The sequence below is a fragment of the Mustelus asterias genome, chromosome 26, assembly GCF_964213995.1.
Source record: "Mustelus asterias chromosome 26, sMusAst1.hap1.1, whole genome shotgun sequence".
NCBI lineage: Eukaryota > Metazoa > Chordata > Chondrichthyes > Carcharhiniformes > Triakidae > Mustelus > Mustelus asterias.
Genome location: NC_135826.1, coordinates 50,187,473 through 50,323,421, shown reverse-complemented (window position 1 = coordinate 50,323,421; position 135,949 = coordinate 50,187,473). Strand labels below are relative to the sequence as shown.

The 135,949-nt window shown below is 44.1% G+C and overlaps 1 protein-coding gene and 1 non-coding gene across 13 annotated transcripts; both read right to left on the bottom strand.

Moving 5' to 3' along the window:
* Nucleotides 1–18,991: 18,991 nt before the first annotated feature.
* LOC144479686 (uncharacterized) lies at nucleotides 18,992–111,726 on the bottom strand. 12 transcript variants are annotated; one of them, XM_078198710.1, is made up of 17 exons: nucleotides 111,326–111,604; nucleotides 105,134–105,389; nucleotides 100,770–100,871; nucleotides 82,857–82,893; nucleotides 76,277–76,403; nucleotides 64,757–64,845; nucleotides 63,682–63,752; nucleotides 60,460–61,713; nucleotides 54,112–54,258; nucleotides 50,828–50,898; nucleotides 46,562–46,647; nucleotides 42,175–42,235; nucleotides 39,652–39,727; nucleotides 37,857–37,907; nucleotides 35,937–36,385; nucleotides 30,340–30,428; nucleotides 18,992–20,428 (listed from the first exon to the last, which is right to left on the bottom strand). In XM_078198710.1, the coding sequence occupies exons 8-17, from the start codon at nucleotides 61,601–61,603 to the stop codon at nucleotides 20,344–20,346; spliced, it is 2,259 nt and encodes a 752-aa protein (XP_078054836.1). In that variant the 5' UTR covers nucleotides 61,604–61,713; nucleotides 63,682–63,752; nucleotides 64,757–64,845; nucleotides 76,277–76,403; nucleotides 82,857–82,893; nucleotides 100,770–100,871; nucleotides 105,134–105,389; nucleotides 111,326–111,604; the 3' UTR covers nucleotides 18,992–20,343. The 12 variants fall into 12 exon arrangements, with proteins under 12 accessions (XP_078054836.1, XP_078054833.1, XP_078054838.1 ...); XM_078198711.1 differs by lacking the exon at nucleotides 105,134–105,389 and having other exon boundaries at nucleotides 18,994–19,939; nucleotides 20,315–20,428; nucleotides 111,326–111,606; XM_078198707.1 differs by lacking the exon at nucleotides 105,134–105,389 and having other exon boundaries at nucleotides 111,326–111,671.
* trnaf-gaa (transfer RNA phenylalanine (anticodon GAA)) lies at nucleotides 36,890–36,962 on the bottom strand. Its single transcript has one exon. It is a non-coding gene; the product is annotated as a tRNA-Phe (tRNA).
* Nucleotides 111,727–135,949: the final 24,223 nt, after the last annotated feature.

Genomic DNA, 135,949 nt, shown 5'->3' with positions numbered 1-135,949 from the left:
CATGCTGACTTTGTCTGATTATACCACTACCTTCCAAATGCTGGGTTATGAAATCCTTGATAATAGACTCTAGCAACTTCCCCAGTACCAACGTTAGGCTCACTGGTCTATAGTTCCCTGTTTTCTACCTCCCTTTTTGAATTCCTTCTAGACAAACCAGTCCCCTTGCAGAAAAGCACTGCATCGTAAAGCAGTCCCCCGACACATTAAATATGTTAATAGCACAGTATCATCATACTATTCCAACAACTATTTTAAAATTAGCTTTCATTGCTTTGCCTCATTTTTCCCACCAAAGTCTATCATTTTACACTTCTCTGCATTAAATTCCATTTGTCATGTGTCTATCCATTTCGTCAAGTCTATGTCCTTCTCTTCACTGTCTACTACATTTCAGTTTTGTGCCACAATGAACAGGGGTAGACCATTTAGCCCCTCGAGCCTGTTCCACCATTGAATGAGATCTTCACTGATGGAAACATAGAAAATAGCAACAGGAATAGGCCATTTGGCCCTTTGAACCTGCCCCGCCATTCAATATGATCACGGCTGATCCTCTATCTCAATGCCATACTCCAACACTCTCCCCATTCCTCTTGACACCTTTAGAGTCGAGAAATTTATCTATTTCCCTTTTAAATAAACTCAGTAATTTGACCTCCACAGTCTTCTGTTGTAGAGAATTCTCCAGGTTCACCATGAATGAATAAGTTTTTCCTCAACTTGTCATCAGATTTGGCTACAAACAACACTTAACTCAGGGTACTCAATTTCCAAGCTTCAATAACTTAGCTAAGATCAAGTGTAGTATGAAGAGGATGCTGCACTTGGTTGAGGTCATTGGGTTGCATTTAAGCTTCATATTCATATGAAGCAATTTTTAAAAGCGGCTACCTGGCCTTTTGGCTAAGATGCAAATGAGACCAAGCCTTGGAGGAGAAATCCTCCCCCTCCTCCAATCAGCTTGACTCATGTGGATCAGGCCCAAGACAGGTGTGAAGGCCCTGTCTTGTCAGCTTAGATCGGAAATGTCTCAACTTGTTGAGACTCTGAATTGGACTTGATTTGATTGAATTGGAAAAGTATAAAAAAAAACTTGTACACAAGAGAGAGCACAATGCAGCGGACTGTATTGCAAGGTATTCTGTTGATACATACAAACAATTTAGTTATAGTTATTAAACAGCAAATGAGAAACGAGCAACTTTCTAATCCTATCATTTGCATACATATCCACCAATCACAGCATAGCTTTTTGCCCTTTCTTATCCAATAGAAAACTGCCTCCTGCTAATCCTTCATTAGCATAATATGTCCCCAGATCTTGCTCTTTGATATTTTGTTATGGAATTGTCTTATTTTCCATCCTGTGGCCAAGGCTGAAGGCAGTGTTTATGGAACTAATACAAGATTTTAGATTAAGTCGCTTATCCTAAGTACATAAGCGTTGGCTTCACTGAAGGTCTTGTATGCTGATAAGCATTTTCCATTACTTGACAAGAGTTTTTTTTGACAATTATGGAACTTTAATTTTCACAATTGTTGTAACCTGACTTCTACAAACTCAGTGCTAAATGGCCTACTCCGCATCCTGAAACTGTGACCTCTTGTTCTATGTAGACCGAGTGGTCATGTGGTTATGTGATGATGTAACTACAAAAGATGTCACATGTCAGGAGCGTGGGAATTATCTCCAGGGGCACAGGCAGAGGGCAGAGCACACATGTTGAAGTAGCTGCTGATCTAGTGAATAAACCACTCTTCATTATAAGTCCTTGTTATCAGTGATTTACATGGCATTAGGTGTTGGCAGTATGGCACAAGGACTTCACTGTATGCACCTACTCGTCTTTGATGAAAATATTGCAGATAGTTGGGAAGAGTTCAAGAAGGAGTGGCATATTTACTTCAGTGTTGCACTCTCTGACAAGTCAAGACAGAGCGGGCCGCAAGGCAGTTAAAAAATTCAAGTCGTTTGAATTCCAGATGGTTAAAAGTTTAAAGTTAATTATTAGTCACAAGTACGACTTACATTAACACTGCAATGAAGTTACTGTGAAATTCCCCTAGTCGCCACATTCCAGCGCCTGTTTGTGTCAATGTACCTAACCAGCACGTCTTTCAGATTGTGAGAGGAAACCAGAGAACCCAAAGGAAACCCACGTAGACAACGTGCAAACTCCACACAGATGTGACCCCTGCCAGGAATCGAACCTGAAACCCTGGCACTGTGAGGCAGTAGTGCTAACCACTGTGCCACTTAGAGGGGGGAGAAAAAGAGGACTATGAAATAATCCTAAAAAAAGCTCTTCTGGTAAAAGAAACCCTGAATAGATGCACACAATTCAACAAACCAAAGAGTAGATGAATCAATATAATCTTACACGAGCACAACTTCATCAAGGGCACCCCGGGTTGGAATCAACCAGGTACAGGGTCAAAGAATCATTATGCTGGCACTCCATGTATGGAGACATGGAAAGGGAAGTTTCCAGATGTGCACCATGCAATGCACTCAAGCCGCATCAAGCAAAAGAACCGTTGCATTTACATGAGGTCCCGGGTCTCCCATGGTTGTTCACAGCAGCTGATATCTTCAAATGGAATGGTAAACAACATTTAGTCTGAGTTGATTTGTATTCCAGGTGGTTTGAACTTGACTACCTGCCATGACAAGTAACACAGTCATCATCAAGCTCAGAAGATATTTTGCTACACACGACATCCCCCAGAGACTCATGACAGACAGACAGGGGCGGGACGGTGGCATAGTGGTTAGCACTGCTGCCTCACAGCACTAGGGACCTGGGTTCAATCCCCGGCTTGAGTCACCGTCTTGTGTGGAGTTTTCACGTTCCCCCCGTGTCTGCGTGGGTTTCCTCTGGATTTCCTTTCTTTCATGGGGTGTGGCCGTCACTAGCAAGGCCAACATTTGTTGCCCATCCCTAATTGTCCTCGAACTGAGTGGTGATTAGGAGTCAACCACATTGTTGTGGGTCTGGAGTCACATGTAGGCCAGATCAGGTAAGGACGGCAGATTTCCTGCCCTAAAGGACAGTTCTTATGATAGTCAACATTGATATTTCTTTTTACTGAATTCAAATTACACCATTTGCCATGGTGGGATTTGAATCCAGGTCCCCAAAGCAGTACCCTAACTCTATGAATTACTGTTTCAGTGACAATCTCACTGCACCACCACCTCCCCACTATCAGCATATCACAAACAGCCCTCTGTACCCACAAACAGTCTGGTGGAATGGGTGGTACACTCAGCCAAGCATCTTCTAGAAAAATGTGCACAGAATCACACAGACTGCAATGGTGCACGACTTGGCCTGCAAATTCTACCGAGACAGAGCCTGCCCTCATCAGCACAATGGCTATGTATGCAATCATTGTCACCTTCTGCAGGTAAAGAAGCGATTTTAACAGCTGACAGTGTTTCAGTCATCTGGCCCCCTATAGGGAGAGGGCGGGGGTGGGACTGGGTAAGATGCACTGTTGGCGAGTCAATGCAGACTTGATGGGCCGAATTGCCTCCTTCTGCACTGTAGGGGATTCTATGATTCTAAAGGCAGACAAGTCGCCAGGACCCGATGAACTGTGTATTCGGGCTTTAATGGAAATGGTTCCATAGATAGTGGACCCATTGGTTGAAACTTTTCGTAACTCACTAAATTCCAGGAGGATACCAGAAGTTTGGAAAAGAGCCAATGCTTAAGAAGGGAGAAAGGCAGGGAACTGTAGGCCAATTAATATTGGCAAGATGCTGGAGTTCATAATAAAATAGGTAATCATTTAGGAAAGCTGAATATAATAAAACTTAATCAACATGATTTAATGAAAGGCAAATCAGATTTGATAAATTTGCTCAAGTGTTTTGAGGATGTAACAGGGAGAGTAGATAGAGAGGGAATCTGTAGATGTAGTGTATTTAGATTTACAAAAGGCATTTGAAAAGGTGCTTTATGAGAGGTTGGAGCATCAAGTAAAAGCCCATGGAATTGGACTGTTATCATGTTATCATGGATTGAAAATTGGCTGTCAGATAGAAAACAGAGAGTTGCAATAAATAGGACCTTTTCAGAGTGGAAAGGTGTAACTAGTGGAGTGCCGCAGGGATCAGTTCTTGGCCCACAATTGTTCACTATTTACATTAATAACCTGGATATGAAGATAGGTGGAAGGTGATAAATACTCTATACAGACACTTCGACCAGTTCATCACTCAAAAACATTTACCCAGGTGCTCTAACTTTATGAGACAAAGGACTGTGGTTCAAAATTAGCTTTATTAAAAACACCTACAGATTAAAAAAACAATTCTTGCACAATAAATTAACTTTTCCCCAAACTAGGCTAGTGCCTAAGAAGCAGATACTACTTGTTCTGATGAAAGATTGGGCTGTTGGATTCAATCCACTGAGCTTATGTTGACAGATGAACCCAGGGTTTTCTTGGCAGGAAGGTGGATCTCGCATGCCCTCTTCCAACCTCCCAGGTCACAGTAGATCAGTCGAGTCTTCGCTGGAGTTTGTCTTAAAATGACTGTTTTAATCCCCCTCTTTGAGCCCTTCTGGAATGTTCTCTAGCTTTCAGCCAATGGATGATAGGGCAGGGGTCACAACACCTCATGAGGTTAGGCCAGGTCATCCCAGCTGTACATTTCTTCTTTCAGGATATGGTTAATAGCAGGGAGTCTAGAAACTAAGGAATACACAATCATAATGTATTATGTCATATGAGGAACGGTTGAGGACTCTGGGTCTGTACTCGTTGGAGTTTAGAAGGATGAGGGGGGATCTTATTGAAACTTACAGGATACTGCGAGGCCTGGATAGAGTGGACATGGAGAGGATGTTTCCACTAGTAGGAAAAACTAGAACCAGAGGGCACAACCTCAGGCTAAAGGGACGATCCTTTAAAACAGAGATGAGGAGGAATTTCTTCAGCCAGAGAGTGGTGAATCTGTGGAACTCTTTGCCACAGAAGGTTGTGGAGGCCAGGTCATTGAGTGTCTTTAATACAGAGATAGATAGGTTCTTGATTAATAAGGGGTTCAGGTGTTATAGGGAAAAGGCAGGAGAATGGGGATGAGAAAAATATCAGTCATGATTGAATGGCAGAGCAGACTCGATAGGCCGAGTGGCCTAATTCTGCCCCCATGTCTTATGGTCTTTCTTCTAGCCAAGTACCTCTGGATGGATTTTGGGCCATAATGACTGTTCTATTGTTAAGTTTGAGCATCTCTATTCAATATATAAGTCTGGATTCTGGTTTCGAGTCATAATGATTCCCCCATTGTTAAGGTCAGGCACCTCAGTACATTTTTGTCCCTTTACCTGAAAAAGGATATAGTAACATTGGAAGCAATCCAAAGGAGATTCACAAGGCTAATTCCTGGGATGAAGGGGTTGTCCTCTCAAGAGTCTAGTCTATATTCCTTGGAGTTTAGAAGAGTGAGAGGTGACCTTATTCAAAACGTACAAGATCCTGAGGGAGCTTGACAGCTTGACAGGGTAGATTGTGAAATGTTTTCACCAGTGGGAGAGTCTCGAAAAAAAGGTGTGTATAAATTTCATCTCGGAAAGGGAGGTGGATCTCTGGAATTCCAGGCCAGAAAAGGTGGTGGAGGCTGAATCAGTAGAAATATTTAAAGTGGAGGTGGATAAATATTTAATAAATCGAAGTTCTATGGGGAAATGGCACATGAAAGTAGTTAAGGCCAGCATAGATCGGATCGAGTGGCGGGGTAGGCTTGAAGGGCTTGGTGGCCTGGTCCTGCTTCTATTTCTTGTGTTCATACTCAACTGAATCTAGCCTCTGTGATAACCTGTTTAACACAGTAAGAAGTCTCACAACACCAGGTTAAAATCCAACAGGTTTATTTGGTAGCAAAAGCCATTAGCTTTCAAAGCGCTGCTCCTTCATGAAGTCTCACTCCTTCATGAAGGGGCAGCGCTCCAAAAGCTAGTGGCTTGTACTACCAAATAAACCTGTTGGACTTTAACCTGGTGTTGTGAGACTTCTTAGTGTGTGTGGTGAACCATTGTTGGTTCCCACTGGATAGTGCTGAGCCAGGGGCTGGCCAGGACTACAAGGATGTACATATGTTACTGTTGGATTGTGCTATTGTTGCTGTTGGGTTAGGGTGGGGTTGTTACACCTTTGTATTGTAGTGTTGTGGCACATCCCAGTCGGGCTCCACCTCCTGGGAGAGGTATAAGAGTCCCTGCTCTGGCCGGGACCCCTTCAGTCTGGGATAGTGTATATAAGTTCTGGTAGCTTCATTAACAGTCAATAAAACCCTTCATTTACTGAGCTTCAAGCCTCGTGTCTGAATAGCGCATCAATTTTATTTACTGTCGTTAAACTCTTGTCGGAAAAAAAAAAGAGAGAGAGTATGGTGCAAATTATCAAGCCGGAACGCCTTACGCTAGATCCACGTGCGGTGGGCACATCTAACATCTTCGACCACTGGCTGAAGTGTTTTGAAGACTACCTGGCAGCCTCCGCAGCGGTCACCACAGATGATGACAGATTCCGGGTCCTCCATGCGAGGGTAAGCGACACTGTCTACCTCGCGATCCGTGCGGCCACTAATTACCCTAAGGCCCTCGAGCTTCTAAAGAAGCGCTATACCAAACCACCTAACGAGATACACGCTCGTTACCTCCTAGCCACTCGACGACGGCAGTCTGGCGAAACGATGGAGGACTATGCCAATGAGCTCCTACAGCTAGCCAGGGGCTGTGACTGCAAAGCTGTGTCGGCTGAGCAGAGCATGTACGACCTCGCCCAAGATGCGTTTGTGGCCGGGGTCGGATCGTCGTACATTCGACTTAAACTGTTGGAGAAGGGTAACCTTAATCTTACCCAGGCCATCGAGTTAGCAGAGATGCTCGAGTCGGCTTCAAAGAGCTTAGTTTTATATCCGGAGGACCACGTGGAGACAACGTGGCAGGAGCAGTCGCAAATCCCTCCTCGTCCCTCGAGTTCGAAATGCTGTGTAATGGCGTGCTCCCATTCGGGCCAGACGATGGCTGCAGCCCCGTGCGGCCCGCGGTGCTACTTCTGTGGAGGAGCGAAGCATACCCGGCAAAAGTGTCCCGCTAAAGCTGTATTGTGCACCGCATGCGGTAAAAAAGGGCATTATGCAAAAGTGTGATCTAAACCCAGGAACGGCAGTGCGGCCTGCGATTCTTCAGAGCTTGGTCATCATCGTCGAAGTCGTCGCGGGGTTCATCCACGTGCGAGACCAGGACGACGCCATTACGGTCGACGGAGTCGGAGGAGTAGGACCACCAGGGGTCGCTGAGTTTGGCGCCCTCACCCACGTGCGATTCATGGGGGCAGCCATGTTGGTCGACACTGACCACGAACGACCAGCAGGGGTCCTCCGCATCGATTTCAGCTGCCTGCAGTGGCGTTCATGAACCAACGGTGGCGTCGATCATCCTGGACCAGGCCAAGCCTCATAGACTCGACCGTCCTATGATGAATATCCAGGTAAATAATCATGTGATTTATTGTCTGTTTGACAGCGGGAGCACTGAGAGCTTATCCACCCACGCACTGTGAAGCGGTGTGGACTCCAGATTCAACCTGCCAAACAGACAATCTCTATGGCATCAAGGTCCCGGTCTGTTGCCGTGCTAGGGAGTTGCGTGGTAACCTTGAAAGTACAAGGCACAGTTTACGAGTGCTTCAAGCTCCTTGTGTTGCCGTATCTTTGCGCGCCAATAATTCTCGGACTAAACTTCATGGTCCACTTGAGGAGTGTAATCCTACAGTACGGTGGGCCACTCCCTTCACTGGCAGTGGGAAAACAGCAGCCGCCTCCAAATTGCCCAACGCGCCCCACGTGTAGCCTCTTGACGCTGAAGATCACCACACCCTCCTTGTTTCAGAATCTTGCGCCAGGCTGCAAGCCCATCGTGACTAAAAGTAGGCATTACAGCACTGAGGATCGGATCTTCATTAGATCTGAAATTCAGCGGCTCCTCAAAGAAAGGTTCATACAACCCAGTGTTAGTCCGTGGAGAGCACAGGTCATGGTGGTCAAGAGCGGGAACAAACCCCGGATGGTCATTGACTACAGTCAGACCATTAACCGATATACGCAGCTGGATGCGTATCCCCTCCCGCGCATATCTGATATGGTCAATCAGATTGCGCAGTACCGGGTGTTCTCCACCATAGACCTCAAGTCTGCCTACCACCAACTCCCCATTCGCCCAGAGGACCGACAATACACGGCCTTTGAGGCGGATGGTCGCTTGTATCATTTTCTCAGGGTTCCCTTTGGTGTCACCAATGGGGTCTCGGTCTTCCAGCGTGCTATGGACCGAATGGTGGACCAGAACGGGCTGCGGGCTACCTTCCCGTACCTGGATAATGTCACCATCTGCGGCCATGACCAGCAGGACCACGACACAAACCTCCTGAACTTCTTACGCACTGCATCTCGCCTGAACTTGACCTACAACAGGGAGAAGTGTGTGTTTCGTATGCGCTGTTTAGCCATCCTAGGATACATGGTGGAAAACGGGGTCATTGGCCCTGATCCAGACCGTATGCGCCCCCTTGCTGAACTTCCCTTACCTACTAGTGCAAAAGCACTGAGAAGATGCTTAGGCTTCTTCTCTTATTATGCGCAATGGGTTCCCAACTACGCGGACAAAGCCCGTCCGCTCATTAAGTCCACGACTTTTCCCTTAACGCCAGTGGCCCGATTGGCCTTCGATAAATTGAAAGCCGACATCGTGAAAGCTACGATGCACGCGGTAGACGAGTCCATCCAAGGAGGTGGATGGGGGCAAGGAGGTGGATGGGGGCAAGGCAGTGGACGTGGTATATATGGATTTTAGTAAGGCGTTTGATAAGGTTCACCATGGTAGGCTTCTGCAGAAAATGCAGATGTATGGGATTGGGGGTGATCTAGGAAATTGGATGCAGAGGGATCTAGGTGTATGTGTGCATAGATCCCTGAAAGTTGGGAATCAAGTAGATAAGGTTGTTAAGAAGGCATATGGTGTCTTGGCGTTTATTGGTAGGGGGATTGAATTTAGGAGTCGTAGCGTTATGTTGCAACTGTACACAACTCTGGTGCGGCCGCACTTGGAGTACTGTGTGCAGTTCTGGTCCCCACATTACAGGAAGGATGTGGAGGCTTTGGAGAGGGTGCAGAGGAGGTTTACCAGGATGTTGCCTGGTATGGAGGGGAGATCCTATGAGGAGAGGCTGAGGGATTTGGGATTGTTTTCGCTGGAAAGGCGGCGGCTAAGAGGGGATCTTATTGAAACATATAAGATGATTAGAGGTTTAGATAGGGTGGATAGTGATAGCCTTTTTCCTCTGATGGAGAAATCCAGCACGAGGGGGCATGGCTTTAAATTGAGGGGGGGTAGTTATAGAACCGATGTCAGGGGTAGGTTCTTTACCCAGAGGGTGGTGAGGGATTGGAATGCCCTGCCAGCATCAGTAGTAAATGCGCCTAGTTTGGGGGCGTTTAAGAGATCCGTAGATAGGTTCATGGACGAAAAGAAATTGGTTTAGGTTGGAGGGTCACAGTTTTTTTTTTTAACTGGTCGGTGCAACTTCGTGGGCCGAAGGGCCTGTTCTGCGCTGTAATGTTCTATGTTCTATGTTCTATCCCCTTTCAGGTGGAAAGCGATGCATCTGATTTCGCCCTGGCCGCCACACTTAACCAGGCCGGCAGGCAGGCCCGTCGCATTTTTTTCCCGCACCCTCCAAGGCCCCGAAATTCGGCATTCAGCGGTGGAAAAGGAGGCCCAGGCCATTGTGGAGGCCGTCAGACACTGGCGCCATTACTTGGCGGGAAAACGGTTCACCCTGATCACGGACCAGCGGTCTGTGGCGTTCATGTTTAACAACACGCAGAGGGGCAAGATCAAGAATGACAAGATCTTGCGGTGGAGAATTGAACTCTCCACCTATAACTACGATATCATGTATCGTCCAGGGAAACTCAATGAGCCCTCGGATGCCCTCTCGCGTGGAACATGCGCTAGTATTCAGGAGGACCGTTTGCACGCCCTCCATAACGATCTGTGCCATCCTGGGGTCACTCGGCTCTACCACTTTGTAAAAGCCCGCAACCTGCCTTACTCGGTGGAGGACGTCAGGTCGGTAACAAGGAGTTGTCGGATTTGCGTGGAATGCAAACCGCACTTTTACCGACCTGACCGGGCACATTTAGTCAAGGCCACTCGTCCCTTCGAGAGACTGAGTGTTGATTTTAAGGGCCCCCTTCCCTCAACAGATCGGAACGTGTACTTTCTCAATATCATCGATGAGTACTCTCGGTTCCCTTTTGTTGTTCCCTGCTCGGATACATCCGCTGCCACGGTGATCAAGACATTCTGTGATCTTTTTACCCTGTTCGGGTACCCCAGCTACATCCATAGCGACAGGGGCTTGTTGTTCATGAGCGATGACTTGAGGCAATTCCTGCTCTCATACGGGATTGCCTCTATTAGGACCACGAGTTACAACCCTAGGGGTAATGGACAGGTGGAACGCGAGAATGCTACAGTCTGGAAGGCTGTCTTACTGGCGTTGAAGTCAAAAGGTCTTCCAGTCTCCCGTTGGCAAGAGGTGCTCCCTGATGCGCTCCATTCTATTCGCTCCCTCCTATGTACGGCAACCAATGCTACTCCCCACGAGAGGATGTTCTCATTCCCTCGGAAGTCTTCCTCGGGGACCTCATTACCGTCTTGGTTGACGTACTCAGGACCCGTCCGCCTGCGGCGACATGTACGGGCCCGCAAGTCCAACCCGTTGGTCGAACAGGTCCATCTCCTCCACGCCAACCCTCAGTATGCCTATGTGGCATATCCTGACGGGCGAGAGGACACGGTCTCGATCCGAGACCTGGCGCCAGCAGGGGACGTAGCAACCCCTGTCGCTCCCATACCCCCAGTAACAAACCCATTATCTCTTATTTCTTCCCCGGACATGGCGCGGGCAGCATCGGGACCATTGCTTAACCATTTTAGTCCCATGTACAGCTTGCCTGAGCCCAGAAGATGGTCGCCACCGCAGGTCTTGTCAGGATCCCCTGGACTACTGTCACCTCAGGGTCAACCGGCCTGTGAGTCTGTGGAAGAACAGCTGGATGCCGTTTTGGGGATAACGCCACCGCAAGTGCCTACTCCGGTGTCACCGCCGGTATTGAGGAGGTCACAACGACGGTGCGGTCCCCCTGACCGTCTGAACTTATAGACTGCTGACATTTTATTCTGGTTTTTTGTACCCCGCCGGCCTTTGTTTTCAAAGGAGGGGTGAATGTGGTGAACCATCGTTGGTTCCCACTGGATAGTGCTGAGCCAGGGGCTGGCCAGGACTACAAGGATGTACATATGTTACTGTTGGATTGTGCTATTGTTGCTGTTGGGTTAGGGTGGGGTTGTTACACCTTTGTATTGTAGTGTTGTGGCACATCCCAGTCGGGCTCCGCCTCCTGGGAGAGGTATAAGAGTCCCTGCTCTGGCCGGGACCCCTTCAGTCTGGGATAGTGTATATAAGTTCTGGTAGCTTCATTAACAGTAAATAAAAGCCTTCATTTACTGAGCTTCAAGCCTCGTGTCTGAATAGCGCATCAGTGTGTTTACCCCAGTTCAACGCCGGCATTTCCACATCACAACCTGTTTAAGCCAGTTATCCAATTAACTAGTTGTCGAGCCTGTATCAGCCCTGTTTTAAAGCTGGATTAAAACTCACCTTCTTCAAGCCAAAAAAGCAATTTTAGTTAAGTTAAAGAAAGGCTAGACTTTGGATTTAGATAGAAGTTAACCCTTAAGTTAATTTAACTCTTAAATTTCCTCAGTCACCAAACTCCAACTTAAGCACTTGGTTGCCGTCCATTCCAGTGATCTGCAACCTGATTCCATATACAAATCTATCTTGGCAAACTTTAAATGATGCCCTGTATACTCATGTTCCAGTCCTTAGTATATACCAAAAAGAATAGTGGCCCTAATATTGGCCCCTGGGAGAACCCACTACTTACCTTCCTCCGGTCTGAAAAACAATTCTGTAGGTTTAAAAAGTTAATCTTTAAAGTTTATTTATTTGTCACAAGTAGGCTTACATTAACACTGCAATGAAGCTACCGTGAAATTCCCCTAGCAGTTGCCACACTCCAGTGCCTGTTCGGGTCAATCCACATAACCAGCATGTCTTTCGGACGGTGGGAGGAAACCGGAGCACCCGGAGGAAACCCACGCAGACACGGGGAGAACATGCAAACTCCACACAGACAATGACCCAAGCCAGGAATCGAACCCGGGTCCCTGGCGCTGTGAGGCAGCAGTGCTAACCAGTGCTAACCACAAAGAGCAGACAAAATAGAGGGATATTCAGGGGAATTTGCCCAACCCTCCCACTACAGGGATCGGAGGGGGGGGGGCAGATGCAGGCTGAGCAAAGATACATTGACATCGGGCAGGGTTTTCTGGTTTTGGGACGAGCGCGGCTGGAAATTCCTACCCACTGTCAATTATTCCAAAGGGGCCCTGAATATCCCTCTATTTTGTCTGCTCTTTGTGTTGGCTAAGCTGGTTTTAATTAATGTGCTTAAAAATAATCCTTTTACTTATTTCACTCATGTTTTTTCTTGTTGTCTGTATTTTGACTATGCAAAGATTTGAATGGTTTTAGAAATGCAGTTGCCAGAGTAATGCAGCTTTTGTGCTGTATTAGCAGCTGCTATTGTTTGTGAAAAACTGCAAAGTCCAGTTGATAGGAACTGTACCATGGCATTAAACTAGAAGACCACAAGGCTGGCAAGAAAAGCGGGATGTGTAATGAAGATAAGAAATGCTAGCAGGAAAACAGGATGTTAAAGAATAAATTTTGCTCAAGTAGCAACTTGTGACATGGAGGGATGGCCATTGTGTGAAAGGATTGACCACAGTTCACGCACACAGCCACCTGTTTGGCCAAGAACTGCTTTTTTAAATTAGTTCGGGGGATGTGGGTGTCGCTGGCTGGGCCATTGCCCATCCCGAATTGCCCTTGAACTGAGTGGTTTGCTCAGCAATTTCAGAGGGCATTTAAGAGTCAGCCATATTGTTGTGGGTCTGGAGTCACATGTAAGCCAGACCGGGTAAGGACAGCAGATTTCCTTCCCTAAGGGACATTAGTGAACCAGATGGACTTCTACAACAATCAACAAAAGTTTTATGGTCATCATTAGACCTTTAAGTCCAGATTTATTTTATTGAATTCAAATTTCACCATCTTCCATGATGGGATTCAAACCCAGGTCCCCACCACGCTACCCCGGGTCTCCAGAGGACTGGTCCACTGACAATACCACTAAACCACTACCTCCCATTATACACTTGCAGAGTGCACATATGGATTTATATTCAATCCAATAAAAAAACTAATTCAATGAAATGGCCATGAATTCGAATGCTGGATAAACACATCATTGGTGTGTCGCAACAGTTGAACCCAGTTTTAATGTTGGGTGATATCAGGTGTGGTGTATATATGAATATTTGAAGTTACGGTCCATTATCTGGAGAAATTAAAAGATCCAGGGTGACACCTGAGCATTGTTACAATTGTCGCAATCAGAAAGATCAGGTTGAGAGCGAGTTAGCTGCTTGAATAGGATCCAACTTGGTAGTTAGATTGCTTCCTCTGTTTTTGGCATTAATAGAGCAGCCATACTACCTAACTCTCACAAATGGGACAAGATATGAAAGAGATGGATAAAAGCAATTGAATTGAACCCAGGTCCCTGGAGCTGTGAGACGATAGTTCTAACCACTGTGGCACCGTGCTGCCCGATGCAAAGGATAAAACTTTTACTTACTGTACAACTGCACTTAAATGTAGGCCTTTTGGAAACTGAAAATATTCATCATTGTATAAATTTCAAACTTCAACAATATTCTAGTGTGGCTCTCAATTTAACTGCACAAGTGCAGAAGGAGAACATTCCACCTCTTGACTCCATTGGCAACACTATTGTGGGTTCAGGTCCCAACACAGACTTAAGTACATAATCAAAATTGATACTCCAGTGCAGCACCAAGGGAATGCTGTTCTTTGGAGGTGCTGTCTTTTGGATGAGACATTAAAAATGGGGCTCAATCTATCCTCTCAAAATGGTTGTAAAAGAACAGGAAGTGAGCTCACCCTGACGTCCTGCCAATATTTATCCTTCAACATCAAAAAGCAAATCTGGTTATGTCATGGCTATTTGTGGGAACTTACTGCAGACACTTTGACTGTTGCATTACGACATCACAACAGTGACTATACCTCACAAGCACTTATTAGCTGTAAAGCAATTGCTTTAAAAGGTGGTAAAGGCATGCTTTAAATACTAGTCTCCCCCCCGCCCCCCGCCCCAACTTCTTTACAGGCTGAAACATCCAATGAATATAATCCACAAAGTATAATTTTGCAGTTTGTGGTTACTGTGACATCATAAAAATACACTCTAGCATTAATAATAAGTATTCTGGTTTCAAGACTAAAGTCTCCTCCTCCAGTCAGTCATCACATGAATTCCATGTTTTTGATTTGCTTGTCATATTCTCCCCCTCTTAATTCATATACAGAACATTGTAATGGCAAAGAAAACTATATTTGAATGTGAAGTGAGATTGAAATAGTAAATTCCTTAGTATCTAAAATCAAATTCCTGGGAGTGGGTGCAGCAATATATTAACCTTTGATATCCTGGGTGCATCCAATCCAGACAGATGAGAAAGTATTTTAAGAACATAAGAACTAGGAGCAGGAGTAGGCCATTTGGCCCCTCGAGCCTGCTCCACCATTCAATAAGATCATGGCTGATCTTTTTGTGGACTCAGCTCCACTTACCCACCTGCTCACCATAAGCCTTAATTCCTTTGCTGTTCAAAAATTTATCTATCCTTGCCTTAAAAACATTCAATGAGGTAGCCTCAACTGCTTCACTGGGCAGGTAATTCCACAGATTCACAACCCTTTGTGTGAATAAGTTCCTCCTCAACTTTGTCCTAAATCTGCTTCCCCTTATTTTGAGGCTATGCCCCCTAGTTCTAGTTTCACCCGCCAGTGGAAACAACTTCCCTGCTTCTATCTTACCCATTCCCTTCATAATCTTATGTTTCTATAAGATCTCCCCTCATTCCTCTGAATTCCAATGAGTTTAGCCCCAGTCTACTCAGTCTCTCCTCATAAGCCAACCCTCTCAACTCCGCAATCAACCTAGTGAATCTCCTCTGCACCCCCTCCAGTGCCAGTATATCCTTTCTCAAGTAAGGAGACCAAAACTGTACACAGTACTCCAGGTGTGGCCTCACCAGCACCTTATATAGCTGCAAAATAACTTCGCTGTTTTTAAACTCCATCCCTCTAGCAATGAAGTTCAAAATTCCATTTGCTTTCTTAATTACCTGCTGCACCCACAAACCAACTCCTTGTGGTTCCTGCACAAGGACACCCAGGTTCCTCTGCACAGCAGCATGTTGCAATTTTTTACCATTTAAATAATAGTCCATTTTGCTGTTATTCCTACCAAAATGGATGACCTCACATTTACCAACATTGTACTGCATCTGCCAGACCCTCACCCACACACTTAGGCTATATCCCTTTGCAGACTTTCAGCATCCTCTGCCCACTTTGCCCTGCCACCCATCTTGGTATCATCTGCGAATTTTGACTCACTATACTTGATCCCCAATTCCAAATCATCTATGTAAATTTATATTTTGTATATATATTTTGTTTCTATTACTCACCATCTTAAAGAACCGTGAGCCACCTTGGCTATATTGTCTCAAGAACTCGGTTTCTAAACCCTGCCTCTCTTTTTTTTTCTCTGCGCCTTTATCACAGAAATGTGGAGGCAGCCACTGGGTTCATTGCCTCTGCATTCTTCTTTGAATGAGCAACTCGCCTGGTAACATTCCCTCACATTTTCCCTTTAATGCTTCAATAGAACTTGTCTCCATCACACAGTCAAAGTGCATTCCAAACCCTAATGACTCACTGCAAAAACTAGTTTCTCCTCAGCACTTTTGCTTTTTTTGTTAAATACTTTAAATCTGTTAACTCATTCTCAATCCTTTCACAAGTGGGACTTGTTTCTATCTACTCTGTCCAAACCCACATGATTTTAAATACCTCAATCAAATCTCATCTCAGCCTTCTTTTAGCACTGTTGCCTTACAGCACCAGGGACCTAGGTTCGATTCCTGGCTTGGGGAGTCTGCATGTTCGCCCCATGTCTGCGTGAGTTTCCTCTGGGTGCTCCAGTTTCCTTCCACAGTCCAAAGATGTGCAGGCTTGGTGGATTGGCAATGCTAAATTGCCCCTTAGTGTCAGTGGGACGAGCTACAGGTTACGGGGATTGTGGCCAGTGCAGACTCTATGGGATGAATGGCCTCCTTTTGCACTGTAGGATTCTATGATCCTCCAAGGAAAAGTCCCAACATCTCCAATCTATCTTCATCACTGAAGTTCCTCATCCCCGGAATTATTCTCATGAACCTCTTCTGCACTCTCTAATGTTTTCATATTCTTCCCAAAATGTGGCACCCAGAACCAGATGCAATATCCTAGCTGAGGCCAAACTAGTGTCTTAAGTTCAATGTAACTTCCCTGCTCCTGGATACTATGACCCTATTCATAAAACCCAGGATACTGTATACCTTTATCAACTGTTCTTTCAATCAGTCTTGCCACCTTCAAAGATTTAAGGACATAGGGCTCCTCCGATCCCTTGTCCACCCATGTTCTTCCTGCCTCACACTTCTCTGCATTGAACACCATCTGCTATTTGTTTGCCCATGGCACCAACATGTCCCTTTGAAATTCTACATTACCCTCCTCTCAGTTCACAATACTTTCAAGTTTTGTATCAATTACAAACATTGATATTGTGTCCTGTACACCAAAGTCTAGGTCATTGTGTCCTGTACACCAAAGTCTAGGTCATTAGGAAAAGCAAATCTCACTGATCCCTGGGGAACTCCACTACAAACCTTTCCCCAAAAGGAAATACATCCATTAACCACTGCCCCATTTCCTGTCATTCAGCTAATACCATATCCATGTTGCTGCTGTCCCTTTTATTCCATGAGCTATAAAGTTGCTCATAAGTCTGTTGTGAGACACTGTATCAAACACCTTTTTGGAAGTTCATGTCCACCACGTCAACAGTATTACGCTCATCAAGCCTCTGTTACCTCTTCAAAAAACTCCAAGTTAGTCAAACATGATTTTCCCCTCAAGAAATCCATGCTGGTTTTTTCTTAACCTACATTTGTCCACGTGACTATTAATTTTGCCCCTAATCATTGTTTCTAGAATTTTCCCATCACCGAAGGGGAAGGAGTGGCGCAGTGCTATTGTCACTGACTAGTAATCCAGAGACTGGGAGCAAAATCAGGTTCAAGTCCTGCCAAGGCGGATGGTGAAATTTGAATTTAACAAAAATCTGGAATTAAAAGTCTAATGATGACCATGAAACCATTGCCGATTGTCATAAAAACGCATCTGGTTCGTTAATGTCCTTCAGGCTAAGAAGTTTGCTGTCCTTATTTGGTCTGGCCAATATGTGACTCCAGGCCCACAGCAATGTGGTTGACTCGCAAATGTCTTCTGAAACGGAAGGGCAGTTATAGGGATGAGCAATAAATGCTGACCCAGCCAACAACACTCACAGCCCGTAAAATTAAAAAAAACAATGTCAAACTGACTGGCCTGTAGTTGCTGGGCTTATTGTGACACTCTTTGTTGAACAAGGGTGTTCAAGAATCTTTGTATTTCTCCAATCTTCTGGGACCACCCCTGAATCTAAGGAATACTCAAAAATTATGGTCATTGTTGCTACAATTTCCACACTCAATTCCTTCAATGTACTTGGGTGCATCTCATCCAGTCCTGATGTCTCATCAACTTTTAAGTACAGATAACCTATCCAATACCATTTCCTTTTCAATTTTAAACCCATCTAGTCTTGCAATTAAGTTTTCACTTGCCATGGCCTGGATAGCCTTTGGAAAGACAGATACAAAGTATTTATTTGGTACCTCAGCCTCCATGTGTGAATCCCCTTTTTGATTCCTAATAGGCCCTACTACTCCTCTTACCACCCTTTCACTATTTATATGCCTTTAAAAATCATGTTAAAATCATCTACCTGAACAAACTTGCAGTCAGTTCTCAATCTCACCCTTCCTATTCATCAGTTAATCGAGTCATAGAGGCTTACGGCATGGAAATAGGCCCTTCGGCCCCAACTTGTCCATGCCGCCCTTTTTAAAATCCCTAAGCTAGTCCCAGTTGCCCGCATTTGGTTCATATCCCTCTATACCCATCTTACCCATGTAACTGTTGAAATGCTTTTTAAAATAAGGGGGAGCAGATTTAGGCCTGGGTTGAGGAGGAACTTCTTCACACAAAGGGTTGTGAATCTGTGGAATTCCCTGCCCAGTGAAGCAGTTGAGGCTACCTCATTGAATGTTTTTAAGGCAAGGATAGATAAATTTTTGAACAGTAAAGGAATTAAGGGTTATGGTGAGCAGGCGGGTAAGTGGAGCTGAGTCCACAAAAAGATCAGCCATGATCTTATTAAATGGTGGAGCAGGCTCGAGGGGCCAGATGGCCTACTCCTGCTCCTAGTTCTTAAAAGACAAAATTGTACCCGCCTCTAGTACTACCTCTGGCAGCTTGTTCCAGACACTCACCACCCTCTGGAAAAATTGCCCCTCTGGACCCTTTTGTATCTCTCCCCTCTCTCCTTAAACCTATGCCCTCTAGTTTTAGACTCCCCTACCTTGCTATTTTATATATCTCTCTCTTCCTCACCTGACCACTGGTATATGACACCCAATGGTAATTTGGATTAAAGTGTCGCATTAATACAAAGTGTTATATAAAAATCTTCATCTTAACTAAGAAACCGTTTAAACATTTTTTAAAAAGCAGTAATGAGTTCACACGGGTTCTGCATAGAGTGAAATTCTCTTTTAATATACGGTGTGGGGCAGAAGGATTAAATAAGGGTTTGTCAACATTCTGAATTTATACATTCCACAAGAAGTTCATGCATTTACTCACTAAATGAAAGCAACTAATTTACAATATTAGTCAAGCATGAAACAGAGTTACTCATTTTACAAGCAGGTAAAACACTGCCCCAATCGCATTTCCTTATAAAATCCAAATTTACATCAAACCAAATGCAGAATTTGGTCAACTCAAAAAGCAAGCTCGTGATTTTCTTTGAAACACATTCCCCCCCTTGACTGATCTAGGCATTGGTACGAACTGTAAAAAAAAAATCAAAGCTTGCTGGGCTTTCAAAAAACAATAGCTCCAGAATTTCTTTACAAGGATTTTAAAAAGTTGGTCACAGTTTCAAGTTAAGGCTGCAGGGACCAGACCAGCTGCTGTGGCAATGATGAAATCAAAGTATCTACAATTCAGAAGCCACTCAATGGAATTCCTCAGCAGCCTACAGAAAGAGTTCTGAACGTTTCCTGCAGCCAATACGAGAGAATAACACAGCCACTATTACAACCACCACTAAATGTCAATTAAATGTTACTAAATTTACCAGCTCAGTCTGAACTTGCAGTCTTAAGCTGAAGCCATGCCAAACTTCACATTGGATAATAATCAACACTATATGAAGGAAAAAAATGGGGGACTTTTCTTTGGAAAAGTTACTCAAATGCAACAATGCTTTATTTTTGATAATGTTATGATACCTTAAATATTACATCAGCTCTGCTATCAAGAACATATGCAAGTTAAATCACAACCTGGACCTGGAGCAACAGAAGTGGGCAAATGCCTCCAAGTGTGTGATTTTCATGGATGTCACATTCTCCTGCATTATAGCGTGCAATCTGGTGGTATCAGTGAAGCCAAGTGCCATTATTCCCTGCACCTGGTGAGAAATATTGATGTCCTATCACAAAAGTAGTTACTATAAAAAAATTATTCAAGAAAAAAAAGCACAAATACTCTGCATTTGAGAATAAGACACAATAAGTGGGATATTAGTTTTAACTTTGCTTGACAAAATGCCAAGTCTTTGTGAAATGATATGGTTCATCACCCTAAAGTAAAAAAAAAAATACCCAAGCTCAAGCTCAAGCACCTGAGCCTTATGAAGTTATTAAGTTCCCCCGGATGGGATATTTACACGCTTTTAACTCCCAAGTTACCTGTACACCCTTGGTTTCATAAGAAACATTTAAATTCTTGCTATCAAAAATGATATTACATTGTTGCACAAAAATATGGATTCAATTGTATTTACACATGTTCTTCATTTCACGAATGAACGCTTTAGTCTGTGGATTCCTCCTTTTTCAAGAGCTTCTGTTTTAGCTTCATCTCTTTCTCAATCTCCTTGTTAAAATGTTCGACTTCCCTGCAAAATATTTTCAGGCGCATAATGTTACTTTCATTTGAAATTATCCATTTGGGGAAACTTGGAAATGCATTACACAAAAATGTTATCACTAGCTTTTAAATGTTCTGGGGGATTCGGATTCAAATCTCACACTGGCAGGCGGTGGAATTTGAATTCAATAAAAAAAATCTGGAATTAAGAATCTAATGATGATCATGAAACCATTGTCGATTGTCAGAAAAAATCCATCCGGTTCACTAGTGTCCTTTAGGGAAGGAAATCTGTCATCCTTACCCAATCTGGCCTACATGGTGACCCCAGAGCCACAGCAATGTGGTTAACTCTCAACTGCCCTCAGGCAACTAGGGATGGGCAATAAATGTTGGCCAGCCAGTGATGCCCATGTCCCATGAATGAATTTTAAAAAATCAACCTATCATAGCCAACAAAAAAAAAAGGACTCAGTAAATGGAACAATTGCCCAGCTCAGTTTCTTGTTAGATGGAAACACCTCGTATCGCTACCACCACCATTATCAATGCCAGACAGTTAAGCACAGTAAAAAGTCTCACAACACCAGGTTAAAGTCCAACAGGTTTACTTGGTAGCACAAGCCACTAGCTTTCGGAGCGCTGCTCCTTCATCAGGTAAGTGGCGTTCTGTTCACAAACAGGGCATATAAAGACACAAACTCAATTTACAAAATAATGGTTGGAATACGAGTCTTGACAGGTAATCAAGTCTTAAAAGTACAGACAATGTGAGTGGAGAGAGGGTTAAGCACAGGTTAAAGAGATGTGTATTGTCTCCAGCCAGGACAATTAGTGAGATTTTGCAAGCCCAGGCAAGTTGTGGGAGTTACAGATAGTGAGACATGAACCCAAGATCTCGGTTGAGGCCGTCCTCATGTGTATGGAACTTGGCTATCAGTCTCTGCTCAGCAACTCTGCGTTGTCGTGTGTCGTGAAGACCGCCTTGGAGAACGCTTACCCTGAAGGTCAGAGGCCGAATGCCCGTGACCGCTGAAGCCTTCCCCAACAGGAAGAGAACACTCTTGCCTGGTGATTGTCGAGCGGTGTTCATTCATCCGTTGTCGTAGCGTCTGCATAATCTCTCCAATGTACCATGCCTCAGGACATCCTTTTCTGCAGCGTATCAGGTAGACAACGCCGGCCAGGTTGCAAGAGTAGGTACCGTGTACCTGGTGGATGGTGTTCTCACGTGAGATGATGGCATCCGTGTCGATGATCCGGCATGTCTTGCAGAGGTTGCTGTGGCAGGGTTGTGTGGTATCGTGGTCACTGTTCTCCTGAAGGCTGGGTAGTTTGCTGTGGACAATGGTCTGTTTGAGGTTGTGTGGTTGTTTGAAGGCAAGAAATGTGGGCGTGGGGATGGCCTTGGCGAGATGTTAAGTCTTCATCAATGACACGTTGAAGGCTCCGGAGAAGATGTCGTAGCTTCTCCGCTCCAGGGAAGTACTGGACGATGAAGGGTACTCTGTCCGCCGTGTCTGTCTTCTGAGGAGGTCGGTGCATCGGAACTGTTGATCGATGAGTCGAACACCATATCCTGTTCTTATGAGGTAATCTTTCAGGTCTGGAGGTGTCTGTTGCGATCCTCCTCATTTGAGCAGATCCTGTGTATACGGAGGGCTTGTCTGTAGGGGATTGCTTCTTTAATGTGTTTCGGGTGGAAGCTGGAGAAGTGGAGCATAGAACATAGAACAGTACAGCACAGAACAGGCCCTTCGGCCCACAATGTTGTGCCGAGCTTTGTCTGAAACCCAGATCAAGCTATTTCCTCCCTATCATCCCAAAGTACTCCATATGCCTATCCAATAGCTTCTTAAATGTTCCTAAAGTTTCTGACTCCACTATCCCTGCAGGCAGTCCATTCCACACCCTAACCACTCTCTGCGTAAAGAACCTACCTCGGACATCCTTCCTATATCTCCCACCATGAACCCTATAGTTATGCCCCCTAGTTACCGCTCCATTCACCAGAGGAAATAGTCTTTGAACATTCACTCTATCTATCCCCCTCATCATCTTATAAACCTCTATCAAGTCTCCTCTCAACCTCCTCCACTCCAAAGAGAAAAGCCCAAGTTCCCTCAACCTTTCCTCATAAGACCTACCCTCCAAACCGGGCAGCATCCTGGTAAATCTCCTTTGCACTCTTTCCAGTGTCTCCACATCCTTCTTGTAGTGAGGTGACCAGAACTGCACACAATATTCCAAATGTGGTCTCACCAAGGTTCTGTACAGTTGCAGCATAACCCCACGGCTCTTAAACTCAAACCCCTTTAATGAACGCCAACACACTATAGGCCTTCTTCACGGCCCTATCCACTTGAGTGGCAACCTTCAGAGATCTATGGATATGAACCCCAAGATCTCTCTGTTCCTCCGCAGTCTTCAGAACCCTACCTTTGACCCTGTAATCCACATTTAAATTTGTCCTACCAAAATGAATCACCTCGCATTTGTCAGGGTTAAACTCCATTTGCCATTTTTCAGCCCAGCTCTGCATCCTATCTATATCTCTTTGCAGCCTACAACAGCCCTCCACCTCATCCACTACTCCACCAATCTTGGTGTCATCAGCAAATTTACTGATCCACCCTTCAGCCCCCTCCTCCAAGTCATTTATAAAAATTACAAATAGCAGAGGACCAAGCACTGATCCCTGTGGCACTCCGCTGGTAACCGGTTTCCAGTCCGAAAATTTTCCATCCATCACCACCCTCTGTCTTCTGTTAGATACTGTAAGAAGTCTCACAACACCAGGTTAAAGTCCAACAGGTTTATTTGGTAGCAAATACCATAAGCTTTCGGAGCAATGCTCCTTCGTCAGATGGAGTGGTCAGATGGAGACCACTCCATCTGGTGTTGTGAGACTTCTTACAGTGCTTACCCCAGTCCAACGCCGGCATCTCCACATTCTGTTAGATAGCCAGTTACCTATCCAATCGGCCAAACTTCCCTCTATCCCACACATCCTTACCTTCTTCATAAGCCGACCATAGGGGACTTTATCAAACGCCTTACTAAAATCCATGTATATGACATCAACTGCACTACCTTCATCAACACACTTAGTTACCTCCTCAAAAAATTCTATCAAATTTGTGAGGCAAGACTTGCCCTTCACAAATCCGTGCTGACTATCCCGGATTAAGCTGCATCTTTCTAAATGGTCGTAAATGCTATCCCGAAGGACCTTTTCCATCAACTTACCGACCACCGAAGAAAGACTAACCGGCCTATAATTACCGAGGTCATTTCTATTCCCTTTCTTAAACAGAGGAACCACATTCGCCACTCTCCAGTCCTCTGGCACCACCCCCGTGGACAGTGAGGACCCAAAGATCAATGCCAAAGGCTCTGCAATCTCATCCCTTGCCTCCCAAAGAATCCTAGGATATATTTCATCAGGCCCAGGGGACTTATCAACTTTCAGTTTATTCAAAATTGCTAGTACATCTTCCCTCCGAACATCTACTTCCTCCAGCCTGAGACACTTTCTCTTCCTCAAAAACATGGCCCCTCTCCTTGGTGAACACCGAAGAAAAGTATTCATTCATCACCTCTCCTATCTCTTCTGACTCCATGCACAAATTCCCACTGCCGTCCTTGACCGGCCCCAGCCTCACCCTGGTCATTCTTTTATTCCTCACATAAGAGTAAAAAGCCTTGGGGTTTTCCTTGATCTGAACCACCAAGGACTTCTCATGCCCCCTCCTAGCTCTCCTAAGCCCCTTTTTCAGCTCATTTCTTGCTAACTTGTAACCCTCCATCGAGCCAAATGAACCTTGTTTTCTCAAAGAACAAAGAACAGTACAACACAGGAAACAGGCCCTTCGGCCCTCCAAGCCTGTGCCGCTCCTTGGTCCAACTAGACCAATCGTTTGTATCCCTCCATTCCCAGGCTGCTCATGTGACTATCCAGGTAAGTCTTAAACGATGTCAGCGTGCCTGCCTCCACCACCCTACTTGGCAGCGCATTCCAGGCCCCCACCACCCTCTGTGTAAAAAATTGCCCTCTAATATCTGAGTTATACTTCGCCCCTCTCACCTTGAGCCCGTGACCCCTCGTGATCGTCACTTCTGATCTGGGAAAAAGCTTCCCACCGTTCACCTTATCTATCCCCTTCATAATCTTGTACACCTCTATTAGATCTCCCCTCATTCTCCGTCTTTCCAGGGAGAACAACCCCAGTTTACCCAATCTCTCCTCATAGCTAAGACCCTCCATACCAGGCAACATCCTGGTAAACCTTCTCTGCACTCTCTCTAATGCCTCCACGTCCTTCTGGTAGTGCGGCGACCAGAACTGGACACAGTACTCCAAATGTGGCCTAACCAGCGTTCTATACAGCTGCATCATCAGACTCCAGCTTTTATACTCTATACCCCGTCCTATAAAGGCAAGTATACCATATGCCTTCTTCACCACCTTCTCCACCTGTGTTGCCACCTTCAAGGATTTGTGGACTTGCACACCTAGGTCCTTCTGTGTTTCTATACTCCTGATGACTCTGCCATTTATTGTATAACTCCTCCCTACATTATTTCTTCCAAAATGCATCACTTCGCATTTATCCGGATTAAACTCCATCTGCCACCTCTCCGCCCAATTTTCCAGCCTATCTATATCCTGCTGTATTGCCTGACAATGCTCTTCGCTATCCGCAAGTCCAGCCATCTTCGTGTCATCCGCAAACTTGCTGATTACACCAGTTACACCTTCTTCCAAATCATTTATATATATCACAAATAGCAGAGGCCCCAGTACAGAGCCCTGCGGAACACCACTGGTCACAGACCTCCAGCCGGAAAAAGACCCTTCGGCCACTACCCTCTGTCTCCTATGGCCAAGATGTGGAGATGCCGGCGTTGGACTGGGGTAAACACAGTAAGAAGTTTAACAACACCAGGTTAAAGTCCAACAGGTTTATTTGGTAGCAAAAGTCTCCCTCCGAGACAAAGAACAAAGAACAGTACAGCACAGGAAACAGGCCCTTCGGCCCTCCAAGCCTGTGCCGCTCCTTGGTCCAACTAGACCAATCGTTTGTATCCCTCCATTCCCAGGCTGCTCATGTGACTATCCAGGTAAGGCTTAAACGATGTCAGCGTGCCTGCCTCCACCACCCTACTTGGCAGCGCATTCCAGGCCCCCACCACCCTCTGTGTAAAAAACATCCCTCTGATGTCTGAGTTATACTTCGCCCCTCTCAGCTTGAGCCCGTGACCCCTCGTGATCGTCACCTCCGACCTGGGAAAAAGCTTCCCACTGTTCACCCTATCTATACCCTTCATAATCTTGTATACCTCTATTAGATCTCCCCTCATTCTCCGTCTTTCCAAGGAGAACAACCCCAGTCTACCCAATCTCTCCTCATAGCTAAGACCCTCCATACCAGGCAACATCCTGGTAAACCTTCTCTGCACTCTCTCCAATGCCTCCACGTCCTTCTGGTAGTGCGGCGACCAGAACTGGACGCAGTACTCCAAATGCGGCCTAACCAGCGTTCTATACAGCTGCATCATCAGACTCCAGCTTTTATACTCTATACCCCGTCCTATAAAGGCAAGCATACCATATGCCACACTCCCGGTTAACACGCCCCTCTCCTTCGTGAATACCGATGCAAAGTATTCATTTAGGATCTCCCCTATTCCCTTGGGTTCTAAGCATAATTCCCCTCCTTTGTCCCCGAGAGGTCCGATTTTCTCCCTGACAACTCTTTTGTTCCTAACGTATGAATAGAATGCCTTAGGATTCTCCTTAATCCTGCCTGCCAAGAACATCTCGTGACCTTTTTTTGCCCTTCTAACTCCCCGTTTGAGTTCTTTCCTACTCTCTCTGTATTCCTCCAGAGCTCCATCTGTTTTCTGTTGCCTGGACTTAACGTACGCCTCCATTTTCATTTTAATCAGATCCTCAATTTCCCTGGTTATCCACGGCTCTCGACCTAACATATGCTTCCTTCTTCCTCTTGACAAGACATTCCACCTCTTTTGTGAACCATGGTTCCCTCACTCGGCCATTTCCTCCCTGCCTGGCAGGGGCATACCTATCAAGGCCACGCAGTATTTGTTCCTTGAAAAAGTTCCACTTATCATTAGTGCCTTTGCCTGACAATTTTTGTTCCCATCCTATGCTTCCTAATTCCCGCCTGATTGCATCATAATTACCTCTCCTCCAATTGTAAACCTTGCCCTGCCGTATGGCCCTCTCCCTCTCCATTGCAATAACAAAAGACACCGAATTGTGGTCACTATCTCCAAAGTGCTCTCCCACAACCAAATCTAACACTTGGCCCGGCTCATTTCCCATTACCAAATCCAATGTGGCCTCACCTCTTGTCGGCTTATCCACATATTGTGTCAGGAACCCATTCCGGAAAAAACTGCGCAAAAACGTCCCCCTCCGAACTATTCGACCTATAAAGGTTCCAATCAATATTTGGAAGGTTAAAGTCCCCCATGACAACAACCCTGTGACCTCCACACCTATCCATAATCTGCTTAGCAATTTCTTGCTCCACATCTCTATTACTATTTGGGGGCCTATAGTAAACTCCTAACAACGTGACCGCTCCTTTCCTATTCCTAACCTCAGCCCATATTACCTCTGTAGGCAGATCCCCTTCGAAATGCCTTTCTGCAGCCGTTACACTCTCCTTGATTAACAGTGCCACTCCTCCACCTCTTTTACCAGCTACCCTACACTTACTGAAACATCTATACCCCGGAACTTCCAACAACCATTCCTGTCCTTGTTCTACCCATGTCTCCGTAATGGCCACAACATCGTAGTCCCAAGTGCCAATCCACGCCCCAAGTTCACCAACCTTATTTTGGATGCTCCTTGCATTGAAGTAGACACACTTCAACCCACCTTGTCTGCTGGTACCCACCTTTGACCATGATACCCTTCCCAGTACCTCACTACACTCACTGACCTCTGGACTACAACTCCTTTTCCCACCCCCCTGACAAATTAGTTTAAATCCCCCCGAAGAGCCGTAGCAAATTTCCCTCCCAGGATATTGGTGCCCTTCTGGTTCAGGTGCATCCCGTCCTGTTGGTACAGGTCCCACCTTCCCCAGAAAGTGTTCCAATTATCCACATAGCTGAAACCCTCCCTCCTACACCATCCCTGCATCCATGTGTTTAACTGCACTCTCTCCCTGTTCCTCAACTCTCTATCCCGTGGCACCAGCAACATACCAGAGATGACAACCTGTTTTGACCTGGCTCTCAGCTTCCACCCAAGCTCCCTGAATTCCTGTTTTAAGTCCCCGTCCCCTCTCTTACCTATGTCTTTGGTGCCGACGTGCACCACGACTTGTGACTGTTCCCCCTCCCCCTTTAGAATCCTGAAGACACGGTCGGAGATGTCACGGACCCCGGCATCCGGGAGGCAACATACCATCGGTGAGTCTCTCTTGTTGCCACAGAACCTCCTATCTATCCCTCTAACAAACGAGTCCCCAATAACTATAGCTCTACCGCTCTCCCCCTTTCCCTTCTGAGCCACAAGGACGGACTCAGCGCTGGCGATCTGGTCTCTGCGGCTTACCACTGGTAGGTCGCCCCCCTCACCTGTATCCAAAGTGGAATACTTGTTGCTAAGGGGAACGACCACAGGGGATCCCCGCACCGACTGCTTCCTCCCAGCCCCTCTCACTGTCACCCATCTATTTTCATTCCCTGGAGCAACTATATCCCTGAAGCTTGTGTCTATGGCCCTCTCTGCCTCCCTGATGACCCTAAACTCATCCAACTCCAGCTCCCTAACGCGGTCTTGGAGGAGCTGCAGATGGGTGCACCTCCCACAGGTGTAATCAGCAGGGACACTGACGGTGTCCCTCACCTCAAACATTCTGCAGGAGATACATTGCACTGCCTTCACTTCCATCCCCTCCATATAAAACTTACTGCTACAAAGAAAAAGAACTGCTCCAATGGAACACCGAACCCTTTTTCCCCTTCCTCAGAGTGCACTGGGAAAGAACAAGGATTCGAAATTGAAGGGTAATCATGAGGTTATCCGTGGGCTTGCGGTACAGTGAAGTGCTGAGGTGACCGTCCTTGATGGAGATGCACGTGTCCAAGAATGCAACCGATTCCGGAGAGTAGTCCATGGTGAGTCTGATGGTGGGATGGAACTTGTTGGTGTCATCACATAGTTGTTTCAGTGATTGTTCACCATGAGTGCAAAGGAAAAAAATGTCATCGCTGTATCTAGTGTATAGCATCGGTTGAAGGCCCTGTGCGGTGAAGAGGTCTTGTTCGAACCTGTGCATGAAGATGTTGGCATATTGAGGTACGAATTTGGTCACCATGGCTGTTCCGTGTGTCTGGATGAAGAACTGGTTGTTGAAGGTGAAGACATTGTGGTCCAGGATGAAGCGGATGAGTTGTAAATTGCACCTGGAGATTGGCAGTTGTCGGCGTTGAGTACTGAGACAGTTGCAGCAATGCCATTGTCGTGGGGGATGCTGGTGTTGAGTGCCGAGACATCCATTGTGACGAGCAGTGCTCCTGGTTCAACTACTCGACGTAGCCAGAGAGATTCTCGCACAGGATCCCATTGCCCGATACGATTTAAGCACCAGTACTTCACCCCCAAGTTATACAGCTCAAATCTTAGAAGAACTCTTAGGCTCAGAAAAACAAACTGCTGGGTGCCTTTTTCAGTTGATCCAGAATTTGAGTTATAAAAATTTCTCCCTTTCACTTAATTTTCCACTTACAGTTCAAGCTTAGAAATTAATCAGCCTGCACTCTCTAAACTTCATCTGTCAACATACAGAATACAATGATCTTTCATTTTAGCATTGTCTGACATAGTCACTCCTAAAGATGACATTTTGAAATACTGCACATGCACGAAAGATTATATTTAAGAGGTAACCGTAATGGTCCATGTATGGTACTAAAGGAACCACAGTCTCTGAGCAACTAGATATATTTTGCCCAAATATTAGAACCAATACTAGATAATGAACATCCAGTAACAGCCATGCAGATCAGAGATGGCCCCTGTTCCATTTATGAGCATGCAATAGTGGAAAGGAGGCACTCCAGTGAAATCAGGCGGAATGTGCACATGCAAGGATGTTGGCAAAGAACTGAATATTTTGCTGTGAGGACCCCAACAGTCAACAGAACATCCTGCCAGTGCTCATGGCTCAGGAGTTCACATGAAGTGTGCCAGCTGGTCAACATATCAAGGGAGAAAATTGAGACAAAAATGGTGGAGGCAATGGCCTAGTGGGATTATCGCTAGACTATCAATCTAGAAACTCAGCTATTGTTCTGGGGGCCAGGATTCAAATCCTGCCCTGGCAGATGGTGGAATTTGAATTCCAGAAAAAATATCTGGAATTAAGAATCTATTGATGACCACAAAACCATTGCCGATTGTTGGAAAAACCCATCTGGTTTGCGAATGTCCTTTAGGGAAGGAAATCAGCCATCCTTTCCTGGCCTGGCCTACATGCAGCTCCAGAGCCAATGAATAAAAAAAAATGCACATCTAGTTTATAATAAAGGAAATATTATGTAGTTCACTCTGTTGTTTCTCTTGTATGAGCAAACATGGTAGGCACAAAATTCTGTTAACTGATCATGTTGTTTTCGTTTTCTGTACAAATTATTGAATGATTTTAACAAAGGTAAAATTCTGAAGTTTTAGAACACATTGCATTAAGGTGTCCAAAGGTCATACTCAGGGAAATCTATGGTTCAAAATTAAATTCAGAGGCACCAATACTTACTTAACAGAACATGAGGTCATTATTCCATGATATAAATTACCAGCTAAACTCAATTGATTTATAACCATTACATCATCTTGTAATAACTCATGTACAACAATTCAACATATGTTTGGAAAGTACACACAATCCCCACCTTTCACTGTGAAGTGGGCCTTTCATGTACTTTTCTTCTGCTTTCTTGACGCTCATTTGTTCAACCTCAGCAATTGCACAGATAATGGCCTACGGTGCAAGAGAGATCAAAGTTTCTTTAGTTGTATTAAGTACAGTGCAAGAATGCAACCAAACGCATGATCAAAAACATCAAGATTTTGGTGTACGAGAAGCCCGAGTATCGAAGCCACACAAAGGTATGGTGTGTTGATTTAGGTAAGTTTGGGAATTGGTGGTAGAAACATTACAGCGGGCCTTTGTACTTGAGCTGTAACTGAAACAGAAAATGGAAGATGCACTCAACAGGTCAGGCAGCATCTATGGAGACAGAAATATACTTAATGTTTCAGGCTGATGATCTTTCATCAGAATGGTTTGCCTGTGGGATTATAAAAAGATTTGATGAGGGTCAGAGGGAAAGATTTGAAAGGGGGCTAGCACCCATTGAGTTTTTGGAGCTTGCAATCCTTAACACCTGAAAGGACGAGAAAAAGGTTTCGGGTGAGCAAAGGAACAAAATGAAACAGTGGAGGAGGACAGCTCTGAGATAATTTGAGTTGATGTTGAGAGGTAAAGAGTGTGCATGTGGTGGCTCATGGCACTGAGCGTGGATTTGAGGGTGCGGTGAGAACAGTGGTTCTTGGAAATATTAATGCCTCAGATATGCGGAAAGTGAGTTTTTGTGGACACCTGATTAAATACTTGGAGAAACAGAAAGCAACAAAGGTAAGAGAGATGCACATAAATCTTGGAGGGAAGAGCAGAATGTCTTCAATGTGGGCATTCCTGGAAAAGAAGTGGTGGCAGTGAATTAAGTACTAATACAAAAGCAAAATCTGCAGATGCTGAAAATCTGAAGAAAGAGCAGAAAGTTCTGGATATACTCATCAGATCTGAGGAGACAGAAACAGAGTTCACATTTCAGGTTGATGAGCTTACCTTAGAACTGGACTGAAATTGATAGAACCATAGAAAATTACAGCTCAGAAACAGGCCTTTTGGCCCTTCTTGTCTGTGCCGAACCATTTTATGCCTAGTCCCACTGACCTGCACTTGGACCATATCCCTCCACACCCCTCTCATCCATGAACCCGTCCAAATTTTTCTTAAATGTTAAAAGTGACCCCGCATTTACTACTTTATCCGGCAGCTCATTCCACACTCCCACCACTCTCTGCGTGAAGAAGCCCCCCCTAATATTCCCTTTAAACTTTTCTCCTTTCACCCTTAACCCATGCCCTCTGGTTTTTTTCTCCCCTAGCCTCAGCGGAAAAAGCCTGCTTGCATTCACTCTATCTATACCCATCAAAATCTTATACACCTCTATCAAATCTCCCCTCAATCTTCTACGCTCCAGGGAATAAAGTCCCAACCTATTCAATCTCTCTCTGTAACTCAGCTTCTCAAGTCCCGACAACATCCTTGTGAACCTTCTCTGCACTCTTTCAATCTTATTTACATCCTTCCTGTAACTAGGTGACCAAAACTGTACACAATACTCCAAATTCGGCCTCACCAATGCCTTATATAACCTTACCATAACACTCCAACTTTTATACTCGATACTCCGATTTATAAAGGCCAATGTACCAAAGGCACTCTTTACGACCCTATCCACCTGTGACGTCACTTTTAGGGAATTCTGTACCTGTATTCCCAGATCCCTCTGTTCAACTGCACTCTTCAGAGTCCTACCATTTACCCTGTATTCTTTTTTGGTTTGTCCCTCCAAAGTGCAATATCTCACACCTGTCTGCGTTAAACTCCATTTGCCATTTTTCAGCCCATTTTTCTAGTTGGTCCAAATCCCTCTGCAAGCTTTGAAAACCTTCCTCACTGTCCACTACACCTCCAATCTTTGTATCATCAGCAAACTTGCTGATCCAATTTACCACATTATCATCCAGATCATTGATATAGATGACAAACAACAATGGGCCCAACACCGATCCCTGCGGCACACCACTAGTCACAGGCCTCCACTCAGAGAAACAATCCTCCACAATCACTCTCTGGCTTCTTCCATTGAGCCAGTGTCTTATCCAATTTACTACCTCCCCATGTATACCTAGCGACTGAACCTTCCTAACTAACCTCCCATGAGGGACCTTGTCAAAGGCCTTGCTGAAATCCAGGTAGACAACATCCACCGCCTTCCCTTCATCCACTTTCCTGGTAACCTCCTCGAAAAACTCTAATAGATTGGTCAAACATGACCTACCACGCACAAAGCCATGTTGACTCTCCCTAATAAGTCCCTGTCTATCCAAATATTTGTAGATCCTATCCCTTATCTATCCCTTATCACACCTTCCAATAACTTGCCCACCACCGACGTCAAACTTACTGGCCAATAATTTCCCGGATTTCTTTTGGAACCTTTTTTAAACAACGGAACAACATGAGCCACCCTCCAATCATCCGGCACCTCCCCCGTGAATACTGACATTTTAAATATGTCTGCCAGGGCCCCTGCAAGTTCAACACTAGCTTCCCTCAAGGTCCGTGGGAATACCCAGTCCGGTCCTGGGGATTTATCCACTCTGATTTGCCTCAAGACAGCGAGCACCTCCTCCCCTTTAATCTATAAAGCTTCCATGGCTCCCTACCAGTTTGCCCTATTTCCGTAGACTCCATGCCCATTTCCTCAATAACTACGGATGCAAAAAAACCATTTAGTATCTCCCCCATCTCTTTTGGTTCCATACACAATGATCTGAAACATTATTTCTGCTTCTCTCTCCACAGATGCTGCCAGACCTGCTAAAGCTTTCCAGCATTATGTCTTTGCATTTCCAGCATCTGCAATATTTTGCCTCTGTGTTTATGCCATTGCACAGGTGAGGGACAAGGAGAATTAAATCAGCGAGGATTCTTGCTCTTGATGGCATGGTGGCACAGTGGTTAGCATGCTGCCTCACAGCGCCAGGGACCCGGGTTTGATTCCTGGCTTGGGTGACTGTATGGAACATAGAACATAGAACAGTACAGCACAGAACAGGCCCTTCGGCCCACGATGTTGTGCAGAGTTTTATCTGAAACCAAGATCAAGCTATCCCACTCCCTATCATCCTGCTGTGTTCCATGTGCCTATCCAATAACCGCTTCAATGTTCCTAAAGTGTCTGACTCCACTATCACTGCAGGCAGTTCATTCCACACCCCAACCACTCTCTGCGTAAAGAACCTACCTCTGATATCCTTCCTATATCTCCCACCACGAACCCTATAGTTATGCCCCCTTGTAATAGCTCCATCCACCCGAGGAAATAGTCTTTGAACGTTCACTCTATCTATCCCCTTCATCATTTTATAAACCTCTATTAAGTCTCCCCTCAGCCTCCTCCGCTCCAGAGAGAACAGCCCTAGCTCCCTCAACCTTTCCTCATAAGACCTACTCTCCAAACCAGGCAGCATCCTGGTAAATCTCCTCTGCACTCTTTCCAGCGCTTCCACATCCTTCTTATAGTGAGGTGACCAGAACTGCACCCAATATTCCAAATGTGGTCTCACCAAGGTCCTGTACAGTTGCAACATAACCCCACGGCTCTTAAACTCCAACCCCCTGTTAATAAAAGCTAACACACTATAAGCCTTCTTCACAGCTCTATCCACTTGAGTGGCAACCTTTAGAGATCTGTGGATATGGACCCCAAGATCTCTCTGTTCCTCCAGTCTTCAGAACCCTACCTTTGACCCTGTAATCCACATTTAAATTAGTCCTACCAAAATGAATCACCTCACATTTATCAGGGTTAAACTCCATTTGCCATTTTTCAGCCCAGCTTTGCATCCTATCTATGTCTCTTTGCAGCCTACAACAGCCCTCCACCTCATCCACTACTCCACCAATCTTGGTGTCATCAGCAAATTTACTGATCCACCCTTCAATGGAGTTTGCAAGTTTCCCCGTGTCTGCGTGGTTTCCTCTGGGTGCTCCGGTTTCCTCCCACACTCCAAAGATGTGCAGGCTGGGTTGATTGGTCATGCTAAATTGCCCATTAGTGTCAGGGGGATTAGCAGGGTAAATGCATGGGATTATGGAGATAGGGCCTGGGTGGGATTGTGGTCAGTACAGACTCGATGGGCCGAATGGCCTCCTGCTGCATTGTAGGGATTCTATGAAACATATGTATAGATAAGGTTAACTAGTGCGGCCAAGGTTAAACAATCCTGCTGACACAGTCAGCACACATGTACAATCACTTGGGTGTGGTAACTGAATAATTAACACCTGTAAAATGCTCTTAAACTCCAACCCCCTGTTAATAAAAGCTAACACTATAAGCCTTCTTCACAGCTCTATCCACTTGAGTGGCAACCTTTAGAGATCTGTGGATAGTAAATAATTTAATAATATAAAGGTGAACGTGTAAGAGCAATTAATGCCTCGAGAATCTGGAGGGCAAAAAGATACAAAGAGGTGATCAAGCTTCAAGAATCAACTTGTATGTCATGCTTTACACCGACATTAATCAGATTTTTTCTAATTTATTTGGAAGCAAAAGCGAGGGAAAACAACACACTTACTTTTGTCCTCCAAAATTGGGGTGTACTGAGCTCATGAAAGACCTCCCTTTTTCCTTTCGTGGTTTAAGCAGCTTCTAATCACAGATTTGCTGTCAGAACGGCCACTAAGGTATGCTACAGGATTTAATATTTAACCCTTGTTGGGAAATGATGGAATAGCCAAAATACCAAAAGCATTGCATTATCTATAATCAGAGTTAAAAATGTTATACTTCTGCAAAAAGTCAGCATTCGAAGGTTTAATCAGACCGTTACAAGTTATTGTTCTTTTTTAAAATAAAGGTTTTCAGTCAATAAGCAAATCTTATTCTGGATATTTGCAAACATTAAATCTAAAGAGAGTGGGAATGCCAACAACTTTTCATCCTTCTCAAAGAAGCATAGGCTATTCAATCTATGCAAGCTTGTTTTACCATTTAGATAATGATTCTTTGTACCTTCACTCCATCTAGCTGTCTTTGTTCCATTTCCATGGCTGCCTTTTCCCAATAAGAATCTGTTGTCTCAGTCTTAAAGATTTCAATTGGCGCCTGGCATTGGTATTTACCCAAAATATTGCAGATGCTGGAAATTGATCCACAATCACTGAGAGTATTCCAGATTTGCATGACAATGTGTGTAGGCATTTTGATCTGACCACTGAATGCCCTAATCCATTTTAGGATAATGCTCTCTAGTTTTGGATTCCTCCAACAGAGGCAAGTTTCTTGGTATTTACCCTATTGAATTTTTAAAATGATTTTCATCACCTTAATTACGTTCTCTCCTCCAACCTTCTAAACTCAAGGAAATACAAGACAAGATTATGCAACGTGGCCTCAATTTAACCAAAAGTCCTTCTTAATTTCCGTTGAAGCGCTGAAATCATCTGGAGAGCTCCAAATAAATTTAGCTAACTCAGCGGAGACAGAATTTATTTTTTTCCATTTTCTAATCTGAATAATTTGGTATTTTATTAGGCCTAGGAAAGGTAATTTTACTTTACATTCACATGCTGTAGTTCATCAAAATGGAAGACTAACCATTTACATATTCCATCAGAACTCACCTCTGGCAAGAGGACATCCAAGATAAACCTAGACCTCTCATAGTCTTCCAACAGCTTCGCGCTCACACTCGTTTCACAGACAGTTTTTAAGTAATTCACCACCTGGTCCACCTGGCAGTCATCTTCAAGGTATGTGTCAATGACACTCGAGTTGCGTATACGGGTTTGGAACTCCTCAAGCCACCTGGAGTGCTTCTGTCCCTTAATTACAGCCTGAAGGTGCTTCTCTGCACCCCTCGCCTTGACAATGAATTGCACAAGTTTTTCATTAGCCCGATCCCTGGCAGCTTTTTTCCGATCAGGGAGCAGTTTTTTGGTAGGCTGTTGTCTGCTTGGTGTAGTCTCACATTCAGAATCAGCAAGCCCTTCTTCGACTTGATTGGCAATTGAAGTGTATGGGAAAGTCATTAGTGAGGGATCTTGTGCAAATGACTTTCGCACTGGAATGCCTGAAGATGAACAAAGAAAATTGAATTTGAATAAATATGAATATATATTGTGTGATTTAAGGCTGTCATTTTAAGCTTCCTTTTCTAGCGCTGTGACAGACTCATCATCCTGATCTTTCAGCTTTGCTCTCCTTGTTGGATTTCACACTACTAACACCCACAATCCATAGAAACCCGACAGTGCAGAAGGAGGCCATTCGGCCCATCGAGTCTGCACCGACCACAATCCCACCCAGGCCCTACCCCCACATATTTTACCCGCTAATCCCTCTAACCTACACATCCCAGGACTCTAAGGGGCAATTTTTAACCTGGCCAATCAACCTAACCCGCACATCTTTGGACTGTGGGAGGAAACCGGAGCACCCGGAGGAAACCCACGCAGACACGAGGAGAATGTGCAAACTCCACACAGACAGTGACCCGAGCCGGGAATCGAACCCAGGACCCTGGAGCTGTGAAGCAGCAGTGCTAACCACTGTGCTACCGTGCCGCCAAAAACCTTGCCGAAACCCGGGATCGAACCAGGGACCTTTAGATCTTCAGTCTAACGCTCTCCCAACTGAGCTATTTCGGCGCCACTTCAAATGCCACTTGGCTGTACAGAGACCCTAGTTTGAGTTCACATGCAAAGCATAAAGATGTCATTATGGGTCTGTTTCAATCCTAACAGTCTCATTGGGCAGTTACTATCATTATGTCAGACTCACTGAACTGTGTTCCTTCAATTACTAGGCCAGAACCATAGCTGGTGAATGAGTGTTACTCCATAAGATGCACCCACACACGTCAAAAAAAGGGTCTGTGCTGATACCACAGAAGACAGTTTGGGCTATTTATATTTTCAAGTGCAACTGATAGCAGGAGATCCAAGTGTTATCAGTAACTGAACTCCACTGATCAAACAAACATACACACTTCTTCAAGACAGAAGCTGCAGCCTTTCACTCATGTCTACATAGCATTTACTAGGGCTTTGAATTATAATAATACTACAAGTAGTTGAACAAAATCTTAAGAATTATTTCTGAAAATCAATGATTGCAAAGAATATGTTATTAACATGGAGCATCAAACAGAATCACACCAACTTCAGTTTGGAGGTAGGCTGAGTAATTGTCCTTGACATCAAGGTAGCATTTGACTGTGTGTGGAATCAAGGAGCCTTAGCGAGGCAATGCATTTCTGGGGGGGATTTCCAACAAGGGAGAATCATTGCCGCTTGATATTCAATGAGATTACCATGGATTTCCCATAGACATGCTTGGGGAGTTGGGGGGCGGGGGGGGGGGGGGGGGGCGGTTACCATTGACCAAAAATGCAATTAGACTAGTCATATAACTACTGTAAAACAAAAACCAAATTCTGCTCACCCCAGTTCATTCAGCAATACAATGCCGAATTCTTAAATTTGGGTCCAAACAGCAGATTGAAAAATAATAAGAAATAACCCAAAATAAATTTTACTTACTTAACTCAGCTGTACAATACTCGACAAAGGAACCAGTAAAGGACCCGCAACCTGCCAAGATATTTCAATGTAGATGGTTAAATAGACAAATTTAGTTCAGATATTAATCGAGTTATTTAAAAAAGTAACTAATCGCAGAACATACAAAACGTTTTCAGTGATTTGCTTCCTGTTGGTTGGAAGGCGACTAAGTGTTGCTGTCCATCCAGGGATAGGACTTCCTCCTCCTCACCCACAACAATGTCCAAGTGCAAATAACAGCAGTTAAGGATAAACAGTGTCATAACTGAATATAGACTGCAAGTCTATATTCTTGAACCTTGCGATAAACAAGGACAGGAATTTTTTGGCAGGGTTTGGAAGAGGAGAGGGAGCAAGTAAACAGAAAAAAGTAGCAGAGAGAATAAACCTTGTATGCTTTTTCAAAAGCATTCAACTCAGTAGAACCATTCGAAACAAGTCTTTTTCAAACTTATGTTATGTTTCGATCCAGCAGATGCTAATTGCTGCGTAAACCAAATCCCAAAGGGAAACTTAGCCTACATATCACAATTCTTTTCTTTCTGTATTTTGATGGAGGAGATATGTTCACTAAATTCAGAAGCCACAAATTCCAATCACTGCTGGAGTATTAAACATTAAATGAATTTAATTTATCAGCAAAAGTAAAGTAAACTTAAACACACACGATTACATTTACAGTTAAAATTAGTCTTACAGAACATTCCACCAAAAGACCATCAGGCTAGATTCACAAATAAACAAACCTTTAAGCAATAATCCCTCAGATTATTTAGCTATAAAAAATACAGTATTACAAGGTAAACCCAATGTTACAGCAGGAAAGGTATATTACAGGACGTCTCACTCTTACTTCCACTCTATGAAAATTCAAGAAACTTCATAACACCAGACTACTTTTCGTGCAGCCTCATGATTTTTCTGGCTTAATTGAGCAGCTGATTTCATTTTGCTTCAGCACAGCTATTTTCCCAGCACAAGGCAGGACCCCAGGAAGTTCCACATGGCCACCCTCAAACACCACTCCCAACCTCTCAAGTTTTTCTTTTGTTCTTTCATCTTGATTTCATTATCTTTAGCCTTCATTTGAAACTCCACTTCCCCAGAATATAAAGATCTTTCATTTTCTCACTATTGCCCCAACTTTCGGGTAAAAAACCTTTCCTCATTTATTTATCACCTTCCAAGATGCAAACCCTCTTTGCATCCCTTTGAAATTGAACACAGCAAATCTTTTTTTAAACCTCCTAACGCAAATCTCTACCCATGGCTTACATAAAATTTAACTTGGCCATATTTACTTCAAGTACATGCCTCTCACACATAGACCGATGTCTTCATCTTGGTAGATACTCAATCCCAAGCTTAATTAAAAGTTTAAAGTTTTAAAAGTTTATTTATTAGTGTCATAAGTAGGCTTACATTAACAGTGCAATGTAGTTACTGTGAAAACCCCCTAGTCACCACACTCCGGTACCTGTTCGGGTACACTGAAGGAGAATTTAGCATGGCCAATGAACCTAAACAGCATGCCTTTTGGACAATGGGAAGAAACCGGAGCACCCGGAGGAAACCCATGCAGACACGGGGAGAACGTGCAGACTTCGCACAGACAGCGACTCAAGCCAGGAAGCAAACCCAGGTCCTTGGCGCTGTGAGGCATAGCGCTAATCACTGTGCCGCCCTATTATGTTCATACACAGACATACATAAGCCTGCTTCACAGAATAACAAAATAAACTGCAAAAGTATTTTAAAAATCTTTCACACTGACCTCGTCTGATTCGGTAGTCATCAATTAGAGCCACGCACCAATCAATTGAAGTCTTATAAATGTGCCGTGCCGCAGCCTATAATAAAATCAGCAATTACAAAAAGAAATTCCAAATATTGACATTTTGAAAAGTCACTTCTAATTGAGCAGATGGTTGTTTAATAGATTAAATGGCATATTAATAGCCTGCATTATAAAATTTTTGCTGTCAAATATTATACGAGTTAACACTCAAGCTTTGCAAGTTCAAATACAATCATAGAAACATAACATAATAAGAGGCAGCTGAGTCCTTCATAAATTAAGAGGTACGTACATTAATCCTGTGTTCTTGCTCTTTTTATCTATATGACTGAAAGTGCATGGAACTAATAGTTTCACCCTTGTTTTAGACTGTCACTCTGTAAACAATACATCTCAAATACTAATTGATAAATTTCAATGAAATGTGGTACATGGATAGGGTATGGACCAAGATAGGACTGATTAGTTTTTGGTGATGCAGCAGATCTGGGTCCTAGAATTTCTCTTCTAACTATCACTTAAATTTAGGGTAGGGTAAATTAACTTTCTAAAAATAACGTTGTGGGTTGCTTTATTTAGAAGGTTGCTGGTTCTTTTAGAAGGTTGTGGATTGTCTTACCTGCTGTGGTAAATTCGTCACAGCTGGTTGGTGGATACGGGTGGGCCGGAAAAGGAAGCGCTTAATAAAAATGTTTATTTTTTAGTTTTGTGGTTTCAAAGCAATAAAAACCAGGAAGGAAAAGGGTTCCAGGAAGAGCTACGTAACTGCAATAATGTTAAGGTAACAAAATGTGCTTAAAGTGCCCTTTTCACCTGTATATTTTCAAGGATTCATTAAATTTTCTATTTAATAAGGTAACTGACTTCTTCAGTGGCCCATCACATTCTAATGCCCCTTTGCATGAAAAAGAAAACAATTCCAACTTTCCCCGATAACTTATGGTTAAATATCGGCACGGTAGCACAGTGGTTAGCACTGCTGCTTCACAGCTCCAGGATCCCGGGTTCGATTCCTGGCTTGGGTCACTGTCTGTGTGGAGTTTGCACATTCTCCTTGTGTCTGCGTGGGTTTCCTCTGGGTGCTCCGGTTTCCTCCCACAGTCCAAAGATGTGCGGGTTAGGTTGATTGGCCAGGTTAAAAATTGCCCCTTAGAGTCCTGGGATGTGTAGGTTAGAGGGATTAGCGGGTAAAAATATGTGGGGATAGGGCCTGGGTGGGATTGTGGTCGGTGCAGACTCGATGGGCCAAATGGCCTCCTTCTGCACTGTACGGTTTCTATGATTTCTATGATTTCTAATATCACTTATTGATTCATGCAAATCGTAAGAACTCAACATTTTAGCTAGTTCAAATTTGTCAACAATAGTATCTCAAGTCATAATGCAACAAAAACGCATTTGCTGCACCCATTATTTTTCATTTAAAAGCATAGAAATGAAGAGGAGGCCTTGTGAGTCTGCTCTGCCATTCAACGTGATTGTGGCTCTTCTATCCTCTATTCCATGGTTGCAAGTGGTGTCCATTGAGCTACAAGACTCTTTTGTCCCTCCAGAATCTCCGGAAGCTGATAAATTATGCTGGGATAGGACTTCATGAATACAGGTCATTTCCATGTGAACTTAGGAAAGCAAGCTTTCGCAGCCCGTCAAACTGTAGCATTCGCAAAGCTGAACAGAATCCTTATGCCAAACACCCGCACTTTCTGGCACAGTTAGAACAGTAATCAAAAGCAAGACCACTGGTTGCTTCTCTCCACCCTTCCCCCAATAGAAGAACAATGAACTATATTGTAACTGCTACCAGTTTTACAGCACAGATCAATCATCAAACCAGAGATCATGATCTATGTGGCAATTAATTTATCCATTTTCAGGGCAACTCTAAATAGCTTAAATTCCTTGCTTTTTTCACAACCCTGCAGTTAACCAATGCCTCTATTTTCTCAGAAGACTAAGGAAATTCGGCATGTCAGCTACAACTCTCACCAATTTTTACAGATGCACCAGAGAAAGCATTCTTTCTGGTTGTATCACAGCTTGGTATGGTTCCTGCTCTGCCCAAGACCGCAAGGAACTACAAAAGGCCGTGAATGTAGCTCAATCCAACACGCAAACCAACCTCCCATCCATTGACTGTCTACACTTCCTGCAGCCTCGGCAAAGCAGCCAGCATAATTAGGACCCCACGCACTCCAGACACTCTCTCTTCCACCTTCTTCTGTCGGGAAAAAGATACAAAAGTCTGAGGTCACGGACCAACCGACTCAAGAACAGCTTCTTCCCTGCTGCCATCAGACTTTTGAATGGACCGACCTTGCATTAAGTTGATCTTTCTCTATACCCTAGCTATGACTGTAATACTACATTCTGCACTCTCTCGTTTCCTTCTCTATGAATGGTATGTTTCGTCTGTATAGCACGCAAGAAACAACACTTTTCACTGTATATTAATACATGGGACAATAATAAATCAAATCAAAGTGAGATTTGTAAACTTACTGTTAACTGATGCCTGTTTTCACAATCAAATGGTTTCAGGGTCCTCACGGACACAGTAAAGCTGTAACATTCAAAAATGTTGATCGGTACGGTTCATTACATTGTATTAAAACCACATGCTGGTCAACAAAGAACAAAGAACAATACAGCACAGGAACAGGCCCTTCGGCCCTCCAAGCCCGCGCCGTTCCCTGGTCCAAACTAGACCATTCTTTTGTATCCCTCCATTCCCACTCCGTTCATATGGCTGTCTAGATAAGTCTTAAACGTTCCCAGTGTGTCCGCCTCCACCACCGTGCCTGGCAGCGCATTCCAGGCCTCCACCACCCTCTGTGTAAAATATGTCCGTCTGATATCTGTGTTAAACCTCCCCCCCTTCACCTTGAACCTATGACCCCTCGTGAATGTCACCACCGACCTGGGGAAAAGCTGCCCACCGTTCACCCTATCTATGCCTTTCATAATTTTATACACCTCAAGTCTCCCCTCTTCCTCCGTCTTTCCAGGGAGAACAACCCCAGTTTACCCAATCTCTCCTCATAACTAAGCCCCTCCATACCAGGTAACATCCTGGTAAACCTCCTCTGTACTCTCTCCAAAGCCTCCACGTCCTTCTGGTAGTGTGGCGACCAGAACTGGACGCAGTATTCCAGATGCGGCCGAACCAACGTTCTATACATCTGCAACATCAGACCCCAACTTTTATACTCTATGCCTGTCCTATAAAGGCAAGCATGCCATATGCCTTCTTCACCACCTTCTCCACCTGTGACGTCACTTTCAAGGATCTGTGGACTTGCACACCCAGGTCCCTCTGCGTATCTACACCCTTTATGGTTCTGCTATTTATCATATAGCTCCTCCCTATATTATTTCCACCAAAATGCATCACTTCGCATTTATCAGGATTGAACTCCATCTGCCATTTCTTTGCCCAAATTTCCAGCCTATCTATATCCTTCTGTGGCTTCTGACAATGCTCCTCACTATCTGCAAGTCCTGCCAATTTTGTGTCGTCCGCAAACTTACTGATCACCCCAGTTACACCTTCTTCCAGATCATTTATATAAATCACAAACAGCAGAGGTCCCAATACAGAGCCCTGCGGAACACCACTAGTCACAGGCCTCCAGCCGGAAAAAGACCCTTCCACTACCACCCTCTGTCTTCTGTGACCAAGCCAGTTCTCCACCCATCTAGCCACCTCCCCCTTTATCCCATGAGATCCAACCTTTTTCACCAGCCTACCATGAGGGACTTTGTCAAACGCTTTACTAAAGTCCATATAGACGACATCCACGGCCCTTCCCTCGTCAACCATTTTGGTCACTTCTTCAAAAAACTCCACCAGGTTAGTGAGGCATCACCTCCCTCTCAAAACCATGCTGACTATCGTTAATGAGTTTATTCCTTTCTAAATGCGCATACATCCTATCTCTAAGAATCTTCTCCAACAACTTCCCCACCACGGACGTCAAGCTCACCGGCCTATAATTACCCGGGTTATCCTTCCTACCCTTCTTAAATAACGGGACCACATTAGCTATCCTCCAATCCTCTGGGACCTCACCTGCGTCCAGTGACGAGACAAAGATTTGCGTCAGAGGCCCAGCGATTTCATCTCTCGTCTCCCTGAGCAGCCTTGGATAGATTCCATCAGGCCCTGGGGATTTGTCAGTCTTTAAATTCTCTAACAAACCTAACACTTCCCCCTTTGTAATGGAGATTTTCTCCAACGATTCAACACTCCCCTCCGAGACACACCCAGTCAACACATCCCTCTCCTCTGAATACCGACGCAAAGTATTCATTTAGGATCTCCCCTACTTCTTTGGGCTCCAAGCATAATTCCCCACTTTTGTCCCCGAGAGGTCCGATTTTTTCCCTGACAACCCTTTTGTTCCTAACGTATGAATAAAATACCTTGGGATTCTCCTTAATCCTTTCTGCCAAGAACATTTCGTGACCCCTATTTGCTCTTCTAATTCCCCGTTTGAGTTCTTTCCTACTTTCTTTGTACTCCTCCAGAGCTCCCTCCGTTTTTAGCTGCCTGGACCTACCATACGCCTCTCTTTTCTTTTTGACCAGTCCCTCAATTTCCCTGGTTATCCACGGTTCTCGAATCCTACCCTTCCTATCCTTCTTTTTAACAGGCACATGCCTGTCCTGTAGCCCTAACAACTGTTCCTTAAAAGACTCCCACATGCCAGATGTGGATTTACCCTCAAACAGCCTCTCCCAATCAAGAGCTGCCAATTTCTGCCTAATCCCACTAAAGTTAGCCTTCCCCCAATCCAACACCTTACCCTTGGGACACCACTCATCCTTTTCATTCACTATCCTAAAGCTAACAGAATTGTGGTCACTATTTGCCACATGTTCCCCTACCGAAACTTTGAAGACCTGACCAGGCTCATTCCCCAGTACGAGATCCAGTATAGCCCCCTCTCTAGTCAGGCTATCTACATATTGTTCCAAAGAACCCTCCTGTACGCATTTTACAAATTCCTCCCCATTCAGAGTCCCTGCTCTCAGCGATTTCCAGTCTATACCAGGGAAATTGAAGTCTCCCACTACAACAACCCGATTTTTCCTGCACCTATCCAGTATCTCCTGACATATCCGTTCTTCCACTTCCCTTGGGCTGTTGGGGGGCCTGTAGTACACCCCCAACATAGTGACTGCGCCCTTCCTGTTTCTAAGCTCCACCCAGAGTGACTCGTTACACGACCCCTCTGAATTGTCCTCCCTCTGCACCGCTGTAATATGCTCTCCAACTAATACTGCTACTCCCCCACCTCTTTTGGCCCCTCCTCTGTCTCGCCTAAAACACTTGTACCCCGGAATATTCAGCTGCCAGTCCTGTCCCTCTTTCAACCAAGTCTCTGTCACCGCAACCACATCCAAATTCCTCGTGAGCATTAAGGCCCTAAGTTCATCTATCTTACCTGCTACGCTCCTTGCATTGAAGTATAAGCACTCCAGACCTCCAGGCCCAGTGAGGTCATCCTCCCCCAGAGTGCTCTTCTTCTTTGCCAGCCTTGTCCCAGCCCCAAGCTCGTTCCCAGCCTCTACACTTGTAGACCTAATATTTTGATCCCATCCCCCCTGCCATACTAGTTTAAACCCCCCAGAACTGCACTAGCAAAACTCCCAGCCAGGATATTCGTGCCCTTCCAACTTAGTCGTGACCCGTCCTTCTTGTACAGGTGCCATCCTCTCCTGAAAACTTCCCATTGATCTAGGAAAATGAAGCCCTCCCTCCTGGACCAGTCCTTTAGCCAAGCATTCAATTGTACTAACTCCCTATTCTTAGCCTCACTGGCACGTGTCTTCCTCCCGATGCCCCGGTGTAACTAGTTGCCTATAACTCATGTCAGTGTGTTAGGTTTAAAAGGAATGTGTTAACATATTCACGAATTATCAGACTTAAGCACCAAAGTTTTTCAAAAACCAATGTAATTATTCATGATAACTCTTACAGGATTTCTTAGACATGAGAAATAACAAGAGTTTAACTTGGGCATTATTAATACTATTAAAAAAAAACTTGGAATAGCATATAACATATAGAATTAGAATCCCTACCATGCAGAAGAGGGCATTCGGCCCATCTAGTCTGCAACGACTCTCCGACAGAGCATCTTAAACTGGCCCTAACCCCCCATCCTATCCCTGTAATCCCACACATTTCCCATGGCTAAATTATCTAACCTATCCATCTTGGGACACTAAGGGGCAATTTAGCATGGCCAATCCACCTAACCTGCATATCTTTGGACTGTGGGAGGAAACTGGAGCACCTGGAGGAAACCCATGCAGACACGGGGAAAATGTGCAAACTCCACACAGACAGACACAGTCACCAAGGCCAGAATTGAACCCAAGTTCCTGGAGCTCTGATTGCCACTGTGCCACCATGATTCAATACATGCCAGCAAAAGGCAAGCAGCAATACTTTCTTCTCAATGACACCATCAAGGCGTGAAGGGGGATAGGCTCAGCTGTGACAACATGCACATAATCTCTACTTGAGCGCGCTACCGGGGGATGTAACAAAGCCATCCACGGCAATGTAACAAAACCATAGCCAAAGTCAGAATGCCCAGAAAATGGAAGGAGGTTGTGGTACAGAGAAATCAGAGGCGAGGTCAGCAATAGAGAGAAAAACACAAGTGGGCAGTGGGCAGCTGCAAAGTCATACAAAAATGCAATCAAAGGTGAATGCTACACGCATCAGTACAAAATTGGTTTAGAAATGCAATGTTCAATTTCACAACGCAAGGCTGAGAAAAAAGGTGTGGTATACCACTTGTATAGAAATGTTATTGAAACCAACTATAATGAGGCTATTTAATGAGAATGTTTTGAAAGAAATCTCACATACCCTTTTTTATTCTTTTCTGCGTCTATTATATGTTCATCAACAAACAATATGCTGGCCTTTTTCATCCTGGATTTTACATTTCTTACCTGTTGAAAGAAGGGTTTAGTGCCTAAAGTGGATAAATTCACATTTTACTGGCAACTTAAAAGTATCTGAAGCAATGACATAGTTTGACATCATTACACACAGCAATTTACAGAAGTGGTTAATCTTCCAATGATTGTGTCAGCTGTGGCTCAGTCAGTAGCATTCTTGCCTGAATTGACATTTGTAGGTTCAAATCCCTATCCATGCAAAAATTAAAAGTAACATCCCAGTACATTAGCTTGGGAGGTGCCATCTTTCAGCTGAGACGTAAACCAAAGCCTAATCTGCCCTCTCAGGTAGACATTTTAAAAATCCCACTGTTCCCTTGTCAATCAATATCACAGAACATAATGTCTGGTTATCATATGGTTATTTGTGGGAACTTGTGTGCAGGTTGGCTGCCATGTATCCTACATTACTTCAATGGCTATAAGAACATAAGAAATAGGAGCAGGAGTAGGCCATCTAGCCCCTCGAGCCTGCCCCGCCATTCAATAAGATCATGGCTGATCTGACGTGGATCAGTACCACTTACCCGCCTGATCCCCATAACCCTTAATTCCCTTACCGATCAGGAATCCATCCATCCGCGCTTTAAACATATTCAGCGAGGTAGCCTCCACCACCTCAGTGGGCAGAGAATTCCAGAGATTCACCACCCTCTGGGAGAAGAAGTTCCTCCTCAACTCTGTCTTAAACCGACCCCCCTTTATTTTGAGGCTGTGTCCTCTAGTTTTAACTTCCTTACTAAGTGGAAAGAATCTCTCCGCCTCCACCCTATCCAGCCCCCGCATTATCTAATAAGTCTCCATAAGATCCCCCCTCATCCTTCTAAACTCCGAGTACAAACCCAATCTCCTCAGCCTCTCCTCATAATCCAAACCCCTCATCTCCGGTATCAACCTGGTGAACCTTCTCTGCACTCCCTCCAATGCCAATATATCCTTCCTCATATAAGGGGACCAATACTGCACACAGTATTCCAGCTGCGGCCTCACCAATGCCCTGTACAGGTGCTTCAAGACATCCCTGCTTTTATATTCTATCCCCCTCGCAATATAGGCCAACATCCCATTTGCCTTCTTGATCACCTGTTGTACCTGCAGACTGGGCTTTTGCGTCTCATGCACAAGGACCCCCAGGTCCCTTTGCACGGTAGCATGTTTTAATTTGTTTCCATTGAGATAGTAATCCCATTTGTTATTATTTCCCCCAAAGTGTATAACCTCGCATTTATCAACGTTATACTCCATCTGCCATATCCTCGCCCACTCACTCAGCCTGTCCAAATCTCTCTGCAGATCTTCTCCGTCCTCCACACGATTCACTTTTCCATTTTTCTTTGTGTCGTCTGCAAACTTCGTTACCCTACACTCCGTTCCCTCCTCCAGATCATCTATATAAATGGTAAATAGTTGCGGCCCGAGTACCGATCCCTGCGGCACGCCACTAGTTACCTTCCTCCAACCGGAAAAACACCCATTTATTCCGACTCTTTGCTTCCTGTCGGATAGCCAGTCCCCAATCCACTTTAACACACTACCCCCAACTCCGTGTGCCCTAATCTTCTTCAGCAGCCTTTTATGGGGCACCTTATCAAACGCCTTTTGGAAATCCAAAAACACCGCATCCACCGGTTCTCCTCCATCAACCGCCCCAGTCACATCTTCATAAAAATCCAACATGTTCGTCAAGCACTAATTTAAGTCCTGAAATTAGCTCCAAATTGATTTGGAATGTGGTTGTTAAAGGCACCATATAACTGCAAATCTTCCTCTTCTTTCTAAAATGCCAGTGCAAAAATATTTCAAACACAAGTTTACAAGATTGGATTAAAGTTTACTTATTAGTGTCACAAGTAGGCTTACATTAACACTGCAATGAAGTTACTGTGAAAGTTTCCTAGTAGCCACACTCTGGCACCTGTTCAGGTACACTGAGGGAGAATTTAGCACGGCCAACGCATCTAATCAGCACGTCTTTTGGACTGTGGGAGAAAACCCACGCAAACATGGGGAGAACATGCAGACTCCGCATAGTCAGTGACCCAAGCCAGGAATCGAACCCGAGTCCCTGGCGCTGTGAAGCAGCAGTGTTAACCACTGCGCCACCGTAAACAGTCATTTGGTAGTGCAGAACCTAAGTATCGCTGAAAAGTCTTATCAAATCTTTTTGTCTTGCACGCATCAGGACAGATTCGCAAGGAAATAACAATTTATATGCATGAACAAAGTGCTAATTGGTTGGCAAATAGACTCTAATTGGTTGGGGCATTGCCATGGAGAATGCACGAGATATCAATTAATTGCTAAGCTTTTGTTTAAGTTCAAACCAGACAGGTCGACTCTGATGGGTTAAGGGATTGCCATGGGGAAACAGCTGTCTCCGAAGCTTTTGTTTAGTTGAAAAAAGTACAATGCATGGACATGCTCCTTCTGTCTGCAAAGGGCAGGGCCATATGTGCGAATACATGTAGCTTTTAGCTCACAAGTAAACCACAGTGTGAGCCCAACCAATAATCTTAAATTGATAAACCTTAAATTCTTAGCACAATCAGGATTGTTTCGCAAATGCTGCCCAATTGTAGAATCATACCTAATGTTGGACATCATATTTTTGCGTTTTGCAAGCATGGACTCTGGTAGGGTAAAATCAGCTAAAGTAACATTTGATATGATCCGCCAATCATTGGGACGTGCAGCCTGCATATCTGGCATCACACCAGCACTGAAATTTGAAGACCACATGCCTCTTGTGTGATAGACAGAACATCTTTTTGGCTTAAAGGCAGCAGCTTGTTAATGGAGAATATCGCTCATGTTGTTCCTACAGCATGAAGTGGCTAGCCTCACCTCTTGCTCAAATTTTTGACAAACCTTATCCTTCCATGGTAATCAGAGGTAGACTGGACACTTTTCAGGACCGAAAGTGCTCGCTGTACATTGTGCCAACCTGTGGGGTAACAGCTATTCTGATCAGATCATTGCTTGCCACATATCATGCCATCGTGCTAGAGGCTACATACATTTATACAGGAGGCTCTGTCCTTTACAAACAGAAGGAGCATGTCCATGCATTGCACCTTTTTCATAGAACATAGAAAGCCACAGCACAAACAGGCCCTTCGGCCCACAAGTTGCGCCGATCACATCCCCACCTCTAGGCCTATCTATAGCCCTCAATCCCATTAAATCCCATGTACTCATCCAGAAGTCTCTTAAAAGACCCCAACGAGTTTGCCTCCACCACCACCGACGTCAGCCGATTCCACTCACCCACCACCCTCTGAGTGAAAAACTTACCCCTGACATCCCCCCTGTACCTACCCCCCAGCACCTTAAACCTGTGTCCTCTCGTAGCAACCATTTCAGCCCTTGGAAATAGCCTCTGAGAGTCCACCCTATCCAGACCCCTCAACATCTTGTAAACCTCTATCAGGTCACCTCTCATCCTTCGTCTCTCCAGGGAGAAGAGACCAAGCTCCCTCAACCTATCCTCATAAGGCATGCCCCCCAATCCAGGCAACATCCTTGTAAATCTCCTCTGCACCCTTTCAATGGCTTCAACATCTTTCCTGTAATGAGGTGACCAGAACTGCGCGCAGTACTCCAAGTGGGGTCTAACCAGGGTCCTATAAAGCTGCAGCATTATCTCCCGACTCCTAAACTCAATCCCTCGATTAATGAAGGCTAGTACGCCATACGCCTTCTTGACCGCATCCTCCACCTGCGAGGCCGATTTAAGAGTCCTATGGACCCGGACCCCAAGGTCCTTCTGATCCTCTACACTGCTAAGAATGGTACCCTTCATTTTATACTGCTGCTCCATCCCATTGGATCTGCCAAAATGGATCACTACACACTTTCAACTAAACAAAAACTTGGGAGGGGCAGCTGTCCTCCTTGGAAATGCCTGGACCAGAGTTGACCTGCCTGGTTTGAATTTTAACAAAAATTTGGCAGTTAATTGTTTCCTGATGCAATCTCCATGGCATCTCCTCTACCAGAGTCTATTTGCCAACCAATCAGCACTGTCTTCTCATGCAGTATAAATTGTTGTATCTTTTATAATTGGTATTCTGTCCTGATGAGTGCAAGATGAAAAGTTTCAACAGCACATTTTATTTTTCAGCAAAATTTGATTAATATATCTTGTACTTTTAGTCCATTTCTCCCTTACCACTGCTGGCCAATGTGGGTACTTTTGGAATTTACACCATACCAGCATTCCTTCAGCTACTGACCATTGCTCTGTAAAACAAATAAACAACAGAAGTTAATTCATTCTCCAGTCAACAATGATTCACTCTGCCATATAACAAAATTCCCTCCCAAGTTTATTAACCTTTATTTATTTTTATATAAGCAAAGTATTTCAATCCATGTTTGATTATTCTTTGAAATCTCGAGATTTGCATAGGTCCTAACTGCCAATTTCAGATAATCATGAGGCTTCAATGTTCAGAACAGTGTTAAATCATTTTATTTAACTCGACCACCAGAAGGATGACAGTACAAGAGAAATGCTGCACAACATTTCTTGGAATGAACAGGAACAATGCTATCGTTTTATGGAGAATTACTCAAAGACCGTCTTCTCTCAATATTGGTGTTTAACTTACATCCTGACTCTTTCTCTCTCCCACCAATTCCTCAAGCCTCTCCACCATCTACAAGACCCAAGTCAGACCTGTGATGGAAGATATTCACCAATTGCTTGGATGAGTGCAGCTCCAACACACTCAAGAAGCTCAACACCATCCAAGATAAAGCAGGCCATTTGATTGGTACCTCTTTCAGATCTTCAACATTCACTCCCTCCACCACCAATACACAGCAGCAACAGTGTGCATTATGTACAAGATGCATTGCAGCAACTCATCAAGGACCCTTCAATGCAACTTCCAATCCTGTGACCTCTACCACCCAGAAGGAAATAAGCTGATACAAGGGGAACACCACCACCTGCAAGTTCCCCTCCAAGTCACATACTATCCTGACTTGGAACTATATTGTCATTCCTTCACTATCACAGGATCAAAGCCCTGGAATTTTCTTCCCAGCAGCACTGTGGGTACATCCCCACCACATGCACTGTAGCAATTCAAGATGGCTCATCACTGTCTTCTTAAGGGCAATTAGGGATGGGCAACACATGCTGGCCTGGTCAGTGACACCCACATTCCATGAAAAGTTTTTTTTAAAGTAGTTGATTTCCAAAGTCAAACTTCCATAAAAAACAATAATCCAAAAGTAATTACCACTTTGAGAAAGCAACTAATATGCATTTGTCAATCCTTCACCTTAATACAGGACTGACAAAGCATTTTATTCCAAACTGGCCTCTAGGCTAATCAAGGACTGAAAAGGCAACCTTGGTGAACATGCATGTTTCCCAAGGTCACCACAAATCACATGGCAACCATCTTCATAGCCCAGTGCTCTAAACATTTAGCATGACCAACTTTGAAATCTGCTTGGGACAATTAATCCCGACTGGTTCTTTTGAAAATGGAGTTAAATTAAAGTTTAGGAGGCAGATCTTTTCCACTCTTCTATACATCAGCTATACTTGTACTAAATATTGCTGTATTCCTACAGGGAGACGATGGCCTAGTGGTATTACCTCTAGACTATTAATTCAGAAACTCAGCTAATGTTCTGGGTTTGAATCCCACCACTGCAGATGGTGGAATTTGAATTCAATAAAAAAATGTCAGGAATTAAGGATCTATTGATGACCATGAAACTATTGTCGATTATTGAAAAACACATCTAGTTCACTAATGTCCTTTAGTGAAGGAAATCTGCCCTCCTTACCTGGTTTGGCCTACATGTTCACTCCAGAGCCACATCAATGTGGTTGACTCTCAACTGCCCTCAAATAGCCTAGCAAGCCACTCAGATGTATCAAGGGCAACTAGAGATGGGCAATAAATGCCAGCCAGCCAACAATGCGTATGTCCCAAGAATGAATAAAAAATGTAAATCTGACACAGTTACTGCAGCGAGTACTGTCCACTTTTGACTTTGTCTATTATAATTAGTTGAAGTGGTCAATAAGATCTCATTTGCCCTAGTGCCTTGGAGTCTAATTCAATTTCTTAGACTGGAATCAGGGAGAAGCATAAAACCCATTTAATTCACAGTTCTTTGTGAATAGGTCTTAACACAAGCTTGCTACCAGCAAAGATACTTGGCAATTTTATTTCTTTTAAAATTTACCTGCTGCAATTCCAACTCTAAATATACCAACCAATAAATTCATAGCACTTCCATTGCGTGCTACCGCTGAAATGGGGAAGACTTAAGTGACGAATATAAATGTCCCACACACCAGTATATTCCAAACAGGAAGCTTGGGACAGTATTTTAAACAAATGTCATTTTGCCTTATTCATTTTCTAAATGAAATATGTTCACGCAGATTCTTAATGTATTGGAGCAAGGCCAACAAAGAATAACTACAGACACATTCCCATTAAACGTGTTCAATCAAATAACGTGACATTTTTAAAACCATGCTTATATTGGTTTGGTGCTGCACAACTCTTCATGTGCACATGCACAATTGTTCACAACAAAGACAGCAAAGTAAACTTATTGGATCCATTCAAAGTTGTCAGGAAATCGCTTCTTTTCTAAACTCGATTTTCTTGTCCTCCTGTCTTTGACCTCTTTTTAGGGCAAACCAAATAAACAAACTCAGATTAAGTCAGGACACAATATCAAAAAATAGCCAGCCAGATTATCTACAAGTATGCAAGATCAAGAAGGGAAACCAGTTGCCATGACCGTGAGAAACTACAAAAGGTCGTGAATGTAGCCCAATCCATCACTCAAACCAGCCTCCCATCCATTGACTCTGTCTACACTTCCCGCTGCCTCAGCAAAGCAGGCAGCATAATTAAGGGTCCCACGCACCCCGGACATTCTCGCTTCCACCTTCTTCCGCAAGGGAAAAAATACAAAAGTCTGAGGTCATGTACCAACTGACTCAAGAGCAGCTTCTTCCCTGCTGGTATCAGACTTTTGAATGGACCTACCTTGCATTAAGTTGATCTTTCTCTACACCCTATGACTGGAACACTACATTCTCCACTTTCTCGTTTCCTTCTCTATGAATGGTATACTTTGTATAGCATGCAAGAAACAATATTTTTCACTGTATGCTAATGCATGTGACAATAATAAATCAAATAAAATCAAATGTATTGAGTGAGCATAAAAGCATAGGTGCAGACTCAATGGGCTGAATGGCCTCTTCTGCATTGTAGGAATTCTATGATAATCGTAGCAATATGTGGAAAAGTTGAGAAACAACCAACTCGTTAATCCTTTAATACAGTACGGGAGGAATTATACGGATGTGTTTAAAGAACATGAAGATAGGTGAATCCATAAAACATGGAGCCATTACTTTTCATGAATGTACACCAGAGAACTGAAGAATAGGTGCCTCACCTTGATGCAACAGTATACTTGGAAGGTTTTCATCTTCTTCTTCATTCTCTTCATTCACCTCCTCCCCTTCCTCATCTTCCGTGTGTTTGTTTGTTGAAAGGGAGTCTACTGAACTGAACTCTACTGACAAAGAGGATGATTGCAATCCTGCATAAGTACAGATATTTACATCTTTATAGATAGCATTGGCAGTGGACTACAGGTTTAGGCCATCAAGCCAATTCTCTTTGAACGTAATACAATCTACCTATGCTACAACTAGTTTTATCTAGTTAGCCTCTTGAAGGAACGTTCTGCATTTGAGCTAAACTCCAGAATATCTGGCACAGGGATATACTTACACCAGCCGGATTGGTTTCCTGTTGAAGTTGAGGTGAATCTGGAGCTGGCAGAGAGCTCAAGGGGAGTGATGTGGGAAACTGCAGATGCTGGAATCTTATGTTTGGATTGCATTGGAAATAAACAAGCAGAGAAAACACAAACTTGATATAAAATCCTGGCTGATTTCTGAACATCTCTGCCATCCCAATTTTAATTCACTTACAGAACAAAGAGCAGAAGTGGTTTTTCTAAACAACTGCACTGCAAATGATGATTACCAAAGAAATCAACTAAATAGAAGCTGTTTTGCTGGCCTTTAATAGAAAACTCACATGGCCACTTTATTCTCTCATTCCCAGTGTCCAGTAGCACTATGCTGGATTATTAATAGATTAATCTGGATTACTAATTGAAACTGGGAAACAAGCTTGGGATAGCAGGAGGACTGGCGTGGATCCTGGGGAATGTTGCGGGTGGAACCTATAATTTATAAATTGGAGAGAGACCTGGTAATGGGAGCCATGTAGTTTGGAATTTGGGAAATAGCAACATGGCATTGACGCAGACTTGGAAGTTCTGCAAGCCAACTAGTTTTTACAGTATAAATATTTCAGATTAATGTTAACAGGGAAAATTAATGCAATTAGAAGCAATGACAGAATGGGATTGGAATCAAAATATTTCAGCACAAAAACAGACTATTAAACTCAAAATATTTTCCTTTACACTAGCTGCTTTGTCTACCAATTCTACTCCTTGGTGGGCTCCCCGGCCCTTTGATATTTCATTTTTTTCTACTGTCGAAGGGAACCACTATGGTACAAATTTAATTTCTATCCCAAGCAGTTTCAGCTTCACATGTCAAACTTTGGAAGTTAGAACAACTTTACGAGAAGCAATAGTACAGGTAAAAACATTTCATTAATCAAAGCAGCAAATTCAGAAGTTGTTTCTTTTACACATGTAGCTGCCTCATTCCCCCAAGTAGTGCTGGTCACAAGTCAATTTAGATGGGAAATGAAAAACATATTCTATACACTTTGCAGAAGAATTTTAGTACCACCTGGCATCGAGAATATACACATATATGGGGATATACACATTACTGGTATGAGCAGAACTGCATTCATTTAGGTCCCTATAACTAGTTCATTAATTGTATCTAATCACAGGCAACACAGAAAAGTTAACTTGCCAAAAGTTTAACTAGTTTTGTTGCAGCTTTTACCTGAGATATCAAAGTGTTTTATTGAAATAGCCAGATCTAATAAAGGGTTGGTAATAAGCTGGCAAGTTGTACCAAGACAGAAAATACCAGAACCACAGAATTCTGGTCTAGCAGTCGGCTCCCTCACTACACATCTCTCCCTCAATTGTGGCCAAAACAAAATTTAATAGTTTCTTTCAGAACTGCTTTTCACCTGGAAGTAACAACATAAGACCTGGAAAACAGGCCATTCAATCCAGTCAGTGCTGACATTATTCCTCCACATGAGCAAACATAAATATTTAACCACCCTGTTACTATTATTCCTTCATCCATCTACTCAAGCTTTTCTTGAACACCAATATACTTTGTCTCAATCATGAGCCCTGAAATAAAAATGTTAACGACAGGTATGTCAACTTTACTTAAATCTGTCAAGAGAGTGTTGTGTCACCATTCAGTATAAGATGAAGATCGAAGTTGCCAATTTCTTCTCAGTAAAATTTTCTGTACACTGGCAAACATGTGCTCTAAAACAAGTGGAAGCTCCTCAAGAACACTCCAATGGGAAAAATGAGAGTCTACTTTGCTTAAGAGAGATTTAAGTTTTTTATGGAAATATTTAAAATTTTAGTTATGGAAAAGGAAAAAGGCGAGCTGCAAAATATGGTTTTGGATTGGGGAAAGGCAGGTTTTATTAAAATAAAGACAGGATCTGGTCAAAGTAGATTGGGAACAGCTTCGTGTGGGAAAATCTACAGCAGAGCAGTGGAGGGCATTCAAAAAGGAAATGGAGAGAGTACAGGCCCAACAATTTCCCTTTCGGGTGAAATGTAGGAGCAACAAGCTCAGAGAATCCTGGATGTTGAGGAATATTCAGGACCGGAGAACAGAAAAAAAAGAGGGGATTTTAACAGGTACAAAGGGAGCAAATCAGAAGAGGCATTACTTGATTACAGAAAGTGCGGTGGGGAGCTGGGGGGGGGGTTCTCAAGAAACAAATTAGGAGAGCAAAGAGGAGGCATGAAAAAGTACCAGCGCGAAGATTGGGAGAATGCCAAGATATTCTGAGTATATAAAGGGGAAGAGGATAATTAGGGAAAGAGAAGGACTCATTAGGGACTGGGGGGGAAATTTGTGCATGGAACCAAAGGACATTGGTAGGGTGTTAAGTAAATACTTCATATCTGTCTTCACTCGGGAGAATGAGAATATAGGTAGAATTCAGGGAGAGAGACTGTGAAGTTCTTGAACAGTTTGACATAGGGAGTGAAGAGGCATTGAAGGTTTTGGTGGGCTTAAAAGTGGGCAAATCCGTAGGTCCGAAAAAGTTATATCAGACTGCTATACAAGGCAAGGGAGGAAATCACAGGGGCTCTGACCCAAATTTTTAATTCCTCTCTGGCCAAAGGGGAGGTGCCAGAGGATTGGAGGATAGCTTTTAAGAAATGATAGAGATAAACCAGGGAATTATAGACCAGTGAGTCTCATGTCAGTGGTAGGGAAACTATTGGAGAAAATTCTGAAAGACAGAATTAATCTCCACTTGGATAGGCAAAGTTTGATCAGGAATGGGCGGCACGGTAGCACAGTGGTTAGCACTGCTGCTTCATAGTTCCAGGGACCTGGGTTTGATTCCCGGCTTAGGTCACTGTCTGTGTGGAGTTTGCACATTCTCCTTGTGTCTGCGTGGGTTTCCTCCGGGTGCTCCGGTTTCCTCCCACATTCCAAAGATGTGTGGGTTAGGTTGATTGGCCATGCTTAAATTGCCCCTTAGTGTCCTGAGATGTGTAGGTTAGAGTGATTAGTGGGTAAAATATGTAGGGATATGGGGGTAGGGCCTGGGTGGGATTGTGGTCGGTGCAGACTCGATGGGCCGAATGGCCTCTTTCTGTACTGTAGGGTTTCTATGAATAGTCAGCATGGCTTTGTCAGAGAAAGGTCACGCCTAACAAATTTGATTGAATCTTTTGAGGTGGCGATCGGATCTGTGGATGAGGGTAGTGCAGTTGATATAGTTTATATGAATTTCAGCAAAGTCTTTGGCAAGGTCCCACATGGAAAAAGGTAAAAGCACATGGGATCCAGGGTAACTTGGCATGTTGGATCCAAACTGACTTAGTGGTAGGAGAACGTGTGTGTGACTGGAGGCCAGTGTCCAATGGTGTACCATAGGGATCAGTGCTAGGGTCCCATAGCGTTCGTGATATAGATGGTAAGGAAGGGGGGCGGTAAGGAAACCAAGGGTTAATATTCATAGGTGTTGCTTGGGTTGAAAATATGGAAATTGCAGAACACTGTGAAGCTCAGAAGAAGAGGGGGATATGGGGTACTTGTCCATAGATCCCGGAAGGCGGCAGGACAGGCAAAATAGGATAGATAAAAAGACATGGGATACTTGCCTTTATCAGTTGTGGCATAGATTACGAGAGCAGGGAGGTTATGTTGGAGCTGTACAAAACTTTGGTTTGACCACAGCTGGAGTAATGCGTGCCGTTCTGGTCACCTCATTATAGGAAGGATGTGATTGCACTGGAGATTCACCAGGATGTTGCCAGGGATGGAGCATTTGAGCTATGAAGAGAGACTGAATAGGCTCAGGTTGTTTTCTTTAGAGCAGAGAAGGCTTTGGGGAGTTGAAGGAACAATAACGAGGGGGTACAATTTTAAGGTGAGGGGCAGGTGGTTGAGAGGGGATTTGAGGAAAAGTTTTTCACCCAGAGAGTGATGAGAGTCGGAATACACTGGTGGGAAGGTAATAGCGGCTGGAAACCTCAGTCTTTAAAAAGAGCACTTGAAATAACATTCAAGGCTATGGATCAAGTGGGATTAGTGTAGATTTAGTGTAGTATTATCAGTGCAGACTTGATGGGCCAAAGGGCCTATTCTGTACTGTATGACTCCAAGAGCTTCAGTTGTGGAGAGTAAAGAGATGGATACTATTTTGTGCCAGTATTTCAGCAAGATGGTGGAAATGTACATGCACTAGAGTAGAACAGAAAATCTTGTTTGAGGTAACTGTAGAAAACAAATTAATTTTTAAAAAGCAGAACTGTGGACAAGATGCTGTCCCTCAATGGAATGCACTCAGAACTATTGAAAGAAGTCAGACAGAATATATTGAAGGTTCAAACCACATTTTTCTAATTCTCAAATATGCCAGTTGTGCCAGGAACTGGACGGAAGTAATAATGTGTTTAAGATAAATCAGATAACTACAGACCAGTAATTTGACAAAATGTGGGCAAACTCTTGCAATTCTTGAGGACATTCAAAGTGTGAGTTGTCTTAGATAACTGGGGTCACCGTGGATTTGTTAAAGGAAAGTCATGCTTGCAAATTTAAATTTATTGGATTTTTTTGATGAAATAACTGACCGGGTAGACAAATGCATACAGTAGAAAAAGTGCACATGGATTTTCATAAGGCATTTGATAAAGTGGCTCATAGGAGTCTGGCTATGAAAATTCAGGCACACAATAAAAAACGATGCAGTCAAGAGTGTAGCAAATTGACTGATGGCTAGGAAACCAAGGGTTAATATTCATAGGTGTTGCTTGGGTTGGAGAAAAGATGCAAATGGCATAGCCTAGGCTCAGTGTTTTCCAAAGCATGTGATTTAGACTTTGAGATAGGCAGCAAAACAACCAAATTTTGCTAAAGATACAAGTGTAAAGGCTTTGACAAAAGGGCAAGGAAGATTGCAAAAAGATTCCTGGAGGACAAAAGACAGTGGGATTATACAAGCAAGAAGTGATGCATTTTGGGAGGGTAAACGAGAAATGGGAGTATGGAGTCAATGGGAAGGTGCAAACGAATAGAAATACCTTGGATGGAAAAAAGAACTTAATTCTCGGAATCAAGTGCAAGTAGATAAAGTCATTAAAAGAGTCAACAATTTTGAGTCTTAGAAGTAGGGGCATGGAACACAAGGGCAAAAAAACAAAATCTACACATGAAAACAATAAATGACAGTTACAGTACTGTAAATTCGTAACTTAAGATAAAGCCAGGAATGAGACACTGTACTTGAGGACAGTGAACTATATCCAGAAGTGCAGAGAAGGCCAGAGCATTTACAGAGTTTTTTTTAAACATAAAAAATTTTAATAGGGGGAAATCTATTTCTACTGTTTGGGGAATAGGTGGCAAGGGGTCATCAATTTAAGCCTGTTATTAAGAGGGGGGGGGGGGGTGGAATACAAGACTTTTCTTCATATCAGATCATGGAATGCCCTTATCATAGGGAGTGGTTGAATTTCGAAGCACAACATCATTTAAAGGAAAGATTAATCGATACTTGAGGCTGAGGAATGATCAGGAGAGTGTTAGGTTTTGGATTACCCTGGCAAAGCACCAGCACAAAAATAATAGGTTGAATGTTTCTCCATGCTGTAAACCCAAGTCTAAGTAAAAAGAAATAGTACTACCTGAAATGGACAAAAAATCCCTAACTTTCAAAAGGTCACAAGCTTTCCAAGGCCCTCAAGTAATCTTTAATGGTTCAGTGCTGTCTAGAAATTCTTGGTAACACTATAAGCACTCTTACCTGAAGAACTCCTTATGACAGGCCAAGCAGTTATTAACTATTGGGTATATGGAGGCCTTAAAATAGTAATTTTAATATTCTTTAAATGTATATTACCACAATTTCAAACGCATTTTAGAAAGTAAATCCAAGAGACACCTGCAATTCAAATTTCAATTATGGAAACAGTCTCAAATCCTTTTAGAATATTCAAATATTTTTCGATATTACTGATTGCAGTGAAGAGATGGTTAATGGAAATTATTCCAATAGAAACAGAGATAACCCTTACCTATTTCATCAATTTCAAATGATGGTATCTCAAGATGAGTTTCAGCCTCTGAGGTGAATGAAGTTTGGCTCTCTGAAGCTCCCTCCTCTTTCCGAATTTTTGAGGGAGGAAATGCCTCTTGTTTATTTAGTGGGTTGGTGGGACAAACCGTTTGAGGATTGTCTGAAATACTTCTTTTATGTCCATTAATAGAGCTCACTTGCTCATCTGGAGGCAACCTAACTACAGAACTCTTTACATGCCTTGGACTCCTGGTTTCAATAAGACTATCTACATTTGACTGGTTGGTTGATTTTACATTAACATCTAAATCAGCAGAAGTTGTACTGGTATGAAGACACGCCATAGGTTCTGAACACTTTTTCCCTTTTCTCCTTCTATGTTCTTCAACTTCTCTTTGGCCCAAACCACTTTTCGTTTCTAACTGAACATTGCTTGGACTGCTTAAAAGGTGCGAACACTTATGTAACCCAACGTTGTCACTAGTCCTACATTTAGGAGTTGATTTTAAAAAGCTAGAAGGAACGTCGGGTGCCTGAATGTCCTGAGACTTACAATTGGCTTGGTCAGAAGAATTGGTCATTTCTTTGCAAATAATCCTTGACCTCAGGTGAATCTTTTTAACTTCTCCATTTTGATCTTTCTTCCTTGCAGAAATTGCCAAATCACATGTTTGGAATGGAGATTTTTTCACTTCTTCCGACCTCCCTTCATCCTGATATTCCTGCGTTTCAGCAATTGTCTGTTTCACAAGTTGTAATGACTGGTCATACTGTGAGAGACTGTCATTTGAAGTGTCTGTCTGGGGCTTAAAAAGGTTTTTCCTTGGTCTTCCCACACTTCTTTTCCTGACGCTATTTTGTTCCTCTTTAACAGCAGTCTTCTGCTTTTTACCTGAATTTTGGGTTAACGTACATGCTCTGGTTAACTTTTTCACTTGTTCAACCTCTGGTGCTTTTTTGATACAAGATGCTTTCCTGCTACTTTGTTGAGTGCACACAGTCTCTTGTCCTCGAAGATAATAAAATCCATTTTGCTTCAGTGTACTTCCTGCTCCATTTGAACTGTGAACACATGAGTTCTTTTTATGCTCTTTTGAACTTAAAGCTCGAGTCTTTGCCATTACTGGTTCTTTCAAAGTCATTTGAGTGGCGTGACAGTTATTGTTTGCCAAAATATCCAGGGCAATTCGAAGTGCCTTTCTGTAAGTTAATTCTTCCACAGTTTCTTCATGAGTAAAGTCTTCCTTATATACTATTTTGTTTTAGAAAAAGAAACAAAAATTGATATAAATCAGAGCAGGGAAAACAACATTGCAAAGTATTCTGAAAATCAACAACGCACTCAAGTTGTGTATTAAGGTAAATTTTAAGCTTGTCCCGGCCATGATTGCTGGAAAGCTCCATACATTATGTGCCTATGTCAAGCATTATAAATGCACTCCCAATCAAGTTGGCTGATATAAAGTAAATAATTTTAGTGCTGTTATTTTTTCATGTTGATCCTACAGAACAGCCTCTTGGTCGGAGTTTGATGTGCAATTTGACACCTGGCTCTTTACACGAACCCATTCCTTTTTGGCCCAATCCCTAATAATGTGGGGGTAAATGGGACAAGAAGAATTCAAAAGAACTCAAAAGCAGATTTAAGTTTTTAATGCCTTGTTGTCTCCTCCCTCTCTCTCTCTCTCTCCCCCCCCCCCCAATCCCTATCCCTTTACCACTATTTATTGCTGCAGGAAAGATTTAGTGTGTGTTTCAAACCAAATTAACCCTTATGATGACATATGAAAAGCTTTCAATTTCCTAGCCTAAACGGAGACAAATACTGGCTTAGAGGCTTTAAAAAAATCTAAGGAGTTCAAGAGGATGCTATTAATCTCTCAAAAGTCAAACTTTTCCCTGTTTTTTTGCGAAGTGTCACTCAGATCTATTGGTCAGTTTATTGCTAGAGAGTAAATCCTTCAATTTACAATGAGGTTTATGCCATTGCTTGGGAGTAGGGGTTTATTCATGTCTGCTTAAAGTGCAGCAGGAGACTGGAATTGAACGAAGTCTCAAAACACCATGCTATGTTCAGTCTGCCATGGATTAGGATCATTTCTATTGATTTGGATCATTTCTATTGATTCGAAAGGGATGGCAATACTATATTCTATTATGTACCACAAGTTTGCCCCTCAAATAGGAAAGAACTCTCTTTGACATTACCATACGGAAGCAGAATTTTCATCAAGCAATCTTTCATTACCCACAGCAGTTTCAACTGATCTAGATCATGTTATGGTCATACTGCGACCAATAACTATACATACACTGCAATGTTGAGCTCCACAGTATAACTTGCCTAACCTGCAGAGAATCAGTTTAAAAAAAAGCAAAGATCTAAATACAAAGGATTACATTTTTGGAAGGCCCCTACATGGCCAAGTTTGGTGAAACTTAGCTAAATATAAATTGTACACATGTATATAATTGAAAACTAAGGGCTATAATCAAAATGGAAAATGTTGGAAACACTCAGCAGGTCAAACTGCATTTGTGGAGAGAGAAACAGAGTTAACGTTTCAGGTCTGTGACTTTTAATCAGAAATAAAAAGGGAAAAAGGGGGTTGGGGCAGAGTAGAGCCCAAACACACTTTACAAGTGAAGCAGTGATTTACATGCACGTCTTTCTCAAACTAGTCTACTGTATTCACTGCTCACAATATGGTGCTCGCTACACTTGGAAGAGCAAATACAGATTGGGAGGTTTGAGGAATGCCTCCGTCCAGTCCGCAAGCACATGATCACAAGCTTCCGATCGCCTATTATTTTAATTCTCCACCTTGCTCTCATGCTGACATCTCTGTCCATAGCCTAATGCACTGTGTTCCAGTGAAGCTTGAGGAATAACACATCATCTCCAAGTGGCCCCTAAGGTTGGTTTAAACTATCCTTTCTGATGCTGATAAGTTTACTGTACATGTTTTTAGCAGTTCTGTTTGAATATGATTGTATCCCTCTAATTTGTGCTCTTATATATTTTTTCTTGCTAAAGCTTGCATGGGTGAGTAGTTGCCGAAGCTTAACACATATCACTGCATGAAATGTAATTTACAGATCAAGTGTAGCCATGGAATAAATACCTATACAAGTATCCACCCCATTAATTCAGACCATTGGAATGCAACAATAATCAACCATATATTAACCGCTTAAAAATTCCTATTCAAGTACTCACCCAAACCAGAGCTGATACTTTCAGCTTGTTTTTGCTCAAATGGTCTGGTGTCAATGTGCTTAACTCTTAATCTAAAATACAAACCAAATGTTATACTGTGCAGTTGCATGAAGCTGACAGTTTTGTAAAATAATAAAAAAGGAACAGGAGGCCATCCAGCCAGATGTCTGTTCTGCGATTCAATTAGATTGTTGATCGACAGACTAACTCTATATACGTATAGTAGTGAAAGTGTGTACAAAATGTTAATCATTTGTCAATGTTGTCGCTAGGATTTGAAAGTATAATGGTGAGCATGTGAAATTTCATTCTGTAGGTCCATTTGAAGTGTGAAAAAACATCCAGTACTACTGTTATAGATGTTAACTTTCCAAAGTTGCATTGCATTTGGAGTGGCCATCACAATTTGCTCAACAATATTAGTAGCGATGGAATAAGTTGAGGTAAATCATGGGGAGTACACAAAATTAACTAGCTTGCATGAAAAGCTTCCTTTGAGACATATACAATTACACTAAAGTAGCCTGGTTGTGATCCCAACTGGGTTAAAAATGTCAAACTGATCTGTTCAGAAATCAAGTGGGGATCCAATCACCATAGACACGTTGCTCATTGGCGGTCATGCTCACTGAAGGAGTGTGCAGCAGTATTCAATGAAACTGTCATATTGTGGAGTGACCAATAAATCAAAATCCTCCTTTGCAACATGCAAAAGTTGACATTCATTCACAGTTCTGAGTGCTAATCATGATACAATTGCATTATATGTAACAGTGAACAAAAAAATGTTAAATTTAGTCCCATCCTTTTATTTCATGCAATTTCCTAAGGAAATTTGATTCTTGGATAATTCTTGCATGACGATTTTCTGGATGTCAGGTGAGGACCTCAGGTAGTTAGAAAGAAAGAAGTCTTGCAAACTGAAATGAATATGACTACATATCTTATACTTACACATAAATACAATTAAAAGTATAAATTGGATTTTCTAGAACATTGCAACAGAAATTAAATAGCCTAGGTCTTTGCAAAATTTGTCATGGCAAGTTGAAATGTAATTTGCTACAATACTTACTGTTTATCCAAGCATATCAGTTGGACATCTAAACAATCGGACACGGCCTCAGATGTCGTATTGGGAGAAATGCCAGACTCCGACAATATCTTTTTAAAACAAGGAAAGAAAGTTACAACATGCATGCTATTTTTCTAAGTGGATATGACATGATCTAGACACAAGCTGCATTTACACTTTGGCAAGTTATGTTGCAGCTTTATAGAACTTTAGTTAGGCCGCACTTGGAATATAGTGTTCAATTCTGGCCGCCACACTACCAGAAGGATGTGAAGGCTTTGGAGAGGTTACAGAAAAGATTTACCAGGATGTTGCCTGGTATGGAGGGCACTAGCTACGAGGAGAGGTTGGAGAAACTTGGTTTGTTCTCACTGGAGCGATGGAGGTTGAGGGGAGACCTGATAGAAGTCTACAAGATTATGAGAAGCATGGACAGAGTGGATAGTCAGAAGCTTTTTCCCCAGGATGGAAGAGTCAATTACTAGGGGGCATAGGTTTAAGGTGCGAGGGGCAAGGTTTAAAGGAGATGTACGAGGCAGATTATTTTTTTTAACAGAGTAGTGGGTGCCTGGAACTCATTGCCGGGGGAGGTAGTGGAAGCGGATACGGTATTGACTTCTAAGGGGCGTCTTGACCAGTACATGAATAGGATGGGAATAGAGGGATATGGTCCGCGGAAGTGTAGCAGGTTTTAGTTAAATCAGGCAGCATGGTCGGTGCAGGCTTGGAGGGCCAAAGGACCTGTTCCTTTACTGTAATTTTCTTTGTTCTTTAGTTCCAAGTCAACTTCCTCATTTCTTTTAAAGAATAGTCGACAAGGTTTTGGTCAAGTCCGATGGTGAACAAAGTTTTTATATCATTCTTTTGATTTCTGATAGATGTTCAGTTGTACAAGTATAGAATTATGCCCTTGTATGGTTTCGGGAGAGGGCATTTAGTCACTTGCAGTAGAGCACAATGTGAAATCATCCACGAGTGGGATTACATCAGAAATAACTGACATACTTTCATCTCTAGTATGCATTCAATTTCAGAAAAATATATAGATTAAAGATTCCTGTTTGATGCAAAAAGCATTATCTACAAGCTGAGCTTTGGGGGTCTTGACCTAGTTCTTGGTGAGCTTTGACCTACAAAAGTGAACTGAAGTTAATTTAGAACACTAATTTTCAGATAGGATAGGGCTGTGGACCTTTGGTTTCAGTGTTCAGAAAATAACCTACACTGGTGCAAAACAGGGGCTGATATTCTCCCCAAAAAATTCTAAGTGTCAAATTTGCGTGAAAACTGGAGTAATTCATGCTGTTTTTTTTCACTGGGAGTTCAGAGAAGAATCTCCCACACTGCACTGCAGAGGTCACTAGTGTGTATATTATAAAGCTGGGGGCGGGGCTTATTCCCATTGGACAGGCTGGTAACAGTGCTGAGCGGGCCACTGCGCATGTGCCTGTCAGCGCCAGGATTGGCACATGCGCAGAGGCCTCTGCACTGCCAGCCTCCTGAGTGCTGGCCAGCCCCTCGACCTCTGCATTGCTGGCTCTGAGCCCCCCCAATCATTACCCAGCCCGCCCCGATCGCTGGCCTCCCTCCTTCCCCCACCAATACCGGCTGCAGGGTGGCAGCGGGACCCTCCACCTCCATCGATCACCCCACCAGACCCCACCCCCCATAGGCCCCTGATGGGAGGTGCCAAGATGCCCCCTGGGCATTAGCACTTTGCCCCTTGGACAAATAATTAGCGCAGCAGGATGGGAGAATCACAGCCAGGGTGCTACATGAGAGATTAGAACCAAAAATGTCATTGGGCAGAGTAGATTAATTTGCTCTGCCTCTTAGTGGGAGGTGGCAGCATAGCAGTAATGTCACTGGACCTAAAATTCAGAGGCCCAGGCTAACGTTCTGGGGATGCAGGTTCAAATCCAATCACAGCAGCCAGAGTAAAAAACCTTCTTGTTCACTAATGCCCTTAGGGAAGGAAATTTGCCATCCTTACCCGGTCTAGCCTACATATTTAGTAGTTTAGTAGGTCTCATGAAGAGGTTCCAAGTCTTGTACAGTTGGATATTAAGTGTTTATTGATGATTGATAACCATGTCTGTTTGTAGTGGGTATTCCCCATACAATGAGCCAACTGTATGCTTGCTTCTATGCAGGTCTGTCCAGTCTACAAATAACTCTAGTATGTATCCCTTTACATCACGCTACAGACAATACTGTTTCCCAGTCCCACATTAACCTGTACTATGCCAGATAGCCCTTATACTGCACCTCAAGTCTTTACTCAATGTATTTATATTCCTATTTCCACCCATCAAGTCTCCAACTTTATAAATTTAGATATTCTGAAGGCTTGACAATTCTGCCAGAACTTGTTCTGGTGACAGTTAGGAATGGTAGGCTCAGCTGATAAGTGCAAACTTTTAGTGGATTCTGATTTTGAGCTGTAGGATGGAATTTCATGGCCCTTCCAATCGGCAAGATCATGCTGGTCCCATGAAAGTCAATAGACCTTTGAATGGCTTGCTGCATTTTGTGGCTCTGCGCCTGCTAGGATGGGGGTCATAAAATTCTGGCCATAGTCTGTTTTTGCCGCTTGGCTGTCTTTCTAATTTGCTCAAGCGTATAGTGGGTGGTTTGACTCGGTGGATGCCTTGCCCAAGAGGAGTGTAACACTGGCTCCGATGTCAAAAGTTGATGAGGTGACCATTTACTGAGATGTCCTCATTCCAAAAAATAATCCAGGATCTTTCACCTCACCCAAGGAGGATGGCTGGGCTTTTTTCTTACTGAGATACCTCAATTTCATGGATTATTTTGGGTGTCTTAGAACATAGACATAGAACAGTACAGCACAGAACAGGCCCTTCGGCCCACGATGTTGTGCCGAGCTTTATCTGAAACCAAGATCAAGCTATCCCACTCCCTATCATCCTGGTGTGCTCCATGTGCCTATCCAATAACCGCTTAAATGTTCCTAAAGTGTCTGACTCCACTATCACTGCAGGCAGTCCATTCCACACCCCAACCACTCTCTGCGTAAAGAACCTACCTCTGATATCCTTTCTGTATCTCCCACCACGAACCCTATAGTTATGCCCCCTTGTAATAGCTCCATCCACCCGAGGAAACAGTCTTTGAACGTTCACTCTATCTATCCCCTTCATCTTATCCCCATCATTTTATAAAACTCTATTAAGTCTCCCCTCAGCCTCCTCCGCTCCAGAGAGAACAGCCCTAGCTCCCTCAACCTTTCCTCATAAGACCTACCCTCCAAACCAGGCAGCATCCTGGTAAATCTCCTCTGCACTCTTTCCAGCGCTTCCACATCCTTCTTATAGTGAGGTGACCAGAACTGCACCCAATATTCCAAATGTGGTCTCACCAAGGTCCTGTACAGTTGCAACATAACCCCACGGTTCTTAAACTCCAACCCCGTTAATAAAAGCTAACACACTATAAGCCTTTTTCACAGCTCTATCCACTTGAGTGGCAACCTTTAGAGATCTGTGGATATGGACCCCAAGATCTCTCTGTTCCTCCACAGTCTTCAGAACCCTACCTTTGACCCTGTACTCCACATTTAAATTAGTCCTACCAAAATGAATCACCTCACATTTATCAGTGTTAAACTCCATTTGCCATTTTTTAGCCCAGCTTTGCATCCTATCTATGTCTCTTTGCAGCCAACAACAGCCCTCCACCTCATCCACTACTCCACCAATCTTGGTGTCATCAGCAAATTTACTGATCCACCCTTAAGCGCCCTCCTCTAAGTCATTAATAAAAATCACAGAGCAGAGGACCAAGCACTGATCCCTGTGGCACTCCGCTAGCAACCTGCCTCCAGTCCGAAAATTTTCCATCCACCACCACCCTCTTCGATCAGACAGCCAGTTACCTATCCAATCGGCCAACTTTCCCTCTATCCCACACCTCCTCACTTTCATCATAAGCCGACCATGGGGGACCTTATCAAACACCTTACTAAAATCCATGTATATGACATCAACTGCCCTACCTTCATCAACACACTTAGTTACCTCCTCAAAAAATTCTATCAAATTTGTGAGGCACGACTTGCCCTTCATGAATCCGTGCTGACTATCCCGGATTAATCCGCATCTTTCTAAATGGTCGTAAATCCCATCCCCAAGGACCTTTTCCATCAATTTACCAACCACTGAAGTAAGACTAACCGGTCTATAATTACCAGGGTCATTTCTATTCCCTTTCTTAAACAGAGGAACAACATTCACCATTCTCCAGTCCTCTGGCACCATCCCAGTGGACAGTGAGGACCCAAAGATCAAAGCCAAAGGCTCTGCAATCTCATCCCTTGCCTCCCAAAGAATCCTAGGATATATTTCATCAGGCCCAGGGGACTTATCGACCTTCAGTTTATTCAAAACTGCCAGTACATCCTCCCTCCGAACATCTTTTTCCTCCAGCCTATTAGCCTGTAACACCTTCTCTTCCTCAAAAACATGGCCCCTCTCCTTGGTGAACACTGAAGAAAAGTATTCATTCATCACCTCGCCTATCTTTACTGACTCCATACACAAGTTCCCACTACTGTCCTTGACCGGCCCTAACCTCACCCTGGTCATTCTTTTATTCCTCACATAAGAGTAAAAAGCCTTGGGGTTTTCCTTGATCCGACCCGCCAAGGACTTCTCGTGTCCCCTCCTAGCTCTCCTAAGCTCCTTTTTCAGCTCGTTCCTTGCCATCTTGTAACCCTCAATCGAGCCATCTGAACCTTGTTTCCTCATCCTTACATAGGCTTCCCTCTTCCTTTTCACAAGACATTCCACTTCTTTTGTGAACCATGGTTCCCTCACTCGGCCATTTCCTCCCTAACTGACAGGGACATACCTATCAAGGACACCTAGTATTTGTTCCTTGAAGTTCCACTTTTCATTAGTGCCTTTCCCTGACAGTTTCTGTTCCCATCTTATGCCCCCTAATTCTTGCCTAATCGCATCATAATTACCTCTCCCCCAATTGTAAACCTTGCCCTGCCGTACGGCCCTATCCCTCTCCATTGCAATAACAAAAGACACCGAATTGTGGTCACTATCTCCAAAGTGCTCTCCCACAACCAAATCTAACACTTGGCCCGGTTCATTTCCCAGTACCAAATCCAATGTGGCCTCACCTCTTGTCGGCCTATCCACATATTGTGTCAGGAAACCCTCCTGCACACACTGCACAAAAACTGCCCCATCCGAACTATTTGACCTACAAAGGTTCCAATCAATATTTGGAAAGTTAAAGTCACCCATGACAACTACCCTGTGACCCCCACACATATCCATAGCTTTGCATAGATTTCTAAAGTGTTTTAGGCAGATGAACTAGTGCACTGGAGATCATTGGACATTGCTCTTGCCTGGGATATCATTTGACTCCACAGTGCTCACATGGTTGCCCACCTTCTTATGGTTGGTTTCGGTATTACCTTCCTTGGCTTGGAGTCTTTTTGCCCCAGTATTGCTTTACTAGCCGGACAGTTAGAATTGTGCTGTACCATGGTTTATTTTAGCCCTGTAAAATAGATTGGTACTGTTAGTGGCTTTCAGACTGACTATTTGGATGGCCTTTTCTAGAACAAGATCTTCCTTCGACTGTTGTAGGTCTGCAAAGGCACCATCAGCTGGAGAACAATTCTGTCCCTTACACATTCTGACTTGAGGTCATCATAGTCACAGCCTTTAGCCAATCTATCATTCATTCATAAAAGTATCAACATTCCCCTGGCCGCTGGACACATCCGTTGAATCTAAAATTCTGTTGCTTCTTAGATTAAAATACTATTGAATGATTTTACAAGCTCAAATTTATCTGAGGATTTGTTTATTCCTTGCCTCACAATATCGGCTATCACATCTATGGAATAAAGTAGTGTGATTATTTGTTCAACTTCTGTCATTTTATCTAATCCTAAAACTATCATGTATCTGAAGAAGCTTTTCCACCAAAGTCCCCACTTTTGTGTTCAGTCTGGCCCCTGGATCAGTCCAAGATTTGGTAATGTTGATGCTTTAAAGTTGAGGTGAGTACAGCTTAAAATCTTGTGCAGGTTTTAAGGATGGCACTGCAGTAACTGCTTTTTCCAAAAGGTTATTCCTGCACTTGTAACATTTTGACGGGTTCCCTTTGGTGTTTGTTTTTTTTTTGCAGTGATTTGCTAAATCAATGATTTGGGGACATCCTCGGAGAATTTTCTGGGGTTTTACAATCAACTCTCAGATTTGGCTGAGGTTTTTAAACATTACGACGAGTTCAGCCATCACGTGGATTCTGAATCTGGGTTGGCCGTATTACTTACGGAAACAGGCTGCTCTAACTTTAAAACAAAAACAGCACTGAAGTTTTTGTTTTAAAACGGGTCCTGATTGAGAACACCATTATTCATACGAAACTCATCTCCAAACACCGTGGCCTGGGCCTCGGTTCCTCCCTCTGCGACTGGATCCTGAACTTCCTAATTCACAGACCACAGTCAGTAAGGATAGGCAACACCTCCTCCATGATCATCCTCAACACTGGTGCCCCACAAGACTGTGTTCTCAGCTCCCTACTATACTCATTATACAACTTTCACTGTGTGGCCAAATTCCCCATCAACTTGATTTTCAAGTTTGCTGATGACACCACCGTAGTGGGTCGGATCTCAAACAATGACGAGACAGAGTACAGGAATGAGACAGAGAATCTGGTGAACTAGTGCAATGACAATAATCTCTCCCCCAATGTCTACAAAATGAAGGAGATTGTCATCGACTTCAGGAAGCTTGGGAGAACATGCCCCTGTTTTTATCAACGGGGACGAAGTAGAAATAGTCGAAAGCTTCAAGTTTTTAGGTGTCCAGATCACTAACAACCTGTCCTGGTACCCCCCATGCCGACACTATAGTTAAAAAGCCCACCTATGCCTCTACTTTCTCAGAAGACTAAGGAAATTTAGTATGTTAGCTATGACTCATCAATTTTTACAGATGCACCATAGAAAGCATTCTTTCTGGTTATATCACAGCTTGGTATGGCTCCTGCTCTGCCCAAGACCACAAGAAACTACAAAAGGTCGTGAATGTAGCCCAGTCCATCACGCAAAAAAACCTCCTATCCATTGACTCAGTCTATACTTCCCGCTGCCTTGGCAAAGCAGCCAGCATAATAAGGATCCCATGCACCCAGACATACTCTCTTCCGTCGGGAAAAAGATACAAAAGTTTGAGGTCACGTACAAACCGACTCAAGAACAGCTTCTGCCCTGCTGCCATCAGACTTCAGAGTGGACCTACCTTGCATTCAGTTGATCTTTCTCTACACCCTAGCTATGACTGTAACACTACATTCTGTACCCTCTCCTTTCCTTCTCTATGTATGGTATACTTTGTTTGTATAGCACGCAAGAAACAATACTTTTCACTATATCCCAATACATGTGACAATAATAAATCAAATCAAAAAATTCTGTTCCCCCCTCTAGATACTTTGCCTCTGCACTCTGTGGGCATTCACAATAGATCTCCAGGAGATCTTGTGGAGTCCTCAGCTGCATATTGGAGTTTTTTCTTTTGCCTTTTTACTGCCAATTCTGCAATGGAGTTCCTTTCAGGGGATCTCCCTCTGTACCTTCAGGTGCTTTCAGTCAGGTCAGACTGTTGCTCGTTCAATTTTCCAGCTTTCAAATTTCTGCTCTGGCATCTCTGAGGTTCTGGGTTTTCCATTCACTGTCACCAGGTTGTATGTTCAGTAGATCTCAGAGAGGTCCTGGGTTTTGTATGGTTGGACATTGTATTTATTGGTAACACATACAGGCTACAACCCAAGTTATGAGGTAACTTTATGTTTGCTTCTACACAGATCTCATTCCAGTCCACAACTGACTCTCATCTCTGGTCATGTGTCCCTTTGCATCACACGGCGGGCAGTATAGTTTCCCAGTCCCACATTAACCCTTGCTGTGCCAGATTTCTTTAAACTACAGTTAGAATTTTTGTCACACATGGAGAAGTACAATTTAATACTCTTCGTTTTTTCCTGAGGTGTTCATTAAAACCAAAGTACATTTTACCAATCCATTCTACTAATACAAAATAAATTTTTCAGTCATACCCTTTAAACTTTTTTTTTGAAGTTAGAAGCATCCTGTGACAAGATACTTGATATGGTGCTTGCAACGAAGACATTGTTCCAGTGAAATGAAAACACAGCTTTGGGAAATACTCACTTTCCAAGATCTCATATTTGTGGAATTTTGCACAAGTATCTTTCCAGCTGGCAATCAGATCATGCCCCTGCCCACCTATCCATCTACATCCCCACACACATTTTCTCAGCACAGGAGTCAATTAGGCATACTGCTTGTGCCAGCACTTTGACAGTGCTATCCATTTAGTCTGACTCCTTTGTTGCTTTCTCCATAACCCAAATGTTTTCCTTTTCAATTCCCTTTTGGAAGTTACTTTTCAATCTGCTTCTACCACCTTTCTGCTACTTTAAAATAAAAGTTCTCATCTCCCCACTGGTTCTTTCCCAATTATCCTGCAGTACACGGTAGGACAGTATGGCACGGTAGCACAGTGGTTAGCACTGCTGCTTCACAGCTCCAGGGACCTGGGTTCGATTCCCGGCTTGGGTCACTGTCTGTGTGGAGTTTGCACATTCTCCTCGTGATCTGCGTGGGTTTCCTCCGGGTGCTCCGGTTTCCTCCCACAGTCCAAAGATGTGCGGGTTAGGTTGATTGGCCATGCTAAATTGCCCTCAGTGTCCTGAGATGTGTAGGTTAGAGTGATTAGCGGGTAAATATGTAGGGATATGGGGGTAGGGGTTGTGGTCGGTGCAGACTCGATGGGCCGAATGGCCTCTTTCTGTCCTGTAGGGTTTCTATGAAATTTTCTATGAAATACATTGATTACCTACCAACCAACCCTCCCCCCCCCACCCCCACCCCACTGGAAACTGTAAATTTGTCCATCAAAATCACTTATATAATTAAGAACACCTCTAAACCTGCTCTCAGCAGAACAACCCCAGCTTCTTCAGACACTGCACTGGAATACCACATCACTGATCCCATTCTTGTAAAGCTCCTCTGCGCACTTTCGAAGGCAGACAATACTCCCGCTGAGGCCTAGTGATTTTTTAAACTTCTTTTTCTTCTGCGTTCCATCGATTTATAAAATTAAGAGTTCCACACATCTTTTTAACAGTCTTCTCCCATGACCTTCAAAAGATTCATGTGTGCAAAACTCCAGGTCCCTGTTCCTGTACCTCCTATAAAATTGCACCATTTACTTTATATTGCCTCTACTCATTCTCCTCTGCACTTTCTACATTCTACTTGATTCTCAACTGTATTATGAATCTGACATTTATCATCAGCTTTCTTTTTCTATTTTATTGCAGGGTTTTTGATAATTTAGGGAGTTACAGGCACAGATCTTTTAGTCTCCAGATCGTCAGAGGTTGGACGTGCCCCCTAAGGTGCATCTCTGGACCCTTCAGATGTCCCACCACATTGACTCCATGGGAATGTCTGGGAGGTTTGAACTGCTCCTTGGACCCTCTGAAAAAGTTTCCAGCTCTGAATTAGAGTCGAAGACTCCAGACAGCTCCAACTTACTTACTGGAATAGTTACCCAGGAAATGTTATTGACACAAAAATCTTAAGACCTGGGTAACTATACAACTGACCCCTATGGCTCCACCTCAACCCCCCAACTCCCCTATCTGCCCCAACCTGACTACTCCCCAACCACCCGACTTTTTCTCCCCAGCCCCATCATGTCCTTCACCAAGGAGAAGGACATGACGGATGCTGAGGTCAGGGATAGGTGTGTGAACTCTTGAGAACATCAATATATCAAAGGATGAAGTGTTGAGTATCCTAAATTGCATTAAGATAGGCAAGTCCACGGGGCCGGATGGTTACTGCAGGAGGCAATGGGAAATAGTTGGGGCTTTAACAGATATCTTCACATCCTCTTTGACCACTGGTGAGGTTCCAGAGGACTGGAGAATAACCTATGCTGTTCCCTTGTTTAAGAAAGGAAGCAGAGATAATCCAGCAAATTATAGGCTGGTGAGCCTGAGATCAGTGGTGTGGAAGCTTTTGGAGAAGATACTGAGGGACAGGATATATGCACATTTGGAAGAAAATGGACTAGTTAGTGACAGGCGGCATGGTTTTGTATGGGGACGGTCATGTCTCACCAACTTGACTGAGTTTTTTGAAGAGGTGACAAAGATAATTGATGAGGGAAGGGCTGTGGATGTAGTTTATATGGACTTTATTAAGGCGTTTGACAAGGTCCCACATGGCAGACTGGTACAAAAACTAAAATCACATGGGATTCAAGGTGGGCTGGCTAGATGAATACAGAACTGGCTTGGTTATAGAAGACGGAGGATAGCGGTGGAAGGGTGTTTTTCAGAACGGAGATCTGTAGTTAGTGGTGTTCTGCAGGGATCAGTGCTGGAACCTCTGGACATATAAATGATCTAGAGGAAAATGTTGGTCTGATTAGTAAGTTTGGAGATGACACGAGAATGCAAAGAAAGTTCACCAGGTTGTTGGCTATGAGGAGAGGTTGAATAAACTAGGATTGTTTTCACTGGAAAGATGGAGGCGAAGAGGCTAAGAGGAGACCTGATAGAGATCTACAAAATTATGAAGGGTATAGATAGGGTGGATAGTTAGAGGCTTTTTCCCCCAAGGGTGGAAGTGTCAATTACAAGGGGGCACATGTAATTACAAGGGGGCACATGTTCGAGCTGGGGGTGGAGTTTAAGGGAGATGTGCGGGGGAAGTTTTAAACGTAGAGAATCGTGGGTACCTGGAACGCACTGCCAGAAGAGGTGGTGGAAGCAGGCACATTAGCAATATATAAGAGGCATCTGGATAGGTACATGAATAAGAGAAGAGGGGGATACGGACCGAATAAGAGCAGGAGGTTTTTTTTTCAGTTCGGGCATTGTGATCAGCACAGACTTGGAGGGCTGAAGGGCTTGTTCCTGTGCTGTACTTTTCTTTGTACCTCTCTTCCTCCCCCCAGCAACTGATTACCCTTCCTCCCCCAACCAATGTCTCCCAACCAGACCTCGCCACCCTGTCCAGCTGACACCCTAACCCCTTATCTCACCCACCAGATCTACTTACACACTTATATATTCTCCCATATTCTAATACACCAAGAAGCTTTGGGACCCAAACTCTTTGGAGAATACAGTCACCAGTGCCGCAAAAAGGGGAATAGCTTCTGCATTTATTCTCTCTGCTGCTCCCTTTGAGATCTCTTTGCTGGATGTTCCTTTGGAGGATTGGCCAGAAAAGGAATTTAAGTGTGCAATATATTGTCTGATCAGAGCTGGAAACAGGGTTTGCTTCCCTGATTAGAAGATTTGGGCCAAAGCTTTTGAGTGCCCTTTCTTGCCCCCTCAGAGGAATGTGTCTAGTCTGTACTAGAAGTATCTCATTTTTGTAGGCTAACTATTGCTCATTTAATATTTTACCTGTCAATCTTCATTTCCAAGCCACCTGGGGGGTCAGATCCTTTTTCAGCTGACTGAAATTAGCCCTCTTCCACTTGAGTATCTTCACCTTTGATTTGTCCGTGTCCTTTTCTGTAACTATGCTAAACTTAATATAAAAGCAAAATATTGCAAATTCTGGAAATCTGAAATAAAAACAGAATCTGCGCGAAATACTCAACAGGTCAGGTATCATTGGTGCAGAGAAAACAGAGTTGCTGTATCAGATTAGTGACCTTTCTTCACGCAATGTCAGAACAAAAGGTTATCAACCTGAAATGCTAAATCTGTTTCTCTCTCCACTAATGGTCGTGATAATGGTTCCACTGCAGCATTACCCATGTCATTCCCTCGAACTGGATCCAGCGCTGCTTCTTTTGAAGTTCTCTCTCATCTGATCCTGTTTTTAGAAGATTACAAATTCTCTACGGACCTTGGTCGTCCTGTGATTGTTAACCATGGTTCCCCCTCCCCTACCAAATTGGTTTCAAGTTCCATTAACATTTATTATTTTCCTATTCCTCAACAACTGACCTGCTGAACACTTGCTGAGGCCTAGTTTCATAGACTCCTTTACTTAAATGGACCTTGGCCATATGAAAACGTAGATAACAAATGTTGGTAGAATTTTCAATTGCAGAAGGCTAAGCTTAATTCTGTTATCACAACAGCCTCCAAACACCCCTCTATCAGCACAGTTCACTTAACATTCAGGATAATAGGAATTTAATGCAGCGACAGCCACGGTGGCACAGTGACACGGTGACACTGCTGCCTCAGTGCCAGGGACCCGGGTTCGAATCCCAGCTTGGGTCACTGTCTGTGTGGAGTTCGCACGTTCTCCCCATGTCTGCGTGAGTTTCCTCAGGGTGCTCTCGTTTCCTCCCACACTCTGGTCAGGTAAATTGACCCGAACAGACATCGGACTGTGGCGACTAGGGAAATTTCACAGTAACTTCATTGCAGTGTTAATATAAGCCTTACTTGTGATTAATAAATAATTTTTTTTCTAAAATTAGGCATTGGGTCACAAATATAATGACAAGTCATAAATCAAAATTATAGCCATAAAAATTGTTACTGAATTAAAAACAAAATGAGCACAATATAAAAATGGCTTTTAAAACAATTACAAATTACTGTACTAAATATTTACCAGCAGTTTCAGTTTTGTCCAATACAACACACCCTCAGATGAATAATTGGCAACAGTTTTATGAAATTTACACAAAATCTCAATGTAGAATTACATACTTGCATATTAGAAAAAAATCTCGAAAAAAGAGAACTAATGAAAAAGAAAATGCAAACAGTAGCAGATGCACTATAACAACATGAAACTATGATTTTTTGCAAAGTACAAAACAGAGGATTAACTCAAAGCACAATGTTATCAATGCTCAAGTGAAGTTTTGCCAATATGTATCCACAGGCTAGGGTGTTAGCACAATGCCATAGAATAATGTTATTCTACTATCTGATTTTGGTTCCTTGGGAATCTCAGGAATTCTTTTTTGCCTCCAGGAATCTAACGTGCAAACAGTGGCAAAACAATTACTGTTGACAGCACTTGACATGGGGTCTGTTATTTTACTTAGATTGCAGCCAGATCGACTTCTTAGCCCCTGAACACAACATCCAAATCACTGGCTTTGTACAGGTCTCCTCACCCCTCACTGGCAGTTTGATAGTCAGAACAAAATCTACAGTGAGAATGGTGAAATTGCCAATGTGACCTTTTAGTAAATGCACATATAGAAACCGTGCATGCTCTAAAGGTGCATTGACAATATATCCCGCAGCACAAACAAGGTGAAGGCTCTCAAAGGAACAGATTCATATTGGATTATAAAAGTTATGTTGAATCTTTCTCCATTGGAATTTCAGTTCCATTTGCTGCTTTATTTGACAAAATCTCTAAATGACATTCCCACAAACCTATTCTAATTTGAGAGAGATGCATTATGCTGGAAGATTCTGTAGTAATAACTCACATTACTGTGGAAAATACTACACTGCCACTCGATTCACACATCTAAAACGTTCTCCTGGCAATCTAAAGATTTACCAGCGTTGGAGATCTCTACTGCCTCCCGAAGATACACAAGGCAAACACACCCGGCCGTCCCATCATATTGGGCAATGGGACCCTGTGCGAGAACCTCTCCAGCTATGTCGAGGGCATCCTGAAACCCATTGTACAAAGAACCCCCAGCTTTTGTCACGACACTACGGACTTCCTACAGAAACTCAACGCACATGGAGCAGTTGAACCAGGAGCACTCCTCGGCACAATGGATGTCTCGGCACTCTACACCAGCATCCCCCACGATGATGGCATTGCTGCAACGGCCTCAGTGCTCAACGCCGACAACTGCCAGTTTCCAGATGCAATTTTACAACTCATCCGCTTCATCCTGGACCACAATGTCTTCACCTTCAACAATCAGTTCTTCATCCAGACACACAGAACAGCCATGGGGACCAAATTCGCACCTCAATATGCCAACATCTTCATGCACAGGTTCGAACAAGACTTGTTCACCGCACAGGACCTTCAACCGATGCTATACACTAGATACATCGATGACATTTTCTTCCTTTGGACTCATGGTGAACAATCACTGAAACAACTCTATGATGACATCAACAAGTTCCATCCCACCATCAGACTCACCATGGACTACTCTCCAGAATCGGTTGCATTCTTGGGCACACGCATCTCCATTAAGGAGAGTCACCTCAGAACCTCACTGTACCGCAAGCCCACGGATAACCTCACGATGCTCCACTTCTCCAGCTTCCACTCTAAACACGTTAAAGAAGCCATCCCCTACGGACAAGCCTTCCCTATACACAGGATCTGCTCGGATGAGGAGGATCGCAACAGACACCTCCAGACGCTGAAAGATGCCCTCGTAAGAACAGGATATGACGCTCGACTCATCGATCAACAGTTCTGACGCGCCACAGCGAAAAACCGCACCGACCTCCTCAGAAGACAAACACGGGACACGGTGGACAGAGTACCCTTCGTCGTCCAGTACTTCCCCAGAGCGGAGAAGCTACGGCATCTCCTCCGGAGCCTTCAACATCTCACCAAAGCCATCCCCACACCCCCACTTCTTGCCTTCAAACAACCACACAACGTCAAACAGACCATTGTCCGCAGCAAACTACCCAGCCTTCAGGAGAACAGTGACCACGACACCACACAACCCTGCCACAGCAACCTCTGCAAGACGTGCCGGATCATCGACACAGATGCCATCATCTCACGTGAGAACACCATCCACCAGGTACACGGTACATACTCTTGCAACTCGGCCAACGTTGTCTACCTGATACGCTGCAGGAAAGGATGTCTCGAGGCATGGTACATTGGGGAAACCATGCAGACGCTACGACAATGGATGAATGAACACCGCTCGACAATCACCAGGCAAGACTGCTCTCTTCCTGTGGGGGAGCACTTCAGCGGTCACGGGCATTCAGCCTCTGATCTTTGGGTAAGCGTTCTCCAAGGCGGCCTTCACGACACATGACAGCGCAGAGTCACTGAGCAGAAACTGATAGCCAAGTTCCACACACATGAGGACGGCCTAAACCGGGATGTTGGATTTATGTCACACTATCAGTAACCCCCACAGCTTGCCTCCTGGACTTGCAGAATCTCACTGGCTGTCCTGTCTGGAGACAATACACATCTCTTTAACCTGTGCTTAATGCTCCCTCCACTCACATTGTCTGTATCTTCAAGACCTGGTTGGCTGTAGAGGTTCGCATTCTAATCAGTATTCTGTAACTTGATTTTGTGTCTCTGTGCCCCGTTTGAGAGCAGATTTCCACTCCATCTGACGAAGGAGCAGCGCTCCGGAAACTAATGGCATTTGCTACCAAATAAACCCATTGGACTTTAACCTGGTGTTGTTAAAACTCTTACGGAATCTAAAGATTGCCAGGAGAACAGTGCTTAAACAGAGACTTATTATCTACAAATGCTTCTCTTAGCCTTTGTCAACCCCATCCCTTCCCCTTATTGCTATCTTGAGGTAGAATCTTGATTCTGTTGATTTGAAGTTCATCTCTTCTATTTCAATTGTTGGAAGTGGTACTACCCTTTCCCCCCCTGCCATTGATGAAAACAACATCTCAAAAATCTTTTAGCTGAGGGAATGCTTTCAATGCCAGAATGATCCCAATATTTGAGGGGAGGAAAAGAGGCACAGTCGAAAACTGGTGAGGCCAGTCCTGTGGACAGCCTGCTGAATATAATGGCAGGACTTCATTTCTAGCACCTGGCTAAATTGACGAGCTGGCTGGCTGCTGGGATGGAGAACTAACATTTGGTGGCTGCAGCAGGGACATTCCCTGGCAATCATGATTGTGAGGCAGATTGCAGATGATGGTGATGGGGTCAGTCAGGTGTGCCCGAGGAAGGCCACTGATCGCAGAATGAACAAAAGAGGCTGCAACTGGCAGGAGGGAAGCAAAGGTTTCCTCAAAGGGGTTGGGGGAAATGGCTTTCTTTGCCCGACCAATAATAAGCACATACTTTTGGATCTGGCAGTTCCCCCCATCATCTCAGATTTCCCAAATCCTGGGAAAACTGCCTACGAGCAGTCTAATTTAAATTAACTCTCAATGGTTCAATATGAAATGCAGTATCCCAACTCTCCAAAAGGGACACTTGCACATCTTGTTAGCCATTGCAGTAAAAATAGTAATTGCAATATGCAGTGGGCTGGGGCCACAAGCCCTTTTTTTTAAAAAAGGGTTAATCCCTCCCTCTCCCCAGTTGTGATGAGGTTATTATTTATGTCAATGCCTTTGGAATGTTTTGTTCATTCCATATACAGTGAAAATAGAACATCTGAAGCATAGGAAGTCAAGCTGTGCAAGGTGGGTGCTAATTTTTCCTGAAGCAAGTTCCTCATGTAATTATGAAACGATGGGAAGCGAGCATTAAAAATCAGGCATTTACTACCTGGGAAGATTAAGAGGAAGGAAGAAGAGTCAACATAGTTTTGGGAAACGTTGGGCTAATTTACTAGAGTTCTTTGAGAAAGTAACTAGTAATATGAATAGAGGGAAATGTAGATGTGGCGTACGTAGATTTCCAGAAGGCATTTGACAAGGTGACATCGGGGAGAGAGAGATAATATATTAACGTAGATAGGGGATTGGTTAGCTAGCAGGAAACAGTAAGCACAGAGTGTAATTTTCAGGTTGGCAAGATGCAACACGTGGAGAACCACAGGATCAGTGCTGGGGCATCAACTACTTACAATCTATATCAATGATTTGGATGAAGGGACCAAATGTACAGTTCCTATTTTTCCTAATGACACAAAGAGAGGTAGGAAAGTAAGGTGCAAAGAGCACACAAAGGGTCTGCAAAATGTGTTGAGTGTGGACAAAAAATCTGGCAGATGTAATACAATGTGTTAAAATGTGGTCTTGTCCACTTTGGCAGGAAGAATGGAAAAATAGTATATAATCTAAATGGAGAGTAACTGCAGAACTCTGAGGGATCAGAGTGTCCTAGTGCATGAATCACAAGAAGTTTGTATGCAGGTACAGCAAGTGATTAGGATGGCAAATGGAATACTGTCATCAATATGAAAGTAGGAATGATTTGCTACAGCTGTACAGGGCACTGGGTAAGAGTACATCTGGAGATTTGTGCATAATTTTGGTCTTATTTAAGGAAGGGAATAATTGTATAGAAGCAATTCGGAGAAGGTTCATTTGACTGATTCCTGGGACGAGGGGGGTTACTCTATGTGGAAATATTGGATATACTGGGCTTGTATCCATTGGAGTTTAGAAGAATGAGGGGGAACCTCACTGAAAAATACGAGATTCTGAGGGAGTTTGACAGAGTGGACACACTAAAATGAGGTTTTCCCCTTGTGGGAGAGACCAAACTCGGGGGCAATGTTTAAAAATAAGGGGTCTTCTATTTAAGACAATAAAGGGGAGATTTATTTTTCCTCTGAGGATTGTGAGTCTATGGCACTGTGTTCCCCAGAGTCATTAAATATTTTTGGTAGAGGTAGATAAATTGTTGACTAACACGGGAATCAAAGGATATTGGAGGTACGCAGGTTAGTGGCGCTGAGGTTACAATCAGATTATTGAATGGTGGAGCAGCAGGCTCAAGGCACCCACTACTCCTAATTCTAATGTTCATATAAAAAGGAAAAGGGATACCAAAAATGAATGACCTATATCTGAAAATAAAAATGTTTCTAATTAGGTACAAGAATAATACTGAATTGAGAAAATTCTTCAGTACAGACTAAAAGCTTTATTGGGTTAAAAAAATCAATTGTGTCTGAGTTATATCAAAGGTTCTTCCAGTGGCTTTCTCACTGCTTACTACTGCAAAGCTGTTTATCTCTGGCCCATTTTGTAATGTAGGAAGTGTTACACTACAAAGAACATTACGAGCAAGAATTAATCTTTGCATTAGTGGATTATTTGTTAAAAGTGCAAGGTTAACGAATTGCACAAACGTTGAAAGCAGCAATTGCACATCGTGCAATATGAATCTTACCTTTCATGTATTTAACTTCCACATCAAGAATGTAATCCTTTAGCACCAGAATGTTAAAAATACAAAAAGAAAGTTTAAGACAATGTTCTTTAAAAAAAGGATTAAAAAACAAAGCATCAAATGCCGGTAACTGAAATGATAAAACAAATACCATAAAAAGCTTCTTTAAAAAAACGAATTGCTTTAGGTTTTAAGGTGATGGACCCAAATACTGTTGGCACTTTTTTTGGACTACGTGTGACCCATAGGCCACAGATAATTTATTGCAGCCTGCAGGAAATAAAAGAATCCGCTACAAAATAGGGTAACCAGATTTGGGAGCTCAACTCAAGAGGAACCATTCATTGTTTTGTTAGTAAACAGTTTGACACTTAAAAGTAACCGTGGGCTGGTATTGCCACTGACATTGCTAATTACCCAGTAAAATGTTGTTGGGTGAATGGTTTTGTTCTCCAAATGTACAAAACCAAAGACCAAAATAAAAAGACTCAATTAAAAACCAATTTTGCGTCAATCAATAAATTGAACAGCAAATATAAGAACATAAGAACATAAGAAATAGGAGCAGGAGTAGGCCATCTAGCCCCTCGAGCCTGCCCCGCCATTCAATAAGATCATGGCTGATCTGACGTGGATCAGTACCACTTACCCACCTGATCCCCATAACCCTTAATTCCCTTACCGATCAGGAATCCATCCATCCGCGCTTTAAACATATTCAGCGAGGTAGCCTCCACCACCTCAGTGGGCAGAGAATTCCAGAGATTCACCACCCTCTGGGAGAAGAAGTTCCTCCTCAACTCTGTCTTAAACCGACCCTCCGTTATTTTGAGGCTGTGTCCTCTAGTTTTAACTTCCTTACTAAGTGGAAAGAATCTCTCCGCCTCCACCCTATCCAGCCCCCGCATTATCTAATAAGTCTCCATAAGATCCCCCCTCATCCTTCTAAACTCCAACGAGTACAAACCCAATCTCCTCAGCCTCTCCTCATAATCCAAACCCCTCATCTCCGGTATCAACCTGGTGAACCTTCTCTGCACTCCCTCCAATGCCAATATATCCTTCCTCATATAAGGGGACCAATACTGCACACAGTATTCCAGCTGCGGCCTCACCAATGCCCTGTACAGGTGCATCAAGACATCCCTGCTTTTATATTCTATCCCCTTCGCAATATAGGCCAACATCCCATTTGCCTTCTTGATCACCTGTTGTACCTGCAGACTGGGCTTTTGCGTCTCATGCACAAGGACCCCCAGGTCCCTTTGCACGGTAGCATGTTTTAATTTGTTTCCATTGAGATAGTAATCCCATTTGTTATTATTTCCTCCAAAGTGTATAACCTCGCATTTATCAACGTTATACTCCATTTGCCATATCCTCGCCCACTCACTCAGCCTGTCCAAATATAGGAAAGGTCATAAGAACATAAGAAATAGGAGCAGGAGTAGGCCATCTAGCCCCTCAAGCCTGCTCCGCCATTCAATAAGATCATGGCTGATCTGATAGTGGGTTCAGTTCCACTTACCCGCCCGCGCCCCATAATCCTTAATGGTTAAAAATCTATCTATCTGTGACTTAAACGCATTTAACGAGGTAGCCTCTACTGCTTCATTGGGCAGAGAATTCCAAAGATTCACTACCCTCTGGGAGAAGACGTTCCTCCTCAACTCTGTTCTAAATTGACTCCCTGCATTTTGAGGCTATGCCCCCTAGTTCTTGTTTCCATTGTAAGTGGAAATAACCTCGCTGCTTCTTCCCTGCCTAGCCCCTTCATTATCTTATATGTCTCTATAAGATCTCCTCTCAACCTTCTAAACTCCAATGAGTACAGGCCCAGTCTACTCAATCTCTCCTCATAAGCTAACCCCCTCATCTCCGGAATCAACCTGGTGAACCTTCTCTGTACCCCCTCCAAAGCTAATATATCCTTTCTTAAATAAGGGGACCAAAATTGTACACAGTACTCTAGGTGCGGGCTCACCAGTACCCTGTACAGTTGCAGCATGACCTCCCTGCTTTTATACTCCATCCCTCTCGCGATAAAGGCCAACATTCCATTTGCCTTCTTGATTACCTGCTGCACCTGCAAACTGAGTTTTTGTGATTCATGCACAAGGACCCCCAGGCCCCTCTGCACAGTAGCATGTTGTAATTTTTCACCGTTTAAATAATAGTCCATTTTACTATTATTCCTTCCAAAGTGGATAACCTCACACTTACCGTTAAACTCCATCTGCCAGATCCTTGCCCACTCACTTAGCCTATCCAAATCTCTCTGCAGACTCTGTCCTCCACGCAATTTGCTTTCCCACTCATCTTTGTGTCATCCGCAAACTTTGTTACCCTACACTCAGTCCCCTCCTCCAGATCGTCTATGTATATGGTAAATAGTTGAGGCCCCAACACCGATCCCTGCAGCATGCCACTAGTCACTGATTGCCAACTGGAAAAGCACCCATTTATTCCGACTCTCTGCTTTCTGTTAGTTAGCCAATGCTCAATCCACGCTAACACTTTACCCCCAACTCAGTGTACCTTTATCTTATGCAGCAACCTTTTGTGAGGCACCTTATCAAATGCCTTCTGGAAATCTAAATACACCACATCCACCAGTTCCCCTCTTGTCAACCGCACTCGTTATATCCTCAAAAAATTCCAGTAAATTAGTCAAACATGACTTTCCCTTCGTGAATCCATGCTGCGTCTGCTTGATTGAACCATTCTTTTCCAGGTGTCCTGCTATTTCTTCCTTAATGATAGATTCCAGCATTTTCCCAACTATGGAAGTTAAGCTAACTGGCCTGTGGTTACCTGCCTTTTGTCTACCTCCTTTTTTAAACAGTGGCGTTATATCAGCTGTTTTCCAATCAGCTGGCACCTCCCCAGAGTCCAGTGAATTTTGATAAATTACAACTAATGCATTTGCTATTACTTCTGCCGTTTCTTTTAGTACCCTGGGATGCATTCCATTTGGACCAGGGGACTTGTCTACCTTTAGTCCCATTAGCCTACCCAGCACTACCTCTTTAGTAATAGTGATCGTTTTAAGGTCCTCACCCCCTACAGTCCCATGACCATCAATTATTGGTATGTTATTTGTGTCCTCCACTGTGAAGACCGACACAAAAAACCTGTTTAAGGCCTCGGCCATTTCCTCGTTTCCTATTATTAAATCCCCCTTCTCATCTTCTAAGGGACTAACATTTACTTTAGCCACTCTTTTCCGTTTTATATATTTGTAAAAACTTTTACTATCAGTTTTTATATTTTGTGCGAGTTTACTTTCATAATCTATCTTTCCTTTCTTTATTGCTTTCTTAGTAGTTCTTTGTTGTTTTTTTAAAGCCTTCCCAATCTTCTAGTTCGCCACTAATTTTGGCCACTCTGTATGCATTGGTTTTTAATTTGATACTCTCCTTTATTTCCTTAGTTATCCCTTTTCTTACATTCCTTCTTTTTCACTGGAATATATTTTTGCCGAGTACTGAGAAAAATCTCCTTAAAAATCCTCCATTGTTCCTCAACTGTCCCACCAATTAGTCTGTGTTCCCAGTCTACATTATCCAACTCCGCCCTCATCCTATTGTAATCCCCCTTGTTCAAGCAGAGGACACTGGTTTGGGACCCTACTTTCTCACCCTCCATCTGTATTAGAAATTCAACCATACTGTGATCACTATTGTGTCAGGCAAAGATGTAATGCAAAATCTCATGTAACCATTTTTCAAGGTGCAACAAATCATTGCTATAACTCGCCCTGCTTAACATCATTCACTCTTTAGGGTCTTTTCTTTTGGCTTAACATTGTCTGCATGCTGAATGATAAATTAGGTGGTGAGGGTTGGGAGGAGCCACACACTTCCACTCTATCCCACGCGCACACACTTCTGGCTCCATGCTGGCTGATGTTTTTTTAAAAACAGTTTTCTCTCCCCTCTGGTCCTATTCTCTAATATTCAAATCTGTCAATACTTCGTAAAAAACATTTCTCTTAATCTTCGTAAACTACCACATAATCCCCAATCACCTCCAATGTTTTTGAACTTGTTGTCACCTTCCAATTTCTTGCCCATTTCTCCTAGAAATTCCATATTTGCATCCCTTCCATTAGGTTTCTGCCCTGCCCACTGTACTGAAACAGCTCTTAGCAAAATCACTAATGACATTCTGTATAGCTGTGACAAAGCAGAACTATCCCTTCTCATCCTTCTAAACCTCCCTGCAGCCTGTGACATGTTGTGATCAACATCAGCCTCCAGTGCCTCACCACTGTTATCCAGCTGTGTGGGACTGCACTTCCCTGGTTGTATTATCCATCAATTCATAGCTAAAGAGCCAGCTGCAATGGCTTCTCTTCCCGCCCCTGCAGGTACCTCTGCCGTCACCCGAGGATCTATCTTGGTCCCCTTTTATTTCTCATTTGCATGAAGCCCCTCAGTGACACCCAGTTTTTACATGCATGTTTTCAGCAGTTTTTAATAAGAGTTAACTCTACCATGCTTTCTTTTGACGATTCCACCATATCGAAATAGTCAGACTGCGTGTACAACATCCAGTATGTATGAGCAGAAATTTCCTCCAATTAAATATTGGAAAAAACCAAAGCCATTGTCGTGGGTGTGCGCCACAAAATCGATTCTCTTAGCCACCCACATCAATCCTCTCTCTCTGACAACTGTCAGAGGCTGAACCCTAACCTTCATATCATATCTGACCCCAAGATGAGCTTTCGAATACATACCTGCGCTTATAAGACTGCCTATTTCCACCTCCTTGAATCACCTGACACCGTCCCTATCTTAGCTCACCTGCTGCTAAAATCCTCATTCATATTTTTGTTACTTCAATGCATGGCAATTCCAATGCACTCCCAGTCAGCCTCCCAGGCTTTACCTTCTACAAACTTGGAAGTCAGCCAAAACTTTGATACCCACATCTTAACACGCTCCAAATCCAGATCACCCATCAACCCTGTGCTTGCTGACACACACTGTCTCCTAGATAAGCAACTGCACAATCTCAATATTCATATTTTCAGATCTCCACATACCTCTATAATCTCCTCCAGCTCCAAAACCCTTCAATTCTGCTATCTTGAGCATCCCAATTTTAAATCAAAATCACAGATGGTCATGCTTTCAGCTGCCTAGGTCGTAAGCTCCAAAATCCCCTCTCTAAACCTCCTTGCCTCACTTTTCTCCCTTAAGATGCACCTTAAAATCTGCCACTTTGACCAAGCTTTTGTTCATCTGCAGCTTACGGTCATTTTTAAAACATTATACACCTGTGAAGTCTGTGGGGATGTTTTATGTTACAGGTGCTATGCTACACACGCACGCGTATGGGATGACGCGCGCGCACACAAATTTTTAGTTATGTCCAAGCTTAAAAACACAAAAACATATTGCAGTGCTTGAGCTAAACTGACAAACAGAAATCTGCACCAATAAGCCCAATCTTGGATATAGAAGCTTCAAAATTAGAACATCCACCAGTGTCACATGACAAATGTACGACAGGCAAGCCATATAGATGGCAACAAAGTCACCTAAGAATCGCTTGGCATTTGGCACCAAAGCATAATTTGTGGAGAACTAAAACCAAATAGTGACACTTAAGACTACTACCTCAGTTACCAGGACCAACGATATGCAACAGATTATTTTCACACATGCAGGACATTAAAAAAATTACAAACAGTACCTCATTAATAAAGATGGATGTACTTACTGCTCTAATGTTGAAATATACTACAGAATACTAAAAAAAGAGTAAGAAGCAGAAGAGGGAAAAATATTAAAGGCACTTTAAGTTGAAAAGCAAAGGGAGAAGCCAAGGTTCAATTTGGCAATAAGTTTGAGCAGGGGAAGTGACTGAATGTATAGCCAGGTGAGGAGGCAAGGAGAGTAATTGCCACACGCAAAGTCTTAGGATGAGGATGTTGACATGCAATAAGCATATTGGTCACCAGTTACTTCCTTCCTAATGTAAAAGATATTATGAGGATGTTGTTATTTTAACTGTGACAATGTGCAGTGCTTTCATGTCTGGCTGGATTTCTAATAGACTGCAATACGACAACTGTCGTGTGCGCATGCATGCAGGTGCAAGCTCAAACCAACATCTCCCCATCATGGAGCACGAAAGACCCCATTTCCTGTTGGCCTTTACACTTTGAAGTGAGACATAAAAAAAATGAAATTACCTGTTCTACAACACAATGATTACAGCAGACATGTAATCAAATTCCTCCAAAATATACAGCCATCAAGGCTTAAGAACCATGAGAGCAGAGATCGGAAGGATATAATGAAAAGCTGCAAGAGCCAGGACTTACTGTATTATGCATCTTAAGAGAAATCTACTGAACATAGAACATAGAACATTACAGCGCAGAACAGGCCCTTCGGCCCACGATGTTGCACCGACCAGTTAAAAAAAACAAAAAAAAACTGTGACCCTCCAACCTAAACCAATTTCTTTTCGTCCATGAACCTATCTACGGATCTCTTAAACGCCCCCAAACTAGGCGCATTTACTACTGATGCTGGCAGGGCATTCCAATCCCTCACCACCCTCTGGGTAAAGAACCTACCCCTGACATCGGTTCTATAACTACCCCCCCTCAATTTAAAGCCATGCCCCCTCGTGCTGGATTTCTCCATCAGAGGAAAAAGGCTATCACTATCCACCCTATCTAAACCTCTAATCATCTTATATGTTTCAATAAGATCCCCTCTTAGCCGCCGCCTTTCCAGCGAAAACAATCCCAAATCCCTCAGCCTCTCCTCATAGGATCTCCCCTCCATACCAGGCAACATCCTGGTAAACCTCCTCTGCACCCTCTCCAAAGCCTCCACATCCTTCCTGTAATGTGGGGACCAGAACTGCACACAGTACTCCAAGTGCGGCCGCACCAGAGTTGTGTACAGTTGCAACATAACGCTACGACTCCTAAATTCAATCCCCCTACCAATAAACGCCAAGACACCATATGCCTTCTTAACAACCTTATCTACTTGATTCCCAACTTTCAGGGATCTATGCACACATACACCTAGATCCCTCTGCTCCTCCACACTATTCAAAGTCCTCCCGTTAGCCCTATACTCAACACATCTGTTATTCCTACCAAAGTGAATTACCTCACACTTCTCCGCATTAAACTCCATCCGCCACCTCTCGGCCCAACTCTGCAACCTGTCTAAGTCTTCCTGCAAACTACGACACCCTTCCTCACTGTCTACCACACCACCGACTTTGGTGTCATCAGCAAATTTGCTAATCCACCCAACTATACCCTCATCCAGATCATTAATAAATATTACAAACAGCAGTGGCCCCAAAACAGATCTAAGATATTTTGAGAATAAAACATGGAAACATCGAAAATAGAGGCAGGGGTAGGCCATTCAGCCCTTTGAACCTGCTCCACCATTCCATCATCATGGCTGATCATCAAATTCAATATCCTGATCTCGCCTTCCCCCTTATCCCTTTTGTCTTTAGAAATCTCTCCATACTGCAACACTCGGGAAGACAACTGAACAAAATTGTTGCAACATGGAATCACTGCATCGAGATCAGCCAAAAGTCAGTTAAGCATATATTTCTTTGATTGTTTATTTTCTTCACGAAATTAGTAGGATTTTTCAATTACCACCTATCCTGAAAGTAGAGTTTACACATTGGCCATAAACACGATCGGGATGTTTAATGGTCAACTATGATTCACAGCTTTTGCTTTGCATGAATTGATGCCCAGAAAGATGTCAATATATTCAGGAAAAAAAAACTATTGAGGGGGAAAAGATTACAGGAATAACTTTGATCCCGCTTTCAGGCACATATTTGATACTGTACGACTTCTGTGGGCATGAACTTGGAGGCCCAAAAATCAGCGAAAATTGCATCCGTTCAGGCAGCTGCAGAGGCAGCTCACCAAAGTAAAGAAATCAGTGCCAGGCCACTTGCTTTACTGGCAGAGTGTCTCAGGTAAATCCCAGGAGGGGATTGCGCATGCCTGCTTCTTTTGGTTCCACAGGAGCATTTTCACAAAAATAAAAAGAACATCCATTCCCTAGGTAGCCCCTACTGCAGAGCCCTTTTTGACTCATGAATGACTAAGAATCTGGATGGGGCTCTTTAACAGGCATTATGCACCAAATTTACGTAGTGACGAGGCTTAGTGCTGACGTTGGAGTTGTAGATTTATACAAAATTAAGAGGCCCACAAATTTACCTGCGAGGCCATCATGCGAACATGTAGAATTGTTCCCTAAGCTAGAATTGTATATGTTCTGTATTTACAACTGTACATGCATCCAACTTGAATCGATCCATTACTAGCAAAGAATTTAGACACCTGAGAAACTTCTTGATATATGCAAGTGTGTGAAGGAAACAATAATTGTAGCTAACACAAGAGGAAAACATACTGGGAACTTATCAGGGGAACCGTCCCCTTTCATTCAAACTGCAAACAAGTGAGTGGGGTCGAAGAAGGAAAAACGCAAAGGTCTCTAAAAGGATGCCTACTTAATTTGATTTTGAGCTCATCTTTATTTTGGCTAGTGAACAAACTCGCCTCAGTCGTAAAATATGTAGGTAGAATTAAATCTGTTCACCCAATTCTGATGAAAGGTCACGGACCTGAAACATTAAATCTGTTTTACCATACAGAGCTGCTACCTGACCTGCTGAATGTTTCCAGCATTTTCTGCTTTTAATTGAAAATTCCCAATGTTCACAGTATTTGCCTTCAAAATTAAATCTACTTTCGTCAACTCCTACAGTAGAAAGAGGAGAACAGGAGGAAGAATGGAGAAAAGCATCAAAAGGAAATGACTTTTTTTTTCCAATTAACTTTTAGCTTAATTCTTTGAGAGCTTTAAACACTCATTTGCCTGTCGAGTGCTTACACTATAGAACACATTTCCATCAATATTTAAGGTTTGAATTGTCTTTCATAGAGATTTTTTTCTACAATAATTAAAAAAAGTATTTTTTGTTGGCACATCTGCCCATGCTAATCTCTTCTTTTAGTGTTACAAGGCAACAATATCAAACTACTTGCCATGCCTTGAATCAGCAATCTGCTTTTTGTATAAGAATGGCACTGCGCTCATAACTAACGCAATCTTAGAAAACTTATAAGATGCTTGAGAATAAAGGATGTAATTGTGGACATGGAATGATTGGAAGGGTTCGGTGGAAGGAGTAGGAGAACACATTATCAAAATGACACAGGCAAAGACATGAATGGCCGCTGGGAAATGAAATGCTGTAACAATAACAGTGTACATCTATTTACATAACTCCATTAATTTAGCAGAAATTCCAATGTCTATCACAGTTTGGTCAAGAAAGCGAGAGGCATGGAACGCTTAAGCAGAAGAGACTGATTTTAGAGGAAGATATTTAGCAGTAATGAAGTGAGTGTGAAGACCTAGAGTGTAGAGGCAAGATGGTTGAAGGCATTGCAACTAATGGTGGAGTTGGGTAAAATGCAAAAGCAGCCAAAATTGGAACAATGGATGGAATAAGCAGGAATGCAGAGTTGGAGGAGAATGTAGAGTTGGAGGAAATTACAAAGACAAAAACTGAAAGAGACAAGTTGAGTGAGAAATCTGAAGAAAGCCAAAAGAGATTAGCAGAATTAGGTTGACGGATGAGTGAAGTTTAATAGGACAGTGTCAGACAGTAGTACTGGGCTAGGTGGAGCTAATGCAAGATGACATTGGAAAAGTAGAATCTATAATTACAGACTGTGATGGAAAATAATTTTTTAAAAACCTCGAGTGACAGATTAAAGGTAAATCAATGAATGATAGAAATATCAACAAGTAGAAGGTCATTGAATGACATTTTTGGAGAAGGGGCTCCAGTTTTGCATGTGCATTTAACGAGTTATCTTCACCCTAAAAGTTAAATTTCAAGACCAAGTACAGATTACAAGTGTAAAAGTTACAAAGTCTGCAATACTTGATCACTGGGGCAGAATGACATTGGGATTGAGGGGAAACACCTCAGCGTTCAAGGTTATCACAACCCAATTTGTCCAATTAGCATCTGATTAACTATGAAAGTTACACGATGCCAAGTGCAGTAAAATATCAACAGCATCACTTGTATAATATCTTATCCGCTACAACATAATAGATCTTTTGGTTTCATCAGGCTTTTGGAAACATTAGGTTTCCCTCTCGAAAATAGCTTTCATATAACATGGTATTATTACAGCCTTAAGCTGCACAAACTATATTAAGAGTTTTAACAACACCAGGTTAAAATCCAACAGGTTTATTTGGTAGCAAATACCATAAGCTTTTAGAGCGCTGCTCCTTCGTCAGACGAAGGAGCAGCGCTCTGAAAGCTAATGGTATTTGCTACCAAATAAACCTGTTGGACTTTAACCTGTTGTTAAAACTCTTACTGTGTTCACCCCAGTCCAACGCCGGCATCTCCACATCAAACTATATTACACAGCTATTACATTCTAAAGGTTTTGAATGCCCAAATTAAGCATTATAGTCACTACTCTCATCAGCTCTCCTATTATTTTTAACCTTGGAGGTGTCCTGAACTGAGCCAGCACCCTTCAATGTGATTTATCAAAATTACATCATAGAATCTATAGTGCAGAAGGAGGCCATTTGGCCCATTGAGCCAGCACCAACAACAATCCCACCCAGACATTATCCCCGTAACCCCATGTATTTACCCTGCTAATCCCCCTAACCTACACATCTTGGGACACGAAGGGGCAATTTAGCATGGCCAATCAACCTAACCTGCACATCTTTGGACTGTGGAAGGAAACCGGAGCACCCAGAGAAAACCCAAGCAGTGTAGGTTAGGGGGATTAGCAGGGCAAAAAGAGGTCACGAGATGTTCTTGGCAGGCAGGATTAAGGAGAATCCTAAGGCATTCTATTCATTGTTCCCAGGAGCAGGCTGAGGGTAAGAGAGTTGGTTTTCTGACTTTAATTAATTATTTATTTTTTCAGTTAATTTTGGGTTTAAAATCGGAGGTTTTTTTCAAAACCGGAAGTAGGCCCAGGAGAGGCCTGGGGAAGTTTTTGGAGGGTTTAAAAGCGCACCAAAGTATACAGCGGGCAGCAGAGTGAGTGGGAAGTTGAGTGAGCTGTCAGGGCTTTGGCTCACAGGGCTTGGACGAGCAGGGGTGAGTTTTTGTTTCCTTACATTCTTATTAACTTTTCACTGTCTTACTTGACATAAAGTGTCCAGTATGAGTGTGAAACCAGTGTGTTGTTCCCAGTGTAGGATGTGGGAGGTCCTGGAGGCATCCGGCCTCCCGGACATCCACATCTGTGAGGGGTGTGTCGAGCTGCGGTTCCTGAGGGACCGTGTTAGGGAGCTGGAACTGCAGCTCGAGGATCTTAGGCTGATGAGGGAGAATGAGGAGGTGATAGACAAGAGCTATCATCAGGTGGTCACACCAGGGCCACGGGAGGAGGCCAAGTGGGTGACGGCCAGGAAGGGTAAGGCTAGGGTGGTTGAGAGCACCCCGGTGGATTTGTCCCTGCACAACAAGTACTCCTGCTTGAGTACTGCTGGGGGGGGGACAGCCCGCCTGGGGGAAGCAGCAGTGGCCGTGTCTCCGGAGTGGAGTCCAGCCCTGTAACTCAGAGGGCTAAGGAAAAGAGGAGGAAGGCGGTATTAATCGGGGACTCGATGGTGAAGGGGACAGACAGGCGTTTCTGCGGAGGTAGGCGGGAGTCTCGCATGGTGGTCTGCCTCCCTGGGGCCGGGATCCAGGATGTCGCTAGTCGCGTCCCGGAAATCCTGAGGTGGGAGGGAGAGGAGCCTGAGGTAGCGGTACATATTGGTACCGCTGATGTGGGTAGGAAGGGAGAAGGGGTCATGAAAAGGGAGTACAGAGAATTAGGGAGACAGCTGAGAAAGAGGAAAGCAAAGGTAGTAATCTCAGGATTACTGCCTGTGCCACGGGAAGGTGAGGGCAGGAATGGAGTGAGGTGGAAGATGAATGTGTGGCTGAGGGACTGGTGCAGGGGGCAGGGATTCAGGTTCCTGGACCATTGGGACCTCTTTAGAGGCAGGGGTGATCTGTATACAAAAGACGGGTGGAACTTGAATCACAGGGGGACCAATATCCTGGCCGGTAGGTTGGCTAAGGCTACTGGGGAGAATTTAAACTAGATAGGTTGGGGGGAGGGGAGCTAGAAGAGTTGACTAGGATCAAGGAACTAATTGATGGGGGGGGGGGGGGGGGGGGAGAGAGGATGCAGGGGTAAGGGGAATTACAAAATTAATGGTAGAGGAGAGGGTGCAAGTGAATGAAGGCGGTAATTTAGATAAGGGAGTAGAGGGAGAGGGTGTTCGCGACTCATCAAAGCGGGTCCAGATAAAAGCTGGAATAAGGACACTTTGCCTGAATGCACGAAGCATTCGGATCAAGGTAAATGAGTTGATGGTGCAAATCAGCACAAGTGGGTACGATCTAGTGGCCATTACAGAAACGTGGCTGAAAGGTGACCAGGACTGGGAGATGAATATCCAGGGGTATCAGGCGTTTAGGAAGAATAGACAGGAAGGAAAAGGTGGTCGCGCTATTAATAAGAGATAATATCAGGGTAGTACTGAGGGATGACATAGGCTCTGAGGAACAAAACGTGGAATCATTATGGGTAGAGATGAGGAATAGTAGAGGGAGAAAGACACTAGTAGGTGTGGTATATAGGCCCCCAAATAATAATGTTGAGGTAGAGAGGGCTATAAACAAGCAGATAAGGGATGCGTGTAAAAACGGAACGGCAATAATCATGGGGGACTTCATGCCCATTGTCTGGCAGACTCAAGTCGGTAAGGGTGGAATGGAGGAAGAGTTCTTAGAATGCTGTCGGGATAGTTTCCTTGAACAGCATGTTACGGAACCGACGAGGGAACGAGCTATTTTGGATCTGGTATTGTGTAACGAGGTAGGTAGAATTAAGGATCTTATTGTGAAGGACCCTCTTGGGTCTAGTGACCACAATATGGTCGAATTTCTGATTCAGATGGAAGAGGAGAAAGTTTGGTCCCAAACCAGTGTCCTCTGTTTGAACAGAGGGAAATATGATAGGATGAGGGATGAAATGGCTAACGTAGACTGGGAGAGCAGGCTGGCAGGTAGGATAGCTGAGGAACAGTGGAGGATTTTTAAGGAGATCCTTTTCAGTTCTCAGCAAAAATATATTCCAACAAAAAACAAGGATTGTAAGAAAAGGGAGAACCAGCCGTGGGTAACGAAGGAAATAAAGGAGAGTATTAAAATAAAAACAGCTGCGTACAGAGTGGCCAAAAATAGTGGAGAAACAAGTGATTGGGAAAAATTTAAGAAACAACAAAGAGAGACTAAGAAAGCGATAAAGAAAGGAAGGATAGACTATGAAGCGAGGCTAGCAATTAATATAAAAAATGATCGTAAAAGTTTTTATAAATATATAAAAAGGAATAGAGTGGCTAGAGTGAATGTTGGACCCTTGGAGGACGAGAGGGGGGAGTTAATAGTGGGAAATGAGGATATGGCTGAGTCTTTAAATAAGTTTTTTGTGTCGGTCTTCACGGTGGAGGACACAAATAGTTTGCCAAATATTAACGATAGAGGGTTGGCAGCAGGAGAAATACTTAATACAATTAATGTTACCAGAGAGGCAGTGCTGGGTAGACTAATGGGACTGAAGGTGGACAAGTCCCCGGGTCTGGATGGAATGCATCCCAGGGCATTGAAAGAAATGTCAGAGGTAATAGTGGATGCGTTAGTGATTATTTATCAAAACTCGTTGCATTCTGGGGTAGTGCCGGTTGATTGGAAAACGGCTAATGTTACGCCGCTGTTTAAAAAAGGAAGGAGACAAAAGGCGGGTAACTATAGGCCGGTCAGCTTAACGTCTGTAGTAGGGAAAATGCTGGAATCCATTATTAAAGAGGAGATAGCAGGGCATCTGGATAGAAATGGTTCGATCAATCAGACGCAGCATGGATTCATGAGGGGAAAGTTGTGCTTGACGAACATGTTGGATTTTTATGAAGATGTGACTAGGGCGGTTGATGGAGGAGAACCGGTGGATGCGGTGTTTTTGGATTTCCAAAAGGCGTTTGATAAGGTGCCCCATAAAAGGCTGCTGAAGAAGATTAGGGCACACGGAGTTGGGGGTAGTGTGTTAAAGTGGATTGGGGACTGGCTATCCGACAGGAAGCAAAGAGTCGGAATAAATGGGTGTTTTTCCGGTTGGAGGAAGGTAACTAGTGGCGTGCCGCAGGGATCGGTACTCAGGCCGCAACTGTTTACCATTTATATAGATGATCTGGAGGAGGGGACGGAGTGTAGGGTAACGAAGTTTGCAGACGACACAAAGATAAGTGGAAAAGTGAATCGTGTGGAGGACGGAGAAGATCTGCAGAGAGATTTGGACAATGGAGTATAACGTTGATAAATGCAAGGTTATACACTTGAGGAAATAATAACAAATGGGATTACTATCTCAATGGAAACAAATTAAAACATGCTACCGTGCAAAGGGACCTGGGGGTCCTTGTGCATGAGACGCAAAAGCCCAGTCTGCAGGTACAACAGGTGATCAAGGCGGCAAATGGGATGTTGGCCTATATCGCGAGGGGGATAGAATATAAAAGCAGGGATGTCTTGATGCACCTGTACAGGGCATTGGTGAGGCCGCAGCTGGAATACTGTGTGCAGTATTGGTCCCCTTATATGAGGAAGGATATATTGGCATTGGAGGGAGTGCAGAGAAGGTTCACCAGGTTGATACCGGAGATGAGGGGTTTGGATTATGAGGAAAGGCTGAGGAGATTGGGTTTGTACTCGTTGGAGTTTAGAAGGATGAGGGGGGATCTTATGGAGACTTATTAGATAATGCGGGGGCTGGATAGGGTGGAGGCGGAGAGATTCTTTCCACTTAGTAAGGAAGTTAAAACTAGAGGACACAGCCTCAAAATAAAGGGGGGTCGGTTTAAGACAGAGTTGAGGAGGAACTTCTTCTCCCAGAGGGTGGTGAATCTCTGGAATTCTCTGCCCACTGAGGTGGTGGAGGCTACCTCGCTGAATATGTTTAAAGCGCGGATGGATGGATTCCTGATCGGTAAGGGAATTAAGGGTTATGGGGATCAGGCGGGTAAGTGGTACTGATCCACGTCAGATCAGCCATGATCTTATTGAATGGCGGGGCAGGCTCGAGGGGCTAGATGGCCTACTCCTGCTCCTATTTCTTATGTTCTTATGTTCATACGTTAGGAACAAAAGAGTTGTCAGGGAGAAAATCGGACCTCTCAGGGACAAAGGAGGGGAATTATGCTTCGAACCCAAGGGAATAGGGGAGATCCTAAATGAATGCATCGGTATTCACGAAGGAGAGGGGCGTGTTAACCGGGAGTGTCTCGGAGGGAGGTGTTGACCCGTTAGAGAAAATCTCCATTACAAGAGAGGAAGTGTTAGGTTTTTTAGGGAACATTAAAACTGACAAAGCCCCAGGGCCTGATGGCATCTATCCTCGACTGCTCAGGGAGACGAGAGATGAAATTGCTGGGCCTCTGATGGAAATCTTTGTCGCTTCTTTGGACACAGGTGAGGTCCCTGATTGGAGGATAGCGAATGTGGTCCCGTTGTTTAAGAAGGGTAGCAGGGATAACCCAGGAAATTATAGGCCAGTAAGCTTGACGTCCGTGGTAGGGAAGTTGTTGGAGAGGATTCTTAGAGACAGGATGTATGTGCATTTAGAACGGAACAATCTCATTAGTGACAGACAGCATGGTTTTGTAAGAGGGAGGTCGTGCCTTACAAATTTGGTGGAGTTTTTTGAGGAAGTGACAAAAACGGTTGATGAAGGAAGGGCCATGGATGTCGTCTATATGGATTTCAGTAAGGCATTTGACAAAGTCCCACATGGCAGGTTGGTTAAGAAGGTTAAGGCTCATGGGATACAAGGAGAAGTGGCTAGATGGGTGGAGAACTGGCTTGGCCATAGGAGACAGAGGGTAGTGGTCGAAGGGTCTTTTTCCGGCTGGAGGTCTGTGCCCAGTGGTGTTCCGCAGGGCTCTATACTGGGAGCTCTGCTATTTGTGATATATATAAATGATTTGGAAGAAGGTGTAACTGGTGTAATCAGCAAGTTTGCGGATGACACGAAGATGGCTGGAATTGCGGATAGCGAAGAGCATTGTCGGGCAATACAGCAGGATATAGATAGGCTGGAAAATTGGGCGGAGAGGTGGCAGATGGAGTTTAATCCGGATAAATGCGAAGTGATGCACTTTGGAAGAAATAATGTAGGGAGGAGTTATACAATAAATGGCAGAGTCATCAGGAGTATAGAAACACAGAGGGACCTAGGTGTGCAAGTCCACAAATCCTTGAAGGTGGCAACACAGGTGGAGAAGGTGGTGAAGAAGGCATATGGTATGCTTGTCTTTATAGGACGGCGTATAGAGTATAAAAGCTGGAGTCTGATGATGCAGCTGTATAGAACGCTGGTTAGGCCACATTTGGAGTACTGCGTCCAGTTCTGGTCGCCGCACTACCAGAAGGACGTGGAGGCGTTAGAGAGAGTGCAGAGAAGGTTTACCAGGATGTTACCTGGTATGGAGAGTCTTAGCTATGAGGAGAGATTGGGTAGACTGGGGTTGTTCTCCTTGGAAAGACGGAGAATGAGGGGAGATCTAATAGAGGTGTACAAGATTATGAAGGGTATAGATAGGATGAACAGTGGGAAGCTTTTTCCCAGGTCGGAGGTGACGATCATGAGGGGTTACGGGCTCAAGCTGAGAGGGGCGAAGTATAACTCAGACATCAGAGGGACGTTTTTTTACACAGAGGGTGGTGGGGGCCTGGAATGCGCTGCCAAGTAGGGTGGTGGAGGCAGGCACGCTGACATCGTTTAAGACTTACCTGGATAGTCACATGAGCAGCCTGGGAATGGAGGGATACAAACGATTGGTCTAGTTGGACCAAGGAGCGGCACAGGCTTGGAGGGCCGAAGGGCCTGTTTCCTGTGCTGTACTGTTCTTTGTTCTTTGTTCAGTAATGGGGAGAATGTGCAAACTCCACACAGACAGTCACCTGGGGCCAGAATTGAACCGAGTCCCTGGCTCTGTGAGGCAACAGTGCTAACCGCTGTGCCACCTGGGACTATGCTCACTGGAATTCAGAAGAATGAGGGGAGATCTTATAGGAACATAAGATTATTAAGGGAACAGATAAGATAGAAGCAGGGAGGTTGTTTCCATGTTTATCATGATTTTTCAAAATTCACAAATGATCATTAATGCTTAAAAATAATGAGTCTTATTAAAGGATCTAAAATGTTAGCAAAATAAACCACCTGAAGTTTGTGGTTAGTAGCAAACAAGTTTAATCTGTCTGTGTGGAGTTTGCACATTCACGTGTCTGCGTGGGTTTCCTCGGTGCTCCGGTTTCCTCCCACAGTCCAAAGATGTGCGGGTTAGGTTGATTGGCCATGCTAAAAATTGCCCCTTAGAGTCCCGAGATGCGTAGATTAGAGGGATTAGTGGGTAAATATGTAGGGATATGGGGGTAGGGCCTGGGTGGGATTGTGGTCGGTGCAGACTCGATGGGGCCAAATGGCCTCTTTCTGCACTGTAGGGTTTCTATGACAAGAGTACAAATTGCTGATAGTATCAGGCAAGAGAAATAACTATGCAATTACAAGTTGGCATAAAATTGGTAAAAATGATTTAAATGGGTTTAATGAAGCTAGGCTAAGTGACACTGAACCAAAGAATATGGCTCAAATATGGTCAACATTCAATAAAAAATGAACACGCGTAAAACAAACCTGGTGCCATGGTTATCAGGTAAAGGAAATAGATACAAAATTATGGAAGAAACAGACAAATGAACAAGTTAACTTACTTTTGCAGGCCACAGCCTCCCTTGCCAATTGCAAAAGATAAATTCATCCAAGTCAGTCATTGCTTATGGCAGTGCACGCTCAGGCAGTAAAACATCTATATACTGAAAAGAAAAAAAAACAATTTAAATGGTTATAGAGTCAGAGTTTTCCAGCACAGAAAGAAGCCCTCTGGCCCATCATGTCTGTGCAATTTATTCTAATCCCATTTTCCACCACTTGGTCTGCAGCCTTGTATGCTATGGCACTTAAGTGTTCATCTAAATGCTTCTTGGGTTCCTGCCTCTGACACCCTTTCAGATATTGAGTTCCAGATTCCCATCACCCTCTGGGTGAAAGAGCTTTTCCTCAAATCCCCTCAATCTCCTGCCCCTTACCGTAAATCTGTGCCTCCTGGTTATTGACCCCTCCAAAGGAAAAGGTTGTTTACCATCTACCCTAATATATGTCCCTCACTCTTGTTTGATAACAGGCAGTAAGCAAAATTTTGGTTCATAGCAATCTAAGAAAATGTATACTGTATGTATTTATACAAATATAAAAGGATTGTGATCTGAAACACTGGCATGAAGAATATTTTGTAAAACAGTGAAATTTGACAGTAAAAACTTTACACCATTCTTTTGCAAAAACACTCCAAAGATGTGCAGGTTAGGTAGATTGGCCATGGTAAATTGCCCCTTAGTGTCTCGGGACGCGTAGGTTAGAGGGATTAGTGGGGGATTACGGGGATAGGGAGTGGGTGGGATTGTTGTCGGTGCAGACTCGATGGGCCGAATGGCCTCCTTCTGCACTGTACGGATTCTATGAAAATAAATTTGTAATTGACATTACATTAGAATGGATCATTGAAATATCTTTATTCTATACCTAACTACATCTATGGATTCTTGAACAATACAATTTCATTTCAGCCAAATAAAAGGAATGGCAACTTAAAATTTCATTTGTCATTGTCCTATATTCAAAGTTTGGTTTGAAACCGCAAGAGTACAACAAAAGTAATGAAGTCTAAAGCAAACAAATTGAAAGTTCATAAATGATCATGAATCACACTTGACAGAATAACCTAGACCCATTATCTTCAACAGAAGCTACAAGCAACGCACTCAATACAAGTGAAATTATATATTTAGTTTTCCATTAAATTCAAATCAAGGTAAAACACAGTACAAAGCACGAGCTTTCCAATAAATCAAGTAACGATCATGATCCAGATTTTTTTTTAAAAAAACGTTCAAAATAATTCTGTAGCAATAATGACTAACCTGAAAACTTGTAAAACGAGACATATACATTGTTGAAAAAACTGCTGCATTGAATGTATTATAAATTCATGTACCAACAATTCTCATCCCAATCTGCCAACAACCCCTTGTAGATTAAAATTAATAAATAATATTTATTCCACTACAGGAGATAACTCAAAAGCAATAAATTAGGTTTTGGGTGTTCAAATCATATGTTAACATTAGAATTGTCATTAGTTTTGGTACAGATTGCAATTTTATTTAATGGACAGAAGGTTTTAGGAACAGTGATGCATCCATCCTGTGGAAGGTGGGAAGACATAATTTCAATGCAAGGATCCTTTGAGGGAATTATCCACATTAAAAAGTTTTCTAATAATTAATCTAATTGCAACGACCTCAGGGTAGGCAGTCATGGGAGAAGGCCACAGCCTGTAGAAAATGTAACTGAAAAAGTGCAGGAGCAGAGTAGTGATTGGAAATTTATTTGACTGGGGATAGAGCATCACTTATACAATAGTAGATATGGTCTCAAATGGTCTGTTATCTCCCAAGATGATAGGGTAAGGGATTATAGTATCACATAGTACAGAAAAAAACATTCTATCCATCATAGGAATTAGGAGAATAGGCAAATTCAGCCCTTCGAGCCTGCTTCACCATTCAATCAGATCATGGCTGATCTCTCCCTGTCTCAAATCCACCTCCCTACCTGTTCCCCATATCCATCATGTCTGTACCAAGGAGCTATTCCATTCATCTACTACTTTCTCATAACCGTCATTTCTTAGGTACATATCTAATTTTTGAAAAGTATCATGAATTTCCTTCTACCAGGTAGTGCATTTCAAATTATAGTTAAAAAATCTAATTTTCCCACTGAATTTCTTTAACAAATACCTTAAATTTGTGCTCTTTGGTTACCAATCCTTCAAGTCCACACATTTTCTCTTTATTTACTTCACTAGAACCTTTCAAAACAATGCAAGACTAACTGAAAGTCATTGTTCAGATTCTGCAGAGAGTGTGGAAATAGATTCAGTACTGTGCACAAACCTGACATTATAACCTGACCTTGACTTCTGCACATATTGACTAACTTGCATACCCAGCATTTTACTCCTCCCCACCAGCCAGAAGATACCATTTTATTTTACAAATATTCCCCTTTAAGCTACTCTCTCGAAGACAGACTACAGCTAGTATACTGTACTATCATCTCCATATGCAGTTTTATGATCCACAATAATTGGAAAATGAAAAAGAATCAGAAATTCAGAAAGTTACACATCCATCCTGAAAGTTTCTTCTAATTCACTTGAAATTCAGACAGGCTGCAATTGGACTTTTAAAAATCTAAAATATTGGGTTCCGAATGGCTGAACTGCTAATTAGCACTCAATAATGTACAGTGGTTGACAGGACTAAATGACATTTATCACATGCTTAAGTAAACAAATATCAGGTTGTTGGTGATTTTGCCTAAAGAGTCAATATATACATTCCACCAGAACCCAGTCCATAAAGGCTTTTGACTAAAGTATGTGCATTGACATCAGATGAGGATTACACTGGGTTTGGTTTCATTTGGATTGCCTGCCAGATTCAGGCACACAGAATGGCATAATTGGGGGGCAAAGGGAGGAAAGTGAAAAAAAGAGTAAAGATCTGAACAGAAAATTCAAATGGAAGAATATTCGCATTTGCTAAATTAAAAAAAAACAAGCAGACTAATACAGCTGTAAGCTCAGTTTAGTGGATGCGGTCATGCTGTGGTAGGGGTTCAAAAATGGGAAACCACATTAAAAAAATCAGCAACTAAATCTTGTAAAAACAGATTTACGCACCTGCAGCTTTTTTAGCGGCAGTTCCTTAACGTTGTGTGTTACTATGTACGATTAGGACAAATCCAGTCCTGCCAATTGCGGCTCCTTTAGTCTATTTTCAATCATAGGATCTTACAGTGCAGAAGGAAGCAATTTGGCCCATAGAGTCTGCACCGACCACAATCCCACCCAGGCCCTGTCCCCATGACCCCATGTATTTACCCAAGCTAGTCCCCCGACACGAAGGGAGAATTTAGCATGGCCAAACCACCTAACCCGCACATCTTTGGACTTTGGGAGAAACCAGAGTACCCGGAGGAAACCCACACAGACATGGGGAGAATGTGCAAACTCCACACAGACAGTGACCCAAACTGGGAATCGATCCTGGGTCCCTGGCGCTGAGGCAGCAGTGCTAACCTCTGTGGCACCAAAATGACAGACAAGACTCTCGATAGAGCTACCAAGCTATACTTACCCATCATAACCTGCATACTAATGCCCAGTTTAGATCTTGCCAGATTATTCAGCTCCGAGCTACATTAGAACCTTGGTCCAAATATGGACAAAAAAAAGTTTAATGCTATTGTGAAGTGGATGTGAGCACCAAGGAGCCCGAGTAAAACTTAAGTCAACAGGGATCAGGGTGGGAACTTTCTGCTGTTTGGCATCTTGATAGTTGGAGCTCAATCAACTCATCCCAGGAAAATGCTGTCGGAACTGCTTCAATGACTTTCCCTCATCTTAAGCTCAGAAGTGAGGGTGTTCGAAATTTCTAAGAAAATAAAGTCTATACAGATTCAACAAGACCTGGACACCATTCAGGCTTGGACTGAAAAGTGGCAAATAACATTCACGCCACACATCTCCAAGTATTCAGTAACCTCCGCTTGATATTTAATGGCATTACCATTGTTCAATGTCCCATCAACATCCTGGGTTCATCATTTACCAGAAACTAAGTAGCATGGGCAGGAATTTAACATAAATATCATGGCCAGAAGAACAAGTCAAAGGTTGGGAATTCAGCGGTGAGTAATTAATCTTCTGACTCCCAAAAGCCTGTCCACTGTCTACAAAGCACAAGAAAGAAATGTGATGAAATACCCTCCAATTTCTGGATGAATGCAGCTCCAACAACACTCAAGAAACTTGACACCATCCAAAACATGCAGCAATTTGATTGGCACCCCGATGACCTGAAACATACTGTAGTCACAATCTGCAAGACGCACCCCAGCAACTTGCCAAGGCTTCTTCATCAGCACCTCCCAAACCAGCAACACTTACCACTTAGATGGAAAAATTAACAGCCTCATGAAAACACCACCACTTCCAAGTTCTCCTTTAAGTCATTCACTGTCCTGACTTGGAAATATGTTGGCGATCGATCATCGTCACTGGGTCAAACTCAAATCTCATTCCTCATTAGCACTGATGGAGTATATGCAATACAGGGATTGCAGCATTCAAGAAAGACTTGTAACCTCATCAGGGGAAATTTGAGTGGGCAATAAATGCTGGCTTTGCTGGTCATGCCCACATCCTGCGAATGAATTAAAAAATGCTAGACATAAAATCACCATTAAATCTTCTAGCATCATTACATCAAATAAATATACCACTATAGTTCTCTATATACAGCCTAACAGTTTAAGTGAAATATATCTAATCGAGATGGTGGGGGAAATACCAAATTCACTGTGGTAATTTACCAAAATTTGCTGGACTCGGAGATGGTTCCCGCAGATTGGAGAACAGCAAATGTGATGCCACTGTTTTAAAAAGGTAGACAAAAGGCGGGTAACTATAGGCTGGTTAGCTTAACTTCTGTAGTAGGTAAAATGCTTGAATCTATCAAGGAAGAAATAGCGGGACTCTGAATATAAATTGTCCCATTGGGAAGACGCAGCATGGGTTCATGAAGGGCAGATAATGTTTGACTAATTTGGTGGAATTCCTTGAGAACATTACATGCGCATTGAACAATGGGGAACCTGTGGATGTGGGGTGTCTGGATTTCCAGAAGGCATTTGACAAGGCACCACACCAAAGGCTGCTGCATAAGATGAAGGTGCACGGTGTTATGGGTAATGTACTAGCATGGATAGAGGATTGGCTAACTAACAGAAAGCAAAGAGTGGGGGTAAATGGGTGTTTTTCCAGTTGGCGATCAGTGGCTAGGTGTGCCTCAAGGGTTAGTGTTGAGACCGCAATTGTTTACGATTTACATAGATGATTTGGAGTTGGGGACCAAGTGTAGTGTGTCAAAATTTGCAAATGACACCAAGATGAGTGGCAGAGCAAAGTGTGCAGAGGACACTGAAAATCTGCAAAGGGATATAGATAGTCTAAGTGAGTGGGCAAGGGTCTGGCAGATGGAGTACAATGTTGGTAAATGTGAGGTCATCCATTTTGATAGGAATAACAGCAAAATGGACTATTATTTAAATGGTAAAAAATTTCAGTATGCTGCTGTGCAGAGGGACCTGGGTGTCCTTGTGCATGAATCACAAAAAGTTGGTTTGCAGGTGCAGCACGTAATTAAGGCGGCAAATGGAATTTTGTCCTTCACTGCTAGAGGGATGGAGTTTAAAAGAGTGAGGTTATGTTGCAGCTGTATAAGGTGCTGGTAAGGCCACACTTAGAATACTATGTATAGTTTTGGTCTCCTTACTTAAGAAAGGATATACTGGCACTGGAGGGGGTACAGTGGAGACTCACTAGGCTGATTCCGGAGTTGAGAGGGTTGGCTTATGAGGAGAGACTGAGTAGACTGGGGCTACACGCATTGGAATTCAGAAGAATATGGGGAGATCTTATAGAAATGTATAAGATTATGAAGGGAATCGATAAGATAGAAGCAGGGAAGTTGTTACCACTGGCAGGTGAAATCCAGAACTAGGGGGCATGGCCTCAAAATAAGGGGGAGCAGATTTAGGACTGAGTTGAGGAACTTCTTCACGCAAAGGGTTGTGAATCTGTGGAATTCCCTGCCCAGTGAAGCAGTTGAGGCTACCTCATTGAATGTTTTTAAGGCAAGGATAGATAAATTTTTGAACAGTAAAGGAATTAAGGGTTACGGTGAGCAGGCGGGTAAGTGGAGCTGAGTTCACAAAAAGATCAGCCATGGTCTTATTGAATGGCGAAGCAGGCTCAAGGGACCAGATGGCCTACTCCTGCTCCTAATTCTTACGTTGGAAAAACTAAGCGAGCTTCACATTGGTTGGCATACTCTGCAAGCAGGATTTTTCTATTGGCTGAAGAGAACATTGGTTTCATCCTAACAATCTTGAAAAACATGTCCGTAGAACAGCAAGCCAATTTTTGAAACTGCAAGTGGATAAGATACAACCAGAAAAAGGCCAAATTTTCCACACCAAACAACAAAATCAACTAGTCTAGGGCTACTGATGAACAGCAGGTAGAACTCACTGTTCAAATAATCCTCTTCCAGTATTGCTTTTATGTTTTTCCTCCAAAATATGCTTTCGTAAAAGAAACTTTACAGTAAAATTCAAGCAGTTAAAAACAAATTGTTTAGGTTAAAAACAATACATGGCATTCTAGGGTGCCTCACCCCACTTAATGTAGTTACATCAAGTATTTTAATCATAGAATCCTACAGTGCAGAAGGAGGCCATTCAGACCAGAGTCTGCACCGACCATAATCCCACCCAGGCCCTATCCCCTTAACCCCTTGCATTTATCCTAGCTAACCCCTCTGACACTGAGGGACAATTTAGCATGGCCAATCCACCTAAGCTGCACATCTTTGGACTGTGGGAGGAAACGGGAGCACCCGGAGGAAACCCACGCAGACACAGGGAGAATATGCAAACTCCACACAGACAGTGACTCAAGCCGGGATGAATGACGTATAACCAAGGGAGTTTTGCATTAGTAAACTGAGGAGTTGGAAGCATAATGGCAAGGTACATGGCTGTAATTTTCCTCCATTAAGCCACTCACTCAGCATCTAGTCTGGGCCTTCGAATGTGCCAGTTTGCAACATTTGTCACGGATATCGCCAATGCCCTGGAAAAGCAGCATGTTTCCGGCAGGCTGAAAAGTGACTTTCGCTGAGTTAATGGCCTTGCAACAGAACAGTTGATGTTTGTCTTGTGTGCATACCAAAGAACAGTCTTATACAGCACAAAATGCAGTATTACGGGAACTGCTCGTAATCAACTTGGACAAAAACCAATGCATTTTTTCCAGAAGCAGAACTGGGGAGATGCAGAACGGCCTGTTCCTTATTCAGCACCTTGAGGACAACGTGTGGTGGCACTGAGATACTGAGTGTTCACAAGAGACTAGATCACCCCAGCCAGGCTACACTTTGATGCTTGTTCAAACCTTCTGGCAAAGCGGAATTCTGCCAAATGATCAGCAGTTTGCTTGGGGAATAATATAACAGGATCTACCATCTCCCTTTTCCACAGGATCTCAAGGACAAGCTGTACAGATTGCTGCCCGATTGTAGATCCCCAACAGGTTTATTTGGTAGCACGAGCTTTCGGAGCGCTGCCCCTTCATCAGGCGAGTGAAGGGGCAGCACTCCGGAAGCTCGTGCTACCAAATAAACCTGTTAGACTTTAACCTGGTGTTGAGACACTTCTTACTGTGCCCACCCCAGTCCAACGCCAGCATCTCCACATCATGATTGTAGAGAGGAACAGGATTGGCTGCAAGTTAATTGCTTTTACGTTGAATGTGTGGAATGGGACAAACTAACTGAGATGAAGTACTCTGCAAAAAAATGCCCCATCTTCATAGGGCACTGACGCTTTGGGATATAGATCCATGGGCTCAAGGTACTCTTGCTGCCTCAGCCAACTTGCCACTGTCATGTGAGCCTAAGTGGTGATCAATATGTTCATGGCTGATCCTCGAACACACTCCCATGCTCTCTCCATGCCCCTTAATGACTTTAGAATGCAGAAATTTATTTCCTTCCTAAACATAGTGACTTGGTCTCCACAGCCTGGTGATACAGAATTCCACTGTTCCACCACCCTCTGAATGAAGAAGTTTCTCCTCATCCATGTTTTAAATAGCCTAGCCCGTATCCCAATTCATATATCCTTTACAGCAATATCAGAATCAGAAAACCTTGACTGATTCCACTCTCTCTCATGTCAAATCATCAAGGCCAGGATTAATCATGCTGCCAGTCATTGTTACTTTTAATACAATTGTTCCTGTTCATAATTACTCAGTTACCCTTTGAACTTCCATGTAAAACGCTCCCACATCTGGGAAAGACAATCACATTCCAAAGGCATCACTATTTACTCGTACAGCATCCGCGCCAGCTGTCCTTACCTTTCCTGAAAATGTATTGCTTTTTAAACACAACTTTGAAGCACAAGAAAATCTTTGAAAAAGCCAAATTAGACAGCAGTTTATTTTCCAGTGGGACCACCTTCACCATATTTTTAAGCTTAGATGTTAACAAATGAAATTCACTGTCCAATGCTTTCAGTGGGAACTACTGGAAGTCAAAACTCCCCTACATACGTCACCATTTATCTACAAAGTATAGCCTCACCATCATTTTCCTTAACCCCACCTCTGCTTCTGTGTACTCAAGATTGCTTCTCTAACATCCAGCCCAAGGAGGGCCACAATTTCCTCCACTGTCTGTGGTCCCCATCATAAACTCCATTCCATTTCCAGTGGCGCTCCACCAGTTCTAACCTCACTTAGTTTAAGAAATTCTTTGCACATCTGTGCAAAGGCGGCCTTTGACAAGGTGCCGCATAGGAGACTGTTAAATAAGTTAAGAGCCCATGGTGTTAAGGGTAAGATCCTGGCATGGATAGAAGATTGGCTGGTAAAATTCAGCAATGATAAGGTTGTTGAATACTAAGGAAGGAGATGACCATTGCCTGGCAATTGTTGGCATGTTACTTGTCACCAGCCCAAGTCCAAATGTTGTACAAACCTTGCTGCATGCAGGCACAGACTACTTTGATATCTAAAGAGTTGAACATTTAGGGTACCTGGAGGTGTAAAGGAACAAAGGAAGCTCAGTGTATGCCCACAGACCCCCAAAGGTAGCAGGGTGGGTAGATAAGCTCAAGAAATTGGGGATCCTTCCCTTCATTAGCCAAGGCACAAACATTAGAGTCGGGAAATTATACTACAACCGTAAAAACACGATTTAGGCCTCAGAGTATTGCATGCAGTTCTAGTCACAGCATTACAGAGAACTGTTTTTGTACTACAAGTATGAAGGTTTGAGAATTTTGCCAGGACTGAAGATATTTAGCAAAGAGGAAAGACTAGATAGCCTCAGGAAGCTGAGGGGATAAGCACTTGGACATTCACTTGAAATGCTATAAACCTGTGGAACAAGAGTTGGAAAGGGGGATTCGTCTGATAGTTCCTTTGTGGTTTTCTCATGGGCTGAACAGCATCCTTCTGAGCTGTAAATTTGTATGATACGTGAGATTTTCTCGTAGCCTCCCACTTATGCCTTGAGATATTCTACCACATTAAACTTTTTAAATGCAATTGTTCTTGCCAGGCCTCTTTACTGGCCTACATGTCCTGGAGAAAATGTGTACAATGTCAGACTGATGAGGGATCAGAATCCACCATGTCACAGATTACCACATGAGAATTCCCATAGTATAGATTCTCAGGGTCAGAAAGTTTTACAGAAGCTCTTAGAACATTCTTAAAGTTGCATCTGATACCACAGGGCTGCTCCAGGACACACAGGCAATTCCCTGATGAGCAGTCCGATAGGGACTGAATTTTGTTTTTAAAAATTGCTTTATTAACAAAGTATCTCCTTTAAAATTGCTGCCAGTCAGCTTTCTTTGTTAAGAAATGTTTATAATGATTTTCACAGGAAACACATCTAGTTTCCTGATCAGTGGCAGCAAGCTTTTGCAAGTTAACTCCAGAGATTAAGTTACTCAAGAGAGGTAAAAATGATGAAACAATTTCACATTTGCTCCAGAAAACAAACTTGACCCAAGTTTTAAAAAAAAGAGGGAACACACAACTTGAAATAGCGACAGGAGGCTAGAAGCAACTTGTTTAAGATTCAGGCAACAACTAATCAGAAGTTTACACCACCCACTGGAAATGATAGCTTACTTCTGACCAGCCACTCAAATAGCCCCACGGCCAAGATTTTAAAAGGGCCTAATGTCCTTTAATACCCAACCGGCCTACCATTTTCTTTCACAATAATCTAGCGCTGTATTCTTGTTTCTGAGGGGTGTGAAAAGCAGTCAGTGGGTGCAGATTATGGCCTACAATTTTATCTCACAGTAATCCAGTGCTATATTCTTGTAGCTTCAGATGGCCAGTTTAAAAAGCAGTCAGTGGGTACAGATTATTTTTTCATGCACATATACACACACGATATAGACTCACACACTTATCTATATATTTCTGTAATATGAGCACAATAAACAGCACCTCCCACCCACAAATCCAGGTAAGTGAAGGATCACCCACTTGCTCAACAATCACTGAAGAAAGATGAATGGGAGGCGGCAGGAACGCATCTTTTCCCCCTGCTCTCCCAGCACAAACTCGACACCTCCAGGCGTGCGAAGGGTTTATTTGTCCTTCTGCTTCCCCTCTCCAAGCCGTGCCACACCCCCAGCACAAAAAAACTTATTTCTTTCCCCAAAAACCAAGTTGCGAAGGGACAACAAAGTCCGAATCTTTCCTCCAAACGGCCTCCTAGAGTTTAACTTGGTCCATTCCTTGCATCGTGATCCACCCGCAATCCCTCACTCTCTCCACACACTCACACCCTCTCTCTCCCCGACAGTCGTTGGCGCAACCAACAAGTTCCGAGGAGCAGAAAATGGGCCTGGGCGGGTGGGCGGGGCCTGGGCGACTTCCGGGTCAGGGGTCGCAAGCCGTCCCCCCCGCCTCCCAATTTTCAAATCACGTCACCAAACGGCCGCAGGCGGCGCGGGAGGAGGCACGTGACCGCTCGAACCCTTCCCCCCCCCCCCCAATCGGGGCGTCCAACACGTTCATGGCTGAAGCTGGACTGACGGGTGGTTTCGATTGTCGATGCCCGCAAAATCCAGACTCCCAATCCCGCAAAAAACTGTTCTTAAAGGGCCAAAATAAGAAGAAATGGTCAAATACTGCGGCTGCTGGAATATGAGAGAAAGTGCTGGAAAATCTGTGAGGTGGTTCATTTTGGCAATCTTATAAGTGTGAGGTGGTTTATTTTGGCAGGTCAAATAGGATGGTGGAATATAATATTCATGGTCGGACTCTTGGCAGAGTGGAAGATCAGAAGGATCTTGGGGTCTGAGTTCATAAGACGCTCAAAGCAGCTGTGCAGGTTGAGGCTGTGGTTAAGAAGGCATTTGGTGTACTGGCCTTCATCAATCGAGGGATTGAGTTTAGGAGTCCGGGGATAATGTTGCAGCTATGTACGACCTTGGTCAGACATAGAACATAGAACAGTACAGCACAGAACAGGCCCTTCGGCCCACGATGTTGTGCCGAGCCTTATCTGAAACCAAGATCAAGCTATCCTACTCCCTATCATCCTGGTGTGCTCCATGTGCCTATCCAATAACCGCTTAAATGTTCCTAAAGTGTCTGACTCCACTATCACTGCAGGCAGTCCATTCCACAGCCCAACCACTCTGCGTAAAGAAACCTACCTCTGATATCCTTCCTGTATCTCCCACCACGAACCCTATAGTTATGCCCCCTTGTAATAGCTCCATCCACCCGAGGAAATAGTCTTTGAACGTTCACTCTATCTATCCCCTTCATCATTTTATAAACCTTTGTGTGAAGAAGTTCCTCCTCAACTCAGTCCTAAATCTGCTCCCCCTTATTTTGAGGCCATGCCCCCTAGTTCCACCCACCAGTGGAAACAACTTCCCTGCTTCGATCTTATCTATTTCCCTCATAATCTTATATGTTTCTATAAGATCGCCCCTCATTCTTCTGAATTCCAATGAGTATAGCCCCAGTCCAATGAGTATAGCCCCAGTCTACTCAGTTTCTCCTCATAAGCCAACCCTCTCAACTCTGGAATCAACCTAGTGAATCTCCTCTGCACCCCCTCCAGTGCCAGTATATCCTTTCTCAAGTAAGGAGACCAAAACTGGACACAGTACTCCTGGTGTGGCCTCACCAGCACCTTATACAGCTGCAACATAACCTCGCTGTTTTTAAACTCCATCCCTCGAGCAATAAAGGACAAAATTCCATTTTCCTTCTTAATTACCTGCTGCACCTGCAAACCAACTCCTTGAGATTCCTGCACAAGGACACCCAGGTCCCTCTGCACAACAGCATGCTGCAATTTTTTACAATTTAAATAATAGTCCATTTTGTTGTTATTCCTACCAAAATGGATGACCTCACATTTACCAACATTGTACTGCATCTGCCAGACCTTCGCCCATTCACTGGACTATCTATATCCCTTTGCAGACTTTCAGCGTCCTCTGCACACTTTGCTCTGCCACTCATCTTTGTGCCATCTGCGAATTTTGACACACTACCCTTGGTTCCCAACTCCAATCATCCATGTAAATTGTAAACAATTGCGGTCCCAACACTGATCCCTGAGACACACCACTAGTCACTGATCACCAACCAGAAAAACCCATTTACCCCCACTCTTTGCTTTCTGTTAGTTAACCAATCCTCTATCTAATACATTACCCGTAACACCGTGCACCTTTATCTTATGCAACAGTCTTAGGTGCGGCACCTTGTCAAATGCCTTCTGGAAATCCAGATACACCACATCCACAGGTTCACCATTGTCCGCTGCGTATGTAATGTTCTCAAAGAATTCTACCAAATTAGTCAAACATGAACCTTTGTGTGAAGAAGTTCCTCCTCAACTCAGTCCTAAATCTGCTCCCCCTTATTTTAAACTTCATGAACCCATGCTGCGTCTTACCAATGAGACAATTTATATCCAGATGTCTCGCTATTTCTTCCTTGTTGATAGATTCAAGCATTTTCCCTACTACAGAGGTTAAGCTAACCGGCCTATAGTTACCCGCCTTTTGTCTACCTCCTTTTTTAAACAGTGGCGTCACATTTGCTGTTTTCCAATCTGTGGGAACCACCTCAGAGTCCAGCGAATTTTGGTAAATTACCGCTAGTGCATTTGCTATTTCCTCCGCCATCTCTTTTAGTACCCTGGAATGCATTCTATCAGGACCAGGAGACTTGTCTACCTTTAGCCCATTAGCTTGCCCAACACTACCAAAGAAGAACGTACAGGGTAAATGGTAGGACTCTGAAGAGTGCAGTTGAACAGAGGGATCTGGGAATACAGGTACAGAATTCCCTAAAAGTGACGTCACAGGTGGATAGGGTCGTAAAGAGTGCCTTTGGTACATTGGCCTTTATAAATCGGAGTATCGAGTGTAAAAGTTGGAGTGTTATGGTAAGGTTATATAAGGCATTGGTGAGGCTGAGTTTGGAGTATTGTGTACAGTTTTGGTCACCTAGTTACAGGAAGGATGTAAATAAGATTGAAAGAGTGCAGAGAAGGTTCACAAGGATGTTGCCGGGACTTGAGAAGCTGAGTTACAGAGAGAGATTGAATAGGTTGGGACTTTATTCCCTGGAGCGTAGAAGATTGAGGGGAGATTTGATAGAGGTGTATAAGATTTTGATGGGTATAGATAGAACATAGAACATAGAAAGCCACAGCACAAACAGGCCCTTCGGCCCACAAGTTGCGCTGATCATATCCCTACCTCTAGGCCTATCTATAGCCCTCAATCCCATTAAATCCCATGTACTCATCCAGAAGTCTCTTAAAAGACCCCAACGAGTTTGCCTCCACCACCACCGACGTCAGCCGATTCCACTCACCCACCACCCTCTGAGTGAAAAACTTACCCCTGATATCTCCTCTGTACCTACCCCCCAGCACCTTAAACCTGTGTCCTCTCGTAGCAACCATTTCAGCCCTTGGAAATAGCCTCTGAGAGTCTACCCTATCCAGACCTCTCAACATCTTGTAAACCTCTATCAGGTCACCTCTCATCCTTCGTCTCTCCAGGGAGAAGAGGCCAAGCTCCCTCAACCTATCCTCATAAGGCATGCCCCCCAATCCAGGCAACATCCTTGTAAATCTCCTCTGCACCCTTTCAATGGCTTCAACATCTTTCCTGTAATGAGGTGACCAGAACTGCGCGCAGTACTCCAAGTGGGGTCTAACCAGGGTCCTATAAAGCTGCAGCATTATCTCCCGACTCCTAAACTCAATCCCTCGATTAATGAAGGCTAGTACGCCGTACGCCTTCTTGACCGCATCCTCCACCTGCGAGGCCGATTTAAGAGTCCTATGGACCCGGACCCCAAGGTCCTTCTGATCCTCTACACTGCTAAGAATGGTACCCTTCATATTATACTGCTGCTTCATCCCATTGGATCTGCCAAAATGGATCACCACACACTTATCCGGGTTGAAGTCCATCTGCCACTTCTCCGCCCAGTCTTGCATTCTATCTATGTCTCGCTGCAACTTCTGACATCCCTCCAAACTATCCACAACACCACCTACCTTGGTGTCGTCAGCAAACTTACCAACCCATCCCTCCACTTCCTCATCCAGGTCATTTATGAAAATGACAAACAGCAAGGGTCCCAGAACAGATCCCTGGGGCACTCCACTGGTCACTGACCTCCATGCAGAGAAAGACCCCTCCACAGCCACTCTCTGCCTTCTGCAGGCAAGCCAGTTCTGGATCCACAAGGCAACAGCCCCTTGGATCCCATGCCCTCTCACTTTCTCAAGAAGTCTTGCATGGGGGACCTTATCGAACGCCTTGCTGAAGTCCATATAGACCACATCCACCGCTCTTCCTTCGTCAATGTGTTTGGTCACATTTTCAAAGAACTCAACCAGGCTCGTAAGGCACGACCTGCCCTTGACAAAGCCGTGCTGACTACTTTTGATCATACTAAACTTCTCTAGATGATCATAAATCCTGTCTCTCAGGATCCTCTCCATCAACTTACCAACCACTGAGGTTAGACTCACCGGTCGGTAATTTCCCGGGCTGTCCCTGTTCCCTTTCTTGAATATAGGGTGAATGCAAGCAGGCTTTTTCCGCTGAGGCTAGGGGAGAAAAAAAACCAGAGGGCATGGGTTAAGGGTGAAAGGAGAAAAGTTTAAAGGGAATATTAGGGGGGGGCTTCTTCACGCAGAGAGTGGTGGGAGTGTGGAATGAGCTGCCGGATAAAGTAGTAAATGCGGGGTCACTTTTAACATTTAAGAAAAACTTGGACGGGTTCATGGATGAGAGGGGTGTGGAGAGATATGGTCCAAGTGCAGGTCAGTGGGACTAGGCATAAAATGGTTCGGCACAGACAAGAAGGGCCAAAAGGCCTGTTTCTGAGCTGTAATTTTCTATGGTTCTATGGTTCTACTACCTCTTTCGTGATAATGATAGTTTCTAGGTCTTCACCTGCCATAGCCTTCCTTCATCAATTTTTGGCATGTTACTTGTGTCTTCCACTGTGAAGACTGACACAAAATACCTGTTCAATGCCTCAGCCATTTTCTCATTTCCAGTTATTACATCCCCCTTCTCGTCCTCTAAAGGACCAATGTTTATTTTAGCCACTCTTTTTTGTTTTATATATTTGTAGAAACTTTTGCTATCTGTTTTTATATTCTGAGCTAGTTTGCTCTCATAATCCATCTTACTTTTCTTTATAGCTTTTTTCGTGGCTTTCTGTTGACCTTTAAAGATTTCCCAATCCTCTAGTTTCCCACTAATCTTTGCCACTTTGTATGCATTTTCTTTCAATTTGATACCCTCCTTTATTTCCTGAGCTACCCATGGCTGATTATCTCTTTTTCTACAGTCCTTCCTCATCACTGGTATATACTTTTGCTGAGCACTGTGAAAAATCGCTTTGAAAGTCCTCCACTGTTCCTCAATTGTCCCACCATAAGGTTTTTGCTCCCAGTCGACCTTAGCCAACGCCTCCCTCATCCCTTTGTAGTCGCCTTTGTTTAAGCACAAGACTTGTATTGGATTTTACCTTCTTACGTTCCATCTGTATTTTAAATTCAACCATACTGTGATCGCTTCTTCTAAGAGGATCCCGAACTGTAAGATCATTAATTATTCCTGTCTCATTACACAGGACTAGATCTAGGATAGCTTGCTTCCTCGTAGGTTCCATTACACACTGTTCAAGGAAACCATCGCGGATACATTCTATAACTCCTCCTCAAGGCTGCCTTGACCAACCTGGTTTGACCAATTGATATGTAGATTAAAATCCCCCATGATAATTGCTGTATCATTTTTACTTGCATCAGTTATTTCTTTGTTTATTTCTCGCCCCACCATGATGTTATTATTTGGTGGCCTATAGACTATGCCTATCAGTGACTTTTTCTCCTTACTATTTCTAATTTCCACCCAAATGGATTCAACCTTTTTTTCCATAGAACGGTAGCACAGTGGTTAGCACTGCTGCCTCACAGCAACAGGGACCCGGGTTTGATTCCTGGCTTGGGTGACTGTCTGTGTGGAGTTTGCACGTTCTCCCTGTATCTGCGTGGATTTCCTCCGGGTGCTCCAGTTTCCTCCAAAGACGTGCGGGTTAGATTGATTGACCATGCTAAATTGACCCTAGTGTCAGGGGGATTAGCAGAATAAACATGTGGGGTTACGGGGATAGGGGCCTGGGTGGGATTGTGGTCGGTGCTGACTCGATGGGCTGAATGGCCTCCTTCCACACTGTAGGGATTCTATGATCTATGATGATAACTAAACAAGGAGTCTGCTGCTATGGTGCAGGCTGTAACTTCAGCAGAGCACTACATTCTTCCAATCCTTTCCAAAATTCTCAAACAGGGTAAATGAAAGAACCAGTGGTGTGATTTGATTTAACATTGCCAGTTGTGATATCTGGAATGCACTGTTTGAAAGGGCATCGGAGGCAGATTCAATAATAACTTTCAAGAGGAGATACATTTGAAACGGAACATGGATAAACTGAATTGCTCAGCTGTCTTACGCTAGGTTTTCAGTTTGGTTACCATGTTAAATGCCTGGATAGGAATATCCTGCCCAATTTTAATTGTCTGCAACTTGTGGTGCATTGCTATTCTTTGTGTGGACCAAACAACTTTTTAATGTTCCCATTGGCTCCTACTTCTTAATGAATAAAGCTTCAAATCAGAAGAGAAAGATTTTAAGATGGAAAGAATCCAAACTGAAGGTTCTTCTTCCTGCGTAAGTCGTCTTGAATTCCATATTACATTACAGCACGGAAACAGACTCTACAGCTCATCTGGTCCACCTGAGCTTCCTCCAATCCCATTTCAACTCAGCCAATCAGCATAACCTGTCATTCCTTCCAACCTCATGCACTCATCAGCTTCTCCTGAAATTCATCTATTCTATCCACCTCAACTACTCCTGATGATCATGAGTTCCCACCACTCTCTCGAGTGAAGAGGTTTCCCTTGAATTTCATGTTGGATTTATTGGTTTCATCCATCTCTAGCTTCAGCACCCGATGAGTATCTCTCCAAACTGCAGGAGAACAAAGAGTGAAATACTCGGCACAACCAGCCAACTGTTGGTCTTAAATGAACTGATTTTTGTTTCCGCAACTTGCCTCATTCATTGTTGAAGACAGGTAAAGGATACAAAATGAGATAATAAACACCCCCAGAATAAATGCTGCAGAAGTACAAATAATTGTGAACTCAAATGAGACACATAAAAAACTAAAAGACACCAAGAAAGCAGGAGCATGGTCATGGACTCACCTTTTGCAGAAGTTGAAAAGGAGACGGCCGTTAGGATTAACAGCAACCAAAGTGTTGACATTTTTCAACTCAGCCAAGCGTCCCCTGACAGGAGGAATTAGAAATGGTCAGCAAACCCGGACAGGGGGAAGAGGGAGAGACGAGGAAAATAAAATCAGCTCTGGAGAAGAAGGCCACTGAACAGAAAGAGTCAGGGCAGAAGCTTTAACGTTTATCTATGTGGAACAGAGGTCAGATTCCAAACTCCACACAATGGTTCTAGGCCCTCAGGTTAAATATTAATCAGTTGTGATTTGATTTGGAATCAACCGGGCCAGAAGCAATCCAGGTTCTCAGTTCACCTGAATCAAAAGGCAGATGACATCTCACATTCACTCAAAGTGACAAATCAGCATTTGCAAAGCTTTTGTTGTCCCCTCCTATGTGACACTCTGCCCCTTTCACAAAACTTAGAGTGGTGAAAATTGAGGTGGTAGATGTCAAAGGCCTCTTTGAAAAAAGGTCAGGAAAGGCATCCAAGTCGGTGAAATCCTGAGACACGTAGGAAGCCCCCAAGTTTAATCTTACATTCAAAGAACAAAGAACAGTACAGCACAGGAAACAGGCCCTTCGGCCCTCCAAGCCTGTGCCGCTCCTTGGTCCAACTAGACCAATCGTTTGTATCCCTCCATTCCCAGGCTGCTCATGTGACTATCCAGGTAAGTCTTAAACGATTCCACCCTCACCCTCAGCTCACTGATCTCATTCAGGACTTGGGATGACTGAGACCAAGTCAGATAAAATTGGGCATGGGCGAAAAGACTTGTATTTATATAACACCTTTCACCACTTCTGTCTACACTTCCCGCTGCCTTGGAAAAGCAGCCAGCATAATCAAGGACCCCATGCATGCTGGACATTCTCTCTTCCACCTTCTTCCATCGGGAAAAAGATACAAAAGTCTGAGGTCACACAGCAACCAACTCAAGAACAGCTTCTTAGAATCATAGAATCCCTATAGTGCAGAAGGAGGCCATTCGGCCCATCGTGTCTGCACCAACCACACTCCCACCCAGGCCCTATCCCCATAACCTCATATATTTACCCTCCTCATCCCCCTGACACTCGATTCAATTTAGCATCGCCAATCAACCTAACCTGGAGCACCTGGAGGAAACTCACACAGACACGGGGAGAACGTGCAAACTCCACACAGACAGTGACCCAAGGCCGGAATTGAACCTGGGTCCCTGGTGCTGTGAGGCAGCAGTACTAACCACTGTGCCACCATTCTTCCCTGCTGGCATCAGACTTTTGAATGGACCTACCTCATATTAAGTTGATCTTTCTCGACACCCTAGCTATGACTGAAACATTACATTCTGCACTCTCTCCTTTCCTTCTCTATGAATGGTATGCTTTGTGTAGTGCGCAAGAAACAATACTTTTCACTGTACACTAATACATATGGCAATAATAAATCAAATCAAATCTTAAGAAATTGAAAATTTCTGTACAGCCAATTAAATGCTTCTGAAATGTAACACAGTTATAATATAGGAAGCACAGCGGCCAATGGGATAAACTGTTTTAATGCTGTTTTACCGGGTGCCATGGGTCTACCTGAGCAGGGAGACAGGGGCCTCAGTTTAGCGTCTCATTCAATAGACAACACCTCTAATAGTCCCTTAGCACCGCACCGCGAGTACCAGCCTGTTTATTGTGCTCAGTTCACTGGAGTGGATCTTGGACACACAACATTCTGATTGTGACCACCAACTTAGCTATAGCAGAGATACCAAATGGAAACAGGACCCATCTAGGCTGTGACCCCCTCCTTTGTGAACCGGCCCCCTCCCAGCAATCACATGGATGCTGCCCACTCTGGTGGGATATGAGAGGGCAAGAATCCACGAGCAGAACTCACTGAGTCAGCTGAAAATTCCCCATGTTTAATGGTCCTGACAAAGCAATACAAAGGCATTGGCCTGAGTCACTCACAACAATCTGGTCTGTGGTACACTGGGAGAGTTTGCTTCTAGAAGCACAAAGAGACTGAATTACCACAAGCCATGGTGTAAGAGGAAAATTAGCCGCCAGTCTAAATGGTTCACCCATTGCTCTGATGCAAAACTGTCCCATTGCAGGTTGCACTTCTGTTGGAAAGACTCGGAGAATAATAAATGGAACCATGTCCTTAAATAGGTTCACAGAATCATAGAATTGTTAAAGTGCAGGAGGAGGCCATTCAGCCCATCGTGTCTGCATCGGCTCTCCAATTCACGTAGTGTCATTCTCTCACTTCCTTCAAGTAACCCTGCACATTCTTCCTTTTCTGATAAGTCTAATTTCCTTTTGAATGCCTCGATGGAACCTATCTCCACTACACTCTCAAGCAGCGCATTCCAGGCTTTAGCCACTCGCTGTGTGAAATGCTTTTCTCTCATATCCCTTTTGCTTCTTTTGCCAATTATTCTAAATTTGTGTCCTCTTGTTCTTGATCCTTTCACGAGTGGAAACAACTTCTCCTTAAACTGTCCAGACTCCCCATGATTTTGAATACTCTATCAAATCTCCTCCCAACCTTCTTTCCTCCAAGGAAAACAGTTCCAACTTCTTCAATTGATCCTCATAACTGAAGCTCCTCATCCTTGGAACCATCCTCATCTATCTTTTCTGCACTTAAAATAGGCTGGGAGTTATTGAGCTAACACATGCCGGGTGTTGGAGAGAGCCTGTTCATCTTTCAAATGTAAATGAGTTCCAATGTCACTGATTACCTGGTGATTGATGATGTGATGATCAAGTGGAGTTGGAGGTACATTAGGAACGGCCTTAAGAGGAATAAATTTCAACACGTAATGGTGTGCGCTCCAAAAGACTGGAGTTAATTGCCACCTTTTCTAACTATCTTGTTACTGAGTGGCACTGGTTCTTTATCTTGAGATCTCTGCCTGAAGGCAAGTCCAACCAACACTGCCACAATCCCACCATGGGTAGGGCAATGAGGCAGGTCCCAGTTTTTCTTTTTATTCATTCGTGGAACATGGGTGTCACTGGTTGGCCAGCATTTATTACCCAACACTAGTCATCCTTGAACTGAGTGGTTTGCTAGGCTATTTCAGAGGGCAGTTGAGAGTCAACCACATAGCTGTGGCTCTGGAGTCACGTACAGGCCAGACCAAGTAAGGATGGCAGATTTTCTTCCCTAAAGGACATTAGTGAACCAGATGGGTTTTTCTGACAATCAACAATGGTTTCATGGTCATCAGTAGATTCTTAATTCCGATGTTTTTTATTGAATTCAAATTCCACCATCTGCCATGGCGGGATTCGAATCTGCGTCCCCAGAACATCAGCTGAGTTTCTGGATTAATAGTCTAGCGATAATACCACTAGGCCATTGCCTCCCCAAATCCATCCCAGCCACAACAGGGATTGAACCCCATGTTGTTGGCACCAATCTGATCCACACCCGTCATCCAGTTAACTGAACCAACCAGACTTCCGAGGAGTCCGAGTTGCTTTGGCAGTATCCCTTTCTGGTGTAGTCTGGAGCTATGGATAGTGAACAAAGAAAGAACAATACAGCACAGGAACAGGCCCTTCGGCCCTCCAAGCCCGTGCCGCTCCCTGGTCCAAACTAGACCATTCTTTTGTATCCCTCCATTCCCACTCCCTTCATATGGCTAACATAGAACATAGAACAGTGCAGCACAGAACAGGCCCTTCGGCCCACGATGTTGTGCCGAGCTTTATCTGAAACCACGATCAAGCTATCCCACTCCCTATCATCCTGGTGTGCTCCATGTGCCTATCCAATAACCGCTTCAATGTTCCTAAAGTGTCTGACTCCACTATCACTGCAGGCAGTCCATTCCACACCCCAACCACTCTCTGCGTAAAGAACCTACCTCTGATATCCTTCCTGTATCTCCCACCACGAACCCTATAGTTATGCCCCCTTGTAATAGCTACATCCACCCGAGGAAGTAGTCTTTGAACGTTCATTCTATCTATCCCCTTCATCATTTTATAAACCTCTATTAAGTCTCCCCTCAGCCTCCTCCGCTCCAGAGAGAACAGCCCTAGCTCCCTCAACCTTTCCTCATAAGACCTACCCTCCAAACTAGGCAGCATCCTGGTAAATCTCCTCTGCACTCTTTCCAGCGCTTCCACATCCTTCTTATAGTGAGGTGACCAGAACTGCACACAATATTCCAAATGTGGTCTCACCAAGGTCCTGTACAGTTGCAGCATAACCCCACGGCTCTTAAACTCCAACCCCCTGTTAATAAAAGCTAACACACTATAGGCCTTCTTCACAGCTCTATCCACTTGAGTGGCAACCTTTAGAGATCTGTGGATATGAACCCCAAGATCTCTCTGTTCCTCCACAGTCTTCAGAACCCTACCTTTGACCCTGTACTCCACATTTAAATTAGTCCTACCAAAATGAATCACCTCACATTTATCAGGGTTAAACACCATTTGCCATTTTTCAGCCCAGCTTTGCATCCTATCTATGTCTCTTTGCAGCCTACAACAGCCCTCCACCTCATCCACTACTCCACCAATCGTGGTGTCATCAGCAAATTTACTGATCCACCCTTCAGCCCCCTCCTCTAAGTCATTAATAAAAATCACAAAGAGCAGAGGACCAAGCACTGATCCCTGTGGCACTCCGCTAGCAACCTGCCTCCAATCCGAAAATTTTCCATCCAACACCACCCTCTGTCTTCGATCAGACAGCCAGTTACCTATCCAATCGGCCAACTTTCCCTCTATCCCACACCTCCTCACTTTCTTAAGCCGACCATGGGGGACCTTATCAAACGCCTTACTAAAATCCATGTATATGACATCAACTGCCCTACCTTCATCAACGCACTTAGTTACTTCCTCAAAAAATTCAATCAAATTTGTGAGGCACGACTTGCCCTTCACGAATCCGTGCTGACTATCCCGGATTAATCCGCATCTTTCTAAATGCCCCTTAGAATCCTGGGATGCGTAGGTTAGAGGGATTAGCGGGTAAAATATGTGGGGGTAGGGCCTGGGTGGGATTGTGGTCGGTGCAGACTCGATGGGCCGAATGGCCTCCTTCTGCACTGTAAGGTTTCTATGGTTTCTAAATGGTCGTAAATCCCATCCCTAAGAACCTTTTCCATCAATTTACCAACCACCGAAGTAAGACTAACCGGTCTATAATTACCAGGGTCATTTCTATTCCCTTTCTTAAACAGAGGAACAACATTCGCCATTCTCCAGTCCTCTGGCACTATCCCCGTGGAAAGCGAGGACCCAAAGATCAAAGCCAAAGGCTCTGCAATCTCATCCCTTGCCTCCCAAAGAATCCTAAGATACATTTAATCAGGCCCAGGGGACTTATCGACCTTCAGTTTATTCAAAACTGCCAGGACATCCTCCCTCCGAACATCTATTTCCTCCAGCCTATTAGCCTGTAACACCTTCTCTTCCTCAAAAACATGGCCCCTCTCCTTGGTGAACCCTGAAGAAAAGTATTCGTTCATCACCTCGCCTATCTCTACTGACTCCATACACAGGTTCCCACTACTGTCCTCTTACTCCCGTGTACACCTTGCCTGAGTCCAGGAGATTGTCGCCACCTCGGGGATTGCCTGAGTCCAGGAGATTGTCGCCACCTCGTGGTCCACCCGTCCGTGAGGAACTGGAGGAGTCACTGGACACCGCCTTGGAGAGAGGGTCATCACGGTCACCAGAACCGGCGCTACCGCCAGTGTTGAGGTGGTTGCAGAGACGGTGCGGCCCTCCGATACGACTGAACTTGTGAATATATGGACAGTTCGTACTGTTTTTTTGCCCCACCGGCCTTTGTTTTTAAAGGAGGGGTGAATGTGGTGAACCATAGATGGTTACCACTATGGGTACTGAACCATAGATGGTTATCACTATGGGTACTTGTACATATGTTACTCTTGTTACTGTTGGGGTTAGGGTTAGGGTGTTCCATCTGTTGGTATTGTTCTGTGGTACACTCCGGTTGGCTCCGCCTTCCTATAGGAGTATAAAGGTCACTGCACTTCCTAGTGACCCTTTAGTCTGGGATTGTATTGTTAAGCAGTATGCTCCAGTCTTATTGTTAATAAAAGCCTTTATTTCCCGGGTACGATCCAGCCTCCCGAGTGAATTAATCGTGCATCACATACCAGGCAACATAGAACATGTTTACAATCAGCCTCATTTCCACGCGAGGAAATATTTATGAATGGTAGCAACCATGTGTGAGAATGCCAGGAATGGAGTCTTATCATGCCACCCATATGTTGCCCATGTCCCTTCACAAAATGCACTGCCTGTAGTTTTGTTTCAACCTTTTTTGTGGATAGTCCATTTTATTACCCAGTCTCAGACTAGTTGCAAAAACAGAAAATCTCAGCAAGTCTGACAGCATCTGTGGAGAGCGAATAGAGCCAATGTTTGAGTGTGGATGAGCCCTCGTCAGAAATGTTGGCTCTATTCTCTCTCCACAGATGCTGTCAGAGCTGTTGAGATTTTCCAGCATTTTCTGTTTCTGTTTCAGATTCCAGAATCCGCAATATGTCGCCTTTATCTGAGACTGGTTGCTTCTCCTACTCCGGTGATGCTGCTTATATGCAGTGCCCAAGTGCCCTGGGGAAGCATGATACCAACATACTACCTTCGCCATTCGCCCTCTCGAGCCTACTCCATCATTCAATAAGATCATAGCGTGTTCCCGCTTGGCCCTGACTCCTTCGTTAGTCAAGAATCTTTCTAACACAGCCTTAAAAATATTCAGTGACTGGGGAGTCTGCACGTTCTCTCCGTGTCTGCGTGAGTTTCCTCTGGGTGCTCCAGTTTCCTCCCACAGTCCGAAAGACGTGCTGGTTAGATTCATGGACCATGCTAAATTGCCCCTTAGTGTCAGGGGGACTAGTAGAGTAAATAGATGGGGTTACAGAGACAGAGCCTCAGTGGGATTGTGGAGTGGCTCAGATTGCCCCGGACCCAAATATTAGCCAACATGGCTGCACAACATGCAATCCTCAGTGTCGGAAGAATTGGATCACCATTTACGATTTGGCTTCAATGTTATCTAGTATAAGCCAATTAACTTTAAAGAAAAGACTGTATCCTGTTTAGAGTGAATATCATGCAGTCCTGCTAATAACTCTTACTGTCCTTAGAAAACTTCAAGGGTATGACGCAAAACTCAAATGATTATTATTAACAAGCACATTTATTTAATTTCATCAATAGCACAATTATCACCAAAGTATCATAAAATCCTTACAGGCCGAAGAAGGCTGGTCAGCCCATCGAGTCTGCACCAACAACAATCCCTCCCAGACTCTGTCCCTATAACCCCACATATTTACCCTGCTAATCCCTCTGACACTAAGGGGCAATTTAGCTTAGCCAATCAACCTAACCCGCACATCTTGGGACACTAAGGGGCAATTTAGCATGGCCAATCTACCGAACACACACATCTTTGGACTGTGGGAGGAAACCGGAACACCCAGAGGAAACCCACGCAGACACGGGGAGAATGTGCAAACTCCACACAGACAGTGACCCAAGCTGGGAATCAAATCCGAGTCCCTGGCGCTGTGAGGCAGCAGTGCTAACCACTGTGTCACTGTGCAGCCCATATCATCCAGCATTAATATCACATTGTTACAGCATGCATTTGACAGAGGTCAGAGCATTACTATGCTTTCTGGTGAAGTTTTTGATTCAACTATAAACATTTTCAGATGGTAGCAGATTGACTGGGTTTAAAATACTGATTTGACCATGCTGCTTTAAATATGTTAAAATGATCTTTCACTGCCTTTCTTCCTGGAACACTTTTGGCTTTTATTTTTCTTTATTTTCCTTTTTCTTTTTCTCTACATGTCAAAATGTAGATAAAGCCTGCTCATATTCCAAACCATTATCCAAAAATATTTCTAACTTAGTTGAATGTTGTTGAACATTAAATACCAATACTGGGGTTTGTAATGGGGCACTGGGGTGAGTGTTGGGTTTGCAATGGGTGGTTATGGGGATAGGGTCCGAGTGGGATTGTGATCGGTGCAGACCCGAGGGGCTGAATGGCCTCCTTCTGCACTGTAGGGATTCTATGATTAACAATAATTCCAGTCTGATTTTTTTTTAAGTACTTTTCCAATTCAATCAAATCAAATCCAATTCAGAGTCTCAACAAGTTGAGACATTTCAGATCCAGGCTGACAAGACAGGGCGAGCGACCAAACCACCCTGTCCTGGGCCTGATCTACATGAGCCAAGCTGATTGGAGAAGGGGGAGGTTCCTCCTCCAAGACTTGAGCTCATTTGCATCTTAGCCAAAAGGCCGAGATGCCGCTTTTAAAAATTGCTTCATATGAAACATATGAAGCCTCAGCGTAACCTAATGACCTCGACCAAGTGCGGCCGACCATGGGCTGCCGTCCATACACTTGATCTTAGCCAAAAGGCCGGATATACCAGAAGCAGCCCAGGTTATGTTCTTCAATTCTTAAATTGTTGATGATACCTGGCCCACTCCCTGATCAGAGGTTTCTCTTTCTTCATCATACTTACTTCTCTCGTTGAGAGACTGAAGCATTGATAATGATAGCTGCCACTCTCCACCCCTCCCCACCTGCCACATAAAATCGCTATGAACATAAACCACGAAGAATTGTAAACGTAAGGCCGACTTTCAAAGTTGGTTTCCATTCATCACCATAAGTAAAATGGTAGCTTCTAATAAAAGAAGCACGGCATACAATGACAATGGTCGGAGTAACTACAAACGGGACAGGAGGAATAAATCTGAGGAGGCATCTCGAAAAAATTCCGTCAGTTGTGGAATCTTTGATGTGGCTTGTTTGAGTTCTGAATAAGGTGCTGAATTAAAGTATGTAGGTTAAAATATTTAAAAATACATCAATTCCATACTTGTCAATAATTAGGGATCAGGATCTTAACAGAATATTACCAATAGACAATAAGTCCATTACATCATGCAACTTCACAATTATAGCTGTTCTGGGAGTTGGGAGTGTGAAAGTATGATGACAGGATGATACAGTGGGTTTAGAACAGATTGCCTGTTGGCCTGTGAGTAGCATCGCCTGAAAGTGCTCTAGTTTATAGACAAATGAGGAAGAGGATAAAAGAAAGTAGTGTGAATGTACCACCTGATAATCAACATTGTCTCCAAGCCTGAAGCTTCAAAACATCCTCTTGGTCCGTCAGGACATAGTAAGAAGTCTCACAGCATCAGGTTAAAGTCCAACAGGTTTATTTGGAATCACGAGCTTTCGAAGCGCTGTCCCTTCCTCAGGTGAGGCTCCAAAAGCTTGTGATTCTAAATAAACCTGTTGGACTTTAACCTGGTGCTGTGAGACTTCATACTGTACCCACCCCAGTCCAACACCGGCATCTCCACATCATGGCTTAAGGACATAGTCAAAGCTCAGACTTCATAGCATGCTGAGAGGGGGCTGCAGTATCAGAGGTTATCTTGTGACCAAGATGAGAGTCAAGGGCTGTGGTGAACCATCGTTGGTTCCCACTAGATAGTACTGAGCCAGGGTCTGGCCAGTACTACAAGTATGTATATATGTTGCTGTTGGGGTTAGGGATGGGTTGTTCTACTTGTTGCTGTTGGGGTTAGGGTTGGGCTGTTACACCTTGTATTATAGTTATTGTGGTACATCCCAGTCGGGCTCCGCCTCCTGGGAGAGGTATAAAGGTCACTGCTCTGTCTGGGACCCCTCAGTCTGGGATCGTGTATATAATTAGTAGCTTCGTTGTAACAGCAACAGCAAATAAAAGCCTTTATTTCCTGAGCATCTCAAGCCTCGTGTCTGATAACGCGCATCAATTTTATTTGCTGTTAAGTAAACTCTCGTCGGGAAAAAAAACGATACAGAGAGTATGGAGCAGATATTGAAACCTGAACGTCTTACACTGGATCCACGTGCGGCGGGCGCCTCTAACACCTTCGACCACTGGTTGAAATGTTTTGAGGACTACCTGGCAGCCTCCACAGCGGTCACCACAGATGATGACAGACTCCGGGTCCTCCATGCGAGGGTAAGCGACACCGTATACCTCGCGATCCGTGCGGCCACCGACTACACAAAGGCCCTCGAGCTTCTTAAGAAGCGTTACATTAAACCGCCAAACGAAATGCATGCTCGATACCTCTTAGCCACTCGACGACGGCAGCCCGGCGAAACGACGGAAGAATACGCGAACGAGCTCCTACAGCTAGCCAGGGGCTGTAACTGCAAAGCAGTGTCGGCAGATCAGAATATGAACGACCTCGCGCGAGATGCGTTTGTGGCGGGAATCGGATCATCTTATATCCGACTCAGACTACTGGAGCAAGGTAATCTTGACCTCACAAAGTCGATAGAACTAGCGGATATGTTGGAGACGGCCTCCAAAAGCCTAGTATTGTATCCTGAAGACCACGTGGAGACAACGTGGCAGGAGCAGTTGCTGATCCCTCCTCATCCCTCGGGTTCGAAAAGCTGTGTGATGGCGTGCCCACACTCAAGCCTGACGACCGCCGCAGCTCAGGGCGGCCCGCGGTGTTACTTCTGTGGGGGAGCGAAGCATACTCGGCAACGGTGTCCCGCTAAAGCTGTGTTGTGCTCCGCCTGCGGTAAGAAGGGGCACTATTCGAAAGTATGCCGATCTAAACCTGCTTCTAGGAACAGCAGTGCGACCTGCGATTCCTCGGAGCCCGGTTCTTCGTCGTCGGCATCGTCGAGGGTTTCATCCACGTGCGAGGCCAAGACGACGCCATTACGGTCGACGGAGTTGGAGATGCGTGACCACCAGGGGTCACTGATTTTGGCGCCATCACCCACGTGCGACCTATGGGAGCGGCCATGTTGGTCGGCACCGACCGCGAACGACCAGCAGGGGTCATCCTCGTCAATCTCAGCTGCCTGCAGTGGCGCTCATGAACCAACGGTGGCGTCGATCATCCTGGACCAGGCCAAGCCTCATAGACTCGACAAGTCTATGATGGACATTCAGGTAAACAACCACTTGATTTATTGTCTGTTTGACAGCGGGAGCACTGAGAGTTTTATCCACCCAGACGCTGTGAAGCGGTGTGGACTTCAGATTCAACCTGTCAAATAGACAATTTCTATGGCATCAAGGTCCTGGTCTGTCACCGTGCTAGGGAGTTGCGTGGTAACTTTAACGGTGCAAGGCACGGTTTACGAGCGCTTCAAGCTCCTGGTGTTGCCGCACCTTTGCGCGCCAATACTTCTCGGACTAAACTTCATGGTCCACTTGAAGAGTGTAACCCTACAGTACGGTGGGCCACTCCCTCTGCTTTCAGTGGGAGAACAGCAGCTTCCAAATTGCCCAACGCGCCCCGCCTGTAGCCTCTCGACGCTGAAGATTACCACACCCTCCCTGTTCCAGAATCTTGTGCCAGGCTGCAAGCCCATTGCGACTAAGAGTAGGCGTTACAGCGCTGAGGATTGGATCTTCATTCGATCTGAAGTTCAGCGGCTCCTCAAGGAAAGGATCATACAACCTAGCGCTAGTCCGTGGAGAGCGCAGGTCGTGGTGGTCAAGAGTGGGAACAAACCCCGGATGGTCATTGACTATAGTCAGACCATTAATAGATACACGCAGCTGGATGCGTATCCCCTCCCGCGCATATCTGACATGGTCAATCAGATTGCGCAGTACCGGGTGTTCTCCACCATAGACCTCAAGTCTGCCTACCACCAACTCCCCATTCGCCCAGAGGACCGACAATACACGGCTTTTGAGGTGGATGGTCGCTTGTATCACTTTCTCAGGGTTCCCTTTGGTGTCACCTATATGGTCGGTCTTCCAGCGTGCTATGGACCGAATGGTGGACCAGAACGGGCTGCGGGCTACCTTCCCATACCTGGATAACGTCACCATCTGCAGCCATGACCAGCAGGACCACGACACAAATCTCCTGAATTTCCTATGCACTGCATCTCGCCTGAATCTGACCTACAACAGGGAGAAGTGTGTATTTCGTACGCGCCGTTTAGCCATCCTCGGATACGTGGTGGAAAACGGGGTCATTGGCCCTGATCCAGACCATATGCGTCCCCTCTTTGAACTTCCCCTGCCCACTAGTGCAAAAGCACTAAGAAGATGCTTAGGCTTCTTCTCATACTATGCACAGTGAGTTCCCAATTCGGCGGACAAAGCCCGTCCGCTCATCAAGTCCACTTCTTTTCCCCTAACACCAGAGGCTCGATTGGCCTTTGATAAACTAAAAGCCGACATCGCGAAAGCTACGATGCACGCTGTTGATGAGTCCATCCCCTTTCAGGTGGAGAGCGATGCATCTGATTTCGCCCTGGCCGCCACACTTAACCAGGCGGGCAGGCCCGTTGCCTTTTTTTCCCGCACCCTCCAAGGCCCCGAAATTCGGCATTCAGTGGTGGAAAAGGAGGCCCAGGCCATTGTGGAGGCCGTCAGGCACTGGCGCCATTACTTGGCGGGAAAACGGTTTACCCTGATCACGGACCAGCGGTCCGTGGCGTTCATGTTCAATAACACGCTGAGGGGCAAGATCAAGAACGACAAGATCTTGCGGTGGAGAATTGAACTCTCCACCTATAATTATGACATCATGTATCGTCCAGGGAAACTCAATGAGCCCTCGGATGCCCTGTCGAGTGGAACATGCGCCAGTATGCAGGAGGACCGTTTGCAGGCTCTCCATAATGACCTATGCCATCCTGGGGTCACTCGGCTCTACCACTTTGTAAAAGCCCGCAATCTGCCCTACTCGGTGGAGGATGCCAGGTCCATAACAAGAAGCTGTCGGGTATGCGCGGAATGCAAACCGCACTTTTACCGACCTGACCGGGCACAATTAGTCAAGGCCACTCGTCCCTTCGAAAGACTGAGTGTCGACTTTAAGGGCCCCCTTCCCTCAACAGATCGGAATGTGTACTTCCTCAACATCATTGATGAGTACTCGAGATTCCCTTTTGTTATTCCGTGCTCTGATACATCCGCTGCCACGGTTATCAAGGCATCCCGTGATCTTTTCACCCTGTTCGGGTGCCCCAGCTACATTCACAGCGACAGGGGCTCGTCGTTCATGAGCGATGACTTGAGGCAATACCTGCTCTCATACGGGATTGCCTCTAGTAGAACCACGAGCTACAACCCTAGGGGTAATGGACAGATGGAACGTGAGAATGCTACAGTCTGGAAGGCTGTCTTACTGGCGTTGAAGTCAAAAAGCCTTCCAGTCTCCCGTTGGCAAGAGGTGCTCCCTGATGCGCTCCATTCCATACGCTCACTCCTGTGTACGGCAACCAACGCTACTCCCCATGAGAGGCTGTTTTCATTCCCTCGGAAGTCTTCCTCTGGGACCTCATTACCGTCTTGGTTGACGTACTCAGGACCTGTCCTCCTGCGGCGACATGTAAGGGCCCACAAGTCCGACCCGTTGGTCGAACAGGTCCATCTCCTCCATGCCAACCCTCAGTATGCCTATGTGGCATACCCTGACGGGCGAGAGGACACGGTCTCGATCCGAGACCTGGCGCCAGCAGGGGACGTAGAAACCCCTGTCGCTCCCATACCCCTGTTAGAAACCCCCCAACTATTGTTTCCCCTCCGGACACGGCGCGGGCAGCATCGGGACCATTACTTAACCCTTTTACTCCCGTGTATGGCTTGCCTGAGTCCAGAGGATGGTCGCCACTTCAGGGCGTGTCGGAACTCAACGGATTATCATCACCTCGGGGTCAACCGGCCCATGAGACTGTGGAGGAACCGTTGGACATCGCTTTGGGGAGAACGCCACCGCGAGTGCCTACTCCGGTGTCATCGCCGGTGTTGAGGAGGTCACAACGACGGTGCGGTCCCCCTGACCGTCTGAACTTACAGACTGATGACAAATTATTCTGTTTTGTTTGTACCCCGCCGGCCTTTGTCTTCAAAGGAGGGGTGAATGTGGTGAAGCATCGTTGGTTCCCACTAGATAGTACTGAGCCAGGGTCTGGCCAGTACTACAAGTATGTATATATGTTGCTGTTGGGGTTAGGGATGGGTTACATAGAACATAGAACATAGAAAGCCACAGCACAAACAGGCCCTTCGGCCCACAAGTTGCGCCGATCACATCCCCACCTCTAGGCCTATCTATAGCCCTCAATCCCATTAAATCCCATGTACTCATCCAGAAGTCTCTTAAAAGACCCCAACGAGTTTGCCTCCACCACCACCGACGTCAGCCGATTCCACTCACCCACCACCCTCTGAGTGAAAAACTTACCCCTGACATCCCCCCTGTACCTACCCCCCAGCACCTTAAACCTGTGTCCTCTCGTAGCAACCATTTCAGCCCTTGGAAATAGCCTCTGAGAGTCCACCCTATCCAGACCCCTCAACATCTTGTAAACCTCTATCAGGTCACCTCTCATCCTTCGTCTCTCCAGGGAGAAGAGACCAAGCTCCCTCAACCTATCCTCATAAGGCATGCCCCCCAATCCAGGCAACATCCTTGTAAATCTCCTCTGCACCCTTTCAATGGCTTCAACATCTTTCCTGTAATGAGGTGACCAGAACTGCGTGCAGTACTCCAAGTGGGGTCTAACCAGGGTCCTATAAAGCTGCAGCATTATCTCCCGACTCCTAAACTCAATCCCTCGATTAATGAAGGCTAGTACGCCATACGCCTTCTTGACCGCATCCTCCACCTGCGAGGCCGATTTAAGAGTCCTATGGACCCGGACCCCAAGGTCCTTCTGATCCTCTACACTGCTAAGAATGGTACCCTTCATTTTATACTGCTGCTCCATCCCATTGGATCTGCCAAAATGGATCACTACACACTTATCCGGGTTGAAGTCCATCTGCCACTTCTCCGCCCAGTCTTGCATTCTATCTATGTCTCGCTGCAACTTCTGACATCCCTCCAAACTATCCACAACACCACCTACCTTGGTGTCGTCAGCAAACTTACCAACCCATCTACTTGTTCTACTTGTTGCTGTTGGGGTTAGGGTTGGGCTGTTACACCTTGTATTATAGTTATTGTGGTACATCCCAGTCGGGCTCCGCCTCCTGGGAGAGGTATAAAGGTCACTGCTCTGTCTGGGACCCCTCAGTCTGAGATCGTGTATATAATTAGTAGCTTCGTTGTAACCGCAAATAAAAGCCTTTATTTCCTGAGCATCTCAAGCCTCGTGTGTGATAACGCGCATCAAGGGCCTAGTCACCTATTCCAGTGGACACTAAAGATCCCATGGTGCTGTTTAATGAAGAATCATAGTATTCTTTGTAGGGTCTTGCTGTGTGCAAAAGTGACTGCCGTATTTGACCTAAGTAAGAACAGGCAGTGTAATTCAGATGACTGAAGGACATTCAGGTGTTTTTGAGATTTGGTAAGGCATTGTAAGACATTTAATCCTGATGCTGCACTTTGAGTAAGTTTTAATTCCCACTCTCATTTCTCTTTAGATGTATTTGACCAGCCATAGTGGACAGTTGAAGACAAATATGGATGAGAATGACAAAGGATAGGTCAACTGGAAGGTATGAAGAAATTTCACACAACTGTTTGAACCGATGGGTGATTGGCAGGGCAGTCATCAGCTGTTGTTTCCACAGGGCTCTGTGTTGAGGCCTAATAGCAATGTGGTTGACTCTGATATGTCCCCTGAAATGGAAGGCAGTTAGGGACAGGCAGTAAATGCTGACCCAGCCAGCGATGCCCAGGTCCCATAAAATGAATTTAAAAATACCCCCTTGATGCTCAGAGAAACCTCAGTACTGCTAACCCCTGCTACTGGTTAGCAGTAACCACTAACTCACTGCTCGAGTTTCAGTGTGTTTCGTTTTCATAAAGTTAAAGTTTAAAGTTTTATTTATTAGTCACAAGTAGGCTCACATTAACACTGCAATGAAGTTACTGTGAAAATCCCCTAGTCGCCACACTCCGACGCCTGTTCGGGTACACTGAGGGAGAATTTAGCACAGCCAATGCACCTAACCAACACGTCTTTCAGACTGTGGGAGGAATCCGGAGCACCCGGAGGAAACCCACGCAGACACGGGGAGAACGTGCAGACTCCACACAGACAGTGACCCGAGGCCGGGAATCGAACCCGGGTCCCTGGCGCTGTGAAGCAGCAATGCTAACCACTGTGCCACCGTGCCGCCCTAAACTATTTGGGCTCTACGTTCCGCCCCACAAGGAAAGGCTATTCAGACCCGATATTCTGCACTGCAGAGGTGCCAGAGTGCTGCAATCGCCCTGAACAAATTTCTTCGCCTAATAGATTTTTACTGTGATTGAAGTTACCAGGAAGCTGCAGTTATAAATCACTGCAGGGCGGACAGGGAAACAAAGAACAAAGAACAGTACAGCACAGGAAACAGGCCCTTCGGCCCTCCAAGCCTGTGCCGCTCCTTGGTCCAACTAGACCAATCGTTTGTATCCCTCCATTCCCAGGCTGCTCATGTGACTATCCAGGTAAGTCTTAAACGATGTCAGCGTGCTTGCCTCCACCACCCTACTTGGCAGCGCATTCCAGGCCCCCACCACCTTCTGTGTAAAAAACATCCCTCTAATATCTGAGTTATACTTCGCCCCCCTCAACTTGAGCCCGTGACCCCTCGTGAACGTCACTTCTGATCTGGGAAAAAGCTTCCCACCATTCACCCTATCTATCTCCTTCATAATCTTGTACACCTCTATTAGATCTCCTCTCATTCTCCGTCTTTCCAGGGAGAACAACCCCAGTTTACCCAATCTCTCCTCATAGCTAAGGAGCTATGAGGAGAGTACGCTTTCAGCAATTGACAAGTCGTGCAGTGAGTGGATTACAGCCTATCTTACTGGTTGGGGAATAGTATATGATTCGTGAGGAAAAGGAGCAAACATCATTAGTCTTGCCGCTGTTGTGATTTACTGTGGAAAGAATGTTATTTGTTTGAATTCCTTTTTTTATTAAACTGTCAGACTCATCCTTCCGAAGGTTTAGCCTCCCGTGTTCACCCTTCCTTCTCCATGTCCACTTTGTGACCTTTCTTTTGGGTGAGAAAATCACCTGCTGCCAGAACTCCTCCAGTCCTACTCTGAAACAAGCTGGTGAAAGTACTTGGGATCAACAGGCCGGTGGGGTTGGGGTGGTGGGGGGGGGCGTGGCAGGGGGTGGGGGGGGGGCGTGGCAGGGGGTGGGGGGGGTGCGGAAAGTGCCACAAAGGAAATAATTCTCAACCTAGAATCTAAGCTTGAACTGTGTAGGGCTGAGGAATGAATATATTTAAAAACTAATGCATGCAGTTCCTTTTGCTTT

Bases quoted from the DNA above. Each gene is read 5' to 3' on its own strand.
- LOC144479686 (XM_078198704.1), bottom strand. From the start codon at position 100,829: ATGACTGACTTGGATGAATTTATCTTTTGCAATTGGCAAGGGAGGCTG. The intron at 30,429-35,936 runs GTGAGTTCTGAT...CTTGCACCGTAG, and splicing joins TGGATGTCCTCTTGCCAGAG to GCCATTATCTGTGCAATTGC. The intron at 20,429-30,339 runs GTGGGGATTGTG...AATATTTTGCAG, and splicing joins GGCCCACTTCACAGTGAAAG to GGAAGTCGAACATTTTAACA.